At 42.5% G+C, this 142,036-nt stretch overlaps 8 protein-coding genes across 11 annotated transcripts; 5 read left to right on the top strand and 3 right to left on the bottom strand.

Annotated features, from left to right (window-relative positions):
- Positions 1-1,242: 1,242 nt before the first annotated feature.
- prkacbb (protein kinase, cAMP-dependent, catalytic, beta b) lies at positions 1,243-12,098 on the top strand. Its single transcript, XM_070973794.1, has 10 exons — positions 1,243-1,561; positions 5,323-5,384; positions 5,712-5,840; positions 6,078-6,176; positions 6,276-6,358; positions 6,437-6,563; positions 6,649-6,744; positions 7,203-7,325; positions 7,430-7,594; positions 10,602-12,098. The coding sequence occupies exons 1-10, from the start codon at positions 1,516-1,518 to the stop codon at positions 10,725-10,727; spliced, it is 1,056 nt and encodes a 351-aa protein (XP_070829895.1). The 5' UTR covers positions 1,243-1,515; the 3' UTR covers positions 10,728-12,098.
- Positions 12,099-12,930: 832 nt separating this feature from the next.
- exosc4 (exosome component 4) lies at positions 12,931-14,650 on the top strand. The gene is made up of 3 exons (XM_070974762.1): positions 12,931-13,121; positions 13,802-14,008; positions 14,126-14,650. Exons 1-3 carry the CDS (start codon positions 12,951-12,953, stop codon positions 14,483-14,485), a joined length of 738 nt encoding a protein of 245 aa, XP_070830863.1. The 5' UTR covers positions 12,931-12,950; the 3' UTR covers positions 14,486-14,650.
- Positions 14,651-15,288: 638 nt separating this feature from the next.
- On the top strand, positions 15,289-19,815 carry gpaa1 (glycosylphosphatidylinositol anchor attachment 1). Of its 4 annotated transcripts, none has more exons than XM_070973786.1 (13): positions 15,289-15,365; positions 15,787-15,871; positions 15,994-16,173; positions 16,484-16,595; positions 16,701-16,848; positions 16,937-17,038; positions 17,148-17,344; positions 17,454-17,650; positions 17,784-17,937; positions 18,137-18,208; positions 18,297-18,493; positions 18,693-18,863; positions 18,955-19,815. In XM_070973786.1, the coding sequence occupies exons 2-13, from the start codon at positions 15,798-15,800 to the stop codon at positions 19,196-19,198; spliced, it is 1,848 nt and encodes a 615-aa protein (XP_070829887.1). In that variant the 5' UTR covers positions 15,289-15,365; positions 15,787-15,797; the 3' UTR covers positions 19,199-19,815. The 4 variants fall into 4 exon arrangements, with proteins under 4 accessions (XP_070829887.1, XP_070829885.1, XP_070829886.1 ...); XM_070973784.1 differs by having other exon boundaries at positions 15,307-15,365; positions 15,714-15,871; XM_070973785.1 differs by having other exon boundaries at positions 15,333-15,365; positions 15,758-15,871.
- A 237-nt stretch (positions 19,816-20,052) lies between these two features.
- Positions 20,053-27,482, bottom strand: sharpin (SHANK-associated RH domain interacting protein). The gene is made up of 9 exons (XM_070973787.1): positions 27,004-27,482; positions 23,878-24,052; positions 22,960-23,052; positions 22,726-22,867; positions 22,547-22,637; positions 22,184-22,469; positions 21,887-21,990; positions 20,998-21,096; positions 20,053-20,894 (listed from the first exon to the last, which is right to left on the bottom strand). The coding sequence occupies exons 1-9, from the start codon at positions 27,265-27,267 to the stop codon at positions 20,835-20,837; spliced, it is 1,314 nt and encodes a 437-aa protein (XP_070829888.1). The 5' UTR covers positions 27,268-27,482; the 3' UTR covers positions 20,053-20,834.
- A 1,330-nt stretch (positions 27,483-28,812) lies between these two features.
- Positions 28,813-32,487, top strand: LOC139338611 (alanine aminotransferase 2-like). Its single transcript, XM_070973789.1, has 11 exons — positions 28,813-28,917; positions 28,997-29,086; positions 29,423-29,531; positions 30,168-30,295; positions 30,374-30,617; positions 30,709-30,788; positions 30,893-31,029; positions 31,248-31,422; positions 31,524-31,679; positions 32,115-32,227; positions 32,397-32,487. The coding sequence occupies exons 1-11, from the start codon at positions 28,813-28,815 to the stop codon at positions 32,485-32,487; spliced, it is 1,428 nt and encodes a 475-aa protein (XP_070829890.1).
- Positions 31,748-38,648, bottom strand: dhx30 (DEAH (Asp-Glu-Ala-His) box helicase 30). The gene is made up of 19 exons (XM_070973782.1): positions 38,459-38,648; positions 38,122-38,258; positions 37,903-38,013; positions 37,541-37,798; positions 37,304-37,453; positions 37,068-37,220; positions 36,342-36,812; positions 35,766-36,140; positions 35,592-35,670; positions 35,393-35,497; positions 35,135-35,310; positions 34,845-35,051; positions 34,656-34,737; positions 34,359-34,552; positions 34,094-34,253; positions 33,846-34,003; positions 33,540-33,640; positions 33,313-33,452; positions 31,748-33,140 (listed from the first exon to the last, which is right to left on the bottom strand). The coding sequence occupies exons 1-19, from the start codon at positions 38,628-38,630 to the stop codon at positions 32,881-32,883; spliced, it is 3,489 nt and encodes a 1,162-aa protein (XP_070829883.1). The 5' UTR covers positions 38,631-38,648; the 3' UTR covers positions 31,748-32,880.
- A 587-nt stretch (positions 38,649-39,235) lies between these two features.
- wrnip1 (WRN helicase interacting protein 1) lies at positions 39,236-46,559 on the bottom strand. Its single transcript, XM_070974343.1, has 7 exons — positions 45,897-46,559; positions 44,508-44,702; positions 43,613-43,851; positions 42,798-43,018; positions 41,354-41,509; positions 40,547-40,626; positions 39,236-40,423 (listed from the first exon to the last, which is right to left on the bottom strand). Exons 1-7 carry the CDS (start codon positions 46,542-46,544, stop codon positions 40,142-40,144), a joined length of 1,821 nt encoding a protein of 606 aa, XP_070830444.1. The 5' UTR covers positions 46,545-46,559; the 3' UTR covers positions 39,236-40,141.
- Positions 46,560-50,866: 4,307 nt separating this feature from the next.
- mylk4a (myosin light chain kinase family, member 4a) lies at positions 50,867-65,520 on the top strand. The gene is made up of 16 exons (XM_070974680.1): positions 50,867-50,888; positions 56,276-56,781; positions 59,194-59,331; positions 59,780-59,876; positions 60,097-60,523; positions 61,253-61,584; positions 62,377-62,482; positions 62,935-63,028; positions 63,347-63,456; positions 63,666-63,807; positions 63,895-63,965; positions 64,052-64,180; positions 64,257-64,409; positions 64,495-64,573; positions 64,777-64,831; positions 65,059-65,520. The coding sequence occupies exons 1-15, from the start codon at positions 50,867-50,869 to the stop codon at positions 64,828-64,830; spliced, it is 2,460 nt and encodes an 819-aa protein (XP_070830781.1). The 3' UTR covers position 64,831; positions 65,059-65,520.
- The last annotated feature ends 76,516 nt before the right edge of the window (positions 65,521-142,036 follow it).

Below are 142,036 nucleotides of genomic sequence, written 5' to 3' on the forward strand. Positions count from 1 at the left end.
GATTATTTTCTCTCAAATGTGAATGTGTTTTTACGTTGTGGTATAATTACTTTTACTTAAGTAGAGTATATGAGTACTTCTTTTTTGTGTGTGTTTTGAAGCAAATTTGTGTTTTTAATTTTGGCCTGTAATAGAATTAACTGATGCTATTCTCCACTGATTCTGGCCTAATATTTTTCTTTTGGATCATTTTAAAGTTTTTTTTTTTTTTTTTGTTATGAAGTCCTTCAGGCTTGTCACATATAACTACATAAACTTGAATACTGTGACAGTGAGTCAAATTGATCATATACGCAGTTAATGAAAAGTGATTGTCAGGAATTAAAAGTTTTGTTGGAAAGCTTACAAACAAAATCTTTCCTAAACTAAAAATTAAAATGTTAGGTCATAATGGCAACTCTTTGAGCCATAAAACTGCAGTAGTACCCATTAACAGCTGGCTTAGCAGTGGTGAAGCTGTTTACTCAAGTGCGGTACTTCAGTGCAATTTTGAGATATTTCTACTTTACTTGAATATTTTAAATTTATGCTCTTTTATACATATATTTACTACAGTTCAGAAGCTTAAGTAACACTCTTGAATGCAGGGCTTTTACTTATGGATTATTTAGTTTTAACACTCTATTATTAACTTGTGATTTGAAATTTTTAGGCTATTCAAATAAAATGTATTTGACTTCTTCCACCACTGTTCTTGGCCAAGTATTTCAATTTCTCTTGGGATTTATGTTTCATGAAGTTCTTGTTATATAAACCTCTCTGTCAAATCCTTCTTGCTTGACATTTTTAAGTGCATAAACTTTATGTAATGCACATAATCATGCAGCATATGTGCACCTAATAAAAGGTGTAACTGTCATGGGGTGAACGTTTATAGGACCACTTAAAAGCAACATGCCTCAGGCCTACTAAACACTGAAATGACTCAAAATCATAATAACGACAAAATATTAGTCTTTACGCCATAAAAACACACCTGAGGGTGCGTTTATACCAACCGCATTAGCAGCAAAGTGCAAATCAAACAAAGACGCCTGTCTAAGTTATATTTAGCCTCCGGTAAAGTCGGCAAACGTGTATTCAAATGTCATCCCATATCTGTGAATGCAATCGTGATGCCTCAAAAACGCGGAAGCCAAGTCAAGTTTGGTATCTTCACACACACATCTCTGGCCAATCCGGATCCGAACCATGCCGTGAACGCAGCACAGGGCTGAGGGTTGGGGGGAGCAGCCGAGTCCGAAACACAAGTGACCGCTAGCTTCATGTCTGCCACACAGGCATTAGTGAACTAGCGAGAGCGGAAATCTTTGACAGGAAAGAGGGAGAGACAGAGGGAGAGCGAGGGGTCCCGCTGGAAGGGATACTAGGCTTTATTTCCGTACGTTTGAACCGACTAAAAACATCGATTTGAGGTTCACCTATTTTAAGGAGCCCGGGAATATCAGCCGTAGGAAGGTTAGCTAGCCACCGCCATCTCTTCTCAGTCGGAGCGACCGCCGTGTCTTCCACACCATGGGCAACGCTGCCACCGCCAAGAAGGGCAACGAGCTAGAGAGCGGTGAGTCCGGACTGTTGTTTGCCCTCGGCGGTGTTTTATGTTCTATTTAGGCATTTGACACTTATCAAGCCTCCTCTATGTGGACAGCTAGTCTGTTATAACACTTAAACTGTCCTGAGTGGCAGCTACAGTAAAGCAGAGGAGGGCCGTCCGTCATCCCCCGCTCGGTTATCCCACCAGCGCTGCAAACACTCGCCCTTTAGTCATCGATAAATGACCGTGCAGGACATGTTAATGTGGTTTTTGCACGTATAATTAGTAGAAGGCCTAGCTAAGTTTGCTAGTAGCAAGAAGACCCCGTGGATGTTGTGGTTTTCTTGGCTGCAAGGGGGTGGGGAAGGGGAGCAGTGACAGTATTAACAGCCTGTTAAATCCTGTTCCTGAGACGTGAAAGCAATGCTTATCGATAGTTCCCCCCCTTATTGATCATTTCACACGTTACGAGCCTGTTTTCATGCCAACTGGAGCACAAGAAGGATCGAGCGTGATGACCAGCTAGCCTGCTAACTTTAGCTATGAGTGGGGGGATTAGCCTTCAGAAGGCCCCTGTCATTTCATTGCCTCTTGATGGTGGTAGCTGTTCAGGCCTGTACACTCACACAGTTATCTGTGGCGTGCAGTCACCTCCCATCCAAAGCCTTAGATAGTAGCTAAAAGTCTCCAGGCTAGCATCACCTCATCCCCTCCTCCGTGGTGCCATCCTGAAATTGGGTGAATAACAATCAGGATGAGGTTGTTCCTGCATGTCCAGCCGCAGCCTCAGCTAGCTGTATCAGACACAAACTTTGCACTGATGGTCTTAGAATTGCAGCAATAAATCACAAACCCTTGAGTAATTGTTATAAATAGGCAGTAAATTTGACTTGGAGGCACTGTGGGACTGTTTCAGCCTCAGGCTTCGCTGCCACATTTTATTCTAGGCAACATAAACAAAGCTTTCCCTCTGTACAGCACTGTGACCAAATATGGTGAAGAAATGACAAATGCCCTCTCTCCATTCATAAAACTGGGACCTACTACTGTCTTCCCAGCATATACACACACGCCCACACAAACACACTTGAATTGTGACCCTTGTGTTCATTTAGAGCCCCCCTCTCTAATCGCGCTGTGATACAGGTCCATCATGGCTCACTTCTCACATTCAGCTCGTCATTGACTGGAGCAGCTTGTCATCAGACCTTCGTCAGAGGATAAGGGGTATTACAAGCTTTGAAAGGTTTGACGTAACTAGGCCTAGGCCAGTGTTACTTTGCACTCGTATGCTTTGATGTGTGCAGCTTGTCATAGTTGAGCACACCATGTGATAAATCATAAATGTTCGCCTATGGCTGCTTGTAAACGCCTAAGCTGTAGGTGTTTATTATTTCCTGCAGAATTAATTGCATATAATGGCCTAAAATTTGACTCTTCTGCCCTGAAATTGTCGGCTACTTCCATGCATTTTTGCCATGTTAAGCATGCAGAGAGTCGCATGTGTTCAGTTATGCACTTAGTTTGTTTAAAGTAGCGTCACTTTATGATGCAGTGAATATGTTGCTCTGAGATTTATGGACCTGTTGAGAGAGACCAGGCAGACACTGTGAGCAGTGCCAGCCAGAGATACTCAGACAGACAGAGATGATCAGATCAGCAATAGTTCCCATACTGCCAAGCATTTCTTTTAGTGTTACAATGATCCCTAGATCCTGCGGCGTGGCTAACTGTTAAACCTGTTTAAGCTGACACTGTGCCCTGAGCTGCAGATTTACCTGCAGTGTAGCAGCTCTGACAAGATGACCGGGTTACCTACAGCACTGTATATAAACTAGAGTACCTGTGTTTACTGTATATAGCTGCTATTAACTGGAACAGATGGAACAGCCCCAACGCAGTCACACTTGCCCAGCGAGATTCAACAGCTGCCATCATGACACCTATTTTATTTCACTGTCCCCACGTATTGCATTTCACTCTGCAATATAACAGGACGACTGACATAACTGAACCGCGTCACGCTTGTCTGGATTTTGGTAATGCTGTCAAGAAGGGTTGGCTGGCTTTGGACCATTTGATTTGACGATTAGTCAGTTGTCAGAAAATTAATCAACAACTACTCTTTTCTCGACTAATTGTTTAAGTCGTGTTTCGTGTAAAAATACCAAACCTTTGACTTCTCAAATGTAAATCAACCTGAGAAATGAGGCCAATGTTGAAGTGCAAAAACTGCAGTTCCTTGAATGGCCACTTGAGGCTGACTCCATGTTTACAGCCATATTAACAGCCTGGTACAAAAAATGGCTTAGCTAATTTGCCTGTTCATGACTGTACAGGGATGAATTTTTATATTTAACTCACTCATCTGAATTTTATTAAGGCTTAAAGTTCTGCCTAATTAAGGGCGTGGCTGCTTTGAGTGACATCTAGCCGCTAGGCTTCACCTTCGAGTTTGGCGGATTCAGGCGCTGCCAAGATGGCGACGATCGGAGCCGCTGTCACAGAGTTTCACGATGGCTCTTCAGAAAGCTACGGGCGACGTCACGGACACTTTTATACAGTCTATAATGTAAACATTTGTTGCTTTTCCTTGATGAACTGAGAATCTGAAACTTAGGAGGTGACACTCGCTTGCAATCAATTGGTTATCAAAGTACTTACAGATTCTTTTTTTTGTCAACTGCTAATTGTTTAAGCTGTTTTTCTCAAAGCACTCTTTGTAAAATTAGAGCTGTTATGCAGAGAGAAACTGCCAGATGAAGATGCAGGAAATGGGCCCTCAGTATAAGTGTTACAAAAACCTAAATCTTTGCAGTAAACAGTACATTTTGTTCTCTAGTGTGGAGCGTTATCTTATCAATCTGACCTAATATGCACGACTGAATTTCTGCTGCGCGGCAGTTTCGTCCACCTGTTCTTCGAATACCACAGCAGACACTCAGTCTATGTTTAAATTCCTCAGGTGAATGTCAACTCTGTTTTCATTCCTGTTGCTTTTATTCACTACATATGCTTCATGTTTGTTGATGTGATATACTTGTTGTTATGTACATGAACTCTGTATTTCTCTCTGTCTTCTCTTCCGTATCATCACCATCCGTGTGGGTGATTGTTCCTGCAAAACCTTGGTGATCAATAGAGACTTTTGGTATGCTCATTCCTCCAAAAGATGACCAGAATGGCAGAACGGCATTGGTCTCATTGTGACGACTCGCTACATGTGCTTGCTCTTATTGTGTGCTTTGATAATAAGTCTGTCTTTTCGTTATCCGCATTCTCTCAATCTGGATTTCCCATGCATTGGTTTGTCTTTGCTTTCCATTTTTATGCTGTGTTTTGATACTAGCCTTCCCCCAGACTGTGTTAAGTGATGCACAAGATGCTCAGGGAAACCTCTCCCGTAATTCTAAGTGTTGTGTTTCCCCGTCCCCTTGGAATAATGCTGCTAAATAACAAACAAATACACTGAGCGTCTTGGCATGCATCACTTGTCTGCCTGTCTTGGATGTTGTTGTTTTGTGTTTGTGTGCTTTGTTCTTGAGAACAAAGTGTGTGATATTTTTAGCATCCCATTTAATTTATATCCAGATGAGAGTTGACTTTGCCCGTATTCTTCTCCCGTTGATTTACAGTTGAATTTCCACTTCCCACATTTTTTTCCTTTCCCCTTCCAGTACGATAGCGTTTGGTCTTTTTGTCAGTTTGACCTAAAACCCAAATGTGTTTACGTCACCAGACGAGAACTGCAGGCTAACTGGGTCTGTCTTTGCCCCTTTTTGTTTTAGTGAAAGAGTTTCTAGCCAAAGCCAAAGAAGATTTCTTACGGAAATGGGAATGCCCACCACAGGTAAGGATGATGAAACTTGATATTTTTGGCACAGAGCGCTAAAGGTGACCACTCTGTTTCAGTCCCAACATGTCTTATCTGTTTTATTATTATCAGCATTTTCATCAATCATGTAACGCACTTTGGAACTTTTGTTTTGAAAGGTACCATATACAAAAAGTTTATTATTCGATGTTTATTATAGATGTGTCATGCACCAACCTCACCAAAGCAAATTCCTCGTATGTGTAAAATCGTACTTGGCAATAAAGCTTTTTCTGATTTCTGGTTTCTGATTTTATTATTATTATTGTCACAGAGTAGGCTAACAGGTTGTTCTTTCCATAGAGCACAACGTGCCTAGACGACTTTGAGAGATTAAAGACCCTGGGTACCGGCTCGTTTGGAAGAGTCATGCTGGTGAAACACAAAGGAACAGAGCAATACTTTGCCATGAAAATACTGGACAAGCAGAAGGTCAGTGGAACATTTTCAAATAAATGAATGCTGTTGACACGTGCGGTGAATTTTCACTTCACACTAAAACCTTCTTATCTGCCTAAAAATGACATTAAGCCTGTTGTCGTTGTTACCAGGGGACACAAGTGAAATAAATAAATAACTCAAAGCTGCCTTTCCTGCGCCTGTTATCTCTGCTGCGAGAGTAAGTGAGATTTGCCCGACAAGGTCAGCTTATCTCTTTTTATCTGTCAGGTGGTGAAACTCAAGCAAATAGAACACACATTAAACGAGAAGAGGATATTACAGGCCGTGAGCTTCCCCTTTCTCGTCAGACTTGAGTATGCGTTCAAGGTACGCTGGGCTTTTTTTTTTTTTTTTAAGATTTTTAAATTTAGTGTCTGAAATTTTAGTTTTGAGCATGCTGTAAGCATCTTCTTTCGCTTTCCGTAGGACAACTCCAATTTGTACATGGTGATGGAGTACGTTCCAGGAGGGGAGATGTTCTCACACCTAAGACGAATTGGAAGGTTCAGGTGAGTATCACACTGTCTGCTCGTTTCTGCTGTGTGTTATAACACGCTGCTTTCAGCACCGTCTTTCCTCCTCTGCAGTGAACCACATGCACGGTTTTATGCCGCCCAGATAGTTCTGACATTTGAGTACCTCCATTCACTAGATCTCATATACAGAGATCTGAAACCCGAGAACCTTCTCATCGACCACCACGGCTACATTCAGGTGAGCTGCAGCCAAACAAATGCTAATGCTGCTCCGTCCTGTAAGTCCACACTTTGACCATTCTACATATGCTCCTGACCTCTAGGTGACAGACTTTGGGTTTGCCAAGCGGGTAAAAGGCAGGACCTGGACGTTGTGCGGGACACCGGAGTATCTGGCGCCAGAAATCATTCTCAGCAAAGTATGGAGCTCCTGTTTTTTGTTTTGTTTTTCTTGAGTAGATTGTTGTTCCTCTTGGTAGATGACTGAAACTGAAACTGATCCATATTTAATAATGTTTTCCAGTACAGCTACAAAGGAGTTTTAAAGCAGAAATTATGCCAAGCGTCTTTATTAAAAGTCAGGCTTTTTTCTAGTCCTGCTTCTATGCCTGCCGAAGCAGAATCCACTCTAAAAGAGGAAGAGATACCTCAGTAGACCATAAGTGCAATGCTATCACTTTTAACAACCGGAAAGACTCACTCTACACTATGACTAACAGTTCTCTCCACTGGCAAGTAAACCTACAGCTGGATGAATACGAATATCCAGGAAGTCACTCGCCAAAGTAGACGAGTCAGGTTGAAGAAAGAGCAAAGAGAAATGTACATCATAAATGTATTATTTCTCAGACTATGGCTGGGTCTTGGGTCTTTGTAGGGCTATAACAAAGCTGTGGACTGGTGGGCCCTCGGAGTCCTCATCTATGAAATGGCAGCTGGCTACCCTCCATTCTTTGCAGATCAACCCATTCAGATCTACGAGAAGATCGTGTCTGGGAAGGTAAGCAGATGTTTGTTTTTGGATTTTCCTACATGATGGAAATAATTAGGTGTATACGTGCATGTACAAACCCATAGTTCATCTTTTTTTCCCCCTCTTTCTAGGTGCGATTCCCCTCCCACTTCAGCTCTGACTTGAAGGATCTGTTGAGAAACCTGCTGCAGGTGGATCTGACAAAACGCTACGGCAACCTGAAGAACGGCGTCAACGACATCAAGGGCCACAAATGGTTCGCCACAACAGACTGGATCGCCATCTACGAGCGAAAGGCAAGACACCAGTGCACATTTTGTCATGACTCCAAACACTGTTACCCCTATAAAAACAAGTTAATTAGATATTGATTTGTTGATATTGATTCTTTTTTTCCCTAGTAGATAAGTTCCCGGTTAGGATGCCCCAGCCGTATTATTTTATATCATTTGTTTGTAGAAAGTTATCTGAGTCTGTACTGAGGTCAGTTATGCTTTATGGTCCCGTGCGATGGTCGTCATTTGCAGCTCTATGCTTTGCTTGAACGTTAACAGCGATTTCACAACTGGTGTGTCATAGATTTTTTTTATTTTTTTCCACTTGGAAATCACCCAGCTCCACCGCTGGATGTGAGCTGTGATAATGGAGTTCTTCGATTAATCGAAGCAGATATTTAGCCCAGGCTTGATCTTATTGATCTGTTTAACCTTATTATTATACAGTCATGCTGTGTTTTCTTTCTAAAGCAGTGGTGGTGGAAGCTTTTTCCCTATCAAGGGCCATTTCAATTTTTATGGCATCCTTTGTGAGCCATTCTAAATTATTGAGTGCGTATATCACACTTACCTCCAATGCGATGGCTGGAACTGCTTCTCTTTGGCGAGGCGTCTGATGTCAGATGGTAGTGATGATGAGGCTACTCACAGCTGTTTTTTCAGGTCACTCTTTTTCCAGGTCTTTGCAAGAGTCAGTTTTGAAAAGAGCTGCTCCCAGTAGTCGGGCTGTACCAGTATCTGTTGTCATATTGTATTGTATCCCCTCAAAAAAGGAGAATCTTTGTATTTTTGTATGACTCACGCGAGTTTGACGGCGGGATCATTTGTGTGTCTTCACCCCAAACAGCACTGCGCCATAAGCTAGCGAGCAACAGCGGGTACCAAGAGTGTGTGTGCCTGTGTGTGTTTTCAGTTTAGCCTCTTACTGAACTCAGCACTCACCACACTCCCGTTCGTTCAGGCTCTTTTCTTTTCCCCTTCTTCTCTCTGTAAGTCCATGAAGTAAAGTACATTTCCCCTCCAGTAAGCAGTAAATCAACAAAGAGAGACTAATTACAGCACAGGTCGGCACCTCCGCGGCTCGCTGTTGCAGACAGGTTGAAGTGAAGATTAATCCACTTTTTAATCCCAAAAGTTTAAAAAAGGAAACTGTGAAGCTTCAAAGCTGAGTCGCAGGTTGTCCCAAAGCGAGACGCGAACTTCAGTGAGTGTCTCTGCAGAATGGCAAAATCCTCATGACAAACATGGAGTTTTTAGAACTTGCGCAGAGGGATTTTGTTGCACTGAGCTTTGAGCTCGTCGATGCTTTGCAGTTCGTTGTAGGTTGTCATGCACATCTGCTGGTTCCACATTAAATGGCATAGCAAACATGCTCAGGTCCTTTTGTTTCCTTTTCATGTCCTGAAACCTCGCACCAATTGCCCGGAGGAGTTTCACACTCATATTCAGATGTCACAGCAGGCTTTTGTTCTTGCAGTGGGAGTGGGAGCATGCACAGTGTTTCCTGTTTCCAGCTGCACTTGCCGCAGCTTTAATTCAGCTTCAGATGATTTCACGTTTGAAAACAGAGAGCTGAGAAGCTGCTGGAGCTGGAGGTTCAGATCTGAGAGGTGCTTGGTAATGTCCACCACTTTAGACTGTCGTGTTGTAGAATGCGACACATTTTCACTCACATTTTCTTTTGTCTTTAACTTTTTTTTGTATTTATGATTGTCTTTATGATTATATGAGACTATATTTAGATTATACTGAGCCAACTACAAATTTGGCAGAAGATGGTAATGTCTATCCTCATGGCACGTTGTCTTGAACTTTGCAGAGGACCTCAGGTGTGCTCAGGTCGCTCGGCCTGCACACAAACACATCCCTGTATGTTTTTTAATCCTGGCTAAAGCCGCATCTTTCTGTATCTTTCCACCTTCATTTTCTTTTCTCTGACAGCCAGACACACGACATGTTTAGTAAATACACAGCCGAGGGAGGTGGACTGACAACTTTGAAGGAGTAGCACACCAAAGACCCGTGTTTGTGTCATGTCGAGATTTAGCCTCAAAAGATGCCAACATTACTCTGCACTGGGTGCTGTCTTGAAAACATGGAAACTGTGATGCACGCAGAAATGACACTGACATTTATTGACAATAGACTGATTTTAACCTGAGAACAAAGGCTCGGCAGCTTGAATACTCAGGAAATGGTGTGTAGTAGCAGTTCAGCGAGGCTCATAAGCTGTTTCATATCAATCACAGGTTTTTAATCAGTTAAATGTTGATCACGGGGAGAAGGAGTAAGTGAATGTAGAAGAGTTTTATTAGGAATTATCTGCAAAAGGTTCAACTTCACAGTGTGGTTAAACCGCTGGCAATAATCTATTAGTGTTGGTCCATCTCAAACAAACAAGTGTGAAGTGTGAAAAACCACAGCCAGCAAAGGTGCTTCTTCAAACCAAGGTTAACAAGCATTTGCAAAGCAAAATCCATGACATTAGGTACGTTTTAATGCTGGGCTGTGCTGAAAAGCTGTCAGACAGAGGGGGAACACGTGATAATTGTTAAAATGGGGATTGAAGCACACACTTTCGAGTAGTTTCTCCTCAAATTCATTGGGTTACACTTTAGCGCACACAAAAAGAGAGAGAAGTTCAGATCCTGCATACTGTGTTACCTGGCAAAGCGCCTCGTGAAGCAGACCTGATTGTCAGTCTTTACATATTTTGTTGGATCCAGCTCCCCAATTCCAACATCAGTGTGGAGGCAGACCCTCACACCACACACACCATCTGACAAGCACTCCCTTTAAAGCACATGGACCTCCTTAAGCTGTCAGAATTCAGTGTATTTTATCATCATTTGTTCTCGCCAGTATCTCGATGCCTTTTGACAGGGTAAGGTAAGTTGCTGAAAGTCCTTCCTCAGAGGAATAATACAGGAGAGATTTCTCTTTCCCTTCTCTGTCAGCGGTGTTCTTGTGATTGGCAGTGTAGACATAAGTATGAGCATTAAAACATGTGTTGCTCCCGTTCCTGCAGGTGGAAGCCCCGTTCATACCAAAGTGCAGAGGCCCGGGGGACACCAGCAACTTCGACGACTACGAGGAGGAAGAAATCCGCGTTTCTGTTACGGAAAAGTGCGCAAAGGAGTTCGCAGAGTTTTAGGATGCGCGAACATGGATAAATCAGGGAAATAAGGGGATCTTTGCACTCTTCTAAAGACTTGGGATGGAGCAGAGACCATCGTTTTTCAGATCTACTACATAGTCCCTTCATTCCGTCAGGCTGAATGAGGTCGCCATGATCCTTGGGTGCCGATAACCTCTCACTGTCACGTACACCTGCGTATTAAAGCAGACACACCACTTTTTCTTTTTTTTTTGTACCTACCCACCGTTTTTTTTTTGTTTGTTTGTTTGTTTTTTTACTTTGAAGCAGTTAGTCTTGGATGTTGTTTCAATTTATGAGGAAAAACTGAGACAATGGCCAGTAATAGTCCACACATTGTAACTGACTTGTTTGACACGCAGCTCTGTGGGTTGTAGACCGCTCCCTCTGGTCGTCAGCGGTGTATATTTAACGGTCTGTTACACGTCCACTTCACATTGGCTATTGTAAAATTCTGGCCAGCTTTCAGAGGTGGCATTCGTCCTATGTGCATATCTGTCAGGTTTGTAAGACATCTGAACACGCTGAGTGTTGAAAGCATGACCAAATAGAAGACAATGGGTGACACAAGAAGAGAGGTCCTCTCCTTTCTTTGCTTTTTGCCCAGAGAGCCGAGTCCTCGGACCCCCCAGGGTAACATCCGTTCACTGTCTTCTTGGTATTCTGACCCAGGCACAGCAAGCCATCGCAGAAAATGACAAACCTTGTTACGTTGTAAAAGGCAAATGGATTTGTTTGTTTGATCCTTTTGGATCGGTCAGTTACATGTAAAATTTGTCATTGGGTATCTTACTATTTTTTGTCGCTGTGTCTAACATTATAGTCATATTGTCCCTAGAGTTCAGGTCTGCTTATAAAGACCCTTTCTTCTGAGTCTGTGGAACAATGCGACTTCAGTCAATGGGGAAGAGTGAGGTGAAATCCTTGTGAGGACTTTTATTGAGTGTAACGTAAACTTGAGAAGGTTGGTGTGAATAGTGTTGCGGCTTTGTGCCTCAACATTGTTAGTGAGGCCTTTAAAAAAAATATTTGTAATGTATTAAATTGAAGATGTTTTAAAATCTTAAGAAACAGGAAAGCAAAACTGCATCGTTACCATAGTCGCCCTGTCGCCGCCCCAAACCGATGTCTTTGGTTCGTTCTCATCAAAGAATGTAGATTTGCAACTTATAGGTATGCATATTTGAAAGCTTTGATTTCAAGGTACAGTTTTCCTCACAGTACACTGGTTAAAATAAAGACTGCTCCTTTGTATCACATGTAACCCTCTTATTGTTAAACTCATGACATCATACGTATATTCATTGTTTCATATATGTTTTTATTTATACACATTAGAGATGCTAATAAATTTTATTTTTAAAAGTGTTGAAGTTGTGTGACTGTCCGTGCATCGTGAGTCTCGACTGTCGTGCAGTTCTGTTCACAGGTCTGAGTGTAAGCACAAAGAAGTCCAGAGTAGCTGAGAAATGTTGGATCATTGACAGGTGACCAGCAGCCCTCAGAAAAACACTTACGAGTCACTTTCAGCACTGTGAATATGGTCACATCACCGTTTGTAGTTCTGTACTTTGGTGCAATTACACAAAGAAGGAAAATCCACAGTTACTAAAATGTGCCATTTGGGATGTCCAGGTACTTGGGAACACTTCAGAGACACACACACGAAACAGTTATGAACTAACTTTTTAAATTATATATATATATAAAAAATAAACCCAGTGAAAGAAAATTAAGTCAGTACAGTATCTTTTCATAGTTGCCATTTTAATTTAGTGTAGAACTGAAGAAATGAACATTCATGCAGACACAGAGTATCAAATGTGAGAGACTATAATAAGTAAATAATAATAAAAAGAGGATCAATTAACAGTGAGAAAGGTAAAAGAACAGTTTAAGGACCAAATAAATTTAAATTATAGAGAGTCCTATGACTATGTTTTTTTTTTTTAAGGTTGAGTTAAGATTTTATTTCAACTAATGAGGAAGGCTTGTCCTTAAAGTTTGTTCCCCCATTTAATGTAGAGAAAAATGTCTTAAACACATATGTTACTTACACTGAATGATAACGCTATTTAAACGCACACTTATAAGTATAACGATGGCAAAACTGGCAGTTTTGGGTGTTCTTGCTTGCCGTAGTCTCTCCATTGAGTGGGTGTATGGGTAATGTAGTACAGCGGCGGACACGTGGGTCGTTGCGTTAAAGTTTGCGGAAACATGGCGGGCTTAGAGCTGCTGTCTGACCAGGGATACCGTTTAGATGGAAGAAAAGCCACCGAGCTGCGGAAGGTCCAGGCCCGGATGGGTGTGTTCGCTCAGGCCGACGGTTCCGCGTATTTAGAGCAGGGAAACACGAAGGCTTTGGCTGTGGTTTACGGCCCACATGAGGTAAGTGGCATGGAGGGAGCCAGGCGTGTTAGACAACAGTGAGACTGGTACTCACTCCAGAGGAAATGTCAGTCAGAGTCATGTCAGGATGTTTTGTTGCCTTTAACAGTCCAGTGCGTATTTTGAACGTTCACATAATGCGGAAGGAAGCACAGAAGGAAATTTCAGATTAAAGGTCAATCAGTCAGGATGAAAACATCATCCAGTCTAAGTGTTTTGTTTAGTGAGGAAAACTGGATTGACGTTTCTAGATCAATCACTACTTTATTAATCAGAAATACAGATAAAGTACAGATCAGTTAAGTATTTCTTTAATTTGTAAAATAAGAAATAATGCCCATCGCAAGACCCAGAGCCCAAATTATTTCTGTCCAGCTGCTGTCAGACTTTACAGTCAACACAGGTTCCAGTGGACCGTACACACAAAGTGACAGTATTTAGTATGAGCAATAATGTGAATTCCACAACTGTCTCTTTCACTTATTATATGCATTTATTATTATATTGTACTGATCCTTCTTACTCTGTCCTCTTTGCTGCTGTAGCACTGCACATTTTCCTGCTGTGTATTGGATTGCATTGGATTTCCCAGGTGTGCAGGAGTGTTCTGTAGGAAGAGCAAATGAGATCTTAATTGATTAGTAAAGGACTTACGCAGGGACATGTTCTGTCACCTGTAGATGCGAGGTTCTCGCAGCCGGACTCGTCACGATCGAGCTGTCATCAACTGTCAGTACAGCATGGCCACGTTCAGCACAGCAGAGAGGAAGAGGAGACCACACGGGGACCGCAAGTCTACGGAGATGAGCCTCCACCTGAAGCAGACGTTTGAAGCTGCTGTGATGACCCAGCTCTACCCACGCTCTCAAATAGACATCTATGTCAAGGTTAATGTGGAACAGTGGGAGGGGGAGTTGAAGTCTTGGGGTCATCCTTGGGGAAAAATGCTAAAATTAGGATTTTTTTTTTTATTGATATGCATGAAAACTTTTCTTTCCGAACAGATTCTGCAGTCGGATGGAGGAAACTACAGCGTGTGTGTAAATGCTGCCACTCTGGCGGTGATTGACGCTGGCATCCCCATGCGGGACTACGTGTGTGCCTGCACGGTCGGGTTTGTGGATGAGACACCTCTCGCTGACCTTTGCTATGCAGAGGAGAGTGGTGGAGTGAGCTCTCTGGCCTTAGCGCTGCTGCCCCGAGGTGGACAGATCGCTCTGCTGCAGATGGACGCCAGACTACATCAGGACCACTTAGAGGCTCTGATTGAAGCTGCCATGACAGCCTGTAAAGGTGTGAGCAAGGTGCTGGATGAGGTGGTGCGACAACATCTCAAAGAGGTTACTGTGCTCTCCGGAGAGTGATGCAGTGAGGACAGGTGAACATCTAGACTGTGCTTTAAGTGGCAGACTGGAAAGTGTTTTTGGACTTAATGGAGATGTTGTTTTTTTTTTTATATATATAGTCATGGCAATTACATTTTGTACAGTAAACTAATGGTCAAGCGAACAATAAATATGTTAACCCAGCATCATTTGTGCTTTGCATGTTCATTTGTGAGTGGTTGCATTAGTTATTCAAGTATTTAAAGGTACAATCGTGAATCTTAACGCAAGCATAATGGTAGCCATGAAAATAATATAAATAGTATATAATTTCATATATAATTTATTATGTAATAATATGATTGAAAATAACTACAAGAAAAGATATGGAGCAATTAATGTTTTAGATGCTTTTAAACTTTTGTACATCAGCACTGTTTGTAAACAGCAATAAAACAGGGATATTGTCAACTCCTGTATAAGGTTTGAAATACTTTTGGAAACAAAATGCAACCCAAAAAAAAAAAAATTTTCTGTAACTGAAAATCTGAAATTGTTTATTTAGGATGCATACTTACTTACATATATTATTTTTAAAAGCACCGATTTTGCCTTTAAAACAGACAAATGGTTCAAGGTGATTTTTAAAATCTGAGAAAGTGCAGTAGTATAACCTTAAAAATTAATAATAAATACAGTTATTTTTTCATTTATCCTTACACTGTAATTATTTATTTTCATGAGATTGAGTTTTTCTTCCCTATTTTTCTTTATTTTATTCCCGGTTTTTTTAACCGGAAGACGGTCCGTCACATTAATGTTTCCACAGGAACAAGGAAATCGAAAACATTTAGCAACTGCTGCTGTGAAAAAGCCCCTCCTCTGCAGGTGGATGTGACCAGCTGTACCCGGGAAAGAGGTATGTCTTTATACGTATTATGTGAAATATTGAAAAATTAACCACGTAACTGTGGATAATAATGACATTCATCTAGGACAACGGTTTAAAGCATTTTACCGTCTCGTGAAGCCAGCCAGCCAGCCAGCGAGCCAGCCAGCTAGCTAGCTAGCAGCAAGCTAACCGTAGCTGTCAATGGGTATTAAGACAATGGGTGACAGAAAACAATTTGTCAGTTCGACCTGTATTGAAAACTATGTAATGATCCGCATATGAATATTAGAGCTGTCAGATATAGATAAAAGTCATGCTTTTCAGTCTTGGGCTTTATGCCTTTGTAAAAGTTGGTCTTGAATTATGTATTTCAAGTGTATAGGTAATAGGTACAGTTACAGTGCGTGTGCTGCCTTCAGGATCCAGTGTATCTATTTAACTGTTGCAGAGGACGACAACATGGGACTGCTGTCTGACCCAAACAGAAGACGGGCTCTGATCAGCCTGCTAACCCGCCTCAATGCCCCAATCTGGTGAGTTTTTGGTCATATCACGATTTATATGCCAATGTGAAATCTGAGATGCACCCAAAGTGCCCCTGGGCTCATAACTTACACAATTTCTTTCATTTTATTCCAATCCTCCTAATCCTTAGTGTGGTCTGCTACTTGGCGGGTCTTGCCTGGTTCATGGGGTTAGCATTTGAGCCATTCACTCTTCGGACATACATGTCAGAGAATGCCATGGGGTCTACCATGGTGGAGGAGCGCTTTCCGGCAGGGGAGAGGGCGCTGGCCACGGCCAGAGAGTTTTCAGCTCATAAGAAGAAAGCAGGGTAAGCAACACAAAGCTGTTCAGAAACAAAGCATGACATGAGTGAAAAAGCTGATTTGATCATTATGACTAGTTTTCAATGGCATTGAGGGTCTTGTACTAACCTGTGCCAAATACGATGGGGTGTTATGAACAGCTGGCGCTGTTTTTTTTGTAGCTTCAGACCAGTCTATTTTACACACTATTAATCATAACGTTGAGGTTTGTGAGCAGATTAACAGTAGATGTCCGAGCACAGTGCACTTGACAGGGTTTTGAAATTTTCCCTTTTTTTATTTCACTGTCTAATGTGACCAGTTGTTTCTCTGCAGTGGGATGCCAGTGGATTGGCTGGTGAAGACCATGCAGGATCGGGGTCTGGAGGTGTTCACCCAGAGGTTCTCTCGCACGCTGCCCTTCCCTGATGAAAACAAAGAGAGATATGTATGTTTGTGATTTAAGGCTTACAAATTACTGATATATTTTGTGTGTATTTCTGCGGATATTCCATGACTCCTCTTCATCTTATTTCATCCTCTCTCCTGTCAGATGGTGAAAGGCACAAATGTATATGGGATCCTTCGAGCCCCCAGAGCGCCACGGACTGAGGCCCTGGTGCTGAGTGCCCCCTGCACCCCAGGCAACAACAACAACCAGGCAGTGGGGCTGCTACTCGGCTTGGCACACTACTTCAGGAGTGAGTAGAGAACCCACGGCCCTCTCCGCCATTTGAACAATATTGCAGTGACATCTCTTGTCCTAAATTCTGCTGTATTCCTGAATAGATCAGATATACTGGGCCAAGGACATCATCTTCCTTGTGAACGAGCACGATCTGATCGGAATGCAGGCCTGGCTGGAGGGTTACCACCACACCAACACTACAGGTAATCACTAGCAGGAACTCTCTTGAAGTGTTGGTTGTCAAAGCCAATTCATGCAGAACTCAGAAAAATCATTCCTCAGTTAATCTTTCTTCTGAAACGACATGTCCAGGTATGGACTGGTCTCCACTTCAAGGCCGTGGTGGTTCAATCCAGGCAGCTCTGTCCCTGGAGCTCAGCAGTGATGTCGTCACCAGTATGGACCTGATACTGGAAGGCCTCAATGGCCAGCTCCCAAACCTGGATTTAGCCAACCTCTTCTACGCTTTCTGTCAGAAGATCGGCGTCCTCTGCACCATCCAGGGCAAGGTGAAGGCTTGTGATGAGATGGAGTGGAAACGAAACATGTGTTTGGTGAGCAGAATGGTCCGAGGTTTTCTCCGTGTAATCTCGCCTTTCTCCGTGCATGTTTCTACAGCTGCAGAGGAATGACTGGGACACCGTGTCAGGCTACAGCCATTCAGTCCAGACCATGATGCTGATGGTGATGAAGCAGGCCAGCGGGCGGTCTTGGGGGGATCATGGTCTTTTCCTGCGATACCACATTGAGGCTGCCACCATCAAGGGCGTCAACAGTTTCCGCCAGTACAAGACTGATGCCACCACCATTGGCAGGTCAGAGCGAGTGCATGCTGACTTTTTGTGTTTGATTTGAATGTTTTTGTGTGTTTTTTTTTTTTTGTGCAGATTTGATGCATTATTGCTTATTTAGTTGTTTCTTTTATTTGCCTTCATGAATATCCTCTAGGCTCCTGGAAGGAATGTATCGTAAGCTGAATAACCTCCTCGAGCGCCTTCACCAGTCCTACTTCTTCTACCTCATGCCGTCCCTCTCTCACTTTGTCTCCATTGGGTACTACATGCCAGCCTTCGGCCTCCTCGCTGTCATCCTGCTGCTTCGTGTATCCTTTCAGTTATTTTACTTTCAGTTTGATTTAATACAAAAATACGACAGAGAAAAAGAAACAAATGCACACAGTGTGTGTGTGTAGACCTACCCTGATCGCAGCCCACGTTATTGATTGCATGTGAACAGATTTCATTTTAACACTGCTATTGGTACGCACTCGATTGCCAGATTTGCCCTTAACAACGTTGCAGGCCTTAGACCTGTGGGTCCAACTTGCGACTCCTCCACCAAGAACAGAAGATGGAGTTGCTGACGCTGAGCAGGTTAGATGCACACACATTATGGTGTAGAAATTTGACTATTTACTTAGGCCCTTAAATCACCACTTTAATCAAATGTGCCTCCTCTCAGATGTCCAGTCCAGGAGTGCTGTCGGTGTTGACTCCTCTGGTGATCAGCCATCTGACTGGAGTAGCTCTGTACACCCTGCCAATCCACTTTCAGGAGATGGCTGTGGAACACTTCCCGGTGTCTGAGACCGAGGCTGTGGTCCTGACAGCTATAGCTGTTTACACGGCCGGCCTGGCTTTGCCTCATAACACACACAGGTAGCTACACTCAAATTTTTGACACATGCATTTTTAATGTTGCATATATGAACATTGAGCTTGCACAAACTGCTTTTGTGAACATGCAATAACATATTAACAGCAAGAAAGTTGCCACATCGTGTGTGACAGTGAAGTACTCACACTCACACATGTTTAAGTAAGATTTTTGGCCCTGAGGTTTTGCTGTTTGTTGTAGGCTGCTGTCAGGCGAGGGGACGGAGCAGGGCTGGAGAGTGCTGAAGCTGGTGGCTGTGCTGTACCTGGCCGTGCTGCTGGGTTGCACCGCCCTCATCAACTTCTCCCTGGGCTTCATCCTGGCTCTCACCTTGGTGCCTGTGGCCGCCTTCGTCACACCCCACGTTCCAAAGTAATACACCTGCATAGACTCTGTGGTCGCTGTTGCTTTGCGCTGCTGTTTGTCAGTCAAAAACCTCACTGCCTTCCTTTTCTCCCCTCAGGGTTCTATCAGCCTTCATCCTGGTCATCCTCAGCCCAGCCTGCACACTCCTCTTTTCCGTCTTCTTCTACCAAGAGCTGCAGGAAATGCCCATCAGCTTCCAGGAAGGTTGGTTACTCTACCTGTCAGTCATCTCGCAGGGCATCCTGGACCACTTCCTGTTCGGCTCTCTGGTTTACCCACTCATAGCCCTGCTGGTCTATCCTTGCTGGCTGCTTTTCTGGAACATCCTCTTCTGGAAGTAAACGCCAGTCATCCAGGACTACTGAAGGCTTTCACAGGAAGAAAAACCCTCTGAGGTGTCTCAGGTTTGTCTTCACTGGGGGAAACGTGAATGACAGTTAAATGCACTGGAGAGTTTGGAAAAGAAGGCGGATATCTAAAGTTGATTTGGAAAGAATGCAGTGACTTTTTTTTTTGTTTTTTGACTTTTTTTTTGTGCAGTATCAGCTCCAAGTTTCATTCTTAAAACATTGGAGAAAAATCAGGTGTTCTGGATAAACTAAGCAGAGTGGACTGTTTTCTAATAAGTGGAAGAGGGTACGATCTATTCACAGGTAATCACAAGGGTCACGGTTGAGTTGCTTTGTGTGAAAGAATTTTGTTTTTTGATTTTTTTTTTGGTGATTTTTCTTTGTGGTACATAAAGAAAATGACTGCACAGCTTTTTAGCTCTTTGGTTCTGTCAGGCAGGACGGTGATGGATGAAACAGCTGTTGAAATGTTTGGGATGTCTGTACATCTGCATCTGTTAACCAAGCCTTGACCATGTCCAATATTTTTATACTTGTTTTGATAACTTTCTTTGGAACATGTTTATTTCATATTTATAAATGGCTAATTAAAACACTGAATACTGTTACTCGTGTTTCGACGTTGTTCATGACTTCTATGCAAAAGCTGCAAAAAGTGTCGGTAGCTATTAATGACAACTCGTTAGGAGAACTCTGTGATGGAAACACTGCAAAAAGAAACTAAAAGGGCACTAAAGTGAATTAGCATTGCACTTTTAGGAAAAGGTATTTGAGGTATTTCTTAGATTTTCAGGCATTTTGTATTATAAGTGCCAAGCTGACTGTCAGTCCCTCAGAGGAATAAAGCAGCAGGTTAACAGGATTTCTTTAGTTCCATTATGTTTATTCAGCTAATGCAGGTTTTTACAGTATTATGTCCTGAAAACAAATCATTCCATTGCTGTCACAGCTCAGAGGGAATTGAATAAACTTAGATCAACTGCTAAAATGTACATCAATTACCCAATGCATCTTGTTAAAAATAATACACATAATACAATGTTATAAAAAAATAAAAGCACTTGACACCCTGTGAACGCACCTTCTCTTCTCAGCTGTGGCACCAGCAGACGACACGCTAACGAGCAGAACGGGAGGGGGGCTTCACCTTTCGTCTTACTTCACAGTCGGCACAATCTGAAAGTCGCCTCATCTGCACAGAATGTGCATCGCGTCTCTCTTACCTAAAATAAATATTAGGCCGTCTGTGTTTGCATCATACATACACACACACGCTGTAAAATAAATAATGGGGTCAGGCCAAATTTAGATGTCTGTCATGGTCACGTCCGTATCAACGGTCAAAGCTGAATCTCTGTCTGCAGTTCGCCGTCGGAGCCTCGGCCAGTGCAGCTCTGTGTCATGCTACAGTGCTTCAAATGTCTCCAGCAGCCGGCCAGCTGTCAGAGGACTCTCAGTGCACTTGACAGTCTTTGTGTGAGTATTTTGTCAACATGTACGTAGCAGATTTAGCATCCTCACTCCGTGTGTGCGTGTGTGTGTGTGTGTGTGTGTGTGTGTGTGTGTGTGTGTGTGTGTGTGTGAGTGAGTGAGAGAGACATGGCGACTGCACAGCGATGGTGGGCAGTCAGCTGCTGCTGCTGCTGCTTAAACCAGACTCTCCTCGATCCTCTCTCCTTCCCCTCTCCTTCATCAGAGAACAGAAAACAGAAGAAGAGGTGACTGTCACAGAGGGAACATGTTACTAGGAGTTGTAGAAAAGTACTGATAGCCAAGTATTTCTGCAGTACCTGCTGGATGTGTGCGTCAGGTCTGGCTGTAGCACAGATTTCGCAGCCCGGACGGGTCGGCTTGTTGATGAAAGTGCATGAGGGACAAGCCCACTCCGTCTGCTCAGAGGATGACATTCACACAGATTTTAAAGAAGGAAATCATCTGGCAATTAGCAGGACTGAGATTTCATGTTCAGCTTTTTGTATTAGCTTCATTTTTAAAATTACAGCTGCATTTCCCTGCCTATGAGCTGAAGTCCTACTTGTTCCCACCATCTCTGACATCAAAGATTCCCTGTGGAGTTTTTGTTGAATGTTTACCATCACCGAAACACATTGTGTGCATCCTTGAAGCCTAATGAACTTCCCCTTCTCATCAAACATTTGCACAGGATCCATCTAAAATATTGGCATCCATATTTGCGAGCAGGTGTTTCTCTTCCTTGCTTTGACAATTTGCCTAATTTCTTGGCATGTTACTGCCACCAGCTGATGATCAGAACAACTTTAAAACGTTTAAAAGATGTCACTGATTCAGGAAGCCTCAGAACCTCAGACTCAGATCCTTGGGGAGCAGCAATTCAGCGAAGTCACTGGGAGCTAAACCATTGAGTTTATGAGAACAGTGTAACCCTGTTGGCAGGGCTGTGTGTCGCAGCATCTGTGTGCACCCTCTCATTCACTGGCATCCTTGAGTTTGTGCAAATAAAACATTGCCTCACTGTTAAAAACTTTGCTCCATCGTGCTATGAGTGCTCAAAAACTCCATGGGATACCGTTAAGCTGCTTCAGCACACCATTAAATGCATGCAGATATTACAAAAAACACCCATGACTTCATCCAAATACACAGGAGCTAAAGTTAAAATCCATCTAAAGCTCTGCCTCCTACATGCTGCGATCATACCTGTGTTTTACTGGCTTTAGTGGCGTGATCATTCAGCTGCAGATGCTCAATGTCGAGGACATCTTTGATGTCACCTGGTCTGTCGCTTCCTCCACCTGTGCTCCCTGAAGTTCACAAAAACAACCAAAAACAGGTTTATAGAGCTGTGGGCTTCCTCTTGTTTAAGTGTTAAGTGTTAACACCCCCGTCAGGTGAACGACGTAGGGGGGGAAGAACTGAATGAAAATAAGTTTCATACATCTTTAAACAGCACTACAGAAAGAAGACATGCAGAACGGGCACATTTGTCCAACTCACCCTGGTTGTTGTGGGGTAGCCTCGAGGGCAGGGTGCTGTAGCCCCGCCAGTCTTGGGAGGTGGGGCCGTTGCCTGGTGGGAGAGGTGGGGCGAGGAGGGCGCTCTCCAGGTCCTGCTGGAACAGCTGGCGGGTGATGCGGGCTTGTCGGGCAGAGATCAGGTACAGGTACGCCGTATCGCCGTCCTTCTGCACCCCGTAGGAGGCCAGCGACCTCGGCTCGGTGCACAAGCACTGACCGATCACCCAGCGCTGCACGCGAGGGTGGAAGCCGTACTCGAGAAACACCTGAAGAGCGCTGAGAGTTAATGAGTGAAAGCACAACCACATCCGTTTAATCACTGGCTAACTGACAGTTTACTGACCTGTTGCTTCAGTGCAGCCACAGTCATGTAAGGAAAGACTTTCACCGTGACGCAGCAGGATGACGAAACATCCTCCACTACCACTGATAAGCTGCAACACAAACATGGCGCTGTGAGCTGCGAAAACCTGGAAGACGCCTCAGTCACGGCGACCTTGAACAAACCTTCTCATCTCCCACCTGATCTCTCCGTCTGCGTAGTTCTTTTCCGACAGCTGAATCGTCAGCGCTGCCTTCTGTCGAGCCAGAGCGGACGCGTGCTGCGAGGCGGCCTGCGCGTCGCCGGCTTCAATGGCCCTGGCGAGCTCCAGGCACAGCTCCTCTGGAAACAAAAAGGAGGCAGCGATCAAAAGTGACATTTTTAGAGCATGTTCTGAGAGGGAAACGCAGGACGGTAAACAAAGAGAAACCCACCGGTGAGCGGCAGCGAGGCCGAGCTCCACTGCTCCATCGCTGCTGCTGTGTGGTTGAGTCTGCCATCTGATTCACATGTGTTAATATTTGCAACTGTCAGAGGAGAAAGAAGAAATGTGTTACAAAAGCACTCAAGGCACGTGATTACAAGCAGACGCCAGCACCAACTGATAGCAGTATTTATTCTAGCAGCACTTGGCTGATAAAGAAAACCTTTTTCATGTCTCAGTTGTAGACACTCTGATGCTTTTCCCTCTAATCTAACTCACGCACATTCCACTTCCTTACTACATCCAAGAAGCTACCTTGAAGGATTCTTGAAGCATCTGTCGCTTTGTGACCAAAGAGGCTCTACAGACACTCCTTCAGCACCTGTTGTTTTACTCTGAAAACCAGCCTCCACTGTGCGTTTCTACAACATTTAACAGACGGTAATGAAGAGCCTCGTGGTAGGATGCGTCTGGTCTGGTATTTTTTGCTCTTTTTTTTGGCATCTTCCCCCATCATAGGACGGGCCATCGTGTAGAGACACACGTGGACCCTGATGAGAGAGAGAGGGACACCAGACCGCCAGAACATGTTCAGGAAGAGGAGGGCCGCTGTGTAAAGCATAAATCAAACAGAAAGCAATCATTTACAAACAGATTAACAAAGTGTTCCTGAGTCCATGCAGTAGCATCCTTTATCCAATCATGTGTTCACAAAGCGGTGAACCTCGCTCCACCCTTTCATGTGAACGACTGAGCCTTTCCAGGATGCCCCTTTCATACCCAATCATGATACTATCACCTGTTACCGGTGAACCTGTTTACCTGTGGAATGATCCAAACAGGTGTTTTTGGAGCGTTCCACCACTTTCCCAGTCTTTAGTCGCTCCTGACCAACAAATTCAGAATGAGCTGATATAAAGAAACTGACCTCTATGTGCCTCTCTTAGTGAGGACATCACCACCGTGGCCCACTCCTCGGCTTCGCGGTCGCAGCGGAAGTTGAAGCGGATGCAGTCGTGGGGTGGCGCGGCAAGGCGCATCTCGTGGCTGCGAGGGGATTTGACCTCATACTGCACCGAGCGCAGGTCAAACTCTGCAATGAACTGACAGTAAAGATAACAACAACCAGTCAGTCTCCGTCTCATTCTTCAAGACTGTGTTGCTATCAGTCCTGTCCTGTTTAATGTCCAGACTAATTCTGCTCATTACTGATTAATTCGCAACTTAATTTCTCGATTTATTAATTATCGTTTAGATACTTAAAAAGTGGCGTTACAATGTCTTTGAGCTCGAAGGGACAAATTCAAATGGACTGTTTTGTCCAGCCAAAAGTCCAAAATCCAAAATATTCAATTTACTAGAAAATGTTCAACATCTGAAAAGCTGAAAAAAGTGAATGTTTGGCATTTACATCAAAAACGGCCATAAATATTTATCAGTTTTCAAAACAGTTGAAGAATAGTTTGATGTGGACTCATTTCAGCTCGACAGCATCGTTTCTTTTATTTGGAAAGAGGAAAAATAACACTGAAGGCCTCAAGTGAAGCATTTACAGTGACTCATACTGTCCTTTTGACCTTTTCTTGACCACCATTACATCTGACGTGAACATGGAGAAAAACAAAGCACAGAACGTGGGAGAAAACTGCAACACACTTTGCGTATTTGAATATTACAGTATGAGAAAAGGAAACATTCCCCTTAAATAAGTCAGAAAGCGAGTGAAGTTCTTATTCTGACAGAGAAATGAGTGTGTTTAGCAACACTGAGGTTTTTATTTTCACAAAATCTGCCCTCTAACATTCAGCGTGGGAATGGAGGGAATCATTACGGCACTGAAGTCTGTTGTGGGTAGAAAAAAGCAGAGACGAGGGATTTGCCTCCTGCCGCAGTGTGTGTGTGTGTGTGTGTGTGTGTGTGTGTGTGTGTGTGTGTGTGTGTGTGTGTGTGTGTGTGTGTGTGTGTGTGCATGTACACACACACTCTGTACGCAAAGTTCGCCGGCTCCGACAGACAAGCTGAAAGAAGCTGGGATCAAAGGAAAACCATGCAAATCAAGAAGCGCCTCGACTGTCAGGGGAAATGTGTCTGACTTGAGATTCCGCCAAGATGAAAAGCCGAGTCTGAGCCCGTCAGATTTTAGGAAGACGGCACAGTGAACTCGACAAACAGAGGAGGAAAAGTTGGGATGAAGTGAGACAGGAAGAGTGCAACGAAAGGTCAGCGTCAGGCGTGATCAAACAGCGCGTCTGCAGCTGGGAGTGATGGCGACGCTGACAGTGATCAACCACAACACTGAAATATCTCGTGTTTGTACTCAAATGAATCCCGCCGAGTCGGAGCGGTGCAGCATTTACCTCCCTGCACAGTAATAAGAATAAACTTTATTCATGCAGCACTTTTCTTAACAAGGTATTAAACCTGAAGGATCCAATTAGCTAAAAACTGTGTGAAAAACCGAACCCCAAAATATCAAGTTCACACTCAGATATGATGAGGAAGAGCAGGATCTTTCGCGTTAAAAAGGACTAAAGCAGATTGGTTGCTGGTTCATTTTCTGCCAGACAAATCACTGCAGACTGTGCAGACGTAGTTCAGCACAGTGCACAGTATCTGCCCAAAAAGAGGCTAATTGCACAGAACAGCTGGACAGCCTGAAACCAGCACAGCATGCAGCACAGACGCAGCTTCTTCCGAGCGAATGCTGATTTATCAAGAAAAAATGACTTGATTACAATTTTGCTGATCATCTGACTTCTCCAGATGAGGATCAGTTTACTTGGGCCTGAGACTTCAACATTTTAACACAAAGTCTGCTAATGAAAACCCCAATGATGCACTATTCAGCTGCATTATGGGAATTGTAGGACTACCTAGAGCTCACGAACTAAAAGTCAGCACACTTCTGCTTCTGCTGCTTCAATTTTCACCCTTTTTTTAATCAAAAATCGGTCTCTTGTGAGTCCCCGTCTGCACAGCGTGTCTCTTAAACAGGTGACAGGTCCTGCAAGGCTGGAGCGCTGGTTATCCCAAACTCACTTCTGAAAACAAAGCCAGCCATTGCTTCAAACAAACGTTTATTGTGGGCTGAGGTGGCTTTAAAGCGTCTAGGTAAAGGCACTCGTGATCTGTGGTGGCAGTAGGTGAGAGGGGTGCCAGAACTTCCTGTTCCTGCTCGCTACTGCTCCACGCTGCTATTTATGTCCGTGTTACTGTCTACATTCACAGTTACACCTGTCCAACAAATCTCCTATTTTCAGAGAAAGGCTCTCTTCACCACCACAAATGTAAATATAAAGAAGGCGCAGCTGAGAGGTAATGACAATCCACCACTTAAAAAATGTCTTACGTCAGTTTTTCAGGGTCCATCGTCTCACTGTGACCTGCTCAGGACAATTGCGAGAGTTTCAACAAGGCACAAGCGTGATGGTGTCGACACAAATGACAAATGCAAGGCTGAAAGCTGGCGGTTAGTATGTTGGAGGAGCTGACGATGGAGAGGGAAAACAGGAGGAGAGTGTGACTGCAGCTGTCTGTCACCATGTCCAGCTGAAGGTTTTCCCCTGATGATGTTATGACTCTAATACAACTAAACCTGCTGTGGTTCAAAGAGTGAAAATGAAAGTGAAACTAAAAAAGCCTCTTTAATACACTACTGTTTTGAGATCATAAAGGCTGCACTGTATTGACATTAAACTGCAGTTCTTGTCATATGAGTACTAGAAGTACTCGTGTGTAAGTAGAAGTAAATCAGGAAGGAAACTAAAACGAAAACTACACTATGTGTGGCGGATGTCTGTTAAAGTAGACCCTTGTAACACTTGAAGGAAAATCTCGGGTTTTGTTGTGTCTTTACTCTCACAAGCATTCAGTGAAATCTGGCGTGATTTTATCCACAAATCTCAGTCTGTGGGGCTGCGTGTGTTGGGGCTCCATAAAATGGCGTGTGAGGGCCTATTCTGGCACAAAATGTAAATATGGTTCATCACAACCATGTTTAAGCGCTAACGACAGCACAGCCTCTTAACACTCAGGTGTATGCGTGAACACTCACCACACTGCGGTTTCCGCTCGTGTCTCGCAGCGCCAGTCGGAACTCTCCGGCCCGACTCGGGTCCATGCTGAGCTGCAGGCGCAGAGCCTCGCTGCCCGCTCCGGGGAGGCACAGGGGCCGGATCCCGGAATGGCACACCGAAACCCGGACTGACATTAAAACAGTACTGCAGCAAGCCGTCGGCGCAGGCCCGCCGCATGCAGTCTGCTGGGACGAGGCAGGGACCGGGGCTGGAGGAGCCCAGCCGCCCGAGCTGAGAGCCATGTCGCGGGCGCCAGAGGCGGGTGAGGGTGTCGGAAGCCCCGCGGCAGGTGTTACTGCTGGCCGCTGCTTCTGTCTGGTTTATAAGGTCCACCAGTGTTTGAAGAGACCGCGTTTCTTCACGGGCAGGCTGTGGTCGTCTCCTCGCCTCGTAAGATATTCTTCCATATCGACCCGACCCGAGCAGACACGGAGCAGAAGAAAACAAAACAGGAAGTACAGCGGTACGTCTCTTATTTATGTCCGTAGAGAAACCTGGCCGAAAACATCCGACCTCACATATAGTAAATACAAGAAATACATAATTAGCATTTTATATTGTTCTCCAATATCGTAACAGCGGAAAAACGTGTAGATTACAGTTGTAGATTAAAAAGTTTTCTCTGCGTTTCTTCACACTAAGCACAAGAAGCAATTAAATAGCATAAAATAAGCAATTATGAGCAATACAACTATCAAATTAAACACAGCCATCGGCAGATAAGGGCAAAATAACACTATTTAAGTACTTTAGGATGGCTTTCACAACCCAGTAGCGTGATGACATTAACTTTGTTTTATTGAATGTTATTTATTGTATTTTATTCTGTTTGGTTTTATTGTTTTATTGTCTCTCATTGTTTTTACTCATTTTATTGTAAAGCACTTTGGTTCACCGAAAGGTTGTTGTGAAGGGCTGTATAAATAAAGCACATTTACATTTACATTTACATTTACTTGTCTTTAAATGCCCTACCATTAATCTCTTACTATGAAGGCCACCCAAAAACAGATATTATGCTTTTGATTTTGGACTGTCTTCTACAAACAGATTATTGGAAAGAGCATCAATCATCATCAGCATATGCACCTCAATTGAAAAAAGTTATGTTAACAAGAAAAACAGAAAAGTAATGAAAATCAGTAGCAGCTGGTAGTTTGACTCAATAACAGGTTTTCTGTTGTCCCACACAATGAAGATAAAAAGCAGTAAAACAGCACAAAACAAAACAGTCAAGTCAAAACAATAAAGAAAAACTACAGATTACTGCTTTACTAAAGTGCAGTTCTTTGTTGAGGTGTGTGGTACAGTAACACAAGTTTGAAGGATATTTTGGCAGCATATAAACTGTATAATAGGATCATAAAATATATCCTGAGATGGGCGCCAGAGTAGGGACTTTAGAGCAAGAGTGACATGAGCTATTTGTTTTGTGCAAGTTTTCAGCATTGTGTATGACCTGTAACTGATTGATAAACCGAATACCTGAGAGCAGTGCACTGCAGTGGCATAGTCTGACAGTCGGCTTCAGCAGGTGTCATGTTTGGCCAGGACAAAAAGTTAATATGTAACAAAAAAAGTAAAATCAGTTGGTGTTAAGTCAATTAAATGAAATAGCCATGCCAATAGTAAACTGCCCCTTAACTGATGTCGGTTAATAAGGCACTAATTACCACATATCCTCCATGTGTATCGTTAACTATAATTCCACTTGTAGCAAGCTGGCAGCGTGACACAGTTCAGCTCAGCTCAATGCCAGCCACTGCTCTCATAGAGAAATCACAGCGATGTCTGTCCTGAAGGAGATCAATCCAAATGTGAAGAACCTAAAGCAGCTGGCATCCGTCGTTCTGGCCAGAGAAGCAAGCCAGATCAATGAAGAGCTCAGAGAGGTAAAGAGGATCTAGAGCCCTTTGTTTCAGCCTGTGTTGTGATATCTGGAACTTGTGCTTTAAATCCACCTGTCCGCAGGGAGTGAGAAAGCCATACAAAGAAGTGATAGATGTCTCCTCCGGCGACCCGCACAGGGCCGGTGTGAAGCCTCTGTCGTTTGTCCGACAGGTAAGCTGAGACCTTCAAAGACGACTCATCTTGAAGCTGCATTAGTCAGACATGCTCTACTCACTGGCTCTTGCTTCATGTTTTGAGCTTTGGATAACTGCTTTTGATTTTACTGCACCTGACTCCTGGAACAAAATACAGCATCGCCTTAGAGTAATACACTTTTAGAGATTTGATCTTAAACCTCCAACCTCATGATTGACCCATAGTCATTGTAAATGAGAGTCACCCCTCTCGAGTGTAAGTAGAGTTAGAGTGACTTAATGTTTAAGTTTAAGCATCTTCTCAACACTAAAAACCTCTGTGTTACTCTGATGTGTGTCCTCATATTTTCAGGTTCTTGCTGCTTGTACTTACCCTCAGCTGATGGACAGCACCAGGCTGCCGGTGGACGTCCGACAGAGGGCTCAGAGGCTGCTTGGGGAGTGTGAAGGAGGGAGTGTAGGTAAGGGTTTAGCACATGTTGGATTTCATGATTTGCATTTTTCATTATTTGGTTTTATAGAACATATAAGAAAATAATCAACAGATTAATCTATTATATGTTGCAGTCCAAGGAGACATTATTAAATATACATTACACATTTACTTGTCTTTAAATGCCCTACCATTAATCTCTTACTATGAAGGCCACCCAAAAACAGATATTATGCTTTTGATTTTGGACTGTCTTCTACAAACAGACTATTGGAAAGAGCATCAATCATCATCAGCATATGCACCTCAATTGTTGGATTTCATGATTTGCATTTTTCATTATTTGGTTTTATAGAACATATAAGAAAGTAATCAACAGATTAATCTATTATATGTTGCAGTCCAAGGAGACATTATTAAATATACATTACAATACCTAAAACTATATAGTGATGTGTGTATTATACATAATATAAATGTGAATAATAGATACACTATACAAAAACATGGACATATACAATACAACAACAATAATACAATTCTATGAAATCTATAAAATAGAAAATATTGAAGTAATATAGGACACAATATAGAGTCTGCGGTCTTCTCTGCTGTGTCATCTCTGTGTGTTTTGTGAGAATTACTCAGACTCTTATTTCCTCAGGTTCTTACAGTGCGGATGGATCACAACTAGTCAGCAGGATCTCTGAATTCATAAAGAGACGAGATGGTGGGATTCCGTCTAAGCCTGAAAACATTTACGTCAGCCCAGGCTCAGAGTGGTCATTCACGGTAACAGTCACTATCACTCGCATGCTGTAAATGTTCCCTCCATCATCAAGTTAACGCGATCTGCTTCTGTGCCATTAGAGCATTCTCAAATTGCTGGTGAACAGCAAGGCTTCCCCCAGAACAGGGGTGCTGACTCCTGTGCCGTGCCAGAGCACTGCCATTATGTCCATAGCCTTGCTGGGAGCAGCTGTCGTCCCCTACCACCTCAATGAGGAGCAGGGCTGGGAGCTGCAGGTCGAGGAGCTGCATCGAGCTCTGGAATCCGCAAAGGGAGTGTGTAACCCTGTAGCTCTGTACGTCATTAACCCTGGAAACCCCTCAGGTAGTAAAATCGCACCAGACTGGAGCTCATCAAAGAATATTTTTGTATCAGAGAGTATCACACTGTTGTTTTTGTGCCATGTTGCCTGTAGGTCATGTTCAAAGCAGAAAATCGATGCAAGACGTGATCCGGTTTGTCTCGGAGAAGAGGCTCTTCCTTCTGGCAGATGAGGTGGATGTCTTAAAGTACTGTCGTCTATCAAGGCACCACAAGAAATCCATAATAATCAACCCACGGGGAAATAAACGCTGGATTTTCTGTGTTCTCCTCTACAGGTCTATCAGGACTGTGTTTATGGGGAAAAGAGCGAGTTTCTCTCTTACAAGAGGGTTCTGTCTGAGATGGGCCCCCCTCTTTCAGACACAGTGGAGCTGGCGTCCTTCCACTCAGCATCCCAAGGCTTCCTGGGAGAGTGAGTTTTCAGGCCTTATTAGTATCTAAAGTAGTTCAGCTTTGTGCTTGGCGATTCCTCACAACTATTGCAGAAATGCAACTTAAGACAAAGGCTAAAATAAAACTGAACATCTAAAATTTTCATGATAACCCGGCAAAATCCATCCACTGTGGAGGATCATGTGATTTTATTGAAAGCTGTACAAAAGCTGATTGGGCTCTGTTCTCTGCCACCAGGTGTGGTCTGCGTTGTGGATATGTGGAGCTGGTAAATCTGGACCCCCCTGTTATGACATACGGCTACAAAATGTTCTCAATGGAAAGCTCTGTGCCTGTGTTTGGGGAGATTGCTCTGGATCTGATGATGAACCCTCCACAACCAGGAGATCCTTCATACCCCCTTTATAAGGAGGTGAGACCAGAGATATGCAACCAGCTTTTCTTGAGAGATTTACAAATAGGCATCACTGTAGTCCCCAGTTCGATTTTTGTTTTTTATTCTCTCTTGTGTAGGAGATAGAAAACATCAGGAGCACGGTGGTTCAAAATGTGAAGAGAGCCGTTGAGGTTGTGAACAGTCTGCCGGGTTTCTGCTGCCAACCAGTGCAAGGAGGAGGATTTCTGTTCCCCAGACTGTATTTCCCACCCAAAGCCATTCAGAAAGCCAAGGTTACAACTCGTCGAGACAAGTGTACTGCAAAACCAGGGATATAGTCAGTAGGCGAACAAAATATTTTACGGGAGACATCATCGTTTATTAGGTGGCGACCTCTTGTGGCCGTAATAATTATGAGCAAATATGAAGCGAAGGAGGAAGTCAGGTGATGCAGTATAAAGAGCAAGAAAGTATATGGAGGAGGTGGAGTGCATGGACGGGTCAAAGGAGCACAGGATTTTCGAGAACGTGCTTAAGTTACATCACATAAGTAACATACTTGTTTTATCCTAAACATACTCTTTTCGTAAACCAGAGTCATTTTTGTGTGTAATTCTAAGCAAACTGCCTCAGTTTCATGATGAAAGCCGCTACACTTATCACAGGGACTCGATTTGGGAGTCATTCAGAAAATATCTTTAACCTGGTTATGCATTTGCTTATTTCAGGAAGCGGGAATGCAACCGGATACGTTCTACTGTGCCAGACTGCTGCAGCAGGCTGGTGTGTTAATCGGTCCTGGTTGTGAGAACGGACAAAAGGAGGGCAGCCACCACCTCAGGTACAACACATCTTTGAAATCAAGCATCACTGGTCTAGACACAGTTAAATACTTGGCTTTTCTACACAAAAAAATGGACCCTGGCTTGAAAGGGAAAAGAAGTCTATTTAATAATTAGTCCTGTAAATAAATGTATGTCAGAAAGTAAAATCTTCTTTTCTCTCCGCAGGTTTTCCATCATGACGTCTGAGAAAACTATGGAGGAATTACTGAGACGCCTGACCTGCTTTCACTCACAGTTCATGAAGGATTTCTCTTAAGCAAAAGACACACATTACAAAATATAAAAGGGATCATTTTCCTCATGTTGGCATTTATTGCAATAAATATGACATTATTTACTGCATGAGTCTTTCATAATGAACTTTGGCCATTTATAATGACCTTACTCTTTACTCGTTAGAGTAATATCCAACTTCTGCTACACAGAAATGAACATAAATACAAACTAAAGTCCAAAATCCAAACCAATGGATTTTCTTATACCACATCTAGTTCATCATTTACATCAAAAATAACAGCAGCCCATGGCATGTTTCTGCTCTTCAAGAGTCCTGATTGGTTCAGCACATTCAGTATTACCTCAAGTCATTCATTAAAAAAAAAACAAAAAAAAGCACTGTCATCCTCTTTGGTTCCTCTGCTCGCTGTCATCAGTCCACCTCACTGTCACTGCTGTGGTTCTGGATTAAAAGGTCCGAGTCTGTATTATTGAGCAGCTCCACCAGTAGCGAGATGAGTTTTCCATCTTGAGCGGAGTTGGTGATTGCCTTGTTGGGGTTGCTGAGGTTGCGGTACAGCATCGTCTGAATGGAAGTGCGCAGCTCCCACAGCAGCTCCCAGGTCTCAACGGACAGCTCACAGCGCACCAGAGAGTGTCCAGCAAGTGACACCTGCACTCTGTCTCCGTTCACTGGCACATGAGAAGTGATTTATGAAGAGACGGCACTTTACTGCAAGTCTGAAAATGACTATGAGCAATCCTAATCACATTGTTATTATAAAATACTGACGATAGCCCTTCAAGGCACAATAACATGTCCTGCCAAACACTGAATGATTTACATGAACCCAGTGTCACCTACCCGTCTCTGTGATATCACAGTCTGTGAGCAGCAGCAGGGCGAGCGGATGGACCACAGAGGAATCTCGGATGAAAACATTCCCATTGGATTTGACGCCGCTGAAGAAGGTCAACCAGCGACTGGGGAGCTCTTTTTTTCCTCTGCAACACAAAAGAAAGACAATTAATTGACGTACTCGCTATGAAAGTAAATAGCTGCCGTAGCTGAATTCTGGAGCACGCTCAGACCTGTTCACTGTGGAGCGGTGAAGCAGTACCGGCCCACTGGATGTGCGAAATGCCACGTTGTCCGGGCGAAAGCGTCCTTTGGTCACAACACCTTTCTTCACCTGATGGGGAAAAAAAGAAAGTGTGTGTTTTTTTCATTCATTTTTTCATTATAATGACTATAACAAAACTTTACATGACAAAATGATATTTGCGATTCAGAACCAACAACAGATCTCACACTTCTGGGTTCAACCTTTGATGGAGCACAGGAGGAAGTAGTCTGTATAAAAGCAGCATATAACAGCACTCTTTGTTGACATGTACCTGAATGAGGTTGGGATAGAGTCCAGCCAGCAGCACAGCTTTTAGCAGCTCGTCCTGGTCGCTGTACTCGTTGTAGAGAGAAGAGTGACGCTGGCACTCATTCGCACGAGGCACCAGGTTGGCTTCGTGCAGGTTCGTGCTGAACTGAGAGATGAGACCTGCAGCAAAATCAGTAAAAATAAGGTTAAGGAGTGATTTTAAATGTGCTGAAACAATGTCTAACTGAGTGTGTACGTACTTCAACTAACCATTAATGAATCGAAGGCTGAACTTGGACAGATTATGCGTATCCAGATATTCATCTCTCTCCTCTCTGCCTCCCTCGTGCTGAACTCTCCTCCAGCCCAACACAGCTCTAATGAGCACTAAATAGTCGCTGTAGCTGGAGCCGCTCAGTAACTCTTTCACCTGGACAAAGAGAACACAGACGTAATAGATTAGTATATGATTACACTTTGTGCCGTGTCATTTTAAAACTACATGGATCAACAAGTGGGTGTCAACACATCTAACCTTGTTTACTTCTGCTCTGTTCTGCAGGCTGTTGTAAAAAGGGTCTCTGGTCAGGCATGCAGCTACAGCCAGCATGGGCAGGACACATCTGAACATGGCGCTCAGGACCAGCACTTTGCCCAGACGAGGGTCACATGACATACAGGCCACACGCTCTCCTAAAGGCGTCAGGGTTTCTGTCCCGTCCAGAACTCCTACAGAAGTAAACATCGACGGCTTAATCCTGCCGCTCAACGTGTAACGTTAGACACACGTGAAGGCTAAACTCATGCACACAAATCGTTGTGACTCACTCACCGATGTTTTGTAGATTTTGGACGGCATCTCTCACGGCTTCCTGGTCTGGACTGTCTAACACCTGGGACAAGAAATCCACAGCCTTCGCGGATCCGAAACAGACAATGGCCGTCATTCAATACATGAGAAATATACAGAATAACAGGTTGAAAAAAAAAACAAACAGAAGCTATTGTTCTCATTCAGTACCTTGCTGTTAGGGCTGTGGATCTTGGCCTGCACTACTAAACTCTCCAGCGGGGTGCGCAGGATCTCAGGGATGGGGAAGGGGGTCATGGATTCCAGCTGTTTTCGTGAGAACAGGTGGTAGGATTGTCCTGGCTGACATCGCCCGGCTCTCCCCTTTCTTTGAGTGACATTTGAGCGAGATACCCAAACTGTGTCCAGACAGGAGACCTGGAAGATTTGTTCCCATTTCACATGATTCCTTCAGAGAAGACAACAAACTGCAGTTTACAGCGAAGCACTTCAACACCAACCTTAGTCAGTGGGTCATAATTCTGTTCTTTGTGAGTCCCTGTATCCACCACATGGACGATGTCGTCTATGGTTACTGAAGTCTCAGCAATGTTAGTGCTGAGGACAATCTTCCTCTGGCCCACTTGGGGGCGCTGGAACACTGCCTGCTGGTCTGCTACTGATAAACTAGAATGCACTGAAAGGAAAAAAGCGACGTTAAAAGCATTTAATGTGTGGAGAGAGCTCTCCTCTTTGTAACGATGTCTGTTCTCTCTTACATGGCAAGATCATCTGCGAGCCTGAAGAAAAGTGAGGTCTCGCCTCCAGTGCCTCTTGAACAGCCTTGATGTCCTGCCAACCAGGGAGGAAACACAACACTGCACCTGAAACATAAGGTGAAAGAATTGTTAAGAAATACGATTCAGGACTGTCATCTTAAAGCACTATTTAAAAAAGCAAAGATGAGCCCCTGGTTACCTGGTTCCCCATGTTTGTCAATGTGCTCGATTACATCAGCGACTAACATGAGATCTGGTCCAATGTCATGTCTTCCTCCCTTAAACAGGATAAAATACGAATTTGTGAGACACGGAACAAGAGAGAAGAAACATATGCAGAAAAACTGACCAATCTGGCAGGCTGGAGTCTCACCTGCTCGTCTGTTTTCACTCTGGAAACTGGGCGTCTGATCTCTGCCTGAACATCCTCCAGGTATCTGTCCCTCACTGGGTGCATGAAGCCAGGCACTTTCACGATTGGACAGCCTCCAAAGTACTGGGCCAGCCTCTGCTTGTCCCCTGTCGCGCTCATGAGCACCACACGTAGGTTGGGGTTCTCGTTTAAGGTGGAGCGCAGCAGAGCCAGCAGCAGGTCTGTGTTAATGTCTCTCTCGTGAACCTCGTCCACCACCACATGGCTGATTCCCTTCAGGGACGGGTTCGACTGCAGCTTCCTCAGCAGGACGCCCACCGTGAGGAACATCAGGGCTCCTCCACTGTTTGCTGGTGGTTGGCTTTCAAGTCTCACCTACGCACAGAAAAAAATTACTTATTTCTTTGCACAAAAATGCTCGTCTCCATGAAATCCTTTAGAGTTGCCCTCTTACACTTTTATTATTATTTATTAAGTAATATTTAAGAATATTTGTAAGTGCTTATCACATCATCACAATAACAATGACACAAAAGAAAAAAATACTCTCAGAATACTGAATATGTGTCTGTCTACCTGATATCCCACAGAGTGCTTTAGAGCTGGACCCATCTCAGAAGCGACGCGATGGGCCACAGACACAGCGCTGATCCGACGGGGCTGGGTCACCAGGATGTTGCACTCGGCGCCCTTGCCACTTCTCACGCACTCCTCCAGCAGGAAACGAGGGATCCGTGTTGTTTTCCCACATCCTGTTTCGCCGGCGATCACAACCACCCTGGAGGACTGCACTGCGGAGACCACGCGCTGGCGGTGGGCATCGGCCGGGAGCTCCAAACTCAGCACGGGGTTTGCTTTCTCCCATTCCTCCTGCAGGTAGGTGTTCAGCCGCTGGGCCTCCTGTTTCGACAGAGGCCTGTACGGCTTGCCAGTGATGGCGTCTGTCACGGTGTCCTCCTCTTCCTCCTCATGCTCCTGGTTTAATGCTTGCTGTTCTCTCACCTCTTCCTCCTCCCAAAGGTTCTGTACTTCTGTTGTCACTGGGTACTGTTAGGCAGACGGAGGCATTAGTTTTGACATTAATATACTGCTACATGTGATCGGAAACAGCAAAGTGATTTGCTGCGTTACCCAATCAGATGAGTGCAAACTCATTTGACCGGTAGATTACTTTGTAATGTAATGGCTGCTGTTTCAATTTTCCAGAGATGTAAAATCCAATCTCACCGCATCATAAGCCATTTTGTAGTGTCTCAGCATCTGAGATAAATTCCATCTCTCTCACATGAGGTGAAGACTTACCTGTGTGAGGTACTCTCTTATGTGTTCCTCCAGGTACTGTGGGATTTCCACGGGGAAAGGACGCCTCTCTCGCTCCCCTGCCTCCCTCACCTTCTCTTGATGGTACTTGGCGTGAGTCAGCGGGTTGTTATTTTTATCCAGCAGGCCCAGTTCCTGAACCAGGTGACATGACACACGTGTTCACACAGCTGGAACATGGAGAGAAAGGCATAGCAGTTTTCCAAACATGCCCTCACCTTCAGTTTCATGCAGGCAAGAGCTGCAGCCGTCTTCTCCGCCGTCACTCGGTTTCTGGCTGTGGCTGAGAACGTCATGTCCTCTGGCCAGTGCATGGTCAGCTGACACCTCTTTAGCTTCCCTCCTGTTGTCCTGTACTGCATTAGCTCCTATAACAATAGAGAGGGACAAGTTTAGAATGAGTGATCAATTAAGAGTGCTTAGCTTCCATTGTGCAAAGGACAAGAGCGACGAACCCTGATTCTGTTGGATGATGTGGCCACCTGGATGATCCTAATAAGGAGGGATTTAGGTTGTGGAAATAGGGAAAGAGCTTCAGTGGCGTTGGAGGTGTCCTCTGCGCAGGGCAGCCATTGTTTTTGTTGATCTGCTTTCCCTCTGGACACAATTTCTGAAGGCAACTCATCCTCGTGATCAAAAAAAGCTGAACTTGATGCCATTCTGCCAGCTCTCCTACTGGGGAGTTCATTATTTGGACCAATGACACCCATTTCCTGTATACAAAGAGAGGGGAAAGGGGAGAGAAATTACTATACGTTGGTAAGACAAAATGGAAATGTGTGCCAGCTTTTCACAGTCTGACGTCACTGCAGCTTACTCTGAGCTTGAGACAAGCAGCAGCCGCAGCAAGTCGTTCTGCATGGATCTTCTTGGAGGCAAGACCCTCCTCTTCAATCCTGCAGGGCCACATTAGCGTGACAGTAGCTCTCTGCAGAAACACAGCGACAACACAAAACTTAACTCAGCTCTGAGACATTAGCTCTCAATAGCCTGGCCTGTCCAGAAAGCATCACTTCATTTTGACTTTTGTTCTGACCTTGACACGAGCATGTTCCGTGCAGCTGTACCGGATGAGCTGGGATATGTCGCTGACTCCAAGTGAGCGGGAGATGGTGTCATTCAAGATCCTTTTAGGATCTGGAAAATCCTTCAGGAGGTTTAGGCTCGCGTTATCTAAGCAGTAAAAACAAAGGTCAGACACACAGAAAGGTCAACGGTATGTTATTTCCACTCTAACCTTTGGTAAACTGATGAGAAATACTGCGGAATACAAGCATGAATGGGATGTTTCTACGTGATGGGCGTCCTTGAGCTTCGCAGCTAAGAGAAGTGTCACCTGTTAGCTAACCCGGCTAACAGCTGCCGTCACTCACCTCGTTTAGTCTGGAAATGTGAAGTATCGTGCTCCTTAAAGCGTGGTCCTTTTGAACTATACCACCGCATTTCTCCGCTCCACCTGGACGCTGTTTGGCCTCCTGAATGAACCCATTTTGCAATATTACACAGCGCTCTGACACGCACGAGAGAAAGACCGGGCGCGGCCATCTTTAAACTACAATTTCTTCTTTTGCAGCAGTGCGCTGCGGCTGTTCACAGCGCCACCGTTTGGCGAGGAGTGTACATCATTATTATATACAGTTCACATATATTTAAATAAATCTACATTCTCTTGAGTGTACTTAGTAAGTACTACTGAAATTAATTCATTAATGTAACATTCAATTAACCAATCTTTAATCTAGCCTGAAAAAATAGGTGGTAAATTAATTTTCCTTGAATTCACAGTAATATGCAATATTTTTTTCAGTTCTGTAACTTTCAATAAATGGTGGTATTTAGCTATTTCATTCATTACATTCTCAAAATGCAAAAAACAGAAAGCCTTAAATATACACTAATTGCACGATACCATTTCAAGGGACGCATCACATTCTTTCCTTAACTAACCAAGAATACGCCAAACACCACAATGTCACTTGAAGTGTTTGGTAAAGGGTCCATCATTTACAGCCTCCTTAATCTGCAAATATATTTGAAATATTCTCTCTTAATTAGTGCCGTTATAAGGGATTATGAAGATCCTCCTGCCTAAAAACCTAGAAAGTCATTTTAAAACATAGAAGCATATACTGTAGCTATACATTTTTGGTCCCGTGAAAGAACAAGCAATACTGTTTATTAAAACACTTCAGTGGTGGATCGCAGCAGCTATAGTGTCAGTGACTGGTCAGTGACCCCAAAACTATGTGTGTCACAAACGATACCATTTTCTGTTTTCTCCGATGTTTGCGCTTATCTTTCAGGGTGGCTCTGGAGGCCCTCTGAACTGTATGCACAGAGATAAGTGGTTTGCACAAGGAGTGACTAGTTTTGTGGACGGAAGGGCCGATGATACCCATCGGAAGTCCAGTTTTTACTCGGGTGGCCACTTTCATTCACCTGGATCAGTGAGGTGAGGGAAGCCAAGTAAATAGCAACAAGCAACCAGAAGTCAAAATCACTTGACATGAAGACATAATAAATACTGGCTATTTGTGAAATGTGCAAATGTATTGTGTTATTTCTCTTTAGACCATGGCCCAAAACTGAGCAGGTTACAGAAAAATAAACTGAATAACGACTGTGATATATTTGCCATGTATTTCATCTAAATATATACAGATTGCAGCATAAAGAAACATGAATCAGTTTGAACAATCTTTGAAAATGTTAGAAGAACAGGACAAACATAAACCAACATATATGTATTTCTATGGATATCTAGTGCATTTACTGTCATTGATATTTATCTGAAAGGATTAAGGACATATCTAAAAGTAAATTATATGGTTTGTGTATCCTTGAAAGTATGCAAAAATAACAGGTGAAAAGTGAAATTGTAGATAAGTTTGAACATAACATGATGGTTAACTGACTCCTAACTGTAGGTTTGATCTGGATCAGCAGATACATTATATGTCAACAACTGATCATTTACCAAGATTATTTTCATTCAGCCGCCTTGGTTTTTAACCTATTAAAGCAAGCTGCTGTCAGTCAGTCATTACAACAGATCCTCATGAGTCTGAAGGGGTCCAGGTGAAGAAGTCGATTCCCCGCAGCTCCTCAGGTAAGTACTCCTGATCTACCGGGCCACTGAAAGCTGGGTTGTACTTGTAGTCCTTAGCGTAACCCAGTTGTTTCATCAGTCTGGTGGGGGCGTTGCGTAGGTGCAGGGGAACAGGAGGCAGGGGGCCTTTGTGGTTCCTCAAACTGGCCTTCACATTAGCATAGGCCTTGTAAATCTGCACGGATTTGGGTGCTCGTGCCAGATAGACTGCACACTGAGCCAGGATCACCTGTTGAGCAGTGGATGAAAGAAAAGGAGGGCAACAAGGTGAAACCACGGGGATAAAAACTGCTGCAAGACTGACTGAAAATTAGGTTGTCTCGACTTAGGACTCAAAAGCATCACTGCCTACCTCACACTCAGGCATCCCGATGAAGTGACAGGCTTGGAAAGCTGCCACGGCCTGAGGAAGAGCAGCAGGATCTGCCAAACCTGAGAAAGACAAGACAAGAGACGGAGGCCCTCCTGTCAAGCTGCATTAAAAGATACGCTTTCTTGCTCAAAACATTCTCGTTCTCATTTCTCTCTATACATTTCAGCTGAGTCAATATTTTCTTTCCTGTAACAAAAAAGTGCAAGCTGCACTTCTATATTGTATTCTCATGTAATGGTTTGGGACATCTTAATAAGAAACTGGCCAGTCAGAAAATAGCTAAAGTCTCAAGTTCACCAGGCTATTTAAAGAAAGTGATTCTTTTCTCACTCACAAAAGTACAGAACTGTTGGCCAGTTGGACAATAATCACTATTAAATAATTCACATTTTTTAAAAGTACTAAAACAACAACTTCAAGTAACTGTATTTATACTATATTTTACTGTTCAAAACCATGTTAAAAATTACCTTTACTGTATTATAAGTATGATAAATACCTGGAATAAAACTATGGTACACATAATAAAACTACATAAATCTGCCTGCATCTGAACTGAAATCAAAACGAATTGATAAAACAGTAAATTAGATAGATTTAATTTAAAAGAGCAAGAAATCAGTCACAAAAGAAAGAATATTGACCTTTTTTCTTTAAAAAATGATTGACTATCAAAATAGTTGCAGATTAATCAATAGTTGACAATCGATGAATCATTGCAGCTCTAACAATGAGTTCCTTTAGTTACGCGTTGCGATTTAGTCATTTATTAATCATTTCACTTACCCACATCCTCGCTGGCAAAGCGGACCATTCTGCGAGCCACATAGAGAGGATCCTCACCGCCCTCCAGCATGCGGCCCATCCAGTACAGAGACGCATTCTCATCCGAGCCTCTCATGGACTTATGAAACGCTGAGATACAGTTGTAATGCTCTTCGCCTTTAAACACACAGAAACACACACAATCACGTCATTCTTCAGGTGGCGAGTACACCTTCACGCTGAAGACGCATGCAAACACAAAGGAACAAAAAATGATCAGACCACATAAAGACATAAAGAAGGGAAGAATACTGTGTCCATTCTTGTCATTAGTCAAGCTGAGGGACAGTCTCATGACACTGAGAAGCCGGGAACAGTAAATCTCAATCGTCTGGGACAGCTGACGTGTTATGTAACGGGACAGTGTGGAGCACTGATGAAGTCTCAGCCAGGATGAAAGAGTGAGTTATCCATGGACGCTCTGGGAGAGGGGTAGGGTGAGAAAGTGTAAATGATTGGAGTGCTGAAACTACAGCATGCAGTTCCTGTCACTAGGAGAAGTAAATAAACATGGCTGTGTACATTTGTTAGCTTTTCACTTAAGACAACATCAAATAAACTTAATAGTTGTATGGATGAATGGCACATCAATCTTTAGCAGAGTCATAATTTGAGATATCATTTTGTAAGGACATTTGGGCTCTGCTGAAATGTGTGTACTGTGATACCCCCAAGGGTTAGACACACACGTGCACACAAACAAAACACACAACACGCAACACTCCAAAGCGACTGTGAGTGCAGCTTTAAACACCTCCAGGTTACGTGCATGGTCAAGTTTTTTCCACCTCTTATCATTCAATGCATTTCATATGAAAGCCCCGTGACAGGATCGTGATCACAGTTTCTGGGAAGTAAAATGATATGGCTGTGAAGTTCAAAACCTCGAGTTATTCAGATGTTATTTGAAGTGAAGATACTGACGGCAGGTGTTACACCGAGACTGCTGAGAAGATTTAATGATGTGGATTCATGAAATACGCAGCAAGGTGTTAATGTGGAGAACACTGTCGTGAACTGTCCGACACACCCCCTTTCATAATGCCAAAACACGCTTTGAATCCATGATTCCTTTTTGAATGGGCATTGTCCTCCATTCTCAAGCACTTGCACATTTTCCAAATAGCAGATTACCGCTCACTTAACACATTCAGGTGTATTCTGAACAAGCCTGTGCTACAATGTGTCATTAAAAGTACATATTTTTAAATGTATTTTGAGAACACAGGGGTCCCTGATGTGAGGTTTATCTTGTTGAGACTGCAGAAAGCAAACATTCAAAGTCTAAACCAACAGGATATCCTTCAGGAGGAGAAAGACAATTTCAGGGGCAGACTGTTAATAAAGTATGATGTGAGAGTATTAGCTGTACCGTTTTATGTACAATGAGGTAGTTTGTGCTCACCAGCTTTATCATAGAGAATATGGGACCTCTGAAGACCTTCCTTGATGTGCTCCTCCTTCACCAGTACATCCTGAGAACCATCTTGTCCCAATGGTTTGGACTGGGCCAAGTTCACCTGAGCCTGAACAGCCAGCTGCAGACTATTGAGTCCCACTCTTGCATCACCATCACAAAGGAAGGCGATGGTGTCCAGAGCTTTCTGTTCAATGAAAATCTTTGGCCTAGGAAAACAGTAAGACATATCAGTTAAACTGTATCAGGGTTATTATTTATACATATGTGTATACAAGGTGAGGTTTTTTTTTTTTTTTACACATTTCAATCCGTTCCTCTGAAATGAAACTGCTCCTACGTATGTTAGCTGTGTAGCACATGTTGCTGTGGTGATTTAGCCCAGATAAAAGTGAGCCAGATTCAATCTGGTTCAAACTCCGAGTTAACTGGCTAACCCTTTAATCTCACCATGTGTTTCAGTGTATCCCAATCAATACATCTGACACGAATATTTGATTTTATCTCTGGACTTCATCATCACATACCATCTACAGCCAGCAGTAAACAGCTGTCTCATTGTCTACAACTCATATGCAAATTCTTTTCTGTCAACATATTAGAAGAGAGCAGAGCTGAGGGGATTGCTGTGGCTCCAACAACCACAAGTGCACTCCTCCCATATATTATCTAACTGAACCCACTAAGCCAGGAACAGAAGAAGAGACCAGGCCCCCCACTCAAACCAAAGGATTCTGAGTTATACGGTGACACTCGTTCATGATGTGTGATGCTGAGGACTCGCTCCCCAGGGAAGCACTTACTCGTGCCCATTTGATTGCTCTTGATCTTTGGGATTCGCTGGATCTTGTTCCAGGACTCTGATCCCCAGTGTGGCCAGGGCCCTGTCCAAGATCGAGCCCATTGCCTCCACAGAGAGCTTCTCCAGAACCAGCACCCTGCACCTGCTCAGCAGGGCAGCATTGACCTGGAAGGACGGATTTTCTGTGGTTGCCCCGATCAGAGTTATCGTCCCGCACTCCATGTGAGGAAGGAAGGTGTCCTACAGAGAGACACACACACACACACACATCGAGAGGGAAAAATTGAGAGCAAAGTAAACTAGGGAGGATAAAACAGTGAAGATTCTGACCACCTCTGAAATGACAAGCTATCAAGAGTAAGTACTTGTTTAACCCCTATAATGCTTCATTGGTCTATTTGTCGGCGATGATCATAAGACCAAGAAACTGACAGCACCAGCATCACTTAGCTATGTTTTTCATGCTTTGATTCTTAACAGCTCATTAAGGCTAAGCCTCTTTGTTAGCCGACATGGGGATTTACAGTCATGCAGCACAAGTTACAAAGTCTAAAAATTGTTTTCTACAGCCAACAGCTTCCTACCTCAAGTAAAAATTTTGTGCATAAGTTACCACACTGAAGAACAATTAGCGCTACTTATGGTTAATGTAAAAAATGTATATGAAACAGTTACTTATCAGTACACCAGAATTCACTTTTAGAGGGAAACTTTCTGTCCCTCTGTCCTTTCTGCATATATTGTCTCTAATTATGAAAAACACCAGCTTGGTAAACATTATTAAATACCAGTTTTGTCATTCTGCCTCAACAGTAATTTCAAACACAGGCTGGATTTTGGAGTTACTTACAGTACAAAAACTGATTACAGCACATCTTTCCATCTCAATACTCCACCTGTTGGGATTTGTTGAAGCGGTGAATTTCATCAACGAACAGGATGGTCTTTCGCTTGCACAGTCGGAGCTCATTCTGCGCCTGCTTGATCACCTCTCGGACGTCATTGGTGGACGCGCTGGTGGCAGACAGAGGGACAAAACGAGCTGTTCCCTTCTTTTTACTGGTGCTGGCAATTATGTGAGCTAGAGTGGTCTGAAAGACGACAAAACACAAAGTTACTTTATTAAAACATGCAATGTCTTGTGGAACCTAAACAGGGCCAGGAGCAAACTCTAACATCAACATTACCCCAGCCCTACAAAAAACAATGTGAAATGTTAATAATTATTGTCAGCTAAAAGTCATCTTTGATCTCCGTTTTTTGAGCCACTCATTAATTTCCCAGGTCATATAACGCACCTTCCTTTGAGAGCCTCACAAATCATGTCTGCACTGCAAATCTTTATAACAAGCTCCAAAAATAACCCTTCAATTGTGAAACTTGAACACAGTAAGAACACTGACAGAGGGAGTTAAAGAGGTCAAGTGTTACTAAAGCAATAAAGCAAAGTCTAAGCATGGCAAGCTGCTGTATGACAATCCACCCAAGTAGCTTGGCATACTCAGGAAATCATTACCATGCTGCGTTCAGGTCTGACAACAGTTGCAAGCACCCACCTGGCAGCCAAGGAGGGAATAACAACCTTTTCAACATGCTATAAAAGCTTCAACTCTCTCTTTATCGAGTGCAATAGAGAGAAGAGCAATAAAAATTAAAGCTACTAGAGAAAATGCAGTATCTTACAATAAAACAAAGAGGAGGAAAAAATAAGATATGCAAATTATTGTGGGATGTTGGTTAAGAAAAGAGTGCCACTAAGTTTTTGTCATTTTCTGATGCTTGGAGGTACGTCTACAGGCACCAAAGTACTGCTGGTTATGAGAACTGTTTGTTCTAGCTACACAGTACTGATCACTAATTAATTGTTGAAGTAATTTAACAAGAAAAAACACCAAACCCTCACTTCTTCCTGCTTCTCTTTTCTGTTTTATATCACCATAAGTTAAATATCCTTTGCTTTTGAACTGTTACCAACTGTTAACCATCATTTAAGATGGCACCTGTGGGAACCTAAATCTAAATTTTACTGACTAAACGATTAAGCAGGTCATCAAAAAAAGACCACAGTTTCAGGAGCCAATCGCGGTCCAGCATCCAGCTTGTTGAGTGTAGAAGTTAAACGTTTAAAATGGAAAAAAATGCATATTCGTACCCTATTTGTACCCTTTTCTCTTAAAGCTTGGGGGGGGGGGGGGGGGGGGGGAATCCACCATCATGCATCACATATAAAACAGAAGGAAAATGAATTAAGATTATAGGGTGATTCATGCCAGCCATCAACCCACCTTTCCGCATCCCGGCGGCCCCCACAGGATTATAGACGGTATTTCCTGTGACTCCAGAAGTGACCGGAAGAGCGTTTCCTGGCCTACAACTTTATTTTGACCAAAGTATTCCTCCAGTGTGTTTGGTCTCATTATGTCCGCCAAAGGCTTGTTCATCGTTAGCAGTGTCCGTGGCGACAAATCCCGGGACGTCTTCAAAGTCTGTCCGTTTGATCCTGAGGCCTGGTTCCCTGTACCTGCCGGTCCCGGTTCTTCCTCGTTCGGCAAACTGCGTTTAACTCCCTTGTTGACAGCAGTGCCAGTAGTTTGTTTACTTGAAAATAACCCACTCCGTTCACTTTGAACTGAAACTTTACCCTTGTTGGTCTGAAATAGAGAAAATACAGCATGTGACGGCGAAGAGGCCATGGAGGAGGAGCTGGCCGCGGGTTTGTTGTCACTGGGGCTGGGTGGTGCAGCGCTCGCAGTAATGCGAGATTTCTTTAATGGAGGTTCGCTTTCGTCTGTTGTCGACGGGCTGTTGTTGTTGTTACCGATTTGCAGCAGACACACGTCGAGGTGTCCGTTAATTGTGGCAGCTTTAAAATCTTTAAAACAAACGGGGCACTGTACCGACTCCGGCGCTGTAGATGTCATGTCGTTCGCCATCTTGATTCCCGCGAAACGTTTGACCTTAAATCACGTGACCAAACACTGTTTTGGAGATTGATTGTTGAGAAGTTGTTTTGCCTTGAAGTTACGCCCAGATGCGACCGATGAATATTACATGTTTTCGAATATTATATTAATGAAAATCTATTTTGGAGTTTTTAAAAAAATAATTTTGGACTTCCGGTCGTTTCCAGTTCTGTGTGCATTCAATACCTAACGGGACGGTCCGACATCTGGCTTTTGTGGTCTTGAGCTTATGTTTACGGGTCGAATACAAGGCTACATAAAGATGGATCCTTTTGAAATTTGATTTGATTTGTTTTAGATTACACTGTTCGGATGGAAAGTCTGGGAAAAATCGCACATGAAATGCATCCGTAACACTTTTCTCGAAACTCTAAGCGGAGTCAAGGGAATCATGTTTTTTCCTACAGGCTCTAGCACATAAATGCAGCACGTCCCTAACAGTTGCTTTGGCTATGGAGTACGCAGGTTTTCCCCCTCCCCAATGATAAGACTATTTTGAAGTACTTTAATTGATGTTTACTGAGAGATAAAACGGAAATTAATGAAACACCTTGCAAATGAATAATTTAACCAAATAATAAATAAAATTTTAAAGCAATTCATTACACGTGATTGGCAAGGCTGCATTATCTACTGGACAAACAGGGTAACTGTCCCTGGGCCCCCAGACTTCAAAGACTAACTGTTTATTTAAAGGATTTGATTTATTTGAAAATGAAAAAAATCATTGAGTCCTTATTATGGATTTTCTTTCATTACCTAATCTTGTGGCCCTGTCTTGAGGTAGGACTTATGTCAACATCTAGTTTCAAGACATTGATAATGTCAATTTTGTGCTTATTTGTTGCCTATTCCTACAATTATTTGTTTAATACAATTCCTACACATCAAACCTGGGGTAAGCTTAAATGCAGCATAGAAAAACTGTGAACATTACACTGACAGTGTGAGGAAAGGCAGCAACATGCTAGTGGGTTAACTCTGTCCTTGGTGATTGTGCAATAAAACAGCACATATAATACTTGACAAATTTATAGTTTAATTTATTGAAAAATAGGTCACATTAAAAAGTATGAATAATTAAACAATCAAAAGATGGAATAAATAAATTACCAAATATGAATTTTAATTAGCATTTCCATTTGATTTTCCCTTAACTTTATTATTATGCTAAATTAATTGACTCTATTTTACAGTATTATCATTTGCATGTACCATTTCAGGCCTGTTCATCAGCCCCCACCAACACAGCTCCTTTCTTTATTTTAACACACACGTAGGACTTATCAGGGGCTGTGGTTAAATATCTGTTGGTGTCACTTAATGAATGGCTTAATAACCACTTAAGACCCTTAAGGTTCTTCATACCATAAATGCAACATACATACAAGATTAAACTTATAATAAGCTTTACTGCAGCCTTTCTCTGTCTTTCTCTGCGTCTCTGTTCAGATAAAAGACCCTGCCAAGAGAAACTCACCAGAGAGGTCAACCAGGCCAGGAAGACGGAGAGAGAGCTCCGAAGGAAAGGGCTGGATGCCAAGTGTCTCCCTCAGGGAGAATGGCCAAGTTGAATTCAGTCCATCAATGTGCCAACAGCCGAAACATGACCAAGCTGGCCTTATTCACCGACTTGGAGAAGGTGAAAACCATGCGCTGCTTCTGGGAGATGAAGTTTGAACCAGAGGTATCAATGCAGCTCATGAAATCCATATTTCGTCTTTTCAAATCAGCCTTTTGAGGCTGCAGGAGCACCAGCAGAGGGGGGTAAACATCATGTTTTTGAATAAGAGGAATGCTGTAACAGCCATTTTCAGCAGAAATGACACTGCTGCTCCTGCTATAGAGATATTTTTAGCAATGACTTAATAAGGTTTTACCTTGACAGTAGAAAACAAACAACATAATATTTCCCAGAATATAAAGTGGCAAAATATGGCACCATGATGTGAATTGACCATGTCAATTTAATCAATGGCATTCTGCCACATGTAGTGCAAAGCATGGAGTCTGGGATTCAATTAATCACATGTTGCAGTTGTAACTTAAGTAATCTACTATAAAGCAAACTGAGACATTGTAAGTAATCAAAGATCAGTTTTGCTTTTTTCCCCCTACAGAGCAGCCAAGACATTCATTTGAGCAGTGAGACCCCATCTCCCACCCAGAAGTGAGCTCATTATTGTATTTGGCAGAGCTGGTGGTGAAGCCAGAGGAGGCTGGGGAGGGTTCCAGACATGCCGTGCATAGCTGTGATTGGCTGCTGTCAGGCAGATGATGCATTCTTGGCTTTGTGGCCGTGTGACTTTCACACCCAAAGTGCCATTGTTGCACAATATGGATTAAGTGGTTGAGTTCAAAAGCCTTCAGAGGTACCACCCCTCATTTATTAAATAATTTGGATTGGCATTCAGTAACTTTGTTTTATTTCTTTTCACACAACATTCTATAATTTACGATTCAAACTATACAAGTTAATATGAAATGGCCTCAGTTCAGGCCGTTGAGTGTAAGCACCCATGTGATAGTCAGTGTGACATTTGGAGCAGTAATTCAATAGCACAGGCTATTTATTTACACCGCATCCAAGTGTGTGTGTTGACAGGAAGACCAGAGCCCCTATCACAATTCTCTCAGTTTTCAATGCCAGTACTGTGCTGAAGATGAATTATGCTTTTGGTGACTGTGTCTTGTAGTTTATTCAAATAGTTTCTGAGAGGAGAATGCTCTCTAGAGAAGATGGGAGGATTAGATAAGGTGACAGAGAGCTCGTCTATCAGACAACCTTTGCTGGCACCTGTCACTGTTTTGTCATGAGGACAAACTGCCCGTCCTTTGGCTCTAAGTGCTGATGGGAGTGGGACGTTGACTGAATTAACAGTGGCTGTGGAGGCTAGTGTAGTATTAACGTTTGGGGCGGATCATACCCCAGGAAGGAACTGTCATCTCCTCCAACTCATCACTTGAGACTCTTCTTCCTAAGCTCCAAGAGGTCCTTTGTAGTTAAAGATAGGAAAAGCGAGGCGATAGAAGACGGATGAAGAGTAAAGCTAAAGTCATGGAGAACTTTGCCACAGGCTGGGACATTTGGCTAGTCAACAGCGTGTGCCTGGTGGCCTCCTACCTCTGGCGCAGGCTGTGCAATTTACTCTGCAACAGGAGGAGGCACAGAGCATCTACTCCACCTGCCATTCAGGTACATACAGGGCTGTGTGACTTGTTGAATAATGCTCTAACATTAGCTGAGGGACACTGATGCATTGCTGTTCTCTAAAAGAACATAACTAGAATATTAACCTTGTTGCAGCGGTAGTTTTGATAATGATAGATTTTTGGACCAAGATCTCCCAAAACTGTCTCTCATATTGTCAGTGAATAAACCTCCAGACCTTTGAGGACAGTAAAATTGTAGTCTCACCTGTTTCATTGAAAATCTGCTTTAATTCCATTGTTATGAGTCCTACTGAGAGAATACTGGACAAAAGCTCAGTTGTTTCTGGGCTTTCCTTGATTTGGTAACACGTGCAGAAGATGCCTTTAAGATACCAGGTCTACCGTGGCCATGCTGCTTCAAAAGGTGAAGTTTCCAGAGGAAGACATCTTTGGATCGTGCTGATATTAACACACAGTCTCATCGTTCTACACCTGTGCATCAAACAAACAGGAATGTAGTGTATACTGCAGAAGATCACAATTTGTTGTCCCATGAATTAGCTTTTCTCTGAAACGATGGTTTCATGGTTGAATCCTGTCAACCTGTCTTCAGAGGAGATGGCAGCAGGTGGTTGGAATCCAACACTGAATAACCTCCTTTACTTGATGATCACACAGTCCTCACAGGAATTTCCAATTAGGCTGGAGAAACAGTCATTTCAAAAAGTGTTTACTGACACATTGTTTTGTTTCTTCTTCTCTTTTTTTTGTGCTGCACATCATTATGCTCAAAGAAACGTCTAGTGTTGCAAAAAATCAGAGAGTTACAGTCTGTAAAATTGGACACCAGAGACAGCAGTGGCCTTGCTTTCACTTTATTCATTCTGTTTATTCTTATTGATGTTATTCTTAGTTCCCCCTGTAAGAGGCCGTGATGCACAGTTGGCCTCAAATACATGATTTATAACTGATGCACGACAAGACTTTGAATTCTGTGGTCGATATCCAGCTCACAAGCTCTATTAAACACAAGATATGAGGAGCCAGCAGGGAGCAGAGGCACGGTGATGTTGTGTAGCATCAAGTTTCACGCAGGGTCGACTCTCAGCTACTTATGAGAGGGACTATTCTGGAGGCTGATGAGTTTCCTTATTAATAATAGTGTTATAATTACTTTAACCTCAGACAACAAACAACCAGCACAGGAGCTTCATGTCTTTTTATTGTTAACGGCTATTAACATCAGTACATTTCTGTACTTAATTTGGTCTCTGATAGTTACAATGTATTCATTTTGTATTATAATGGTGAGATATTTTGATATACAGTAATGGATATGCTACTTTGCATATAATTTATTCTGATTTGTTGTGTACTTATATGTCTGTTTTATCTAGGAGCCTGTAAGCACTTAAGATTTAGTACCTGCACATCAAGCCATCTCTGTTTTCTTTAAAGCACATTTTATTTGCGCATTATCTGGGCAATTAAGTACTTACGTTTGTGCTCACTTTTCCTGTTATCCTCCAGCGACATGCCACATCTAATTTAATTACTCTGCTCAGCATATGGTGGGTAATCCTTTCAGCAGTAATTGCTCAGTATCTGAGTGACAGGTGAGCGGAGTAATTATAATGCATGTGTGCTTTGCTGTGTTACAGTTAGCAGCAGGAAGGATAAAACATAAGATGAGGGGTTGTTGGCGTTTATTGGGACAGAGTTAAGAGAATCAGCGTGTGAAGATACAGTGAGCTCTGTTGGTAGAGCCTGAGAGGCACACTGCACTGTTTCAAGGCGGTTAAAGACAGCTTGGAAAACCTGCCTTTGCTGCCATCTATTGATTCAAATTTTCTACTTTATTTCTGTGATGCAGCATCGCTTTTTGTGCAGGACAACGGTGACAGAGGAGGATCAGCATAATAGAGCTTTTCTGCTGACTCATATTTAGCATTTCATTTAATATCCGATGTGATCTTATTTCAGTTCGCCTGATATTTACTGTAGAATTTCTGTTCCAGTTTTTTATTTATTTTTTTTAAACAAAACCATTTAACTCAAACTCAATGTGACACAGGTAAAGTGTCACATTGTAGAATGCTTATTTATTCTGAGGTACATATATAAATACACACACGCTGCAGTTACCCTTAATGCTGCGATAGTTGCCTCAGAGACGAGCTGAAGCGCTCTCACCCTCTCGTGTTTCAATTCCTCTCCTGGCATTTATGAGATCCACACTGACATTTACTGAAGTCGATCCACGAGTATGTGACTAAGCTTTCTTTGCGTTCTGTCACTAACCTTTAATACCCTTTGACATCCCCAATGTAAAGCGCTTCTTACATTTCCATACTGGTAATAATAGTGCATCTGGGAATACCTTCCTCAAGTAGAGGCACTGGCTGAAAATATTTGTCAAATCCAAGGAAGATTACTTGTGCTGAAGAGAATAATAGTCTGCAGTAGTTTGAAATGTCATCCTTGAGCTGAAATGATGAATTGATTAATTGATTAGCTGAAATACAATAGGTGACAAAAATGCACTGATTCCAGCTTCCCAAATGTGAATATTTACTGGTTTTCTTAATCCTCTATAGTCATAGTAGTATAGTAGTATACTACAAACATTAGTGTGCTGGCCTCCCGCTCTTCTTCTGGTCAGGAAGACTTCTCTGTATTAGAAAAATGTGAATTAGGCTGCAGGAGTGATTTGAGAAGTTTTTGTAAGGGTTGCTTTTTTCCTTCTTTGAAAATTTGTTGTCACTGTTTTCATAGCTAAGGCGCTGGATGTTTCAAGCTCAAAAGATTTTGTGTGGAGGATCAGTTTACATCTGACTTTTGAGCTCCCTGGTGTCATTGTTCATCCTTTACACGGATGCCACCTGCTGTTCAAAATATAAACTTAGTCAGGGAATAAAGACCAGCCGCATGCGGCTTCACATAATTTAGTTCTTTTGAGCGTGTCCAATTCCAAAAGGCATCAGAGCATATCCTGTGCAGTCTCGCAACAGTTGGATGCTTAACCTCAGATTTGATCACATTTACTACATTTCAGAAGGCAAACACAAAATGTGTATGTGTGCATGTATATGTGGAGGGTCAATGCATTGAATCGGCTTAATGTAGCTTGGTGTCGTATTTGATAACCTAGTATAAACAAAACCAAAAAGCATGTCAAAGCACGGCAGCGAAATGTGTTTACATGCCAAAAGAAAACACGAGATGACAGGGAAAGAACAGAAGAGACGTCTTAGACATTAGCAGCGGAGTTAAGTTTCACGGCTGACACACACATTTAAGCCCACATGTTTCCGAGAGAAAGTGTAGCCAGAGCTGGCAGGCCGCGGGATGTGTGTGTGGAGACTAGGAGAGGTGACTGGACAGTAGCCACAGCACACAGCCACAGTGCTTCCCAGGACATTGTGTTCTCTGTTAAGGGAAGCAGTGCTCCATTTTTAACCGTTCACCTTGTCCTGGTGCCAGACAAATAGCCTAATACCAGGGGACCGTGTGGGTCATGTAATTCAATTATATAACCTCTAAATTAACAAGTACTGATTGTTCAGGAAGATAAACAAAAAACATGTTTGCATTTCAGTGTGATTTTTGCTCTTATGCAGACTCACAGGAGGTTATATAGAGCAAAAACCATCTGGCTCAACTAGTGTGGTGTATAAAACTTATTATGCTTTAATTCAGTGCCCCTGAGGCCTTCTTTTGTTTTGCCACATCTTGATGCTTGCTATAATCGGGTGCTCTATTGACCTATAACAAACAACAACTTGATTAATCAGTTAGTTGATTGGCAGGAAGTTAATCTGCAACTATAACAATGATTGATTGTTTTGAGGTGCCTTTTAAAGTGAATGCAGAATAGTTATTTTCTGACATATTCATCTAGTAAACAATAAATATTTGTCAGATTAATAAGGTAATGGAAATAATCAGTATCGTCAGTCCAACAATTAAACATATCAATAGCAAGTTAGAGTATGTACTTAAAGACACTTAATAACATCAAAATGAGAAATAAAAGATGCTGATTTTGATAATTGTGAGAGTTACAAACGATGCGTACAGTGACTTTAAAAGTTTCACCACCATTTCAAGGAGCCAAAGCCCTCTGCTGAATATCAATTTACCTTTTTTCCACTCTTGATGTCTGTACGTCAGTAGGTCGACCAGGACGCACACACAAACACGGAATTATTTGTATATTATTTGCTTTCTGGACATTCATGCAGCTGAAAATGCCCCAGAACATCTTAATAATTTTGCTGTCACATTAACTAAACAACATTGTAATCATGCACCAGTGGACAGGGCAGTGATTTCCCAGCTGCCAGTGCACATACTTGTGCTTGGCAAAGAAGGTGAGAGAGGACTTTGACCACCAATCATGATGCTGTTACTTTCTTTAGAATTAGATTCACTGTAAAGCGTAAGCGATATACACTCGATATTTGCTTTGTGTCATAAGCGTCAGAGGCCAAGAGTCTGTTTAAATCCTCAGCAGGGTTTGATAACCTTAAAGTGACCTCCTACTTCTGAGCAATACAAGATACGATGTGATAGCGCCATTGCAGTCATGCATGCTAACCTTTAATCTGCAGCAAAGTAACAGCTTTGCAACACAGAATCTTGCAGAAAATCCTTTTAGTCCTTTTTAACATTTAGAAAGAATACTTAACATACTCCTTGTCGCTTTTGTGGAAAAAATCCGGTCAGTTTCATGCAGACCGCTGCATAAGAAAGTTGACTGTTCATTCGCCTCAAATTGACGCAGCATGCTGCAAATGACCTACGCTGTCTGTCATCTGTTGGAATCCAAGGACAGGTGTGAGCGTCTGTGTCTCCCTGAGTGATTGATGGTTGGTTTCATTCCCATCTGTTTCTACCCTGTCAGAGTCACTTGTTCTTTCCGCTGTAGCCATCTTGCGCAAGTGAAAGAGAGTAATATGCAAGCTGGTGCAGCGACTTGCATGGTCTGACAGGTGAGCTCCTTCCCTTCCATCACCTTACCCCCGCTCGACGCCACTTTATCTGCCAGGTTCACGTCCCTCCTTGGTTTCCCATGAGCCCAGATTTTGGCATCGGAGTGAGGCGAGTTTGGCTGGGGTGACCGTGGCTCAGTTTGCAGTCTGTGCCTCTGTTGTCAAAAGTATTTCATGGTGGCTTGAGCAAAGCTGGATTCCTCCTAAGCTCCATCATCCATGAACGTATGGGGACAAAATGAGTTTTCAAAGTTTGTGAAGACAAGGTTGTCAGGAAGTGGCTTGAATAACGAGCTGTAAGTGCACTGAAGCATCAAGTTATTTAAATACTTTTGACTACAGCATTTACACTGGTGTAGTTCACTGTTTGCTTTGGAATTTAATATCTGTTTATACCCTGTGAATCAACATAAACACATGTCTGTTGTTGGGATAAATCGTACTTATTTTGATTTGCAGGGAACATGGATTCCGGTCATATTACAAGAGCTAAGTTAAAAATGATCCCTTAGTCTCTGAAGGGAGGTTATCAGTGGATGTTTTGGTCAGTGGGTAGGCATCGTATAAATCATCCCTGTCAGCCATCTCTTCTTTCAGCAGAAGGGCTAAACGTCTTACTGTAGGTCCCCCTGGCCACGGACCACAGGCTTCCTCTTTCCCTGGACACTGGGTGCAAGTTACAGATGTTTAAGAGATAAAGAGCAACAGGGTTCTCATTCACAACTGTATACAGACAGGCCCACGTACAGCAGTGCCACACAACCAGCAGCCTAATCCTTTCAGACTTTTCTCAAGAATATCACTGGAATATTACAATTTCATTGTCAACACAACAATTTTTTTTTTAAATGCCAATAAAATCTTTTGTTTTACTTTGGGAAAAAAAAAAGAAAAAAAAAACCCACCTGTGAGCTCTTCTCCTTTTTTGGACACCTGTGCCGTCCCTCAAGAATGTGGACCAGGCGTGTCCATCTGCTGCGAGTTAATGTCATTGTCATTTGAATAGGAAAAACTGTACAAATGAATGAGCACTGACACACTTACACACTGAAGAGGTGCTGTGTACAGTGACCGTTTTGACACCTAGCAGGCGAGTGACGGTGGTGGGCTTAGCACTTAAAGGCTCTCAAATGTCTCATAGCTCCAAGTGTTGCCAAGCCCCCACCCCAAACACTTGACCCCTGCTGACGTTGGCTGTCCATTTACATTTAGGGACACCGGCTCACTCCATTCTAGTGTGGAGAGAAGCAGCGCGAGAGTAACAGAGAAGAGAAAGCTCACTTTACTTGACTTTTTGCTTTTAAATCTTCGCCTGCGCTGCTGGTGGTTGGTGATTTTTCGATCTTGCGTCAATTCTCTTCCATTGTTCCAGTTTTCTATGTCTCAATTAGTTTGCACACCAACGGGGAGCACTGAAGGGTAGAGCTGGCTACGATTTTTGAAAAAGTCTTTTCGTCTGGTTCACGGACGCTATTGGCCCGATTTTTGTCTCAAATTGGTGTCTTAACGTGATTTTCATATCACCGGAAGCCATGAGTTCCCTGGTAATGCCAGCAGTAGGAGACTGCAACGGCGCAAGCTTCGACCTCATCCAAAATCGGATTGAATCACTGAGCAGCAAGATGGACAAGCTCATCAACATTCAAGAGAAGGTCCTCAACAGGCTTGATGGGATGTCTCAGGACATTGACGGCATTGAAAAGGATATGGAGAATCTGAAGGTTGACAAGGAGGAAATCCACTTTCCACCCAGGATGGTGAACCAGACCCAGGTCATGGGGTTAGAAGTGAGGGAGATCTGTCAGGAGATGAGCACCATAATGTCGGTGGTGAACCTGCGGTCCGAGCAGCAGGCTCAGAAGCTCGAGGGCATGGAAAAATTGGTCCTCAGCATGCAGCAGGTGATCAGCTTCATCGGGGAGACGGTGAAGAGTTCGAGGGTTATGGAGCTGATGTTCAAAGGCCCCGTGGCTCGGAAGGGCTCCAAACCCAAAGACGGTAAAGGCAAGCAGGCCGTGAAGAGGAAATCATCTGCAGACACAAACAAAAGGCTTGACAAGGTGAGACTAAGATGCTGAAACTCAAAAATATGTTCGCTTCAAGTGTGTACCTTGAATTAGGTTTTGGAGAAGTATAATCCAAAATTCTGTTATTACTCATATGGATTAAGGGTTTAGTTTTTTGCCAGCCTATTGTGTTCATTTCCAGCAGTCCATCCATCACAATGGACATCTTGTTCATCTTGTCAGCGCTGTAGAAGATGCTCTTCATTTTCGATGCTGACTTTCTGACTTTCCCAAAGATCCCGTTGTTCTTGGCAGAACATGTGAAAATGATCATAGCAGCAAAGCTGACCACTCCAGCACTTCTCTTGCCTACAAATGTGACTTGGCTTGCTTTTTAAATTCCCCGTGTAATGGGCTGGGCTAATAGGTAGTGTCTGGGATTTGGCATGCTTACATTTGCCAACCGCTGACTGAAGATAATAAAGAATGCTGATTTTCTAGTGTTATTTAAGCTACTGAACAATAAATATGCCACTTATAGCTGAAATAAAACACCAGTTTAACTCGCATTTCCACTTGTTGGATCTCTACCCATGCTGACTGCAACATTGCTTCCTTGGCATGAGGCCCACTCTGGGACTCCCCCCTCTCCCCGCAGAAGGGCACGAGAGGGCCGGTGTGAGGCCAGGGGTGAAATGTGAGTGGCCCGGTTTAGAAATACTGTTTTTGGATTGGGGGCTGCAGTGTTTGTGGTCTAAAAGGGCTTTAAACCCCTCAGCTCACCAGGAGTCAAGTGTCGACAAATTGTGATGAGTCAGTCTTACTCCCCTCCTCTATTCAGCAGTTTTTTTTTCTCTCACTGCCTCATTTTACCAAGGCATATATCTGCCTTGTATCTGTTAGTTTAATTCAAGTCTGTGTGAGTTAGGACATAGTATCCTACACCACTAGTTGCCAGTGTTGTATGTGGGTGCTGCCTAAAATCTCTGCCATGTGATTCTTCACAAATTACTTAACTTCCTGGAGTGCAAAATAGCTCTTCATAAAATGTTATTGGCAGTCCTGCTGATGATGCTGTCACAGTGGCTTTGATTTAGAGGTTCCAGTAAATGTCTCTATATAACACGGCATGCAACGTTTCAGGAATTGCTGGTGCAGGCTCACAAAAGTCAAAATGTACGTACGTAAATATAATCTCAGTGAGGCTACTGTTGCTTCACTGCTTTGCACGTGTTTGCCAGTACGCAGAATTTATATCTTTAACTTAATGTCTTAACTTTCAACTTTGGCTCAGCTGATTTGAATACTTTTCAATTCTTGCGATGCTGAAACCTGAGTGTTTTTGTCTTTATCATACAATCATTAGACAGACTATGACCCTGTATAAAGGTCACTGAGTGCTGCTCGGCATCAAAGGCACGAGCTGCACTTTCAGACACCCTAAAGCAATTTATCACCACACTCCAATCACTTGCGTGGCTGCAGAGGTTAGAGTCATATCTCTTTTCCACTGTGACCTACAAGCAGAGAGCAAACTCACCTGAGCTGTCGTGACGTCATGTGACGCGGAAGCGATACTTATGTTGTAGCGCACAGTGTGTAACAGTGCAGTATTTTATTCAGATTTGTGTTAAATTAACTGATTGAATTCAAGCTGAATAAAAGTTTGGATCATAATTTTATGATTTATTATTTACCCTGATAAATTAGGACCACATACCAACCTGATGGCTTTCGTGTGACTCACGTCTCAGGGGACTTCTGTGGTCATCAGAGCACTTGTCAGGAAGTTGTTCCATCTTCCTTCACCTCCAGAGGTGTGAGATGTCTTACATGCAACCCCTGTTACTATGGCCTCTCTGTGCTTCCTCCAATCTCCCAATCAGAGTTTTTCAAACTCCAGAAAACACCTCTGTCACTGGGGAAACACTGCGCTTGAAATATCCCCAGCGCTGTTTACCTCACCCAGCATTCAGTGAACAAATGTGAGACACCCGCGGGTTGAAGACAGGTTTTTCCATGTTAACCTGATCACAGAGTGTTTAGTGAGTTTCCTCAGCAGAGAAATTTGAACAACAGCCTGCAGTGGCATGTAATATTTTCCGCTCAGGGTCGGTATTGCATTCCATCCCAGAGTGCGACAAGTGATAAGCTATAAATTCACTGCCCTGCTGCTGTCTATCCATCTGCCATGAATAATAAAAGGCATGCCTTTAGACAAGTCAGTCTGCGCATGGAGAAAGTGTTGCTCATATTTTACCTTTGTTCATTATTTTATCTGTCATTTCATTGAATTATTAATCTGATGTCATTCATTTGCTGTGCTGTGTGTTTTACATGTTCATCTAACTTCATATCAACCCACTGTCTCTCTTATTGACATTCATTCTTAACATGTGATATTTCTTCTATTCCATGTGCATTCATATAACCCTACTAAGCATTGCCATCTTGTCTTTCTACTAGAAACCTACCTCTAATAAAGCCTGTAAAGGGAATCAACAGATATTTCCTGCATGTGAGACCAGTTCTCAACAGCCTTCTCACAAGATAAAGCTCCACGGACCAAAGCATTTCCTCGCCTCTCGCAAATGTGGAAACTTTGTAGGTTTATTGTGCTTACAGTCAGTACATATTCAGGAACTTGTCTTTTTATTTATGCATACTATGTAAGTATGTGCTTTTGCATTTCTGGCTTCAGGTTTATGTCTTGTTTATCATGTTTTAGCTTAAAGGACTGTCTCAATACTGTGAATATTACTGTGCTGATTTTCTTGAATAGAAATGTGTAACATTGTGCCATTTGTGCATAGCCATACCAGAGCTATGCCAGTTTACCTTTGGGACAGTAAATAATGCCAGTATAGCCTAGCTGAAGTGTTTATTTTACACAGGAGTATATATTCTGGTGAAGAAAGAAAACGTACCAAAATTCAAAATGTCACAATATTCCCATAAAACAACATTTTTACTTTGAGATTGTAACAATTGAATGTTCCAGATTTCTGCTTTCATTGTTTTTTTGTTTTTTTTTTTTATTTCTATTTCACAGTTCAGGGACCACAAAGGTAAAGATGGCACAGATAAGCCCTGTTTGAGCCCCAAAGGTCTGAAAGCTCAAAAGAAGATGAGGCCGCCAGATGCAGCAGGTGCTGATATCAACGTGCTGTTAACTCTGCAAAAATCAGTCAGTGCTTGAACTCATGTTAAAAGCAGTCGAAGCTTCTATGAGAGAAACATTTTACATTTAAAGATCAGAAAGTGAAACCCTTTCACAGAAAAAGTGCATGATAATCTGCTGGAAAGCTGTGATGAATATCTAACAGGTTGTGAGAGACTAAATCCAGATTGTGTTTGGACGTTTTGTAGAAAATATTCCCCTGAAGAAGCAGGTATTGCTTCTTGAAGAGGTGCAGAAACTCAACAGGGAGAATGCAGAGAAATCAGGTCAGGAGCTCATCCCTGCTCATCTGGATCTGGAGGCTGGAGTGTCCCCGAAGGATCAGCAGCCTGATGCCTCTATCTGCTACTTGGTGGACTACCTGCGTGAAGATGCCCAAGTGGCTGTGGCTAAGAAAGATAAGGTTGTTGAGGCGGTTAGTGAGGAGGGGGCTGGGGAAAAGCTGCAGGAGGTGGAGGCAGAGAAGGAAGCTAAGCTTGATGTGAAGGATGTAGTGAAGGAGAAAGAAGAAAAGCTCCCGGTCCAAGAGGAAAAGGAGGAGGCTGTTTCTCCTGATGAAGAGGTTGCTGAGTTCCCTGCTGTACAAGAAGACAAAAAGGAAACAACTGCTACAAGGTAGTATATGTTTAATCTCAATAAGAGCTGCAACGATTAGTCAAAAGATAAATCCATTAATCCATCAATTGATTAACTGAAAATTAGTCTGGAACAATTTTGATGATCGTTTAAATTTGAATACAAACACATTCGATGTTAGAATGTTTTCTTTGTGTTGCGTTATATGAAATTGAACATTTTGGGATTTTATGTAGTTGTTCAAGGAATTCGTGAGGATCATTATCACAGTTTTCTGTTGTTTTATAGACCAAACGATGAATCGAGAAGAGAGAGAGAGAGAGAGAGAGAGAGAGAGAGAGAAAAAAAGGCAGATAGCAAATTAGAATACAGAAATGTTTAAGCTAATATATTATTAATTTTAATCTTTTTAATTTTGCCATTCAGCAGAGCAGAGCCTCATTAATCTAGTATGGACACAGTCATATTTTAGAGATCCTACAGCACACACACACACGCGCGCGCGCACACACACACACACGCGCACGCACACACGCACGCGTGCGCGCGCACACACACACACACAGACACACACACAGAGCTAATGCATGTAAGGTTTTCATCTGTTATTAACCTTTTTAATATATCTACAGTTATCTTGACATTTCATTGGTATTATGATTTAAATCTTAAATCAATTCTACCTTTAGCCACATCTACAAAAACTGCACAAGCTGTAATGAAACAAAACAAAAGAAAGAATAAACATCACAGCATTTTTTTCAGCAGTGATGACCACAAAGACACCTCCCTATCTCAAGAGGCCGAGAAGGACCAGACGTCAGAAATCAGCAGCATGAGTACCAAGTCCTTTCTGACCGAGGAACACTTTGTCGTGGAGGAGCACACGAAGAACCAGGTTGTAGAGGAAGAGCAGGAGAAGGAAAACAACGTGGAGGACGAGCAGGAACTTGAGTCTGAGGGCTGGGCTGTCTTCAGGGCGGATGGAGTTGAAATCCAGTTAAACCTAAAACAAAGGGTGGAGAGAGAGAGGCAGGAAATAGATGCAGAACACGATGGGGAGAAGGAGGATGAAGACGAAGCAGAGCGCTACTTTATTGGTGAGTCGGGACACCTTGGCACTAATGGTGGCAGGAAGTTGAAATTAGAGGGTTTTTTTTACTCAGAAAAGTCATCTGTAAGATAGTGCCAGAAAAGTTATCATTACAAACCATACATGTTAAAGACACTGTGTGTGTAGTTTAAAGTCTTTATAGTAGGTTGAATTAAAATGCTCAAATATAAGAGTCTATATTAATCACTTCATACAGGAGCGACTGATAAATCGGCTGATATTAGCTTATTGCAACTGGTGTGTATGTAGACTAATAAGTAAGAAGAAATTGCAGGACACAAGTGATAAACAATAATAACTTAAAACAGTGTTATAATTTCATAGTTTGTCCACCAGAGAGCACTGGCAAGTTGATTTTCCAGCTCTAAAATGTCTTGCAAAGTACATATGTTGGTCACAATTCTTAAAAAACCCCCACAAATCTAAGAGATCTGTATCAAAACTGCTTATGCTTCATGTTTATAAATATATATAAATTACAATCAGTCAGTATATCGTTGATCTGAGCATGCTACTGTGGTACAGTGCAGCAGTATGAGGTAGGATAAAGCCCCTGAGGCTCTCTGGCACTACAAGATGTGTCGTGCTAAAGCTTGGCTACTCCTCTGTGATACTTAGACAACAACTGCACCCATACTTGATGTTTATCATAGCATCTCAATGCACAATGTGCTAACTTGACTATCGCAGCCGTGCGCCCTCCCTGCAGCTTCAGCTCGTACGTTCTCACATTCCTCATTACTTATTAAAACAGATTCTATCTTTTCTCCTGCTTCAGACACCACGCCTCCACCAGCAGCTCCTTTTAACCACCGCGTCGTCTCAGCCAAGCCCAACCAGATCGTCAACTTCTACACCATCAACTGGCAGGAGATCCTGGGCGGGTGAGCAGCTTTTCAAACCTCTGTGAAAGAAAATGAAAGCTGTGGATGACCAGTTGATCTGTCTGAGAGGAAAGACAGTGAGAAAGAGGCTCTCAACTCCCATGGAGCCTAATTGCGTAACCACCCCCCCACCCTCCTCTCCCCTGGTTCATAACTTCAGAGTCACGGCAGTTATTTTTACTTCAGGACTGAGTGGTATGTGAAACTGTATCCCTGGTGCCAGCTGGTAGCTAATCACTAAGTGTTAATCCAAGTCTTCAAAGAGGAGACACAGCCCAGCTCAGATTTAATGAAATAACAGATTAAGCACACGCAGGCCAACAGTAAAACGTCCCCGTTTGAAGGAAGATCAGTTTTTGATTTGTCATGGAAACATAAAACACTGTCTCCGACAACTGTTTCTTTGAGGTACCTGTAGACATTTTTTTTTTCTCTCTCTCTCGCTCTTCAAGGGGTCGCTTTGGCCAGGTGCACAAATGTGTTGAAAACTCTTCTGGTCTCACTTTGGCAGCAAAGGTCATCAAAGCCAGGAGTGTGAAGGAAAAGGTAAGAGCACCTAATTCAGTTCAGTGTCACGCCGATGAATTATTTATTATTTCGATGCTCCAGAGATATAAAAAGCAGGAGCTCAGCTACAACTTTTAGTACATGCTAGTTCACCGCAAGGCCGCTTGGAACAGAAGCAGAGGGAATACTTCTCACCTAGGTGAGAAACATTTGACCTTGAGGAGAAGATGCATTGTCTCATTGCAGAGAACAGCTGACAGCTCTCATCGCACCCGTGTGTCCGCGCTTGTGTGTCCGCGTCTGTGTCTGTTTGTCCGCTTTTCTGCATCTGTCTGTCTGCGCCTGTGTTTTTGGTAGGAGTTGGTGAAGAATGAGATCCAGGTCATGAATAACCTGGACCATGCCAACCTGATCCAGCTGTACGCAGCTTACGAGTCAAGGAATGACATCATCCTCGTACTTGAATAGTACGGCTCCCTCTTTTCTATTTTCAGCTCATATGTTTATTTCTTTTAAAAAATCTTCATATACCAAGAGGTTTAGTAGTTCACTTCTTTAATGCCCAGAAGAATTTCGGTTAATTAATTTATGAAGTTTGTTAACAATGCATGAGATTTAAAATGCTTTAAATTTGGGGTGTTTAAGAGGTGTTGTATGCATTTGTGTCTAACCTCAGTGTTGGTGGAGGGGAGCTGTTTGACAGGATCATTGATGAAAACTACACCTTAATGGAGCTGGACGCTGTGGTGTTCATCCGGCAGATCTGTGAGGGCCTGCAGCACATGCACAAAATGTACATCCTACACCTGGACTTAAAGGTGAGCAACTCATATTTGTTGTCATGTTTAATTAAAACAGACTTCACAGAAGTTTAATCCTTTTCTTCCTTTTGTTCTAAATTTCAGCCAGAAAACATTCTGTGTGTGAGCAGAGTCACGAATAAGGTCAAAATCATCGACTTTGGTCTCGCAAGGATGTAAGTGTCGCTGTTTTCTTCTATTTTACTGCCTGCTGTGAATTGAAATCTCATTGATATGAATTTCAATTATGTTTTCCACTTAGATACAAGCCACGGGAGAAACTGCGAGTGAACTTTGGCACTCCAGAGTTTCTCGCTCCTGAAGTCATCAACTACGACTTTGTGTCGTTCAACACAGACATGTGGAGCCTCGGCGTCATCACCTACATGCTGTAAGTACACACACAGACACACACACACACGCACGTGCACGGAAAATGCTAATGAGCGTCTGTCTCTTCCTGACAGTCTGAGCGGTCTCTGTCCCTTCCTTGGTGACGACGACAACGAGACTCTGAATAACATCTTGGCCTGTAAGTGGAACTTTGAGGAACAAGAGTTCGTCGATACGTCTGAAGAGGCCAAAGACTTCATTTCCAAAATGCTCGTCGTCAATAAAAGGTATCGTCTTCTCACTCTGTTTTGAGGTGAACATGTGGCAGTTTTTAATATGTGTGTAATATTTATGTGTTGTGTTTGCCATCAGTTGGAGGATGGGGGCATCTGAGGCCTTAAGACATTCTTGGCTGTCTGACCCAGTCCTTCATCATCGCCTTTATACAAAGGTAGAATACTCAGGCCTGAATTTGTAGTAAACTGAGAAACCGCAAAGGGTTTCTGATCTTAAGCTTACTTAAAATTAACTAAAAATTAAAGAAAATATGACATAAAATCATACTTACATAGAAAGAAAACCTGTATTATACGTCATTGTCCTTTACATTTGTTCTAATATATCATTATTGCCTTTTTTTGCTCAATTTCACAGAAAACTATGTGCAGATCACGGCGATCATCGTGTGTGCCCACGACTGATAGCTGAGGTTGGTCTGCTTGTTTTTTTTCTTTTTACATTTTCTAAAGAGTGTCCCTTCAAATATTTAACCCTCACATGAATGCTTTCAAAACATCCACAAGGGGGAAGCATGTCTCAAATTTTGTACAGGGTAGCACAGCAGAAACAAGAGGCTCACTACCTGTTGCAGACAAACAGTAACTGAGGCACAGTGAGAGTAAATCATCCCTCTACACTGTCCTTTTTTTTTTTTAGGGCTACAGTGATGTGATGGCTCCCGCTGTGGCCACTTGGACCAACCCTCCCGCCCACGTAAATCACCTAATTTTTGAGTGCGTGCACCTGAGGCACGGGCTTAAATTCTGGCTACCCCATGAACCTTTTCCTGACATGTGCTCCACTGTGTTGTGTTAATGTAAGCAATATACAAATAATATACACAGACAAAAACAGTTTGCTTTAATTGGAATTTAATTGATAGTCTCTCCTTGCATTGGGCCGTACTTTGATGAAAGTGTCTTTTACTTGAATCATGTACATGTACATTCATCAGTCCAGTAAAATGCCATAAATGTTCAGTGACTGTTGACAGTGTGTCACTAAAGTGGCACCTCAGCTGTTTAGGTTGTTTGTGGCAGTGTTGTATTGGATTGCATCACTTTGTAAGGTGTTTCACCCTCTTGTATATGGCATTATAAATCGGTGCTAATGTCATAATCAGACATGTATTATCATCTAAGAGCTCGGCTGTGTGCGGCACCTTGGCCTTGAAAGTTGCATGTGCACATTGTACCACATACTTCACCCCCACACATCTCTAACCAAAAACACTGTGCTACTATCGTTTGCTGCTGTTTTCATTCTCTGTTCATAGATAAGACCTTTAGAAACATACCTCAGCTGCTTCTGTTCGCAGGCAACAGCATGATACATATTATGTGACTGTAATAATCTGCGCTGCATTTCTCCCCGACTCACAGATGTTATCTAGTACCTTTTTTTGGGCTGTATATAAATGCTGAGCTGTAGATCAAAATTCAGAGTTTCTTACATGTTAGGGGATACAATTGCTGGATGTGTGTTGTACGTATGGACAGAATGATATTTGTGTGGTTGCTGTCATGAGCTGTAGTATGTGCACTTTATAATGTTATTTATTTAAACATAGATCATATGTGAAGCTACCATAGTTCCACTGAAAGGGCTCTTCATCACACTGCTTTGTCCAGGTCTTTATAAAGGAGACACATTTTTATTCTATAACAAACCCCTCACCAACACAGTTCATGTCTTATCAGCTTAGTGTATTATTTTAATTCTTTGCTGCATGTCTCTATGTGTTTATGTGCTTTAGTACAATAGACAGTAAAGCTTAAACTTGATACACAGAGAAATGACTTTTTTAAACTTTTTTTTTTTAAAATTGTACTCTTTGCTTGAGCTGTCACACCACTGTAGCGCCACTCGAGCTGCATATTCATGCTACTGTAGATGCTTTTTCCACCAGTGTTCACTGAAATGCCTTCTGTGAAGGTCCACGGACTGAAAGTAACACACGACCTACCAAATGTTGCCTACGTTGATAAAATGTTGTCAGAACTTCACTTACGTGGTTTCAGTTTGACCTCCTGAATGTTACATTAACTGTTGTTCAACACAGAGTGTTAGTAAAAGAAGTTGTCCTCACCGAGTGTTAACAGTTTCAGATTCAGCATGTATTTGAGTGTGGACACATCCATTAAACTCAAAAAGTGTCTTAAATGAGTTTGTTTCCTTTTATTGCTGTTGTTTGAAGTTTTGTTTTTTATGTATATTATTTTTGGCCTTCAATAGATAAAACAGCTTGTCGAGAAAGGAAATCACGGGGAAGACACACAATAAAGGGCTGCTTGTTGGAATCGAGCCTGGGAGACTCTATCTGGGGTTTGTTTATTTGATAGCACACAGGACAGTCGAGCGCATCCAAAAAATGTAATTCATATTCTTGAATTTACAGTGGGTAAAGCGAAAATAAGAAAGTACAAACCAGTGTTCAATAAATAGCAATGACTTGGAAAACCATATAATAGCTTACAGCTTCAATAAAGGTTTCATTACATGTCATGTAGACAAAAAGACTTCTGTCCTCTTGATCCGAAGATCTAATATTTTTAACAGCAGGGATTCTGATCTACTTTTACGTTTGCCGAAGACTGAACTTGCAACTTGGTTTGACCTTTTGCCTTGTAATGCCCAGATATCATTGAAGAGCAGCATACCTGTTTGTCACATCTTTGTATACCCTTTATAGAACAAATAAGTCAAAAAATAGTCTCCTAACACTAAACTCCAAAAGTCTAAAATTAGCTAAATTTCTCTTGCGAGTCTTTTTTCCCTATCTGTGACACCGCAGTGAATTATTTTTGCTGAGAATTTTACAATCTCTACCCAGGTCTATTTAAACCTTAAACACACAAACACACTCTTACGCAAGACAAAAATAGGCTACAGCTGATTCCAGGAGCTTAATAAAGAGCATCTGAGGGAGCTGCTGTGTTCAATACAGTTTGTTCACCTGAGAAAATAAACTGAGTGTGTGGGATGATGATGATGATGATGATGATGAGGATGTCAGGGGCTTTGGCTCAGACATTTTGGCGAAAACAAGTTGGTATTGATGTTTTTTTGCGGAAGTCACAGGAAGGCCTGAGATACAGAAAAAACATTAAGAAGAATAACAGCGAGGAAACGACAATGTGAGTTTGTGAGGATTCTTTTCAAGATAGATTTCCACAAAGTGCACCTTAACTTTCAGCCTGCTCTACCCTGTAAAAGACAGTAACATCCTATTTTACAGAACCCGCAGGGTTAGTCAGGGATAAGTGCAGACCTTAAGGGGGAGTACCATGGGAAACATGCATTTAATTGTACAGAAATACCAGAAAAACAAACTGTACTACCAAAAAGCACAGAAACCCAGTAGTTGACCACTTTTACATCCAGTAGTTTGAGACTGTCATGGCCATAAAATTGTAAGGGCTGACAAAATAATTCATTTTTGGGTTATTTTCATTTTTATTCCATTTTGATTTATACAGCCTGCACTGAACAGTGACAAGAGAGATGGAAGAGAGAAACAAACTGTCTTCCATCTGTATGAAAACCTGAAATCAACTTGAGCTCGAGCTCCTTTTGTGGAGTTTCTTCATAGAGAGTGAAGAGGAAGAGAGATGTGCAGCTGAAAATGGAAAACCGCTTCAGGGATATTTAGCCTACTGAACATCAGATTTCAAAGCCAAATGAAAAGGAAAATAAAGAAGCACAATTTTGTATTGGATGACACAGAGGTGTAAGATACGGTAATAGACAGATTTTCCTGTTGACTATTGTAGCGCACACATGTGACATTATGTGGTTACAGGCTGGCAAATCTTCAGCGATCAAAGCCAGCTGAGAAAGAAAAAACAACAGAGGCATAGCATACGACTGCCTTCAATTCACTTTAAAGCAGGAAAAAGCAAAAAAACTCAAAGTGAAAAGTGAAATGACGAGTTTCTTTAGATTTTGGCTGTAGACATAAAACAAACAAACAAACAAACAAAAAAAAATATGCATGAATCAGGAAATATCTGATACCAGTACCACAAACGTGTTCACAGATAGGCTACGTCAGGCTAGATGTTGGCTACTGTACATGCATAACCATCAACACTTCAAGGACCTTTGCTAAAAAGGTTAGCTTCTCTCTCTTTCGATTTCTCATTGTGCACATGTATCAAAAACAAACAATTTTACAACATCGAAATATAACACCCTGAACATGAATTTCGAATACTTTCCACCTCAATTTCCTATTAAGGGCTGACAGCTTTGTTTAGTCTACTATTTGTTTATTTTCACACATCATTTCATAGGAGACAAAAGGTTTCATGTCAGGAACAGTTCAGAGAGAGTTCATACATTCCTCTACTACAAACACAGGCAGTCTGAGTCAGTTAATAGCCATTACCCCGAACATGCAAGCCGTTTGGCAAAACAGGTGATACTGATTTCTTCCAAGTATTTCCCCCCCTTTCTTACTTTTTAAGATAGCTTTTCAGGAGCCTGAGGGTTGGAAGCCGAACGCAAGCTCTCGCCCTATCCCTGGTCCAAGGCCCAGGTTGGAATGGTGAGAAATTCAATTTAAGGGGAGAAAAAAGCCTCCAAGAACTGCCCCTCCACCACCCCACCTCACCCCTAAGTCCCCTCCATCCACATCTCCAGGGGCGATCTCGAGGAGCCAAACCAAAACCAGATGGACTTATTGGGCCTAAAGATAACAAATAGTGCCTGAGTTCCTGTCAGTTAGAGACCACCGGAGCTTAGAAGCCGAGGGTAAAAAAAAGACCTTACTGACATGTCTACTTCTTTGTCCTGCTACATAAAATATCATTAATATTGACGGATTTCAAAATACAGTAAGAGAATTTGTAGCTGAAGTTGGTTTGTTTGGTCTGGAGTGAGGCTAGTGAGAGGTGAGGATGCACAGTTTCGGTGTTGGTGTTTGTGTTACGAAGGGGTTGCGTTCAAAGACCAGGTGCCATCTTGGCTTCGGGAAGGTAGGCTGTCAGCAGTGACCTGAATCTCTGGGTGGCATGCTCTCCAGTTTGTTAGTCGATACACCTACCGCCCACACACACTTAGTGAGAAAGGACAGAGAAAAAAGAGGAGGGTGACCCCAGAACTCCTCACAGCCTCCCTGCAGATTGACTAAGAAGGTGTCCTTTGTAACAGGAGTTTCCTGTACGTAATTAAAAAATATTGGGTCTTACTCGGGAGGGAGGAGACGGGGCCTGGGGTTGTCGGAGGCTATGTGAAGGGTAAGATTCCCTGCTCCACTCTCCGTTTCATGTAAGAGCCCCGGAGCTGGCCCTGACGTTTGTTCAAACAAGAGGCGCTCTCTCTTTCTCCATGGAGGTCCGGAGAGAGGACCAGCCAGTTCTCAGGGCCTGGGGGCAGGTGGTTCTGATTTGCAAGGGGGGGAACAGACCACGTTTATGTTCAGTTAATGGCAGTACACGTGTCGTCACGTCCAGTGGTGGGAACATGCTGGGTGAGTGATCTGTTTTTAACACGGCTGCATTTGGCCTACAATAAGAACACGACGTCCAATTATCCTTTTATGGTTTTCCCCCAAAGTACTCATCTTAAACTTGGATATTGCTGTTAATGTCCAGTTCTTACAGAGGATCTTTTTCCCTCCTCATGATATTAAATTAAAGACTTTTGAAGTAAAAAGTTACATTTGTAAGCAATAAAATGCACCCTTGCACAATTCAATACTTACTCAATATTTTCTCATGACCACCAATGCTATGTTTTAACATTTACCACTATAAAGAATTAGATAGCCTTGCCTTAGCAAAAGCTGCCGTAATTGATATTTTGGTAATTAGAATGTGACACTGTGCAAGCGGTCACTCGTGTTGGATCTACAGCTCCCCTTGTCTCTACGGATCTTCTGAGTTTCAATTCAGTTTAGCTTTACAACTCGTAAACTTTAGCGTTCTGGTTGACTCTCACTGCTCTCATAGCACCGTTTTTGGGTGCAGCAGGCAGCTGTTTTCAGCAAAAAGCACTAAAAACCCACTATGCTGCTCAGCACCAAATGACAGACAGACAAAGCAAGCGACTAGCTGGCAAACATAGTGGAGCATTTAACAGATTTAGAGTCAGATATTCCCTTCAGAAGGAGGTAGAGACCAAAAGCAGAGCTAACGTAGAGTGAATACTGGACATCAAGTGGGCACAAACACAACGTCAGTCAGCGCTAACGTTGGTCCAAATCTGCTGGATGTGCAAATAGGAAACTCCATGCTAACAAGCTCACCATCTATCATCTTAAAAGGTAAAATTATGCCAGTGATGTGTTTACGGCATGTTTTCCGTGTCCACAAGGGGCCAAAAAAATGAGATATTACAGGTTTGAACCTGGATATCACTCTTATGAGTGAAACACTCCTGTGTTGGATTTTATTCCTGAATTGTGCTGTATAAATAAAGTATATTATTACAAAGTTTATTATACAATGTCTAATTAGTCTTGGGAGCTTGAAGTAGATCAGCAATTATGTGATCAGTCAGTTTGTGTTCCCCACTTTTATTCCATTTCTTTTCAGGAACAGTACAACATGACTTTTGAAACGAAAACAGCCATCTCCCACCCACACGCAGATTGATTTCCAGATGAGGGGGAAACACAGCAGCTTGCTGTGTTCAGTGTTTTCAGTCGGTGGTTCCAACACTGATCAAATGGCCACGCTGAAGCCTTTAATGATCTTGGAGGTTCCCTGCTGTTCGGTCATCTGCTTGGCTCCATATCACCTCCAGGTTGGGCCCTACTGCTGGTCAGGCGGTCCCACAATGGGGCCCTTTCCATCAGCTTTGTATTTACTCGTCCCTCTGGCTCACCCCTCGGCCTGCACGGGGTCTCTGTTCAGTCTGCCAGCCCTGCTGAGAGGGCTCTGTGGCCGAGAGAGCCATAATCCATCAGGCCTCTGTGTGTGTACGTGCTTTGCTCTTTCATGCTTTAGCTCTTTAGCTCTTGCTGACTAGCCTTTGCTGAAGGAACTAAATGGAGCCAAGCGTCTTATTCAAACAGGCTGAGGGAGACTGTTCTCTGTGTCTGAGGTTAGTGTGTTAATACAAGCTTGTGTGCATGCGTGGGTGTATGAACTTGCTGCTTGTGTGCATGTTTTATCACTTCAGACCTTTCCAGCCAAACAAATGAAATCCTCCATGACCCTGTACCCATGCAAACATCCACTTATCCTGCCCACAACATGCCCCTGTCATGTTTTATTGGATCCCCTTTATTTACTCCCACAACGCTCACACTCACCCACACACACATATGCTCACATTACTTTCATATGTTACAGCATAGACATACATAAGCTTCACACATATGCATATTGTACATCTCTGGGTTATGTTCTCCCATCCCACCCACAGCATCTGTCCTCCCTCCCAGCGCGCAGTGATCGATGAGCTGAGCCTCGACAGTGCCGAGGGGAAAAGACCCTTAGCTCGCTCTGCGTCTGACTCCAAAAAACAACTCCCATGGCCAACAAAAACACTGCACAAAGCACCCAAATGGCAACTCGTACGGTTGCTGCTATTGTTGTGTGAAATGTTTCCCACGATTAGAGACAAGAGAAGAGGATTCGACGGATGACACAACCCTGAGACTGAGAGACGAGGGTCAGACTGAGGTGATGTGCGGAAGACTTAATGAATTAATTTCTGTCATGACAGTTGAAACGTAAGAAGCACGAAGTGGAACAAAAAGAGGACAGCTTTTGCATCGCTGCATATTTCGAGAAACATGATCCAACCACAGCAGCCAGATAACCTCATTTGTATTACTGTTCAGCAACATCAACATGCAGTGGGGTTTTGATCGTGGGGGGGTTTGGTAAACCTTGAGGGGAATCGCTGATATCTGACCATATTTAAGCTAAAAATGCATCGCTGGTTTGGTGGTTTTTTTTTAAAGCCTGCCTTCATTTCTGTCCAGTCTGCTTTTAGACAGGGGAAACAGGAAAAGAGTCACAGTGCTGCGGTTCTTTCTTCAGGCCATATTCACTTGACCACACAAAGAGCCCATTTTGAGGGAGACATTTTATGTGTTGTGTGGCAGGCAGCGCAGGCGAAAAAGATTTACTGTGTCTGTGTCTATTCAGGGGCGTTTTGGATGATGTTCATGCTCTTACTGGTAGAGGCCGGGGATTTATTGCAGTTGGGAAATACTATCAGGTGGATGTTTCTGACAACAGTGAGAGTGTTATATTTTAAGTTAAAAATTATTAATGTACAGTCAGCTCTACAATGCTGAGCAGTCGTCCAATTCCTTAATATGCTATCAACTAATAAAACTGCACTTCACATTGTTACACACAGTGCTAATGTCTGTTTGATATATATTCATGTATACACTTCTTTGGCAAGACATTATTACTGTCAGTATTATAGCAATATATTAACAGATTAAGGATAAGTGGCATATTGAAGAATTGTGTGAGCAAAAACATTAAGAAGATAGGGAAATTTTGCTTGCTGCAATAAGAATATGTGATATTAATACTGTAATATTATTTATTACAAATAAATAAAACATGCAGGATTTGTATTATTATTAATCGGTAATATGAAATAAAAAGGTTACGTTTCATGCTGTACATCTATTCACCTGATAATATTAAATTCAAAATTCGATCTTTTGACATGGGATCATTATGAAATGCCTTCATTCTGTTGACTTAAAACGTGTCCGATTTAATTCCTGTTCCTTTTGAGTCATGCAATAAATGTAAATGCAGCAAATACTGCAATGCCGCAAAACAGCTAATTGTATCAAATATCAAAGAAAAATGCTACAAACAAAAGTTAGAAATAACGTTTCAGTCCTTCAAATTCAAGACTTCCAAGAAAACCAAGAAAACATGCACAGTCCTGACTGATGTGTGCATGTTGTTTCGTGTGTGTGTGTGTGTGTGTGTGTGTGTGTGTGTGTGTGTGTGTGTGTGTGTGTGTGTGTGTGTGTGTGTGTGTGTGTGTGTGTGGGCATGGAGGTTGGTGGAAGAGGAGGAAGTTGTACCACTGAGGTAGCACTCAGAGTGACTAACAATGGCCCACACATATCCTGTGGCTGTCAAAGTCTTGAAGACCCTACACAAACACTTTGGGGGAAAAGGGGGAATTGTGGGCTCTGACTCCAGTGTTCCAGGTTTTGTTTCAGTTTGGGCGAGTTTTTGAAGACTTGAAAGCTGTTTTCATGTTTTTTTCTGCTAAAAGGCACATGGATTTTTTTTTTTTTTTTTTTTTTAGAAACTCGCTTTTTTGTTTTCTGCTTCCTTGTCTCGGTATGGAAAGCTTCTTTTTTGGACATAAGTGAGGATTGCTCACAGGGGAAAAGAGGAATTCTAGCAGAAAATAGCAGAGAAACCATTTTAATACTGACCCATTTAGAAAGATCTAAGCTGGGTTGCTTACTATAACTACACAAACACAAGCAAGACTTTTTTAATTTGCGCGATCACAGACCTTTCGAAGCCTCACCCCTTCCCTTTATGTGCTGTCTCAGCAGACCTCCTCCCTCCTGTCTGAAAGGGTGAGGCCATCGCAACCTGCAGAGCTCACATCAGCACACATCAGCATGGGGAAAATACTCTGCTGATTGCCTCAGAGCAGGAACCCACTTTCCAAAAACTCAGCAGAAAATTAGTGCAGAGTGGCTCCACATTGAGGCTAATGCACAAACACCTGTATCCCCCCCTTTCTCTTCCCCTCCCGGCCTCTCTTTCTCCCCGTCTGGATGTCTGCCCCTAGAAAGTAGCCCTTGAACACCTCATATACAAAGCTTCCAAAACAGAAACCAATATCCCCTTTACTCCCTCGTCATTCCACAATGGCAGCCTTCTCGCAGAGAATACAATGTCCTGCCAGTGAGCGTATTGAGAAAACCCTTCAATAGCTGCGTGCGCTGCTTGGCCAATGCTGTTTGCTTTGATGGGTCGCTGACAGACTGACCTAAGCAGAACTCCTTTACTACCCAAATTTGGACCAGCGCTGTCATTTGCATTCGCAAGAGCTCGCTGTCACCGAGTTCAAAAAGTAAAGGAGACCACCCATGAAAACATAGATGTCATGATGGAGCTCGCTGCGGTTGCTTTTGTGGTAGGTTGTAGTTCTGTGCAAACATGCCACATTATTGCTGAGTTGGAGAAGGAGAGCAGTGCAGGTTGTTAACCAGCAGAGGGCGACCAAAGCTCTGGAAAGAATCCCAGGACATTATTAGGCCAGCGTGACCTCCCTCCCGTGTTCTCAGAGTGTCAAAAATAACATCTCCCATTACATTCACGGCTGTAGAGGAAATTTAAGTAGGATGGTATGAAAACCTCCTGCCAACCAGAGCTGAGACAAAATGTGACGGTCAAAACCTGCAAGAAGAAACTTTTCTTATTCAAAGCCTGTGCAACTGAGAGGCACAGCATCTTAAGTGTTGTCACAGTAAAATATCAATTCTTTTTTTAATGTTTTCATGGCTTCGTGCAGGAGTCTTATAAGAGGTCACCTGGCCACACAATATAACATCATCCCTATATATTTTGAATGTCAAGGACTGGCCACATGTACTGTAATCATACCTTCACCCTCCTGCCTGGTCCACACCATAAAAAAATCCCCACCACTAAGCCACCGTCAGCACCACTCCCCCACCCACTCCGGCACCTCTCCCCGTTGTTCCCATGGTGAGGGCCGTCACCGGCCAATCCGAGGCGGCCGCCTGGACCTTGGTGGTCTGGAGTGTCTCCGAGGTGGCACAGCCGCAGGGCTGCAGAGAGTAAACAGGACACTGGGGGATGGAGAGATGGAGGAAGAGGGATAGAGGGATGAGAATGTGGAGTCAGCAGCCTCTCCGCCCTGCCTGGGGAAGAGGAAAGCCTGTAAAGCCTGCAGATTCAGAGCTCACACAAACAGCGGACTGCCCTGAGACTCTGCTCAGTGGATAAGGTCTGGCCAGACGGAGGGGGGTAGTCAAATAACTGCCCAATTAATTTTCTTCAGAGTACAAACTCGACTTTTTCACCAGAAGCCAGTTAATCAGATTTTATTATTTTATTAGACAAAACTAGTTTTGGTACGTTTAATTTGAGATATTTCAGAAATAGAAGTGGTTCATTATTTGATTGCTTCACCTACCAAACTCTGTGCTTGCTGCAGTGGAAGCATGCAGCGAAACATTTACTCAAGTACTGCACAAAGTACAAATTTGAGGTACTTTACTTCAGAGGAAAACATTGTTTTCACTCTGTTTATTTGACAGCTATGATTACTTGATACTACAAAACATGCTAATCTTACAAACTACAATACATTATCATACATGCTAAAAATCAATACTGACACACTTTGGGACAACATAGCACCAATGCAATAATGGGTTAACTATAGTCAGTACGCACGGGTAGTAAACCACCCAAGACAATGGGATATTCTGACCTGGTGTTTGTGTATTTTTTTTTTTTTAGTTTTTTATTACTCTTGGGTTATTTACACACACTAAAATGTGTTTGTTAAGTGTCATAATGTACGTCAGCTTTTTTTACATGCCACTATTTGTTACTGAATTTTAATGTGTATCTTTGACAGTTTTGAGTGGTGCATCGATGTGTGCAACAAAACATTTGGTCAAACTTGTTGTCTCTAAGACTGGGTCACAATAACCATATCTTACTTTGTGTAAATAACTCAACTCAATGAAATAACAGCAAAATTCTTATAACTTAATGCACCACTGATAATATTTGTTTAATGCCATAAAACTCTAGAGCAAATTTTCTGCACTGAGTGCTTTAACTTTTAATACTTAAAGTACTTCTACTGTTACTTAAGTAACATTTTTATGCAGCTTTCACCTGTAATGTATTTGTACAGGGTCTGAAAACGTCCTGCACCACTGACAATGCACAACTCACAGATGCTGTAAATTGCAATTTAAAGTTCATACATAAGAGGGTGAACTATCAAATAATTGGCAGCGGAAAAAAAGAGACATCAAAGTGTCTGCCAAATCCAAGTTTAAAGATAATTCATAAAGAAGTGTGGAATTCACTGGTGCCCAAGTCTTAAGGGACCGTGAAACGAGTAGCCAATATCCACATGTTATACACACCGCCTGTTTCCAATAATATTACCCTTGCGGGTGATGACAGGTTGAAAAGTGATTTACCTGAGCGGGCTTTTATTACAAATCTTTCTTGCACCATTCCCTCTGCTACTTAAGGAATCAGGCTCGCTTCATTGTTGAACTAAAACCCAGTACTAAATACCATAGATGGCTTCCAACTGTTTTTGACCCTCATGATAAAGATAGATGAGGTGAAATCGCACAGAGGATTTGCAGCCGGCACTGTCATGGAAAAAAAATGATTAACTTTGTTCGTGAAGATGAAAGTTAAAGTTTAATTCTTGCAAACTTTAATAAATGTTCTCCAAACACAGTATGAAACAAATCAAATCAACAGGAAAAGTAAAAAAGCAGAAGAAGAAGAAGAAGAAGAAAGAAATCTACAGTTGGTACTCTAGCTCGCTGTGACAGCAAACTGTGTCTTCTCAATTGAATTGTCCTTTGAGAAACAATTTTTTTCCACCAGTGGCTTTTTCATTATTTTCCTTTAGAATCCACATCCAAAGCAGTGTACTTAGTCCATGTTTTCATAGATTCAGAACCAGTCATCTGGGTTTTGTCTCTCTATTTAATGTGCCAAGGGGGAAGGCAGAGATTGAGGCTGTTCTAACAGGAAATATAGGTATCTAATAGATCTACTCCCCACTCGTATTTTGACAGCAATGGCAGGTCTGGTGAACTAATGGCATGCTTCTCCTTCTGCCAGGGGGGAGAAATACACCGCCACAGGGGAAGCCACAATCCTAATAGGCAGCTGGAAAAAGAGAGGCAGACATAAACTACTGCACTGGCTGCTCTCGGAAGAAGAAGAAGAAGACTCTCTCCACCTAACAAATAACGTCTGCTGAATTAGGACAGACTTTTATATGATTCATTTTATGTGAGAGGTTAAAGCGGGGCAAAATATCCACAGATAATCTGAATTCGATCGTATTTCAACAGGACATGTGCTTCCCCTTTCCTGGATTACTGAGGCATGTAATAAAACACACACTGTTTGACTTGCTTCCTCTGAACCCTAGAGCCCCTAGAAATGGTGTTTAAGGTGATGTGGATGCTTATGAATTTCATATTTAAGAAAGGGAGTGAAAAGCTGATGCGGGCAAGGTAAAAAGACTCAAAGACCAGAGGATTACAGGACTTTTTTTGTTTTGGTTTTACTGTAACTGCATCATTGATAAAGACATGAAAGCATCATTGCATTATTTACAGCTGTGGTTTCAATAATGAGGGGTACATCTTGTCATGATTAAAATGAAAAAAGAAGATTTTTTTAAAATAGGATTCTAGGAATAGCAATCTGGACGGCTGATGGAAATTTAAAGCGAGGAAGAAAAGGCTGAAAAAAAAAAATCATTCTGCAGTACTCAAAGACTGCAGTTTTTGTTTTTTTTGTTTTTTTTTTTTTGTTAAATGAAGTAGTGGGTCATAAGGGCTCCAGGGAATCTTATCTGCAAATTAAATCCTTTCACTTTTTACAATTACAAGAAACAATTCATAGAGGGGACTTTAATAAACCTAATGGGAGCAAGCATCATTAAAAACAGGATTCAGACAATTAATGTGATGAAACAAAGCCTGGGCATCGCGCCAGAAGGGTGAAAGCATTAGAGGGGTTACTGCTAGGTGACTCAAAAATAAAAAGTATGGATATACTGTATATACACTGGGATACTGAGATTTGAAATAAATCAATGACAGGCATAAACAGACAAAATTACAACCTTTCTTTATTGCTTTATTTTTTGAAAATCCAACAATATCACTTTTAAGATCATGTTCATAATACTTCTTTAACATCTAATTGCTCATATATGAACATGTGTAGTTCAGGTGTTTTGCATGCAAAGGGTAATTTTTGATAATTAATGGTCTCTGCAGTATTTACGGAGGCCTGGGAGAGACAAAAAAAAAGGAAGAAAAAACAGCTGTGTTTCATAAGAGAAAGACCAGAATTTAAAGCATGCTTGATTTGAGAGCCCACGAATTACTTTTCTCTGGTGTGTGTGTGTGTGTGTGTGTGTGTGTGTGTGTGTGTGGCCGTCATGCCGGCCTCTCGTGTGCTGGAGCGCAGAGCATGAAATGGTTCTAAATTGGCTGTGTTTGCCCTCAGAGGAGCGCTCTTTTGAGATCATATCCTAATCCCTCAGAGAGGCGGTCCACAGGGTCGCTGCTTATTCAATTAGTCCGAAGCCATGGCTCTAAACATGGTGGGGCGAGAAAGAGTGTGAGAAAGCGTGGAGATAGAGGATGGTGGTCTGTGCGTGTGTTTATATGTTGGAGGTGATGGTTTGGAGCTGCATCTGTTTATATTAAATATTTACACACCCGTTCTTTTACTATGCTGGACTGAAGAAGCTGAGATCATCTGAGACAAGTACATGAAAGCCCGAAAATGTTTTCAAATGAAGTGCAGATGAGGACTCCTGCCAGAGGGTGGCGCCTGTATGACATCTCATAAGTAGGTGTTAATAACTTAGGGAGTTTGATAAAAGGGGTACAAGAGGCTGGGGCCCATTCCAGAGGGGTCATCGCTCAGCCTGGAGCCCAAAGTGCACACCCTGATCAGCTGTTCAGTTACCTGCAGCCCTGGTCAGCAGCTCTGTGCTTCAGCTCCCTGCAAAGTCATCAAGTTCATCCTCCTCAGTAGAAAGCGTGTGCACAATGAAAGCTGCAGCATTTGTCAACTCATTTATTGTATTCATAGGGAAAATTTGCTACAGGTAGCAGGAACATATCCAGCTGAATATCTGTCTGTGGGGGAATTCGTGCTATTAACAGGTGGTTCAAATAAGTTAAGTTCGAAAATGTATTAAGACCAAAAGATATGGACAACATGGAGTGATGAGAAAAACTAAAGAAAGTTTAAAGTTAGAAAAATATTTTACCATAGTTGTTACCGTGTAATTATTATTCCGTCCTCATGATTCAAATACACATGTCTTTAAATCAGAGGGGACCTGAGCTGGTTTGAAACATACCAAAGCACTGCTGTTTCAGTGCCGCAGTCAGCTGGTGTCAGGAGGCGTCCGTGGTTCACTGCCGGTTGCAATGATGACCACTTCACTTTATATACAGTCTGAGTAATTCTGACCATCATTTACAAAAGTAATAACAACTTTTAAAGTCAAGCAATGTGTTACATTTCAGAATGAATTCATGGATCAGTCGTACTTTACGCGTGCTTGCAGTCTTTCGTACTGCTGTGGAACACGTTTGTGGGCATGTTGAACTATCACTGAACTGATCGCTCGCTCTTGCAGGACCGATGAGACAAGCGTGTCGAGCGTGTTCGCCGACCGAGGATGCTCTGGATCCTGAATGGTGACTTCGCTGATGAAATGAAGCCAGCTGAAACATAAGGCCGGAGCAGTTGGTTGAAACAGTTGAGAAAATGAACACCTGTGAGTCAGTTCATGATGTCACCAAACAACTGTAAAGACAAAATCCTCTTGACAACTCAGGATGAGCGTTGGCCGCGAGCATCAATCTCACTTTAACAAATGGGGCGAACTTAAATCTCGTTTGAGGAAATGTGAAAAAAAATCTCTAATGTTCCTACAAACTTCTCTCTTATTTCTGGAATCTGGATCTAATTTTCACAGCACTGCCTCCTTTGTCCTCGGGGAAAAAAGATGAATATTTCTGTGTTACGGTGATCTGATAGACAGTGACACTTAGACTAAACAAGGTGGAGGTGATGACAGGAGCTGTGGAATCCGAGCGTGGAGAGCTCACCCTGCCAACGCTGCTTGTCACTCTGGAGGTTTACTGGCTGTGACATTAGGTGCCACGTGTACAGCTCCATCCACCTCCACCCCTGTCCTGACCACTCGTAACTATCTGAGTTTGCACCACCCCATTTAATTAGAATTTTTCCACTTTAAAGTGACTATAGTCAATATTTTTATATTAACGATAGCAGATCATGTGATTGCTTTAATGCGAAATAGGCACTCGCAGTGACAAATCCACAGATGATCATCCCAGCTTGACTCCCTTCAGCTCTACAGAGTGTCTCAATGTCTTTCTGCTAATTTGTTTCGGTTCTGCATCCAGCTACTTTGATGTTATGGTTCACTCTCACTGCTTTCATTGTGTTGTAAAAACCCACTCTTTACCAAACAGCAGACAAAGTTAGCGAATAGCTGGTGAACATAGTGGAGTGTTTAGTAGCTAAATAGCCAGAATTTTCCTCATGGGTAATCGGAGAGCAGACCAGAGCTAAAGGAGAGTGAATATTGGACTTACACTCATTAGGTGGCTGAAAACAGAATGCTTATGTTGCTCTGTGTATGCTGGATGTGTAAAAGCAGCCTTGTGTTTTAGTGAAACGTAATGCAGACCGAATTACGTTTTCTATTAATGTTGTTAAATAACCTCACCGGCAGTAGTGACTAAAGCAGCATTTGGCTTTTTATTTCTTGTTTAGGCACTGGCAGCACTTGGTTACGGAGAGATTATGGTCTGTTTTAATACAGAAAAAGCCAGCGGGGGCATAACATTTTTTATTAACATTTAACCAAAAAAAGGTGACCACTTCCTTGCGACTCCAGTGCAGCACCTAAACAGCAGTATCTCATTCACTCAAAGCACCACATTGTAATTATGAATGCAGATCAGTTGCATATGGATGTAATGTAACCATCCATCCATTATCTATACCACCTATCCCTTTCGGGGTTGCGGGGGGCTGGAGCCTATCCCAGCTACAATGGGCGAGAGGCGGGGTACACCCTGAACCGGTCGCCAGCCGATTGCAGGGCCACATGCAAGGACAAACAAACATTCACACTCACTCACACCTACGGACAATTTAGAGTCATCAATTAACCTAATGAGCATGTTTTTGGTCTGTGGGAGGAAGCCGGAGTACCTGGAGAGAACCCACGCATGCACGGGAAGAACATGCAAACTTCACACAGAAAGGCCCCGCCTGGCCCGGGGATCGAACTGGCAACCTTCTTGCTGTGAGGCACGCGCCACCGTGCAGCCCTCGGATGTAATGTAACCGGCTACAAAAAATTCAAGGTATATGAATGTAACTGCTAAGAGTTCAGCCAGGACAAAGCAGTTCAGGGCCACGATTTGACAGTGGAAGAATGTGAGACGACCTTTCACACACTTGAAACTAATGTTGTAATTAGATCACATAGCGGGGTGGTTTGTTTCTGTGGCTGTTTTGATAGATTTCTTCTGATATTAAACATGTTACTATTGAAATCTAACATTTTACAGCCTCACACGCTGACCCTTTCATTCTCAAAAGATACATTTTGGTGGAATATCTCTTTAAAAAGCCAGCACTACTTCTCAATTTTTTCATTTTTCTGACATATATAGCAAGTGCCCGTTTCCAAAAGTGTTCTATTTTTAATCACTTCATGTGTCCTGAAAAGCAAACACAGGATAACTCAAATCTTTATGTTGCATTAACCCAACTTGAGCCTCGGGCTCAGTACTTTCTTTGGCAAATGACTGCAGTGCTAGGCAGAATTTTTTTACCCAGCTGAATAAAAGACGAAACCTCACTCAGATGAGGTACAAATGAGTGTGGTACAACAGAGCCAGCTACGAGTTCTCTGGGCTGCGGTGGGGGCCGACCTGCAGCCAACCAGTCTTTCAGCAAGCCAGCCTCTGTCAGACCAGGCAGTCCAGAGTGCATAGCTTACCGGAAACCAGGGCAGTTTGATTGAGTTCCTGTTATTGACTGCTTTTTTTGTGGAGTGCAGGTTTCTGCCAGGTTAATTTTTTCCTCTGCCAGCTGTCAGAACACAGACTGTACAGAACCGCACACCCAAGCATTCAAGGCCCCACCAACGCTTTCAACTCTAAATAGTCATTTGTCAAGCAAGCACGCAGTTTTTGATAAGCAATTAAAAGTCTGAACGCTCTCTTTTCTGCATAGAAAGTACTGTTGTGTTAAAGGATATTTGTCTGCATGTCCTTCTGTGGCCTTCTGTGTACTCTGGAGCAGGAAACCCACAGCATCCCTCAGACAGTAAATCAGCCTGGGGATTGGGATGCTCCTGTTCAGAGGAGGGCTAACAGTATGTGGGATGGAAGCCGTGGAGGTTAGGCGGTGAGAGGTAATGCATTGTTTGGCCCTTGTCCCAGTCCATAGTGAGGCCGCTGCTGGCTGGAAAGCCTGAAAGATGTGTTTGTTGTACAATAAGTTGTAGCACCACTGCCATCTGGGTAAAGACCTTCGGTCAGCGCCGCACAGACGTGTGTGTGGTTCTCCGTGCCAGAAATAATAATAATAAAACAAAGAGGCCCATTCATTCCTCCTCCCCCAAGATGAATTTACCACAGTAATGATATTAGAGGTTCAGAGAGGATTAGCAAAGTAGCAGAATTTTTTCTTTTAATGTCACTGCTGAGGGCATCCAACATCCTTAAATCCATGTGAAAAGTGACCCAGTGGATCAAAATTAAACATGCATCATATCTTTAGCAGCTGCTCAAGCAGAGCTGCCGGTGTAGAGAGTCAGTGTTCCTGTGGCGTGACATTTGTGTCACCCTTGAAAATGAAAGCAGCATCTCTCAGTAGTTACCTACAGACGTCCCTCTACGCCTATATTCTGAAATAAAGTGATCGTGTGTCTTCTGTAACTATAATCTTAAGGCGAGATACACCATCTTACACAGATAGCCGGTGTTCATATCATATGTCTAGACAAACACCCCCCCCTGCCGAGTGCACCTCTTCCACCCTCTCCCTCCACCCATATCCACATCCTCTTCCAGCTACCATCTACAGTGAATGACTGAAGCTTGATATATAAACTACTATAAACTGCTGAGATCGCAGGTGGGTAAGAGAAAGATCGTGAGGCCTTGTTTTCCCCTCCGGCGCTCCGTATTTGCTATCATTTACACCATTTTTATGAGTGCTCAAATCCTAAGTGCAAAATAACTGCACAAATCCCCAACAATGGAACAGAAAACAAAGAGTCTCTATGCAACACTTAATTTTGGTGACACGAAATGTTGATGATTAATAAGTGCATTAAAAACATAAAGAACTGCTGTCCTGCTTCCCCTCAGGGCTGGCTTCTTGTTCCCAGCCTCTACTGAGCATGTGTTCACAGGGTTTACTGCCCCGCAAAATGTATAGACTCTATGTAATTTACAGTACTTACGTTTACTGTACGTACATATTTTAACATAAATGACCGTCTTCTGCAGTTTAAACTTTCATAATGTGCTATTACTTAAGCAATCTGCTCTTTAACTGGTGATATTCAATCTCTGACGGTCTGGGGTATATGGGAAATGGTGTTGGTTAAAGACCTTGACAAAATATTATTTAAACAATAATACTGGATATATATATTTTAATTTACTATACTTATGTAGACCCATGGCTTGATCACTTGACATATTGTGCTGAGTAGAGTTAACATCCAAAACGAATGTTAATATGATTTTGAATTATGTTTCTTTCCTTAATAAATTCTTCACTGATATTTTATAGAGCAATCATTAGACATTAATAAGAACAAACTTTGGTTGGTCAAGTTGCAGCAGTTGTGAATCCTCCAGCATGACACTTTTTAAGCTATAAGAAAAGAAAGAGTAGAATCTGGAGCAAAATACGTGCATTTTACAATTTATCAACATTTAAAAATGCACCCTTGGAACTTTATAGACATTTAAAAATTTTGCATATACAGTAATTGCAGGTAACACAGTAACTTTTTCTGAGCCCTCATTAGAAAGTGAGAAACTCAGGACCATGACTTCATATTTAATAATGGCTTATTGATCTCTTATTAAACAAATCTTATAAAAGTAGAAAAGTAACTTATTTAGTTAGTGGAACATCAACTGTGTGCCTAATTACCATTAAATTAAATATAAAACAAACTTCCGATTCGTCATACAATTATCAATATCTGTGAAGGATTTTTTTTAAATGTGATATCATCATTGATGCACTACAACATGCCATAAAAGGGGCCTCTGCTAATTCCGTATTGATTTGGAGGAACCGCCAAGCCACCTGTCAGCAAACACAGCAATCCATTAAGAGCTACCCAGTGGTGCTGATTGCTTTGCCCCTGACCCCAGCTGCTTGTTTACTCAGGGCATGGTTGCCAGTGGGGGGGCTTGATGGGGGTGGAAAGGAATAATTTGAATTCCGTAGAGTGGAGTTGTGGTGAGGGGTGCAGGTCCCTTTCCACCACCCTCTATCCCCTCCACCCACACTCACACAAACACCCAGTCAGTCTCTGTGTGATGGGCTGAAGCCAGGCTCCCGACACGCCGCCGGCCCACTGCCTGCCTGCCCGGGTAGAGCGGGGATGTGTTGATACAGCTGGGGTAGGCAGAGGTGCCGAGAAGTCAAGTGACTTGACTGGGGTCAAAGCACCTCTCTCTCTCTCACACACATATGATCACATGTGCACAGACTCACAATGCACACAGCTACGATATGTCTTTATCATCTGTCAGTCTCTGCAGGGACTGCCTTAAAGTTCTCCTCAGATAAGTTTTTATTGTCTGCGCTGTTTCAGCTTTGCTCAGGAATGTGTTTATGAAACACCCTCAGACTGCCTGTTCTTCCTTCCTCTGTGGACTATACCAACTTTTCAACATGGGCACACTTTTAAGTCTACCTCAGGTCTCACCTTTCGTGTTTCTGTAGTTGACTTAATCTTTGTGAGAGCCAAGAACAGCTCAGGAAGGCAAATAGACCACAAAGGAAGCCAATATCCTTCTCACTGCTGGCTCTTTTTAATGTTTTGCTTCAATCGTCGACCAGTAGGAGGTGGATCGCGTAGTGAGTCACTGCCCTATCATCAATAAAGTCCATGTTTTTGACTGCTGGTGCCCAATTATTGCTTCCGTCTACCTCAAATCCTTTCCAGCAGATTTATCATGGGCTTGAATGAGGAGCTTCATATGCTAAGCTGTCTTACTCCCTCTTTTTCTTTCCAGTGGTGCTCTGGAAGAAGGGATAATATTTCAGACAGCTCCCAGAGCACCCCAGCGCCAGCCTGGCCCTCTACCCTGCCCAGGTCTCCATCTCTATCTGTCTGAGGTTGTGTTAGACCGAGCGCTCTTCGCTGTTCTGACAGGGCATGAGCGTGTTTCCACCTCATGAGTCAGCCCGCGGAGGCCCAGGTGTTTTTAATCCAAACTTCGAACAGTCCCTGAAGAAGATTGATGAGCCTTGTTATATATGTCCAGACAAATGGTAACTGCACTCAGCCATGCCAGACGACACACACACACACACACACACACACACACACACACACACACACACACACACACACACACACACACACACACACACACACACTCTCTCTCTCTCTCTCTCTCTCTCTCTCTCTCTCTCTCTCTTAATAGGTGTGCTTTTGAGTGAATTATTGAGTGATTGAGTGAGGGAGTGAGTGAAGGCTTGTATGTAAACATGTATCTGTGGGAGGGTGTGTGCCTCCTTGTATAGGTGTCTGTGAGGGGCAAAATATGTTTCACTCAACTGGAACGAGTCTTTTTGACTTCTTCAAAAATCCTAAAGAAGGAAGTGTGAGGCTGTAACCTACTTAAAGACACAGCAAAATGCTAATATGAGCATGCAAACACGGTCGAAAAGACACTGATGTCAAAGCAGCAACAACTGATGCTTTTATAATAACAGCATAACAATCTGCAGCCCCCTGGAGCTTTATCGTCATTGTTTAGCTGTCCAGAGCTTTAGTGTTCAGTCACTCTCATGCCGTTTTCTTTTGCTGCACCGGGTCAGTAAGTCAGTTTCATACTTTCAAGCTCTAAAAACCCACTGTGAACTACGTGCTTAGCACTAAACGGCACACAGACGCAGTTAGCAAGTGAACATGGGAAAGCATTTTTGGAGCAGTTGGTGAAGAATCAAAGGTTAAAAAGAGTCAATTTTGGACTCAACATTCATCGCGTGGCCAGAAACACAACTCCAAATGAATGATGATGCTGCTCTGTAACTGCTAGATGTGTAAATAAGCAAACGTTTGCTAACAAGTTGGCCATATCACTTTAAGAGGTAATGATATGAGTGCTGTGTTGACAGCTTGTTTCTGCTGTGCCCAAACAGTCAAAAAAAGGTTGAGCCAGTATGATATTTATCATGTTCACAATCATAGCTTAGCATGTAAGCATGCTAACATTTGCTAATTAGCATTAAAACACAAGTAGGCCTACAGATGAAGCTGATGTGGATGTGATTAGTTTTGCAGATATTTGGTTATAAATAAAAAAGTAAGATTGCAATTATAATAAGTAGTAAAGTATTGGATACATTTAAATGTGAAAAGTAAGGGGATGACAAAAGTAAGAAGGATTCATCCTCAGGGAACCATGAATGTTTATGCAAAACTGGTGAACACATTGACCAACAGACTACTAGCACTAGCATAGCTGAAAATAAACCTGCCATAGTGAGAAAGGAGCTACACACAGGGTTAACTACCATGTCATGGAGCCCTATTGTCTAATATTTCTACTCTTTTTTTTGAGCCCGGCTGCTGTTTTTGATCACCTATCCCATCTGTGACACAGCACGACTGACTTTGTATGAGAGGGAAGTGCTGGCACCAGGCGCTGGGCACTGCGGGGCCTCTGGTCTTATCAGCAACCAGGTCATAAGGCAGACTGGCGGGGCATATAGGCAGGGACACGGTGGGACAGGAGGAGGCAGACAGAGTGGGAGAGGGAAGGGGGAGGTGGAGGGGACTGTGAGACTGCTCCATACCCGCTGGTGTGGGTTTGTTCTCCCGGGGGACCCCTGCTGTGCTGGGCAGGCATGCAGAGGGCAGATAACCACGCTGGAGGATGAATAGATGTGAGAACAAAATGAAGGGAGAATAACAACACAGGGCAGTCACATGTGCCCAACATGGTGAAAAAGAACAGTTTGCTCATTGTTTTTTGGACTAGATGTGTTTTTGACGGCAACGCCTCGTTCAAAACATGTCTATCAACTCTTTGGTATTTGAAAGCCGATAGCAGGATTCTTTCAAAACCCAAATATGTAAAAAAAAAAAAAAAAAGGAAATCCATAAACATTTAGGACTTCAACTGCACAGGCTCATTTGTATTTTGCAGCAAAAATGCACTTGCGAGTTTGTGTGTAAACCGCTTACTCTTGGGTGTTTGCGGCGTGCATATTTTACTGGCACAACCTGGTTCTCTTCTGGTCTCACTCTTTATTTTCCAGCCTTTTCTCCGAGTGCCTGCAATTCCTCAGGTTGCTGCTGCAGCGGAGGACAGGCCCACAGGGAGCCACCACTGTAATGCTAAACTGAGCCGTTTACCACTGTGTCTCTGGTGCCAGCAGGCCTGCCTCCCTTAAAAACACACTCTCCGAGATATCCTTTCCAGAGTTCAGCTCACTGCGCTGCTTAAATGCACCAGCCACCTTATTCAATTAGCGCTTCGTTAGAGGCCGTTTGAGCGGCAATTAGCTTGATTGTCTGAATAGTGATTTATGGAGCTGAGAGCAGGATTTTCCCTCTGCTTGCTCTCCTGCATGTCTGGTGGATATCTGTAGTTATTTGGTGGATGATTTACATTCAGATCCATGACAAGCAGGTGTGGAAACTAAGTGACGTGGAGAGTGGAAAGGAAGGGAATGAGGGGAAGTTCATTGAAATTACGGGAAAAAGGAGATAGATCGAAGAAAAGGGACAATGGTGGGAGCAAAATTGCGCGCAAAAACAGCAGCAGTGATATGGACAGTGAGATATCTAGACAGAAAAAAAGGCAGACAGCATGTTCATACTGGTCTGAGGGTGAGCTCAGTAGAAAAATGGGTGAGAGAGAGGGGAAAAAGCGGAAGGGAAAGTGTTAATAAGCGTCGATCCTGGCTCACTTCGATGACCCGTTGGAGGAGCTCGTCTCTGAGGGATTGGAGCAGAGGGGCCACAGCACCGCAGCTTCCCCCTCAGGATGTCAGTAAGGAAGGGCCACGCCATGTTTGTCTGGGCTGCTGCCTACTTCTTATCACAATCGCTTTCTCTCTTCCTTTTTTCCCCCTCTCCCTCAATATCATGCTTTATCTGCATGTTTTCTATCCGTCCAGCATCTTGAAACTACTTGAAAAAAACAAAACAAACAAAAAAACCCTCTTTCAGTCATGAAACGTGACGTATTACCAATATGTATTAAGCCAATGACAGAGCCAAGATTTGGGATGTATGTAACTTTGAACACGGTGTGACTTTATTGGAAACAGTTGCAACTTGCTTGATCTTGCCACCGCTTTTTTTATTGTTTTACAAAGAGTAGTTGCCAAAAAACAAATATCTCTGGGAAACATTTTGATAAATTTTGATCACAAACTTCATCCATTGAAGAAAACCTTAAAATTCAATTAGAGGCTCCCCTGAAAAAGCTAATAAATACAGTTCGAATCAAGATTCAAGATTCTTTGCAAACTGCTCAAATCTTGATCACAATGCGACGAAGACAGCGATCATAGTTCTATCCTGCGAGATGTTTTGGAGTAGACTGCTGGTTGTGTTTAATATTTTGTAAATCAGTACTTCCAGCAGGTTACGATCTATGACTCAACGTTTTTCCAGGCGCATGATTCATGTACTACAGTGCAAAACACCCAGATTTCAATACATCTCTTTGGGATGAGTTGGAACGAGATTTGGCAGCACAGATGTGTCCAGTCTCTGCAGGAAGTGAGAGATGCTGGGGAGCTCGTCATTTTCAGCACCTTAATCTAGACATTAAAAAATAAGAGGGTAGAGCAAAATGCAAATCTTAACATACCATATGTTTTTACTTTTGTAGAATTTACACCAAACATCATATTAACATGAAAATAGTGATGCTGTTGTAAGAAATAACTTTAATTTGGTAAATGTTTATTTTAAAATAAAAAAAATTAAACAATTAATTAGTTACAGCATCTAAGTAATTTATGCCCCGTAGAGCTGGAGTATGCTTTATACTTTTAAAAGTTAAATAAACATATCGTAAGCCTCCAAGTAAACCTCCAAGTGATTAAAAACAATTACCAACCCTGACCACTGCACATCTAAAACAGTCAGGTGTACTGGTCTGTAATTCTTTGCCAGTCTGTGAGCAATATGTTGCTCATTCATGACCTTGTGACACCTGTGTTAAACTGAACTGTGCACCACTGCAGAGGTCTGTGGCCGGGAAACAATCTAGTCAAGTGCAGTCAAGTGGCACAGGTACCTAATCATGAATCACCCAGTATGGAGCCATGCAGTCAGCAGGATATTGGCTCTAAACAGTGTGTTATTCCAGGTCCAGTAAGGTCAGCAGAGAGCAGCGAGTATACTGTCCTCCATTCATTTAGAGGAACAAAAAACCCTGTAAGTTAAAGTGAGGTGGTATGACTACAGTCATAGCAAATTATACTCAGACCTCATATGTACCCAGACTGCATCCAGCACACCTCTTCCATGCCTCCTCCTGGTCTCTTTATCAGTCGGCAAACAAGTGAAAACGAGCGTCTGCCCCTCGTTCTATGGAATTCCAGCCATTCCCCCCGCGTCCCATTTTCCTGCCTGTTAATGTAATCGGAGGGAAACAGAGTCAGCTTCCCAACGCCACAACCCCCAGATAAGACCCATTTATCACATGTCGTTCCTCTGCGGCTCGCTCTGCTCAGGCCTGACCAGATTGAGGCCCAGACTCTGTCAAATCACGGAACCTGTCTCTAGAGAAATAGGGTGTGCTGGTGTCTGGCTGAGGTCTGGCTTTTGGCTTCTATGAAATGGAAGGAATGATAGTAAGACACATCTCAGTCAGGAGCTGAGCGTTTACTCGAAACGGTAAAGTAGCATTCAGCTGGCACGTTTGGTGTTTGAGGTTCAGTTTTTATTTACTTCATTTGCTCATGCACAGGAAATTAATGCAGAAAGAGTATTGAGGTGGCGAGGTTGGCATTTGGCTCGTGTCAACCTGAAGGAAAGAATTAAACATTTTAGAAACATAGTTTAAGAAAATGGCGATCTAGCGTTGACACTGACAGTCAAAATCTTTTTCTTTTTTTCCCCCCAGACTTAAAATGACTCATGTATATATGTTACTGTAGGGTTGTTCAGCATTCAGACATTAAGTAAGTGCTTCTCTGAAAGGACCACTGTTTCACCTTTAATCTCATCAGAGGTGCACGTTGATTACCACTGATGGGATTTTCCTGTGAATTTGTCACATTTGTCAGGGGAAAACATGATGAAATTAGTTTCAGGATCAAGCTGTCCTCTCTACTCGCTGATGGTGTGGCAGGGTGCCAGAAAGCTCAGCAGACAGCGCGTGCAAGCCCATATGCATGTACACAATCACACACTGCGTGGCAGGGTCAAAAACAGGAGGATTAGGTCAGTCGTCTGTGCCTGCTTTTTACCACATTTGATTGAATCAAACAAAGTTTAGTGTCGTTAAATGTTGCGGCGAGCCCTAATCCTCTCACCTCTTTGGTTCCAAGACAGCAGAGCTTTAGTCTGAGCGCTGCCTGTGAAGGCGGACTACATTAGTGCTGGTGTTGGCTGAAAAGACCGCTTGTATTTCAGGAGGTAGGCCTTTTTCCTCATTGCGTGGAAATTCTTAAAACACTGGCATGACTTCAGGAAAACATTACCTGTGGCAGTGTTTGTGGTGAAGAGGGCACTGTGTGCCAGCCTTCAGTGGCCACTGGGCCTGCAGGGAAGCCTGACAGAGTTACCTACTTAGGCTTTCCACGTGCACCCACACCAGACGCACTACTTGGCCAGCAGGAGATCCAAATTGCCTGTGGCGGTTCTGCTGGAAATAGAACCTATAGTACTGCAGTCTTCTGAAATGCTTGTCATGTCTACAAAGACCAGAACTCAACCCCTGGATGGAATAATAACCACACATGTGACACTAAACATGTCAATCATCAGGGTCTGTGACTTCAGCATGATTTTTGGCATTGTGTGTGCCAGACAGGATATAGCCTCAACTACAGCCACAAGGTTCAGTTAAAGTCTGTTCATGAGTAAGGCTGAATATGCTGCAAAAGCTACACTTTGTTACAATTTAGGCTTTATTTTTGTATCTTGAGATGTTGCTTTGATCAGTTATGATAACACTGTACTCACTAAAGTAATTGCCGATATCTATGAATGCAGAGAAATGGCTGAAAATGTATTAATTGGGCCAATAAACACAAGCAATCACATACGCAGTTAAGACAGATGATCTAAATCACTTTACTTGGAGGTAAAACTGAAATAAGCAGTTCTGAGTTGTCAGTAATAATCCTTAAATGTACAAGAAAGCCATGAATGTGTACCACTGCAGTCAGTTGAACCATGAAGTCGATCTGACCTGGATAATAATTTTATCTTCACCTTTTGATTTTCCTTCCAAATAAGTTTGATTAACCTAGTTAGCATTGTTTGCGACCTGTATGCAACTAATGGCACAGTGATGCTCCATGACAAGGTTAGCAGAAAAGACACTATCTACCTGTTGAAAGCAGGCTGTAATCCCTAAATTCCAGCTGGCACGGCTGCATCAATCAATCATTTTCAGCCCTGCTGGACAATGGTTGCGTTTCAGAAGCAGCTCTCCACTCAGTGTAGAATACATGGTAGAATATTTTTGATGGATGTTGCATCGAGCTGCACAGAGCAGATCGAGCCAGGCAGGACGTCAGACACAGGAACAGTTAATTTTCAAAATAAAACACCCTGTGCAGACTCCTGATGGTGTATGTATCAACAATACAACGCACACAATTAAGACATAACATTACTGAAGCTTTGTGCTCTTCAGTTTGGAGCACGATGATCGTCAGCTGCTTTGTTGCCACTTCTACATAGTTTATAGATTTATTATTTTTTTTCCAATGACGATATGATAATGCCTGCTAAGTGCAAGTCAATGAAAATTGATGTTTTGCTTTAGCCACCACAAGTGAAGTGAAAAGTGCAAAAAAAGGCTGTAGTGCAAAAACCCCTGAGTATATTGCATTTATTTAGATTTCTTCTTATCAAAGTCTGAATTGCAAAAAATAAAACACACATCTGATAAATATGCTGCAGCTATGATTCAGCCCAACATAACTGCTGTGATGTTAAAGAGCAAAGGCCCACCTAGTCCTGACATGTTTGGGTCATCTTCAAGACAGTAGGAGGGTGGAGGCGACAGAGGACTATCTCTCTGATGACTTAAACAGTGATTTGGCTCTGCAGTCAAGGGAGTGTCCACACTCCATCACTACTGACCACCTGACCCCCACCTTCCACGGTCTAACCGTCCGGCCCTGGCACCAGAACGCAGGATATTCTCAGCAGGAGATTTGCTGTTCTATTCACAGATTTGTGTTCCTCTGTGATTACATCCCCTCCACGCACACACACACACACACACACACACACACACACACACACACACACACACACGTACGTATTGTATGGTGTAAGACTGAAGATTCACTAAAAAGACTGAGCTTTTAAAATTCAGTCGTAGCACGTGGAAACACAAAAGAGGAAAAAAAAAGAGAGTGTCAAAGTGACATGCTGCAGTAGCCTGATGAGGCTTGGCCTGTGGTATCCGGGTGGAGTACGGTGGCAAGTTGTGGATGGAAAGGCCTGCGTTCAATCTCCCAGACAGAGAGAATAGGAGCGAGAGAGAGAGAGAGAGAGAGAGAGAGAGTAGTGGAGAAGAGGGAGGGAGTTAGACGTTAGAGTAGGAGAGGCCAGGGAGGTGAGGGAGCACAGCTGACAGGAGCTTCCTCTGGGTCCGGTGCCTGTTTTCCAAAGGAAGTGCAGGAGGCCTAATCTGTGGCCCCCAGAGGAGGGGGACCTGGTGGCCCCCGCTTATTGTCCATTTTATCATCTCTTGCTTTTGATGGGCCTTTCTTCATATGGACATGGACTTATCATGAAAAAGAGCCACAGGAGACAGCCAGGACTGCTTACAAGGAAGCTTACATGTGTCATCCAAATGGATTTCTGCCGACATCTGAGCTTATTATTTCTTAAGACATGCAAGAAAATATTCTGGCGCAACCTCAAGGCAGGCTTCACATATGCATCCGTGTGCACACATACTTAAGTACAAACTAATTGTATATTTACTGGAGCTAACACGACAGATTCGTGTCAAGATTAGTGATGTAATCCTCCCCAGAAACTACGACTGCACACTCTTTCCCCATCTTGTGTGGCGTCTGAGAGGAAAAGTCAATCAGGGAAAACACTGTGGCTTGTGGGGTCAGGAAGTTGATGCAACCACTAGAGCCACAGTTTGTCAGGCTGTCACTTCATAACGAACAGCTGAGGAAGTCACATACGACCACATGCATGCACACACACAGACACAGACACACACACACACATGCGCACACAATTATCCACCAGATTCACATTATCAAACACACGATAAACACAGAAATGTAAACAACGACGAATCCTTCCACTCATTTCGACAGCCTCACTTTCTGTTTTCCTTTACTCTCTTGGCTTCCTGTGTGCAAAACATTTGCTTTTATAAAACAGATATTAACTGGGCTGTTTCTTTAGGCGACTTTGACCACAACTAATACGTGCACTATGAGGCATTGCATCAGATTCCCTACATCCTTCCACTCCTCCTTCTCCTCATGCTATTTTGGAGCTGTTAGACGCCCTCCCCCCTTTGTTCCCACTGATTAGGGGGTCCGCTGCAGGGAGTGGGCCCTGCAACAGGGATGTCCGATGACCGGGACCTTTCCTCTGAGGGTTGCCAAGACACTCAGGTGTTTGCATGGACACACACACACATATACACATTTCCTCCTTCTTGTATCCCCCACCTGCAACTGTAGTCACCGTCTGCTGCTGGAGCTATTATTGTCATCATCATCGCCATCATGACTATTATGACTAATGTTAACCTAACCACCATCTGTTGGGTGCTGTCACCACTACAGCACTGACTTGGCTGGGACTCTGCTCCATTTGTTTTCAAGCTCTTCCCAAAGAAATGATGGGCGAGTTTGAAGGTATGAAAAGGCTGTTCCTTTTATTACTCAACTACGGCTGAAAACGCTGGAAGCAGAAACTGTATGGATGGATTCTGGGGTACTGTCATACAACAGTGTGCTCTATATTTGTTGTCACTGACTTGACATGACTTACACTCTGTCATTGCAAAGCACAGACCTTCTACAGTGCAGTGCTTTTACTTTTCTGCGGGCACTGTAGATGTTCCTGTAATCATCGCTATCAACTCAGCAGGGGTTTGGCCCACCCAGCTTCATCAGGTCTGTGAGTGGACTCAACCAGGACTTCATAGCAGCTGTAGCCAGAGCAGTAAACATCCCGCCATACATCACCCTGTTTGTTTGCTATCCCATACTTGGCTTGTTTCTACCTCCCACAGTGAGAACGAGGGCAGGACTTCTGCTGTCGCTACCCGATTGTTAACCCTTAACAAATGAGGACTTTCTGTTGTAGTTAAGGATGAATTATTGCTTAGCATTTTGCAACCCTAGCCTCCCTAACTGCCTGGCTATACTGTCATAATCAAAACAACAGAAACAAGGCAAACGTTTACAGTGAAGAACAGAAAAAAGTGCAAACGAAAAATCATTAGGCACAGGAGGATATTAATAAATCCAAAACTGAAGACCATAAGTTCATGAAGTTCATTTTTTTGGTTTTTATTAAAAAAACACAGGAGCAAAAGTTTAATGGATTAAACAGTGTGTTTATCCGCTTTAATTTAAGATGGAAACATTAGCGGCTAACTACACTATTTACTTACAGTGGTAACCTGTGTTATTTCCAAAAGCAGTATGTCATTACCTAACTATATTACATTGTGGGGTTGCAGGTTACATTATAAAAATACACATTTAGGAGTTGAACATCCACCCAAGATGCTGGCATATCAGAGTTTAGAGTGACGAAAGCAGCTTTGTCCTCGTCTTTATGTGTTTTGGGGAAGTTTCAAGCAACTCCATCTAGAATGCGTTACGTTAGCCAAGCTCATCAGTTGTTCCTTATCATCAAACCCTTTTCTCATGTAAATGTGAAGCACACTGTTTTGTTTTTTTTATTTATGGTACCCTGCTGTACAGTAAAAGTTCTACCTACTTGAGCAATGCTGCTTCTTTATCAGTTGGTGAGGATGCTGACTTTTTGACTGGAACATGAAGCTTAAGTCTCAGTCTTTTAGCAGGACTACAGTACATGTAGCCACCAAGTGCATGTTTAAATGTGCAATGTGTAAGAAATGGCCAGTTTAAAACATTCAAGAAATGAACTAACGTTATCAACAGAATGTGAACAGCGACATTATGTCAAACACATGCATTGTGTGCATTGCGTTGCAGAGATATCTACTGAAGTTAGCATGCTAACTAGCTAGCCCTAGAGCTGCCTCATAATATCACTTTGTGCCTCAAGAGGAGATAGTGTGATAATATAACTCGGGCTGTCATGATGGGTTATTTCTCAGACCCAAAAGCAGAACAAGAGTCAGTATAGCAGTGCACAACAGTTTATTGAACGGCTCAGAGAGTTTGAATGTGCATAATCCAGAGGAGCAGAGCCAAGCAAACAAAGGAGAGTTCACAAGCGGGAGAGGCGAGGCAGGGAGAGTGGCAGGCTTACAGCTGGAGATCCAGGTGGTGTACAGCACGAGGTTTCCAGGGTCAGAGGCACAGAGCACAGGTATGTCAGGAGAAAACAATTCTAAACAATGGTACAGGTAACGAGAGCAAAGGTAAGAGCCGAGACTGAACACCACATTGACGAACAGACAATCTGACAAAGATGGGAGTGAAGGACCAGGGTTTATGTACTGCAGGGGATGATTAGCTGATGAACCTCAGGTGTGCAGGTGGGCTGGTAGCAGGAGGGGTCAGGTAGCCAAGCCCAGCTCAACTCAGCCTACATTTACACGTAGGAGGGTATTTTGGAAAACAGATATTTTGGCTCCTCCCGGGGCCACTTATTCGTTGTGGCCCCAAATAACATTGTGCACACAACATTGTTTTCAAAAATGTTGACGTTTACATGAACCCGGATAAATACGCATAACTATGCCAAACCTATGGGCACGAGTGTAAACATGGGTCCCTCATATGACGTTAAGTATTTTCAGTCGCATCTTGTGACGTTTCAGAACTTAAAACGCCGTTTAATCCTGTTTACACGCCAACACATAACCAGTGTTTTAGGAAATCTCCACTTTGGCCGGAGTTTTTAAAAATGATTTTCCGTGAAAAAAACTCTCGTTTGCGTGTAAACGAGAGGCCAAACCGCATGAAAACATATGCGTTTTCCCTAAGTGTAAATGTAGCCTCAGACACAAACAAAGACAGAGAGAGAGAGAGAAGGAGTGTGTTACACCATGACGGGGAAACACATATGAAACACAGGACTAGACAGAGGAGTACTGCCAATTCCCGAAACAGGCCTCGCCCTGTAGCAGCGAGATGTGTACAAGCAGTGAGTTTGCTGTGTTTCACAAGCCCTCTCAGCATTATTTAGTTGAGGAAAAGAAGAAAACAAACTCACAAAATGTCAAGAAAGGAAATATTCTTACACCTATTGTGCTTATTAAACAGAAAAATACAACCATAACTCACTGTATAACACTCTTCAGGCTGCCGTCGATATCGAAGGCTGTGTTTGGTTGCGATGTAGTGTCGCGATGCTGCCCTGATAGCCAGTTTTTACAGACTGTACATTTAAGAGTCTGCTACAAATCTACCGAATATTAAAAACTAAACTGGACACTGCACTGCTAACTGTTAATTGCAAATTTGGACAAAATCAACAGTTTTCATCTGAAAATTTTTTAACTTACTTCTGTGTAAAATCCATCTACACTGTTGTGCACAGAAAAAAAGAGCTAGAAACTGCTTATGTGTGAGAACAAAGGCTTGACAGGTAGCAAGAGCGGTGTGGGTCTCAGCGATTGGTCTGTTCCACTTTGTTTACCAGCTCCGTTTTCAGTCCTAACCTAAGAGCACCCTTAAGGCCCCACACAGTCTCCTCCACAAGCTCTATAACTGTCTCCCTCTGTCTCGCTCCCTCGATCTGTCTCTCATGCACATGCATTCCTGCAATCAATGTCAGGCCTTTTCTCGCTCTCTGAAGCTATGCATCAAGCAGAATAGAGAGCTGACCTCAGCCCTTTTCAAAAGGAGCCTCTAATCCAGCCTTCTTAACTCAATTACAGAGTGTCAGAGGGATCAGAGAGACCCTCTCACCTGTCATCTATCACAATGACGAGACACAACTCCGAGCCATGGATTCCTGCCGACCACGAGAAGGAGACAGCAGATGAGAGAGAGACATTTAAGGCAGCGTTCAGCAGTGTTTCATACCTTTTGATGCGAGTGAGCCATTAGAATTTGAACAGTGTTCATGCAGCTTTTGCTAGAAGCATTCAAGATTTTGAGTAGTTACAAAGAAACAAGTAAATCAGGAATGAATAATACTGTTTCCTGAATAACTCAATATAATGACTAATTGCAGACTTTGAGAAACTGTATTAATTACTGCATTATGCAACCTGTTTTCCTAGTTAAACTTGTGAGGCATTTTAAATATAAGATTTTGATTTTCCCTGCTAATTTCTTACTTCAGGGATGAGTTGCTTCATCCTGAAACAAGCCCAGGGAGTTGTAAACCACTGTGCATCAGAGGAAAAAGTCATTAAAAATAGCTGAAATGCATTTATTTGTGTTAGAAATAGGTGGAACCACAGGCTATTGTTTTTCTTCTTTTTCAAGGAGATTAGATGGTAGTATATAGTTTATTAAATTAGTCGTTCAGATGACTTTTAACAGTGTATTGTGTCTCTGCAGGGTGGGACTCCTCCCGTCGAGACATCTCAGACGTCATCTCATGGTACCTTAATGGATGTTGTATTTCCTTGTGGCCCTTTAAAGGAGAACGAGTGACCACCACGGGAGGCACTGATGTCAATATTTCAACCTTGTTAACTCTCTCTCTCGCTCTGTCTTCCTTTCGCTCGCTCTCTCGCCTGGCATGTTGTGTGAAGGCAGGAAGGCGAGGGATTCACCGGTGGCTCATTAAAAGCCATTCGGGAGCAGCACACAGACAGGATGCGGGCAGTGAATAGAGGAAAGCAGGGCAGGGCTGAGGACACTGTTACTCTCTCAACCCCACCTCCCCCTCCACTGCCTCCTCACACACACACTCACACACTGTTATCTTCTCCACACAGCACTTCCTATGGCCCCACACATACTCCAACAAGCCGCTGCTCTTAGCTCTGCCAACTCATGTCTCACACCCCTCTGACCTGAGCCTATGACGAACAGGCCCCGGCGATAACACGTTCTTCACTCCGCTGCTTTCGCTATCTCTTTGTCTGACACCTTATCTCTCGTTCGCTGCCTTTGTTTGTACATCTCTTTGCCCTTTCTCACCTCGGGCTCTCCGTCTCTTTTGATAGTTACCATCCTTTTGGCACAATGTGTACAGTGATGGACCGGAAAAGCCTCTATAAAAGCAGAGCGAGCTCCAGTACGCAGCCTGGCGTACTGTCTGGGCCCTGTGGGTCACAGAGTTATTTAAAAAAGAAAGAGAGACAGAGGTCTGTCAGGTTGGGATCATGGCCCTGTGGCGTCAAACAGAAGCTCCACCTGAATGTGACCTGGGGCCTGGGAGGGTAGAGACAGACATTATCAGTCGCACTGGATGGGAATGAATAATCAGGAGGGTCGTCCTCTGGAGGAATCTGTAAATCCATGTGATGCTTCATGATTTTCAATGAAACTAGCCAGGAACTAGTTACAAATCAAACTGCTGTACAATCCCAACTTTTATCACTGAGGACCTGATTTTAATCTTATCATCTTTTCACCACATGAATCAACCGTAATCTCACTGTGAAAAACAATGTCAGGAATTTACAGTCAGAATTGATCAGGATAAGAAAGAGAATCAGATCTGATGATGATTGACGGGCTGTTTTTACATGTTGCTGATGAGATCAGGTGTGTTTTTGAGCATTAATGACGCTTTATGACTTTAAAGTCGCTCAAAAATGTGATTTGCTTGGACATTCACTGTCCAGAATGACGTCTGACTGTTTTCACATTCGTCAACTGAAAGGGGGAAAGTTTCTCTGTGTACATCGTAAATCTGAGTTTAACACATGCACATTCGAGAAGGATTTTGTGGCATTTCGGAAGCCAAAAGTTGTCCAATGTGCATCTTACACAACTTATACAAATACACTATCTGATGAGGAAACTTGAAACCTCCATTGTACAAAAAGGCACCACTTAGAACGGAGTTTTTGCGGTGAAAGAGGAGACGTATTGTGCCCAGCAGTCCAATCAGGAAACAAAAAAACATTAGCAAATTTATGGATTCTGTTGTTTTTAAATAGAAAAAAGGTGGAAATTATATTTTAACAATTTTTAAGTAGTGAAGAGTATTTTTAATGTCAAAAATCATGTTTAGAGGCATATTTACTGATAAATACTTAATGATGTCATCACAAATTCTTATATTTATCATATATCCTATATATATCTTGGCACAAGTGGTAACACTGTCACCTCACAGCTAGAAGGTCCCGGTTCGAATCCCGCTGTGGGCACTGTGGCGTGTCCTCCACCATGCCTTCGGTGCCTGCTGCTCGAGGAAAAAGGGCCTTTCTGTGTGGAGTTTGCGTGTTCTACTAAAAATATGCAAGAAGTTCACCACCTTACCAATGGTGACAAACAGGAACTGGGTCCCCGGGCGCCGGTCTGATGGCAGCCCACCGCTCCTGGTCTGCCACGGAGGAAGGACGACCAGGATGGGATAAGTGCGGAGGACAAGTTTCACCAATTGCATGGCGTGTGTGTGCATGAGCATGTAACATTGTGTGACAAATAAAGGGGATTGTCCCTCTGATTCTTCTTCTTAAAAAAGAAACCAAGACAAATACAGCCATATTGTAAAGTTTAGAGGGACAATCTTGTCAAACCCTTCCTCAAGTATTTACATCTTCTCATTGATTTCAAAATGAACCCCTCAAATCGTGCCTCAGACATTCATGTTTTGGTTTGCTGAAAATCAGAGGGCACACCTCTCCTTCATGCGTGAGCTCATGTTGCTCTTCCCTCATGCATCGATGCATCGGGCCGTGTTCTCTGCAACCACACACTTACTAACTACCTTCTGGCCTCTCTTTTCTTCAGCTGGGTCCTTACCCAGGAAAATGTCAGTATATCAGACAAGCCCAACAAATCAAACTGAAGTTAATGTCAGTCAGTTTCAAAACATAAACAGTGATCTCCGGCAGAAACATGATGTTCTGCAGGTGTTATAGTGCAATCAAGGAATGTGTCTTAAATGTGTTGCCCCAGGAGAACACATGGACTAATCACCATGTCACTTTCATAATGAAACACCCTCTATTGTCTTCACTTTACAAGTCGCTTTCTTTGTCAACCACATTATTGCATTGACTCACTGACATGCTGTAGAACGCAACCTCTACTTCCAGTAATTACAAACTCTCAGGACTCAAAGTCACTTGACACCATTGACCCTGTTAGTATTTGGAAACTCTCCTGTTACACTTCACTCCGACACTGAGTTAAGAGCCACACTGGCACTGTTTAGACAAAAAAAGCTGGCTGTGGTTAGTAGTGGAATGGCGGAGCTGTCCCTTGCCAAAGGCAAATATAAATATAGCAGTGTCATTATCTGCAGCAGTTAACCAGGATCACTTTTCTCTCCTGCTTGCACGTGCTGCTTCCAGGTGTTGCCATAGCGAGTAATCCTGTTTTCTCAACTGCGCTGCGCTCACCGACAGAAGTTCCACATTGGAGTCTGCAGGGTTTAGGAAAATCAAATTGAGGGCGATCACTGTGTTTTGAGGAGCCAAACTCTGCGAGCCTCTGCGGTAGTTTGGTGCTGATCGCTCGGACACAAGAGCTTATATTGCGTTCATGCATACTTTAGGGCAGGTGTGTGGGGTTTGTACACAATTTTGGCCAGTTGACTGTCTATGGTTGCAAAGTCAAAACAGAACTTTTTTGCACGTTGAGGGTAGATAGAAAGAAAAACACCACAGTGATTTGTACAAGGAAATTCTTGCTGCATCGCCTGCTTCCAACAAGGTCAGGCGTACAGGCTTGGCTACCCACCAGGGTCCCAGCTACTGGTATAAGGATTCAGAGCTCAAGGATACGTCAAGAGTTCAGATTCTTGTTGCCTCAGAAGACTGATGCTTGGTCTTTCAGTTGAAGGACTCCCTAACCACTCGGCTAACCTGCTATATTCAAAACAACAGCGTTAAAATGGAAAGACTCAGTCCCACACACACGAACAAATGGGGCAGAAAATCACAGTAAGAAAAAATAGACAGGACAACGCTATTAATTTCAGTTTGGTTATTACAAAACAAATTTTTCTGGTGACAATATGCTGAATAACATGATCCTGTTCTGTCAACATGTGGACAAGAGCTGCAGCAGTTTACCAGATGGAATGAAAATCTTGTGAAGGGGATGACCGCATCAGGACTTCAGCTTTAGGAGACAATAAAGACACCACGCACACAGCATTTCTCACCACAATCGTCTCAGTATGTGATAAGTTTGTCTCCTCTCAATGTCTCATTTCCTGTTCTTAAAATAAGAACCCATGTTTCCTTTTCTCCTCTACTTATATGGCAGCCACTTACAAACGACTGGACGTGGATATTCATTCCAAAGCTATTTGTCAAGTGACTAAATCAATGCAATATGTTGCCTTGTTGGTCTGTTTTCAATGTTTGGTGGTCTGGGAAATGTTGTCACATGCTCAGACAACATTCCTAGCTACTACTGTATCAGCCCTCACTGGCACAAAAGCTTGGAGTGCTGCAAACTGGCCGTTATTGATGGGCAGCGAAGCTGGTTTGACTTCATATTTTGCCTCCTCATCTTCCGTGCCGATGATGGCCTAGCTGAAAAAAATCCCCCTCCAGGGGAATACTTCAATCTGTTTGTGGTTTGCAGCTGGATGCAGGTGATGGAGCTCTGCCTGTAGCCTGGGAGACAGCTGTGTGAGTCAGGCTGGGGTACATATGAGGCCAACCGGCTGTCTTCAAAACCCTGCAAGGACAGAGTGGTAATGAAGACGAGGTAATCAGCTATTGTTTGAAATCTGCACAGCGTACAAGACGATATGACTATGAGATAAAATGGCAAATCACAATCGGTTCAACAGGTGATAAGTGCTAAAACTTTAGGAACATTCCCCTGAAACAGAATACCTGGATGGTCAATCAAATGTTCCAAAGCCTCTGCAATGTAAACACATTTTAAGCGAATAAAAGTCGAGAAAGTTGAGACAACAAATTGCCACGAGGTCCTCAATTAAGCAAAACACACTGCAGATTGTCCGTAACGTGTTTTCCTGAGATGCTTTGATTCGGTCTGTTAATTTGGAAGGAAATCCATTTGCTAATTGATTGGTGCATATTTTGAAACAAAGCTGCTGATTGGTTTACTCATAGCCTGATTGCTATTTATGTTACAGTTTCAACAGCTTCCTGTTGGGCTATAAAGTCATGCAAAACAGGGGTTCGCTCTCCAAACACTCGTTTACGGAGATTTGATCAGGATCAAGACAATTTTACTGCTGCCCTCTAGAGAGCCAATCAAATTATTTATCTCAAGGAATGTGAGTGACTCAACATTAGAGCTTTTATGCTGGTATTTTCCAGGAAGGATGAATATTTCACATCAAGTTCTTACAAGGCGAAACATGCTGTACTTTTAATGCATGAAAGCTTTGTGTCACTTTTATACAACAATGAGATTTCAAAAATGTTTGATAAAAGAGTCTCAAAAGAAATGAAGCTATTTCAACATGATCCCTGAGCATTACTCAGCACATTCTGCAGGTCCATCCTCAGACCAGCTCCTAAACATGCTCCTCCAAAGACAGACAGGTGGCAGCAGAGAGCCATGAGGCCACAGCAGCTGATGCCCCAGGGTCCACTGCAACACAATTAAAATGTATGTGTCTTTTATTCCAATGCCCGCTCCATCTTTGTGTCACTTCTTGGGACGTCCAGATTTCAGAGGGGAGCAAAAGCACTCCAACGACAGCTGCGGTGACACATGAAGAAATGCAGGAGGACAGCAGGATGAGGTGATGGGATGCAGGCCTGGGACAATACGGTAGAGCATGTTTTATATCGTTTGTGTTGTGCAAAAGTCTCCTGTGTGGAAAGGCAGCGTATGAATGTGATATTACACATGAAAAAGGGACAAAATGTGAGTAATGATACAGCAGAGGGGAAAAGAAAATGAGAAATAAAGACAGAATTTTGGTACATTTCTTTTTGGTTGAACAAAGCACATATAAATCATGATTCTTTCTCAGTGTCTCGCCCACACTGGGGACACAGTGAATGTTTTGTCAAGATTCTTGCGTGGTGTCAGCATTTTGGCACATGGGGAGTGATTTAAGGGGGCATGGCGTGCTTGTCATGCCCCCACGCCTGACTGTTCCAGTCTGCCCTCAGAGTGTGTGCAAACAAATAAAGCGCCGGGGCCTTTTTAATTAGCTCCAGGGCAGAGATTGACAGCTTGTAGTGCTAGAGATAGCACAGTAACCAGCTATTACTCTAAATATTTGGTACGTTGCACAGTTGAGACCATAAGCGTGGGATCTCTGGAGGCACATTAGTGGGTGGAAAATTGAAAACAAGTCACGATGTACTTGTTGTTAATGTGTTTTGTAGGTTAGTAGCAATTAGACAGATTCTATACAACAAATAGTTTGTGTCATTCCTTTCGTGATCTGATATTTTTTACGTTATTTTCTTACATGTGGTGAGGGTTTCTTTTAAGGACAAGACTATTATTTTATCATAAGGGAAGAAAAGATTTTATTTTTAGCCACAATTTTTATTTCCAATTTGAATTTTTTCAATTTTCCAATGCTTTATCGTGTCACAGAACATCAACGCTGATCACCAACACAGGCTTGAAACAACGTTGATGTTGACCTCGGGGGTATAAAGGTCAGCCTAAATCACTCAACTGGAGAGGAACAGAACGAGAATTAGGCTTGGAAAAATATATACATAAAAAAAAATATTTTCCCTCCTCTTCTAGTTTAATCACTGCTCTTCATACTGATATAAAGTGTTGATGATTTCAGCCTTCAGCCTTAATTTAAAGAATAGATTAAATAGTAAATAATGATCAAGCAGTATGAAAACAGTCAGTGAAAATAAATGATTTATACTCATGTTGAGACAGGAATCTGAGTCTGACACTCTGTCGAACAAATTTTGGCTTTTGATGTTAAATTCACTCCCAATAATTGTTGTTGTCATTGAATCGGTGTAATCCCTTGGTAATGCATATCTTCATAGGTTCTTAGAGGTTTATTACGCTGACGGCTTTGGCACGGCATCAGAGGCGAGCCGGGGCAGATGAAGAATAGAAATTCCATAACATGTTGGATATCAAGTTTCACCTCTATGGAAATCCTGCAAACCTCTCCGTGAACAACACATTACTCTCTCCATTTATTACCTTTTTTTTTAAACCAATATCGACATTTCTCATGCACGTTACACTATGGAAGCTCAGTATTTGTTATAAGAAAGCAGTTGCCATCATTCACAGTGTACCGATGTTGTGTTACAAGCAACAAATTGCTTCTTCCCGATCTTTCCTCGTGCTGAATAACTGGCATCTTTTATTGACGGTGTGGTTTTGCATTGGTTTCAGAAGGGCTGATGATATGCTAAAGTATTAGCATGTTGATTTTTTTGGACCATTGGGGAGTTCTTTAATGATGAACCCTCATTTGGAATATCAGCTTTCATAGCATGACTGTTCCTCTCATACTCTGAGCGTGACCCTGGATTTTTTTTTTTTTTTTTTTTTGTGTTCGGGACCATGAGAGTCATTATTTACAGTGCAACCGTGTGAGGGCATATCTGACGCTGATGGGCCTTGTGTTTATTTAATGCCGACTAAATGACGGGGTTCGGGCCTGCAGCTTCCTCTGCTCTTAAAATGTAATTATAGGGGGATTCCTTTCCTGCACAGGCGTTTGACATCTCTGTTGAACTTTTCATGATCCGCTGATTCATGATGCATTGTAAATACCTACCTACTTAAACACAATGTTAAACATTGTTTCTGGTTAAAGTGTCTTTCCTGCTGGTCCTTGAATTTAAAATGTTTTATGCAGATATTTCTCATCATATAGAACCTATTCAAATATATGTACTCAGTTAGGTATATAATCTCAGCATTTCTGTGCAATAAAGTGAAGCTTCATAAGTTATAAGTGATTTTAATTGTAAAATTAAAGCACTAATTCAAATTTAAAGCCAGCAAAAATTTGAGACCTCTCAGCATACACTGCATTTCCGACCCCCCAAAAACCTTTCTGAATTTTCGCTTAAAGAATTACAGGATGCACTGTATGTGTAATCGGTCTGTGATGGGAAATAACAAAACTTATTACGATAATGACGTAGTTCGGCGTGGGTTTACCGTAGAAGAACAATTAAAATGAATTTCCGCCTCTCTAGACAATAATATATAAAGCTGGAAAGTGGTTTAACGGTTTGTGTGTTGAACCAAAAACACTTCCCACTGTGAACAAATATTTTGAAAAGGTCATACGTTTTATGTCATGTGATTTTTTTCATCATTTATTTGAATCATTTAGATATTTTAATGTAACTCCCTCAAGGCCTAATCCAGCAAACATTTAGTTTCAAGAAAACGCTCATCTTTGTTTATTTATTTGTATGTTCAGATGTTTTTCCCCCCTTTTTTTGTTTAGTTTTTTCAGTGTTAACATTAATATTTTAAGGATTATGGACACATGTAGCGAGAATCCCTCTCCATAAAGGTCAGCCCTGAATGCTGAATGTGTGTGTGAGACCTGCAGCTGATGCAGTGGAGTTCATCCTGCCAGGATTTCATTTCATCTTTAATTTATCTATTGATTAAATAACGTATCTATCTAACTGATTTCTCTCCTCGCCGCTGTCACCTCTGTGCAAACCAAAGGACTGAGGTGAGCATGTTTAGCAGGGCCTCAGGAACAAGGGTCCATTAGAGAAACTCACAATTCATTGAACCCTCCTTCAGTCTGTGACTGCATGGCAAGAAAAACACAACACGCACCGTGCAGAAAATTCAGTGAGGTGAACTGTGCTTCAAGCTATTTAGATTATGAAGTAACATTTTAACACCACACTATAAGCAAAAAGAAAAAATATTTCATCAATCAAAATAAATTGATCACACGCACACATAAGGATTTGTTATGATGTTATTCAGAATTTGCTAATTTTAACATTTCACCGATTTGAAATTCTGCAGGATTTTTAATCAGTCACAAAATAAAGTGAAGCAGATGGATCAAACATTACTCTGTTTCCTCTTAAAATTCCCCTGAAGTTAGAAAATCTGCATCAAGTATTTTCTATGAGGGGATTGTAATTGCCATCGCATTAAATAGAAATATTCAAATTTTCATGAAATGGAGCCGGATATATTTATATGCATGAAGGTAAAATGTTGGTTTGAAGAGTTCTTTGTCCTGAATTTGTATAAGATGATAACTTTGTAATGGATGGACCAATTGGATTGAAAAGGCTAAGAAATAATTTGCTGTATTTTTTTTAAATACATATGAGCAATCTGTCTGCTACATAGAAAATAAAAACAAATATTTCATATCAGTAGAAATGGGTTGCTGAGCAAAATAAGACAGGACATTTTAAACCCAGAAACTTAGAAAAGTTTTGAAACAGCAGAAATAAAACATCCCTCAGCCAGTGCACGTACGTGATATTTCTGCTTTCAGTGAGTTTATTTGGTCTGCTGTTCATCGTCAGGGCTTCCTTACTTGTTCTGCAACGCAGAGCTGAGAAAGCAAAACACACCACAGGAAAAAATAATCTTCTTATCAACTAATCATCATTAATCATCAGTTAATTCTCTTGCACAGGTTTGCCTGAAATGGATATTTTACACAACAAATCACAGACATAACGATAATTTAGATGAATGTAAATGTGACAGTATTATTGATCATGGGCAGGAAATTGAAAGCTTTGAATTAAATTTGAGAATGAAATCTGTTGAAAATTAGTATATTTTTTGATAATTATATCTTGATATGCTGTAGTGTGCTTATATATATATATATATATATATATATATATATAGAGAGAGAGAGAGAGAGAGAGAGAGTTATATATATAGAGTTATATATATGTATGTTAAACCAATGTGATGTGCAAGTGTTTTACTTCCAAAAATGTCACCTTTTCAGTGGAAAATAAAGATAAAGATAAATCAAAGTGTTGGGATTGTCATGAGCTTGTGTGAAAATTTATGTGTGTGTGTGTGTGTGTGTGTGTGTGTGTGTGTGTGTGTGTGTGTGTGTGTGTGTGTGTGTGTGTGTGTGTGTGTGTTGGTTTCCATGCATGTCAGTAAGAATTGGGGAAACAGAGAGTGAGAGGTCGGACTGGGAGTGTCTGTGTGGTTGAATTTATGAGTGTGTAATGAAGCATCTCTGACGCAGACAGACTAAACAGACTGTGACAGCCTGACACACACACACACAAACACACGCACACACACACACACGCACACGCACACGCACACGCACACGCACACGCACACGCACGCACGCACGCACACACACACACACACACACACACACCTTTTCAGGTGTGTCCTGTTCGGGCCTGGATGGGATGTCATGTGAGCATCCAGAGGAAAAATAGTACAAAGTGACAAAAAAGTTAAATAAGACAAACAGACAAAGTCAAGTAAATTTTATTTATATAGCAACAACCTTTATCCTACGGACCCTCAGGCAAGAATAAGGCAAAACCTTCACCAAAAGTCCCTTAAACGGAAGGAAAACATGGACGAATCCTCAGGAAGAGAAACTGAGGATGGTTCCCTCTTCAAGCATGAGTATGCAATACATGCCATGTGTACAGAATAGATGGAAAAACAAGTTGAAACAGTAAAATTACTTCGTGGAAAACCTGAAAAAAATACAAAGCATGAACAATATCTAATCTGTTGCAGAATTCAAAGACAGAATTCAAAGACAGAGTATATAATAAGTGCTTCCTCAGACCTGTAGTCAATATATGCCTACAGCACAGATTTGTCATTTTTGGCAAGACGAGGCTGCGAGGCTGTGAGAATCCGCCCAACCCGAGCACCTGAGGGTCTCTACGCCTCATCATCACGAACAATAACTCAGCTTTCTTGTCTGATTTGAACAGCCATTTCTCCTCTTGCACCTCGGAAATGTTGCTCTGTTTCCTCCCTGCCTGACGGTGGTGAGAGTTTTCTACGTAGTCAGGTGACTTTGCAAACGCGTGCTGTACTCTGTGATATGGGAGACTGGGCTCGGACGACGTTCTTCACTCCCCCCTCCCCACCTCTCTTCAGTTCAGTTCTGTTTTGACTAGCATGCCAGCTCTGTGACTACCAGTGAAGCGCCGACACCCTGGAGTGGATTCTGAGCATACCAAGGAAGAGATGTCTTTGAAAGGACAGATGTTCCTGGGCTTAACCTGCCTCCTACCCAAACCGCTACCCTCCTTCCATTGTATATTTGTTCTTGCTCTATAAATAACTGGCTGGTAACTCACAGAAAAATGTAACTGATGTGCAGCTGACCTCCAGGCCTCTAATCTTTGAGTGAAAGAGACGTTGAAAAAGAGGCAGCTCTGGAGAGAAGTCAGTTGATTCAGTCATGGTAAATGGATTTGGGCTAGGGGACACAGTGAACACACCCATTTTTGTCCACATAAGGACTAGTCTAGATGTCTGGACTGGCTCTGCTGTCTTATGTAACAGCAGTGTGTAGTCCTGGCAGATGAGGTGTGATGGGCTCGAGCCAATTCAGCCACATTATCCAAAAATAAAGAGCCCATATTCACTTGTTTGACATTCTTCTTAAAATTTCACAATTTAAAATGAGACTCTGGTCTCCTGACAATCTGCTTGTCAGTGGTGGAGGACAAATTATCCATTATTTTCACTCTTTCGCACACCAACATCTTGCAAAATCTGATTTCAAATTCTTACATTTAGGAATCAAAAAATTCAGAATCACATCCTTAAAATTCAAGTTTCAACATTTGTGAGACTGCAGAGCGTTCGCCCTCTTGCAGCGGCTGCAGGGATGAATGGGTGATTGTTCGAGGGCCCTTGTGACGACTCCCTTGGGGCCCATCAATTCACAGAGGCTCCTGGAACATCAGGTCATGGCTGCCCAGGCTCTGAAGCTGCAGCCTGGCCTCACTGCGCTGACTCTGCCACAGTTAGAGCCCGGGACCTCCAGGGCGCACAGCTGGGTCCCTTAAAAAAAAAGGTCGGCTGAATGGTTTTAGAAACACTGCATCTCCTCTTACCCTGCACTCTTTCCCCGCTCACTCCCAGTCCAACACAGATATCAGATACTGTGTTTTTTGCATGATATGTTCATCTTTGCTTGCCAAAACCCCTGGAAACCATATTAAAGTCTGTGTTCCATATTTTTAACCAAAAAGCCTCTTCGGTTAAAGAATTTGTCCAAAAATTTCCATTATCCCCTCTCTCCTTCTCTTTCCTCTCTTTTTTTCTCCACAGCTCTAACTTTCCCCCTCTCTACCCCACATGCTCACACACATCTTAATTTTCTGTTTTTCCCCTCCAGCGCTGCTATCGTGTTGTATCAATTACAGCTGACCACCAGTCAGGTGGGTCTGCGGGACATTTTAGATCACGGAGGGGCAGCCAGCTCGCTCAGCGCCTCCAGCCTGCTCCCAGACTCCAGTCCCAGGCCCCGCTGAGGCCTTGTCCCAGGCAGGGCAGAGAGACACCTGGCCAAACCGCAGAAACACTTCCAGCTGCAGACTGCCTGATGCTCACCACGGAGAGAATCCAGGCCAAAGGTGGAGGAGCTCACCAAGAACTGCTGCACTACCATATACATTTCTCCGAATTTCATGTTTATCTTAATCGTGGCGAGCATATGTTCATCTGCGAAGGCATTCTGTGCAAACTTTTACAATGTCAAAATGTTTACACTGTGTCACAATAAAAGTCCCCTTCCTCCTCAAAACAGTGGACAAATCAGAGCAGCAGCACTGTTCAGCTCCTCAAAGCGAAAGTGGGAGAGCGCGAGGGGCCGAGAGAACAACAGCTCCCTTTTCTCTCCGACCAGTTGACATGAAAGACCACATTATGTCTGAGATTAGAGGCAATTACACTGGGAGTGCGCTTTAAGACCTTTGTTTGCCAACATGACAGGAGGGAGCAGGGCTGTAATTTGATGAGGGGGCAGCATGAGTGAGAAACTCTGCATGGCCGGCTCCCAGCGGAGACAGGCAAAGAGGAGCCTTTGTCCGTAGCGTGGACTTGGCAGTTGGCAGAAATGCAAACTTTGATGGAAGATTAATTCCACTGAGATTCATTAATTAGCAGAGTTGTCTTTATCCCCATCGTCAGATTTATTGTGTGGCTACCGTTTATGGCTGAAAAGTGAGTTTAAAGAGACTTTACAGCCCCAGAGGAAACACTTTCATCTCTGCCTTTTGCTCCAGATGACAGATCAAAAGCTGCTATCTATTGTTTCAGCATTTATATCAATCCGAATGGCACAATTGTGTTGGTTCATTCAAATGTCACAAATACTGTAAACATATGATTCAGCCCGAACCTGCGGTCAAACAAAAGCTCCAGGTCTTCAAGACGTGACATCTCCTCTCCTCTGGCCGGCCGCATTGTTCGAACATGCTGCGAGTTTTCAGGACAGGAAACGAGCAGCTTGTTCCAGCCCTGACCGGCAGAATGAGCACGTCTTTATTTGAGGGAAGTCATTCCGTTGATATATAAAACACCAAAGCAAAGTTTCCTTCCCCCTCGCTTTCCTGGTGCTATCCCCTTCAAAAAGGACACGGTCCTTTATACTGGGCTCACATGCACACACGGGACCAGAAGAAAAACAAACAGAGGCCATTTAAATATCAACCAACCTGCCTTCTGTTTGAATGGAGGAGCTACTGCTTAGCTCGTTCAGCGTGCTGGGGTGGTCAGCCCTCTGAACTGTGGATATGGGCCCAAACCGGGGAACAACAGCAGTACTAAGCATTGCAGGGGTTATTTCTGCAAGCACACAGTGACATTACACATACTGTGTGTGGTTGTTTAGAGAAAATGACATTCAAATGTTGCCTCGTAACAAATGCTATACTCTAGCAGAGTATCAGAAACAAATTGTTGTTTTGTGTTACTAAAAAATTAAACAGTGACACATTTGACAGGTTTTGGCTTATGCTGTTAGTCAGAAAAAAAAAAAACATCTTAATATTACTTCTTGTAAGGTATCAAGAAGTATTGTTCAAGGTACAATTTATTGCCATTCTCTCCATAAATATTAGTCAGTATGCAGGGGGACAGAACTGCCTCCTTCCAGTACTACACAAAGAGGACAGATACAATAAAACCAAGACAAGACAGTACAGTGAAATAAGTATTAAGTAGTCTCTTGCTGTCATTAAAGATAATTAAATGTCTAATGTATGAATATGTACATAAAAGATAATAATAATAGCTGCAGCAATAACAAGTGCATATATAACAGTGGCAGCAGGGAAGTGTTTAAGCATCAGTACTGAAACTGAGGTCTCGTGTTGGCACCAAACATTACTGGTATCCAAACATTTTGAACCTTTTGCTGTCTTGTTCCCCTTAACCAACTTTTCCCATAAGGATGTGTGAAAGGAGGAAGAGGACCACCTATTAAAGTGAAATCTTAGGAGTGATGGATGGGAGCTTGTTGAGGGGGAGCGAAGCAGCGTACACCCCAGGGGAGGGGGATGATGAACAGGAGGAGGGGGGCTGGAGTTCACTAAATCCCCACTCACACCTCTCCCTGTGTTTGTGTGGAGGGGATGCAGACCTCCCATGCGCTCTGACTTCAATATTTGATTGATTCAATCCTCTAAAGCACTTTAAACTTTTGCCTGTTTTCCCTCAGATCTTTTACTTTCATCTATTGTTTCAGCTGAAAAATGTGCACCTTCAAGAGGTAGTTGATACGTGAAAATGAGTAACTTACTGCCGACAGCTCCAGTGTACAGCGGCAGCTATTTCAGCTCTGTTTTTCTAAATACTTTGTAGATGAAAGCAAGCAGTGCTTCAAGAGATGCAGCGCTGAGCGGATTAGTCAACACTCACCTGACCCATCTGAAAGCAATTCCCAAACTTCTATCCCAATATGTAACCACCCCAGGTGCATTGCAATGTTTTTGCTAAATGTCAAGATACCACGTATTTCTCAAACACATCCCGATTTTGGCAGTGCAGTCATGAGGAGCTTTCAGTGGCCATGTTTACAGAACAGCTATTGGCTGTACTGTACTCTGATGATGTCTGGCTTATGTAGCCATTCTTGTAACACTGGCAGACTCATGATGATCCCACATGTTCTTCTTCTTTGTCAAAAGAATGTCAATGTGCCTCCATTACCCACAATGCAACTCCATTGTCAACAGTTTGGTTGGAGATATGGGGTGTGTTATACTAGTAGAGGCTAAAGTAGCCTCAAGCCTTTTAGCGTCAAACAGAGATGACGGGTGGGCTGCAGAGGTCTGGTAAACTCACTTCCTTATAGCTCCACACCCATAGATTTTTTTTCACCTTCAAACTTGTAGTTGACATCGCTTGAGGCCACGTATCAGATGTGTCAAAACTCCCTCTTCATGCCACTTTTTTCACATATGTAGTAGCACTCCGCAAAACCTATAAACAAACTTTAACGTGCACAATCGGTGCAATTCCCCTTTAATCCAACTATGTAATGTTGTTGTCCCATGAAAACAGCCCTGTTTTCAGCTTTGTACCAATGCATTTTTAGCTAATTCAACAGGGTTTTAAATGCTTTATTTAACTTAAGAAGTTAGAACATTTTCTCAGAGCATCAGGGAACTCTTAATTCTTCAGTTTTAATTCAAAAAATAAATAAAAATCACCACATTTGGAGATACATGGGTTTGCATGCATATTCATGTCTAAATATGGTATGTTTGGTGTGCCAGATAAACTAATAAAATAAATATTTTTGGCCCCTGTATGATACATTGTTAACAGGTCACAATGAAAACTCAAAAAGATTTCACTCACAAAAAAATAAGTCAACTTCAAAACAAATACAATCATACATGTAAGTAGTTGACTCTAAATTTAATGCATCAAGAGCCAAATCATCAAGCTCATAAAATGCAAGATGTTGAACTCGACTTGTTCGCTCTACGAGTAAATTTTAATCCTGCAGTCACATTTTAAGACAATAAATTCAAGAAGAGGCAAATGGAGAGGCTGCAGCACTTGTGGTTTAACGCCTGGTGTGTGGAGGAATTACTGCTGTAGTAGTTTGCCTTTAACTGTCAGGAAATGACCCATAATCTGCAAGCGTTTGACTGCTGCAGCATTCCTGTGAAATGACACAAGTTGAGGTAGATTAGGGGTTGGGTAATTAGCTCATTAGTCAACATAAACACATGGCATGGCTCCCCCATTTCTACACACCCTGCCCCCCTCTCACCGCCCACAGCTGGTGGCGAAAGGAGGTTCTCACAAATATATGCATGCGCGCGCACACACACACACACACACACACACACACACACACACACACACACACACACACACACACACACACACACACGCACGCATACCTGCAAGAACGCGCGCGCGCGCACACACACACACACACACACACACACACACACACACACACACACACACACACACACACACACACACACACACACACACACAGGCCACTTCATCATTAATCCAATTCTTTTCTTCTAGACTTCTTTTTTCTCGCAGTTTTCCATGCTTTTTTCTGGCCTCATCATCTCCTCTGTTCTGCTTTGCTCCAGACAAGCCACTCTTTCATATTGTAGCCCTGGGGGCTGAGGGCCAGCCACTTTTCACCAGCACCTCGCAGCTTATCAGAGCACTTTATCAGCCTGAGGGAGAGAGATGTGGGTTAAGGCTCAGAAAACCAGCAGGCTGTCAGCAAACAAGTATTTGTAAGCTGGGGCTTGGGAACGTGTGCCTTCTGACAAAGAGAAAAGCTTCAGGGGTCATGTGTTTCAGTGTGTGTTTCAGTGTGTGCGTGTGTGCATGGAAAACACAGGACATCCTTTGTGGAGCGTGGTAGGCTGGTCCCCACACAGCCTCTCTTGTTGCTCAGGGGACAGATGCTGAACACTGGAACTCGGACAGCCCTTCACACCTCCTAAATGCAGCAGGAGGCCTTCGCTTTCTCCTCCACTTAATTTTGGGACCCTCTGTTCACCCCCTGCCCCTGGTGAGCAGCATAATGCTCTCTTTCATCAACGCATCACAAACCATATGAAATATTTTGCAAACTTTATCAAGAAGGTGTTGAAAACTGAAACATTCCTGAGTTTCAATTCCAGCAGGCTGATAAAGAACGTGCAGAGAGAATCTCCCCTTTGAGTTTCAGCACACTTGAGCAGCGTTTTAGCACCTTGGGTTTTGGTCACAGGCAACTTTTCATTTCAGAACAGGACTGGGTGTGTTTGCCTCAATGCCGCTGGAAACAGAGGGTCTGTTTGATGGCGCTCAGTGATTGATATGAATGACCATTTGTGTGGGGTTTCACTGTACTGAGCTTGTTGCAAGCCAGACCACTTGGGGAGTTGTGCACCTTGGTCATGTGATGCTCGACGGGGGCTGAGGTGGAACGAGCTGTCGAGAGAGAGAGAAAATACTGAGATCAATCAGTTGCGGTTTGCTACTGAGTCAAACTGGTAAATTGGAGGTGGTGTTTAGATTCAGCCACTTAATCACAGCTGATGATAACACAGCTGATGGATCCATCCATCAACGCCTGGAGAGACAGTACTCACAGCGGTGGATCGCACATCATTTTCTGGGTAATTTAATGAGCAAAAACACACTGAGCACTCCCCTCAGTTTAGCTATGTGTCATTTTAGTTGCGGTGTGTAAGGGTTCGACGGATTCGTTTTTGGATGGGCTTGACTCTGTGGGCGTGTGTGTGTCATTCACAGGTTGTGCAACAAATAATTTTGCTTCAGGTGCAATGAAGCCACGTCAGGTTCCAAAAATCACAGCCAGGGGTGGAGGGTTAACATGCGGAGGCACAGTTAACTCCCTGTATTGGTTGTTGTGTGGCATTACCAAAGAGATGGAAGGAGTGGAAAGGCAAACAAATGCCTGACATGGTATTGATGTACATACGGTTATACACTCCCTTTACGGTTTTATCAGTTTGTTGATGAATGTTTGAGTTTTATGAAAAAGGCCGGGGTGTCTGTCTATTCACTGGTGAACATAACTTTATCCATATATTCGATAGAGACAAGCTGATCAAACCAGCTGAACGTACTCATTTGGGGCTTTCACACACATCACTTTTATGTCTGCAGACCATAAAACGTTTTTTTTTTTTTTTTTTAAATTTCTTAAAACTTAGAATTTTTAATAGTTTCAGTTATTTACAGGCATACATATGCTTTCAAAATAAAAGCATTTCTGAGATTATTTTTGCTGTATTTCAGTGTATGAATAGTTAAATAATAGTTTTTAATTTAAATCTTGAACTGTTTTATATATAATAATTTGATTGAATATCACTAAATATTTGTACACTTTTATAGTGCTTTATACTTTCTCAAATTTAGGACAAGTTGTACTTATAGCTGAGTTTTTGCTCGGAAAAAGTTAAAAGTTTTAAAGCTCCTAAACAGTCAGAATCAACATGCACTCCAGATAAAAGACTCTGGGAATCAGACTTAATTTATGCGACATTTAAGCGTGAAGAGAACTGCTGGAATCAATGCCTGCTGCTCCTTCTCATTTCAATTTCATCAATATTGACATTAATAGCAAGAGTAAGAACAACAAACTGGCTGCGAGGGACGCTACCACTGACAGTGATTGGTGAGGGAAAAGTGCCACACCTTGCTCCTTGGAAGCGGGCCACGGCCTTATCAGGCTTGATGAATTACATTGACACCCAAGCTATCTTAATGACTCCGTCTATCTACCCATCTCCCCTCTCCTTCCTCTCCCTTCTCCCAGCCCTTGGCCTTGCTCCTGCATCCTCCCACTGTTCAAATATCCAGAGCTGCTCTCTGTCAATGCGTGTGTGTGTGTGTGTGTGTGTGTGTGTGTGTGTGTGTTTTACACTACTAGATGGGAGCAGTTTTATTGCAAAGTTGCTTTACAATTTGCAGTGAAGTATGATTTAAGAGCATATGAAGTTATCTTTTATTGACAGCCGGTGTCAGCAGCTGTGGATGACTCACAAAGGCGATGTCATGTTGTCTGAGAAACAAATATGATACAAATAAAAACACACCTGTCAGAACTGGAAGCACACAATGATGGAAACAGACGCATGAAACACTGTCATCTATTTTAAGAGTATTAATTACCTTTTGCCCCTTTTTTCCTTGATGACTAAACATGGCAGTCCTGCGGTTTGTGACTGTCTGACCAACCCGTCTGACGTGTGTTGAAATTAGGTGTGTTGCCACTACAGAAGGTTAAATAGATGCCGCAGAGTGAGTAAGTATCTCGCTGTTTGACCTGATCCTTGGTGGTGAGCAGTTGGCATCCTGGAGTCTCATTTCCTGGTTTTTAAGAGCGCATCCTTCCTTCTTTGACTCCAACTTCCTCTGCTCTATGACACCCATTGTGCAAAGCATTGCTTCACAGGTTCTTCCAGTGTGTATTAGAAGGTGCTTCAAGAGGCTCTTGGACTTCAGCTCTCATTTGCTCAGGACAAATGGCCGCTAACTGCAGCCTTTCTCGCCACCTGTCCTGAGACACGGCACGGTGGGGGTGAAAACGTGGGGCTGAGACGTATCTTTGACCATGGCTTTAAAGGACAAACCTCGAATTCAGTCATCAGTCAGTGCAAACTTGTGACCTCGTTGGGACAGTTTGTTGATGTTTACTCCTCAAATGGACTAAAATGGATGACGACGCACTGATAGAAGATGGTTATTTAAGTGAACACAAATATTATTTCATTGATTTCCACAAGGGCAAACATTTCGTTCCAGGAACTGGAAAATCACATGATAACCTGAACAACGTTGTGTGTGGAAGTAATGTCACATAATTAGCATACATTGCACCAAATGTTGCAAAAAAGTGGAAAGCATACAGGCAATTTGTGGTACTTGATGGGCTGGAGAAAGTGTTTTGTTTTCCCTAATACTTAATTGAATAGAATGTTGACCCTTATTGTGAAATTTTAGCATGAAAACAACTTTTCTACAACATTTTTTGACATCCTAAAGTATGAATAAAGTCATATATTGTATATATATTTAGCCCTATTTAACTTAATTTAACTTAAAACAAGCCAACACACCAGTCAGTCAGTCAGTCAGTCAGTCAGTCAGTCAGTCAGTCAGTCAGTCAGTCAGTCAGTCAGTCAGTCAGCCAGTCAGTCAGTCAGTCACTGTGTTAAAATCTGTAATATCTGTATGTTAAAACATGTTTTTTTTTAAGACATTTTCTAGTGAGAAGTGCCTCAAAAAAATGAAAATGGCCTGAAAATGACTTATCAGCCTTGGTATTAGGACTTAGTACTAGCTTAAGCTTGCATGGATATTTTTACAGCCTACAGTCCAATTGCTTATCTAATAACAGCTTCCTCACTGTCATTAGCTGAAACCAAGACGAATGTTTGAGACGGTTGAGAGGGGGCAGGCTGGGAACTTTATCCCACTGTTGTAATACTTCTGCCCACAGTTGAACCTCAGGTCCCAGTCTACCATTGGCTGTCTCACATGAACACCAATTAGGCGTGATGCAGGACAGAAATAAAGGCCGATGCACTTTGCTACGAGGGGCATTTGTTTTTTCTTCTCTCTCAACGTCAGAGCGGGCAGCCGGTGTGCGGTCCAAGTATTCTGGTCGTAATAGTAGCTCAGTGTTCCGGGAACTCTGGGATGAAAAGTGAAAAAACAAGGCGGTGAGGTTTTCTGGATAATAACTCCATCTTTCTCTATTGCAGTGCAAGAGAGGGGGAGGAGGAGGAGCGTTTCTGTCTCCCTCTCTCTCCTTTTTTTCATATTTTTTTTTTTTTTTTGTTCTGGCAGGTTCCATAGCCTCCTGTCCATGGAAAGCATACTCTGCACATTCTGCAGACAAGGGTCTTCAGGGAGGAAATAGAGAGGAAATTGTGCAGAAAGTGTAAAAAATCAGTCTCTCCTTCTCTCTTTCTCTGCCTCTCTGTGGCTCACTTCACACAAAGAACGAGTCCTTGTTTTCAGTTCACTTCTAATTACTTATATTTATCCCTCAAGGGGCAAGTTAACGCAAGAAGGTTTGAAACCAGCATATACTATCATTCATGCACAAATCATATACATGAAATTGTTTCTAGTTTGGTTCTTCTAAACTTATCATTTATACTGTATATATTTGAATTATCCTGGCTGTCTTCAGTGTAAAACTGCGTCAGGAGATCGCTTCCCCTCGACTTCTCTAACGGGATAATATACAGTTAACGCTGTCTGATCTGGTGTTAATGCATGATCAGAATTTTAAAAGCAACACAATGCAAATTCAGCAAGACCAGATCTCTCCCTCTCCCTCTACTGACTGCTGGGAAATAATTTTGATTTTCTTTATATCCTGCGCACCCAGTTTGTCACTTTTACACTTCTTACATTGTGTTTGGACGGCTGGGGGAGCGCGTAGGCATTTGCATGGCAGTGCGTGTATTTCAGTCTGTGTTTTGTTGCAGCGGAGTGGAGATTTAAGAGCCAAGATTGGCGAGGAGGGGGGTGAGAGACAGAGTTTAGTTTAGGGGGTGAGGTTTCAGATGAGGGGTTTGTAAATCTTCTCAGGGGAGCTCATTTGTGCCAGGTGGTCACACTTTTGGAGTTGGTAACTAACCTCTACCACATGCTGTCACCTGTATGTGAAGTTACGATGCGGTTTCATTACGGCACCTCCCCCGGTGTCCAACGGGTGGTGCTGTCTTTAAGAAAAAGAGACAGTTGCCTAGGTGACATCCAGATCTGGGTAACAAAGTGATATGCTTTTTCCCCTAGGATTTATTTTTAATAAACACCTGAACCTTTTCCACATAAATCTTTTAGCTAATCTAGGCATATTTCCTTGTTCAAAACCAATGAATGCATTTACAGTCAGAGAAAACCAGCTTTTAGAATAGACATACAGCTCTAGAGACAACAGAGCTCCGGCCTTCACTCTGTCCATATTGAATCGTGACAAAACAGATGCATCTGCCAATCAGCTCAAGACGAATTTAGGTCACTTCCTTTTCATGCCGTGCCAAACTACAAATAGAACAATCCCCTTGTAATCAAATACTGCTGATGGGATGTCAGAAAAAGGCTGTTCATTTTTATTTTTTTTTTGTGCTACAGTGTCAGGACAAACATGTGAGGATGAAGAAGTTCTCATTGTCTTTGGAAGTCACCTGGCCGATGATTCAGTAGCATTGCGAGTTTGTGAGGCTACTATGAAGTTAAAGATGTTGTCACCATGGATCAAGGGTTAATAAAGCAAAGACGGACGGGAAAAGACTTCAAAGAAACTTCTAAGTAGATTTGGCAGTGGGGTGCCTTGCCACAAAAGGCCGTGTTTGGGATTGAATGAAAAGAAACATGTCACCGGAGGGAAATGTGGTCAGGCATGTTGAATGTATCAAAAGAATATAACTGATAAATAAAAGGAGGATGGAAAGGTTGTAAACTTCACAGCCTGAGCCGAGGGGGGAAGAGACCCCTGCAGTCTGTGATTATTTAACCACAAAGCTTACTCCAGTTTCTGTAGCAGGCTGCATCCTAATAACAAAATCACACAAACGCACACTCACACACACACACACACACACACACACACACACACACACACACACACACACACAGAGCGTTATGCTCAATAACTGAATCACATCTGACTCGAACAATGTGAGTGAAAAGGTGCCGTTTAAGATTAGGCTGCCTTTGATCACCATGATGCACGACTGACACAATGTTGATGCACTTTGAACAGGATTCTGTAAACGGCATTAATTTTAGATTACGGCCCGCAAATTGCAGCGTAATTACTTCGCATCCACGCAAAGACAAATATGTAAGTATATGGAAGAGGACAAGAGGCTGGGGGGGGGGGGTGGTGTGTTTAAGAAGGATTTTGAAACAAATTGCGCTGAGTATTTCTTAAATTACTGAGTATCTACTTAGTCAGCATCAACAATTCCACCTCAGTCAAGTGTCCAAACTTTTTTTTTAAGTTCCTTTGTTTCCTCTGGATGAGAACACACTGACAGCACTGGGCTTGCCTCACTGCACCGATTTCAGTGCTCTTACAGAAATCTGTGTATCCTGGAGGCTTGACAACCGTGTTGAATGCACTTCCTTCCTCATGAAACATTTGCAAAGCCAGCTTTTTGTAATACTGTCAAACCTGCTTTGTTTACTTCTACATTTACATGTTTTGCGGACATGTTACTGGCACCGTCAGTTAAATAGCGGCAAACCTTGCTCGTCCTCATGCTCGTGAGCTGCTCCATATAGCATCATCAGCGGTCAGAAACTCCAGCGGGGACCTTTAAATTCAGCTCTTAATTTTCTAAACGAAACTTAGTAGATTCTGCCTCATTTACTCTGAGATCAGAGGGGAAAACTTAATTGGACAATGCTTCAAGGGACTTTTTCCCCCCTCTCTCTTCAGATTTTTCGGGCCAGACAAAAATGTCTACGCCAAATGTCCTGTAACAGGCAGTCATGGATTAATCTGCGTGTTGTGCTTTGACTTCGTTGGGCCTGACAGCCGCGGTAATGGAGCGTATGAATGGTCCAGATTCCAGTACAGGTAGAAAACCCGAGGCCAGGAACCTTTTCAGAGACTCAGCTGATTACAAAATAGGAGAGCACTTCCACTGCTGGCTTGGTAACATAAACAAATACGGCACGGAGACCCATCAGTTGTAATAGAGCTGTGGGGTAGACTTGGAGGGCACATTATTTTCTCTCTTCAAAGTCAAAAAGAGACGGAGCTGTTTTCCATGTCAACAACAGGGCTATTCATCTCTCAGAAGGTGAGCAAATCTGGGCTCTGCGGTGGAATATTCAAGAAGAGGAGGAGTCGAGAGCTGTGTTAGAATTTGAGAAGTGTTAATCAGGGAGAGGATGTGGGCCTTCTGGCCTGTACCTGATTACCACCAAATGGGCCAGCAGCAGCAGCAGCAGCAGCAGCAGCAGCAGCAGCAGCAGCAGCAGCAGCAGCAGCAGCAGCAGCAGCTGGGCCCTACAGCAGTGCGGGGCTGGTGGGAGGTGGAGGGTAAGCGATGGAAGACACCACACAGAGGGTCAGGGGACAAAAAGAGGGATTAGGGACTTTCCACAATATTTCAGATACAACCTCATATTTTACTTGTTGACACTGACCAGAGGAATTTAGTCCGTTTCTCCGGTATCTCCATGACGTATAGTGTGTTCAAGACAAAAAGGACAATCGCTAATTGTGCTGATGGGAATAGCTGACGATTTAACCTCCTCTTTCCCTCTTTATCAGTGGTTGCCCTTCACAGGTGCCCCATCATGTGCCTCTAACAGAGCTTGTCAGGTCATTAATCCCAGCTGCAGTAGAAGAATGCTGTTTTTCTCCCCCCAGATGATTGGTCCTGACAGCCCGAGCGAGCCAGTGACCGTTCGGAGACAATCAAGGATTTGCTTTTTTTCCTCATCTGAGCTCAGCACATTGCTCACCTCTCCCTGCCAAGTTTAAGTACATGACTCAACACCGTGACATCTCTGACTCTTTTGTCTCTTGTGCTCGTCAGTTTTTACTCCTTCTGCTTTTCAGATATGTTTTTTACACAGTCCCGCTGCACAGCCATTTAAAGGCCAGTGATTTTAACAAGACAATAAAAAGGGAAAACAGGTTCTATTCGGTCTCTCATGAATATCTTAAGTGACCTGATTTTGCAGCTATAGCGCAGTGCTGGGCGAGACCGACGTCGACAGATAAATGATGGTTAAAGCAGCCTATGTTAATAATTTCCCGACAAACGATCTCGGGGCTGTGTTTGCATTTCATTTCCAATCAGCAGACAATGTTGGTCTTCTTTCAGTCACTTGAGGACACTGCTGTAAAAAGGACAAGCTGTAAACACCGACATATTATCACCTCATGAAGGTGATCTGAACAACATTACCATCTATTTGGAGTCATGATCGTGGCCACCTGATGAAAGCTCTGAGGGAAACATCTGGCTGCTTAGCTGCTTGATGTTCACCAGCCATTTGCTCACTTTTTGTCTTCTGTTTGGTGCTCGGTGGGTGGTTTGCAGTCGGTTTATCAGATTTGCTGTTGATATCAGCTGATATTAGCTCATATCAGTATTGAAGAATAGCATGTTTGCTGATAAGATGTAATAAAATCCAGAGTATATTTGAACTGTCTCTTACAAAAAAACAGTACCTTGCAATTATATAGAATTAATTGATGTTATTTCCTCATACTTTTTGCTATGAAATTGAGGGCATTTACCCCTGCAGCTAGGACTCCTCCTCCTAAAAAACTGAATATTGTCTGTACTATATATGTACTCGTATACATCACCAACTTATAAAAAGAGCCTTATGAGACGAGCCGTAAGTATTTATAAATACGGTGTTAACAGAATCTGCAGGGAGCCCAGAGGACTGTCTGTGACCTCATAAAGATCAATGTGAGGCTTTCACAGCGAGCGGAGGAAATGTAACAATGTAACAATATGATTGTTTTGCACTTCCTCTAACATGAAAGCCACACGGAAAGAGACGAGTCTATTCTGAGCCATAAAAGGCTCATTCCCGTCTTATTTTAACTTGTTTATTTCTGAGAGGAATATTCAGAATATTTTTAGGCTCAATGAAAAGTGTCACGGGCGTGAGGAGGGGGAATTCAGTCGAGTAGGTGCAGATGTTTTAAAACAGGCACACACACGGCATCGCATGTTACAACCGTCTGCGCGTCGCGCCAAAGGTGATATCACAACATCCGGCTTTGTACTTTGCAACCATAGAGCGACCACCAAAACACCTCCACCTGTGAAGTGATCCAACGTGTGATAATACCTCTGAGCGCCCTTCATGTGCTGTGGAGCAGAGTGCAGTGGCTCATTCTGTCATGGCTGCCTGAGGCCAGGTGAACGTTTCCTCCCCTCACTCTTTCCTGTTCCTCTTAAAAGCCAGGCAGGTGAGGCAGGCAAAGCCCACTTAAGATAAGTGGATTACATAGCGTGTATCTTAAGTCTTGCAGTGACCGTGTCAGTCTGCCATACAGACACACTGGGCATGTTTTTGTACAAAAGTTGTAAGGCAATGGGGATGATTGTGAGGTTCAACAGAGCGCTTTTACAAATGATGAGCAGATAGCAGGCAGTGCAATGGGTGATTTCATTCAGTTACGAAATCACTGTTAATACTGCAGTAAGTAGAGAGGACTAGAAGAGTGAATTTTTACAGTTTTTGTTGTTATCTCAGGGAGAATTTAAGAATATGGTTCTTTCTCTCATGTTTTTCTCTGTGAGGTTTGGTGTCCACTTTAAACCCAATTTTTTGTCACCTGATAAACGTAAAGCCCATTATTCCTTCTTCCTTTTGCTCTGTTTTGGTCTGGCTCCATGACAGCTGAATGCTCCATTACATTCACCAGCTAGTCGCTAACTGTGTCTGCACACCGTTTCAGCTTTTGCACTGAAAACAGCCGCTTGCTGTTCCAGCACCGATGAGAGAGGTGAGAGCAAACCAAAACAAGATGCTGAAAGACAGTGAAACACTTTAAGGGAAGCTGCTTTAGTCAGTCAGTCAGTACATAGTCATTTGTTGCATTGCCTAAATAAAAATCTTAATTATAGCAACTTTAACGAACATACTAACACATGGTTGCATAAAGACAGCACAACTGGAGTGAGTTTTCAGAGCCAGAGAGAGAGCGAGGGAGACAGGAGAATTGGGAAACGAGTGAGGTTTGTTTTGGGAAAGTGTAAGTGACCTCTTCAAACTCTCAGTCCAGAATAATCATTTTCACTGCCACAAGACTAGCCCCATTTTTGGGTGGAATGCAAAAATCAGTGCAACTCCTTCTCTAAGTACTGTTGGATTTATCCTGTCAGTAAGCCGTGATCCCCCGATGCCTCTCTGTAAGTGATAAAGTAAGGAAGGGAAGGGGTTTGCTGAGTGAAACATGCACAGAGAGTACAGAGGGAATAAAGGCTTCCACATCAAGTCTGACAGAGCAAACTGAGCTCAGTTTACACAGATATTATATTCAAGTGATTTTCACATTCCAGCCACCGACTTCCAGTTTTCTCAACCGAACGTCAAAAGACTCCAAGGCCAAACTGTGCTAGTTTGTCTCTGTAATCAACAATCCATCGGTGAATGTTGTCCAGCAATGTTCACAGAACACACAGCGCTGCAGTGACTTCATAAATTAGTGTGTTAGCAGTTAGCTATGTGTGTTGTTTTTGCTATATAAGGCTCTCAGAGGGTAATCACTAAAAAAGCATGTTCCTTTAGTCACAACCTGGGAATTTGGAGATTTTGACAAGACTCTGCACAAAGTCACAGGGCAGGCAGCCGTTGGAGCGACTCGTGGGTGGAGAGCAATCAGAGACAAAATCAAGGCTGTCCTTATTACTGCTTTTCTCAGTCCTTACAAATCTCTATAATATGGTGAGCTAATCGGAGGTTTTCTCTATTATATTAGGCAACATCAGACCCTTTTCATGCTATAAAAACATGTTTTTCATGTTCTCTTTAGTAAATTATTGTTTTGACCAAAAAGTTTTTGCTATAACAACATAACGCTTCTAATATCATAGAACTTTCTCATCCTTATGCAAAATGTATCTGTTTTTAACCCAAGAAACAGCTCTCCTTATTTTGACATACTAACTTCTGTTAGTGCATTTGCATTCAATGAACCTTTCATGATGAAATATCAAATGTTTTTATCTCCTAACTTGGCTTAATGAATCATTTTAGATTACAAATTATCCTTATGTGTAATATTGTCTATTTCTAAAATGTATATATTTTTTTAAAGTCATCGTGATTATGTGAGCTATAAAGTCACTCACTTCTGAAGCTGTTTCATTTCAGTACTTTTCTCCTGCCTCAGGAAATTGATGACTTCCACTTGAGCATTTAATATTATAAAATAGGAGTACGTTCATTTGAGTATTTGTATTGTACAATTGTATGACTACTTTACCCACCTGTGTAGATACCACAAAGCTTAAACTGCGTCCGAGTTTTCTATATTTACACCCCAAATCTCTCAGATCCTCTTGAACTGATCAAAAAATCAACAATAAACAAATGCCTTCTTGAGTATAAAATGGATCAAATAACCACGCTTCCTGTACAAATGTGTCATTGAGGCACTGAAAAACATGTCCCAGACTTCCCTTTTCTAATAAGGGAAAGTACGACAGGCATGTATGTACGCTGCCTCCCACACTCTATTTGTTGTCCTTCATTCCCGCGACGCGTATAAAAGGGGAAAAATGAATGCGATATCTTTTTACATCTCAGTCCTTAAAGCTCTCCGGTGGCTGAGGAACCCCCATATTTCCTCAACCCACCCCACCCCCAGAAAAGTTTAAAGCCTCTCGCTCAGCTGGGTTCTGCCTTTGTACGTGGAATGTTCAAAGTATTACACTGTCACTAATCATCCATGTTACAACATCTTGAGCAGCGAGGGCTCTCACTCTGACTCCACCAAACCATTATGGTGCCACAGGGTTGAAGGAATAGTCCACTTTGATCTCCTCAGAGGAGAGCTATGGAGACATCTTTCAGCCTCCCTGCTCCTCTCCTCGCTCCCCTCCTCTCACCCCTTCGGCTCTCCTCCCCCTCACTCCCTCTGGTGAGAGACTTTAAACAGTAGGCTGGAGACTGTTATTTTGGGAGGGCTGAGGGGCGAGGGGGCGAGCGAAGGATAATATCTTGTACTCCAGGGCCCGGACGCTCCCCCAGCCCATCAAACGAGTAACAAATGCGGTTACAGACCCATAAAGAATAAAGGGAGGGAAGAGAAGAAGAACGAGGGGGCAACATTTTTCTGACACAGTTTTACGGCTCAGCTTATTACAAGGAGCAGCTTAAGCTCTCCCTCCTCTGCTCGCTCAGCTCGCCGCCTCCTTTATCAGTCATATCTGCGCATTCCTGCAGGGATGGTGCAGGATGGAGGGATGAAGTGGGTGAAAGAGTCGGCTGAACAGTGAGGTGACAACATAAAGCTCTGAGCTTTAAGGATTGATGCATAGATGTTTGTGGTATTTCATAATACTCTATACCCATCAATCAGATTCTTCAACTTAAATTGATTATAATAACACAGTGAAGGAACTAATTATATATTTAGAAATGACATCATAGTTTGTTATGTTCCACAAATAGTTGTAGTATGCTCATATCCACAAAAAATATCATCATAAAATGATATATTTACACAAAATACTGACTAAATATACATGTTATTTCAATAAAGCACTGACATGCACTTAATTAGTCATTAAAATATATTTAGCATATTAAAAATGCCACTTTTATATTAAAATTGCATGAGTATGTAAGACTTTTATCCATAATTACTGCTTCTAATGGTGATTAATTTCATAATTATTATTGTGCTTTTATCTGATCTCAGCACGATGGTCATCATTTTGTTGTTTTTGAATGTGCTATAAATAAACAACTCCATGTTGGAGTACAGATGTTCTCTAAATATTCAATAACATCTGAATCTGAGTAGTAGAACAAAGGTTTTAAGCACACATGGTAATTGCCTGCGACTAATAACACTTCAAGGTGACGTTGTCCTCGGTCTTCAACAGCCTTTCTGAGCAGATGTAAGAAGTGTAGGACGGGAGCTGTGAGCTTCATCGGGTGGCGTGATTATCGGTGGCTCTTATACACTTCATACGTTCACTGATTTTTATATTTAGTTGAAAAGCTGAAATCACTCCCTATTTATTACTTCACTTACTCCAGTGTCCAAATTCTGCACGAACAGGAGCATATAGCCAGTGAGAAAACACACATTTGCACAGGACCCCTGATTTGGAACTTTTCACCAGTAATAGCAACAGAGCCATTATTTACTAATTATAGCGCTTAAGTTACAATATGTGCTTTCCAGTAATTATCAGTTTTCTCTATTTGAGGACGTTGCTCAGTAACTATAATATTTGCTTTACCTCCTTGCTGAATTGAGCATGGCCAACATGCCTGGAGCAGTAACCTTCACAGACCAGCTGATGGCTCATGAGGAACTGCTTCTGTTGTGGTCACGTTTCAGAGCAGTTGCATTAGAGGAGTCATTTTCACAGATTTTTTTGTACTATTCAAATTCTTTGGGGAAGTATTTCAGTAGCAACTATACAGGGGTACTGTATAGTACTGTACTTCTACCCTTACTCGAGTACATTTTTGAGTGAGTAATCCACTTTTTATTTCACAACATTTTCTATTTATACCTTCATTGCAACTAGTCTGCTTTGTATTCAGGGATCCAGGAGCTGCTGCACTGCAGATGTCAAGTTGCCAACTGCCTGGAAGAAAAAGAAGCAGCACCTGTCTTTTGACCACGATACGACGATGATGGAGCCAAACCCAGAACAAGAGGCAGCTTCCAGCAGCAATCACCATCCACATCTGGCCACACTTTTTACACCAAAATCTAACAAAGACCACAGTCACATGATGAAGTGAGTGCTGTGCCTCATGAAAAACAGAGATCTCCACTTTTAGAAACTCCTCTTCTAACCTCTGCAGGCACATCATTTGAAGTTTCCCTCTTGATCAGGTAAGAAACATCCTCACTATAATATTATAGTGTTTTGCTAAGAAGCTCATAAATAGCAGGCATGTAGTGCAGAGTGAGATGTTTAAGTTAACTTAATATACTCTGAACTGTATTTTCTAGTGTTATTAACCAAATTGGTTGTAACTCTGTGTAATAAGAACCTTTATTACACCATATAATATGGGACAGTGAACAGGATCAGGGTTAGGATCACCTCTATTTTATCAGACTATGTCTCAAGCATTGCAGATGGAAACCCAGTACATTTTGTACCAATTTGTTTAACTGTCCACGTTGTCAAAAAAAGAATATAATTGTAGAGGAAAAAGAAACCCAGTAATGGTTATTGTTGTACACTCTGTATGTTTGAGTGAAAGCTGCTTGCTGATCATTTTGCCTTCCTGCTCCACTCTCCCTCTCTGTGTCTACTCTCTCATTTCTCCCATCAGTCTAATGAACCACAGTTCAGTGACCAGTGAGATGCGGCTGATTAATTCAGAGCGAGACAAGCGGCTCTGCCCCCTCTCCATTTCTCTGAGGGCCGCAGGGAGGATGGCTGGACATCTCATCCTCACTCAATTAAACTGAACCCCCGGCCCACATATTCCTCCCACAGGACTATTTCACTGCGCTCCTCAGGACAGCACTACATCACCCACATTACCGGAAAATAAAACGTGCATTGTTCTTTTCTACTGAGTTACAGGTCTACTCACGAAACACTTGCACATATAAATATGTCCTATACATATGTTGTGTATTAATGAACACAGCAGCTAATTGGCCTGTGAGTACGTACGTTATTAATATTCATGCCCTAGTGGCAAACAAAGTCTTAACTGTTCTCATACCTTTGAATAAAACATGCTGAAAGCCCTGTTTAAAATATCTAGAGGCAGAGTGCTTGAGTAGGCACTTTATTTCTGAAAGGAATGGTTCAGCATTTTGGGAGCTTAGCTTAGCATAAAGACTGGAAACAGGGGAAAAAGCTAGCCTGAGTCTATCTAAAGGTAATAAAATCCACCCACCAGCACAAAAAAATCACTGTAATAGATAATATCCTGTCAGGTTAATCCAGTGTTTCTCAATTCTGGTCCTCGGGCCCCACTGCCCTGCATGCTTTAGATGTTTCCTGCTCCAACACACCTGATTCAAATGAGTGGCTCGTTATCAGGCCACTGCAGAGCCTGATGACGAGCCATCTCCAGGAAGCAACCAGTGGAACAAGGCTAGCTGTTTCCCCCTGCTTCCAGCCTTTATGCTAAGCTAACTGGCTGTTGGCACTAGCTTTATATTTGTTCTGCAGACAATAAGAGTGGTATCGACCATCTCGTCTAACTCTTGGAGGTGTATATATAAGAGGTGTTGGTGTGGCAGCACTGGAAGGGGCAAACTGTGGAAATTCTGGACCTGGTCTGTGAAAGTAGAAAAGGGTAAAGTTCTCATGAATGGAGATGAGCCAGCACTATCAAATATTAAACCTTTAACTCCGTGGCCAACTGACGCTTTAAGGAGATAAAACCAAAGGAGACGATTAGGTTTCATATTCTTTGTTGGCTAAATGCACCACTAACGGCGATGCATGACGACGGCGATACGAGACGTGCCAGACGACAGCCTACGGAAGATAAAATTTCCACTCTTCAGGCAATAAAGATCGTATGCCACCTTCCCTCACTTCAACCTCATGCTTGACAACCTCACTAATTAAAGGTGACCTTGGGTGACATTGATGGTCACAGTTTAAGCATTTTTTTATGGAATTTCTGGGCGTGTGTATCACTGGACAGGCGTTAAGATTGAGTCTGTAGGCATGATAAGAATCTGCTGATGACCCAGGCAGCCATGAGAATAACAGCCTCCCTGCTCCTGTGGTATCTCCTCTCAACCATGAGTGGAGGGGGCGTCCACCGAGGGCCTGGGACCTCTCACTCATCCCCCACTCATGCTCTCTGCTAGTGGGTGTTGTCATCATGTGGACATATCCTTACCTGTGAAATAGTATCGCCTGGCTTGTCTCCACATCAGTGCTCTTTCAACAAGGACTAACAGTTCTCCTGTTTCACTCATGGATGTCATGGCTTGCCTGTTATTTACACTCTATGTCTGTCTGTCTGTCTGCCTGTCTGCCTGTCTCTCTTTACATATATGCATCTGTTTCACAGGGGCCGTTTTCCACGTCCCCCTCTCCACCCATCGCACAGCTATTGCTTCGGGAAGGGTCCAGCTCCCTCATTTACTGTCAGTACTCTGATAGGCTTTTGTAAGGCAGCTGGCAGGCAGCGAGCAGATGAGGAAACCCTAAACCGTTTATTAGAAGCACTTTGCACCCTTCAAGCAGAGTAGAGCCACTGTAAATAATGGCAAAAGCAGACCAGCCTGGATCAGCCCAGCCTGATAACTCAGCTCGTCGCGGGCTTTTGAGAGGAGTCACGTCTGTGCATGCACTGCAGAGTAGACCATTGCTAACCTCAGTGTTTCTCAAAGTAATGAAACTCTCAGGTGATTAAACTCAGATAATTCAATTTTGGTTGCTGTAAAAGCAAAAGCAGTCGGGACTACAATGTAAATAAAAACAGAATGCAATCATTTGCAAACAAAGTGAGTTTACTGGCAAGTGTTCCCAAGCCCATGTAGTTTTATCCTTCATACAATCATGTATTCACACAGTGGTGAACCTTGCTCCACCCTTGCATGTGAAGGACTGAGCCTTTCCAGGATGCCCCTTTCATACCCAATCATGATACTATCACCTGTTACCAATGAACCTGTTTACCTGTGGGATGTTCCAAACAGGTGTTCTTGGAGCATTTCTCAGCTTTGCCGGTCTTTAGTTGCTCCTGTCCCAACATGTTTGAAATGTGCTGCAGCATCAAATTCAGATTAAGCAGATATTTACACAAATCAATGAAGATGATGAGGTCAAACATGAAATATGTCTTTGTGCTGTTTTCAATAGGGTATATGTCACCAAAGTGCAAAGTTTAGCTAGATTCTATTAACGACTGTATTTGGAGGTTAAAGGAACAGTGATGATAGTTCCTCACTTCCAAATTATGGCAAGTTCTGGAAATTGAAGCAGCAGTCTATTAACTGTGATCAATATTCAAGGAATAATTTTACAGTCTGTATTCTCTTACAAATAAATTTGGTATGATTGTCTCTAACTTGGTGAATATAATGTTATTATTAATGTTATTGAGATAAAGAAAAACCCTGAATTTTCCATGAAATGATTTTCAGTTTCGAGAGTAGTGATCGTAGGTGTTTTCTTTTGAGGTCACATTTGATCTTATGTATGTCTCACTGTGTCAGAGGTCATTAATGTGCACAATGGTGTTTCTGATAAATGAAAATGCAGATTTTTGACAACCTTTTCCTAAAAACAGAGGAAATACAGCAGAGCTTTACCCTTCAGTTAAAGCTGAGCACGTCGCTGTCCTTCTGCTCATGTCGGTCTGTCCTTCCAGCACACCTCATATCAAGTACTGATGCTTAATTTATATCTGCCATTAAACTACAAGAAGAACATATTGTTATGGTATTTAAGTGTGGTCAGCAAGCTTTTCTCTGAAAATGCAGGTGTGGGTGGAAACATTTTTAAATGTACAAGTTGATTTCAAATCTATTCCTACAACAAACCTTAAACTTTAAGGACCATTTACTATGAGCTGCAATTAGCACTCACATACAGAGTTTGTCACAGCAAGATTAAGAGCCTCAATGCAGAACAACTTCAACTTTAAGCACATAATTGTCCCAATCTGAGAAATACAAGTCTAGAGGGGGAGTGTTTATGAAAAGTCAGGATATTATTACAGCCCAGCTGGGGCCACTAGTGATGCTAAGAGTCACCTGCCTGTGGCCTCAGTGGTACTTTACAGCACTTAGCCTGCAGGGCTGAGGTAACAGCTATGACATCATTGTCTCCAGAAATGCTGGGGAGGTACAGTGCCACACAGTTGCCAGACTTCATAGCCCAGATCAGGAAATTACTTCATCTTCTCAGTTTTCGCACGAGGCCTGTTTACCAGTTTTACCCATGGGAGGTGGTCAGCGAGGGGCTGGCACACTCAATCACAGCTCGAGACGTTTACCATTAAGTAAAGGACACCTCTAAGGACTTTTGTGAGCTCTCCCTGGTCTCTACACCTGTATTTTTGTTACAACTCCTGGCTGCTATGGGAACTGTGAAAGTGCTGTACATCAGGGAAATGCTTTGGATAAACAGGAGGCACATGTACCAAACTGTTATTCTTTATTTTTTTTAGAAAACCGTATGTTTAATTATCAATGCGAATCATTATTATATCTATTTGCAGGCTTGTCTATAGTGTCATGAATATGGTCACCAGATGAGGCCTACAAAAGGAGCGAATTAGCACCGCCAGCCGTCAGAGAAAACAACAAAAGTTTGGAGAGATTTTAAAAACACTGGTGGCAAGGTTTAATGTTAACTGTATAACACACATGCTGTCTGCTGCTTATTCAAACACAAAAAGGTTCATTTTATTTGCTTAAGAATTGCTGCTGCAAAATGCCATTTTTATCATGATTATACATATTTACATTGGAATTGTGGGAGTTTAAAATATGTTTGACTGAGACCGAAATCAAAGAACTTCAAAGGCACTTTGACTACCTGAAGTTCAGTAGTGTTGGCTTTGGCAGAGAAGAAAAGGCAAATGATCCGTGTCTTCTTTCTAATGTCTTGTGATTTCTACAGTTCAAATCACTGACCGGAACATTTTCAGCATTTCTCACTATTCCAGAAGGACTCATATATATATGGTAAAGTATGGTTATGTGCACTCACACACAAGTACACACACTGAAACTGATACAGGGTGAAGACAAACAAGAAAATAGACATACAAGTGCATACACACACAGGCACATGTTGTGTGTGTAACAGCAAGCCTCTCAGCTGAAGCATTGTTATTTTTTGGTCCCATTTCAAGAAGCACATACTGCACATGACTGTCTCTAATCCAGCAGAGAGATATAAAATACCCTCTGGTGTGTGTGTGTGGATGCATGCAGCTCAAGATGAAGCAGTGAGAGACGACAGCTCTGAGACATTTAGAACACCTGTTTGTGCTGCATTAGCCTCCATCTTCGCATAAAGAATATTTAACCAGACAGACACCCCATCTGGATGACTACTGACAGGTCATGTGTGCCCACTCTATATGCTGTTCATAATTTGAAAATAAGCATAATTTATTTAATATTTTTCCTCTTTCAGATTTTGACCTTCTTAGAATATAAATGAAAAATCTTTGTTTGGAAGTTTCAACAAGTCTCATGGTTCTAAACCGAATGCACTGAAATATGGTATATAATATCTCAAATGTGTCTTTGGGGATCTTGTGATGCACATTTTGAAATTTAGATTAACATTAACAAATATCTATGTACCAACAGTGAAAAATCTTTTTTTTTTTTTTTCAAATAATCATTATGTAAATGCACTGTAAATAACTGTGTCTGAATGATCACAACTGATATAATGTTTAGCAGAATATAATCAAAAGTTGTTCATCTATAACCGCAGTAACCAATAAATACTTGCAGCGTTACAGCTTTTAGATATTTATAAATATAATATTAGCCCCCTTTCTTCTGAATCCACAAACTAAATTCCATTTGAAGTTAAACCAATTGAAATTTTAACAAGCGCTAACAATGAGTGACAACGGACTTACCTGTCCCATTATTCTTTTCCCTTCTACAAAATATGCTAAAATGAAAGCAAGTAAAATTAAACAGTGGATCTGGTGCCGTTCATGCTGTGCATATCAGGCACAGTCACCTCCTCACTGGACAGTTTGTCTTCCTACGCATTTGAGCTTCTGTTAGTTTTAGCAGCCTGAGTGGTGCAGATCAGGCTGCTTGTTTTTCTGGTTCGGGGCTGCCCATGGACTTTGCTTTTTTGATTTTTGTTCTAGTAAGAAGTAGGAGAGCTCAGTGGTCGAGTGGCTTAGGTTGTTTTCTGGCCTGTGGGTAGGCTTTAGGAGCTTGAAAGCCAGGGTGGTCTTACAGGCCTGCAGCAATATAGCCTCTGATTTACTCGCCACCCAGCACCCGCCTCACAAAGCCATTTGTGTAACTTTGTACATTTTCCGTTGATAAACTGAAATTCCATCACATTTTCTTTGGCCATGAGCCCGACGGCTGATACTGACCTTACACAAATGTGTTGTGTGGCTGGATGAGAATCAGTGAAGTGAGAATGGCTGGCTCTGACTTCTCATGACGAGGCCTCTGGACTTTCTCTCACGATTGGTCTCGGGAATAGTTGACATGTGGCCGCGACGGCTTATTTAATCTTGTTGTCTATGATTTCATTCCTTCTGAAATATTTTAATTTTCATGTGCTGCAAAAGAGCTTGTTTGGGTTCATTTAATCAAGAAAATAATCACAGTATAACAGATAAATCTTTTGGAAGACTATCTGAAATCGGCAGGATCTGAAGCGCTCTGAGTCATTATGGTCACAAGTAATGGACAAATAAAGTCTTACACAGAACAGCTCATAAACACACACACTGATACACACACACGCACACACACTCATCCTTCACAAGTGCACACACGGTACACGCCCACTTTTAACCACCCAGTGGGAATGTGTTTTTCTAGTTCATTTGAAGCCGAAATATTTGAGCTGCATGAGTCCTCTTATGAAGTTCTGCCAAGAGGGAGTACAGAACTGCTGAGACCCTCAGACAACAGCTCAGAAATTCCCAGAATTCAGCAGGGCCAAAAACACCCACTTTTGTTCCAGATAGTAATGCTGCACAGGAAACAAAAAGTGGTCAGACAAGAAGACGGTTTACGTCACAGAGTGAGGCAGGGAATAAAGCCATTATCTTTAAGAGGTCAGAGGTTGTTGTTTTCATTGTTCTTTGAGCTCTGTTGAATTATGATCACTGCTAATGTACAACACTGTATTTTCAGATGGGTTGTATTTGTTTTTCCTTCCTCTTTTTGCTCTTAACTTATTCTAACTTATAGTCCAAAAGGATAAATCTGGTGATATTCTACATATTGTTTTTTTGTGAACAGATCCCATGAAAAAACAGTGAATTTTTCCTACTGACAGGTCACCAAAGTCTGATATATCTACAGTATTTCTCTGTGCTATAGACCTCCATTGTTGCCACAGTCACACCAGGTGACGTGTTCCTGTATTATGATGAACATGGGCACTGTAGTTTCTTTTGAGTTGATAAGTTTAGTTGTGTTTTCATTCCCTTAAAATGAGCTCTTTATATCCACATAGAGAGCGGGTCCTCTTCCTTGGAGTCTGCCATGTTGCACTGCCATGTTTCTACAGTAGCCCAGCACGGACAAACCAAACACTGGAGAGTGCCACTGAACACGAGGGGTGTTCAGCTGGTTGCAGCCTCACTGCTACATGCCACTAAATCCTGCACAGCGGTCCTTTAAAGAGCCCTGATAGTATGAACTGCTCTTGACTAAACTCTGTGCATGTTTGTGTGGCCACAATCAGCCATAAACCATGAGAGTTCAGCAGGTCAGTAAGCTATCTGAAAGAGTATAAAGCCTATTAGAGGTTCACATTATGGTCTTTAAGAAGAAGATCTGACATTTTTCAGGGCTAATAGTGGGAACTTGAAATCTTCACATCCAAGCAAAACCCCCAACTTGTTTTTGTTAGGTTTAGTGTCTCTGTCTCACAGGTTTCATGGTAAATAAAAACCTGTGTCTATTTTTATGGTGGATGGTCATAGTGGTCAGCATTATGGCTGCTGGTTTGGATCTTCATCTGGCCAAGCATCATTTCATTTCATCTTTCCTCGGTCTCTCATAGCAGACTTCATCCCAATGAGCTCCCCAGATATAACAAATAGCTGGAGCATTACCTACGAAGCAGACCTGTTTCTTAGTGACCGAGTATAAAAAATAAAAACAGCCTGATTATTGACAATGCAGATTTTTATCTTCATCTGTAATGGAAATTCCACACCAATATTTGATATTTACAATCAATAAATGCTCAGTATGCTGCCGTGTCACATATACAAGAGATGAATGTACCTTTGTTCGGGATGACAGCTTGGGAATTCCTAAACTGTGACTCCCTCAGTCGTTTAGAGTATCGTTTTGCTGCTTGTTCCCTTCTGTGCAATTACAGCGCTCAAAGTGATTGAAAAACACTGGTGTAATGTCTCCTGTTTCAGGGCTGCCTTTATGCTGAACAGTAAATCTGTCTCAGCCATTGGTCCATTTAACCAGATAAGGAGTTATTCCAGGCCTCACACAAGTCTGATGTCAGAGCCACTAATGACTTTGCTGGCTTTCAGTGTTTTTACATAGACATATCACAGGAAATAAACTGTCAAATGAGCCTGCAAAGCGCTGATATTTATAGGTTGGTATAGGATGAATATATTTCATTGTATAGCTTGGACACATGTGAGCCACAGTTTTGCGCAAGGTGCAAAACCGCTCAATTCATATATCTTTGAATATGAGAATGACTTTTTCCTGGAATTGATCCCCTCTCAGTGTTTAGACTTCACTTAGGATGACCCCTAGAAAGTGTATTTTACAGTGTATGTTGTAGCCACAGTGGTATCGTACATTTTTTAAGCAGTAAAAATGACAAATAGTGAGTTATTTTTATCAGATTGTCCAAGTTGTGCATCTCTTGTGGCTTTTTGGCTGTTAAAAGCAGCAGGCTTATCACAGTTTATTGTAGTTTTCAGGTCAAAGATCACTCAAAGTGTCAATTCTTGGTTATTTTTTTGTCTTTACACTAAATTCATGTCGACTGCCTGAGCCAAGATGCCTCTTTTCCCATTTATCCTCCAGTCAGGAGAAGGGAGAAGCTGAGCAGTGAAAAAGTCCCGCGTGAAACCTGAGCTACGTTTAAGCTGTCGCGCAATAAACCCCGGGCTGTAAAGTGAAAGCCTCCCATGTTGATGGGCAGTTAAAACACGTGGGGTCCCAAATCTTTACTGTCAAACTGGCTTTGGTTCTAACAAAGCACCTGGATTACAGGAGAGGAAGACAGATGAAATCCTTGAGTCGTTGCTGAAGTTGCCATTGTTTTCATGATTGCTTCTGTTCACTCTTATTATTAAATTAGATGCAACCATTTTGCAGCATTATTGTTCAGAAAGTTTCAATCTCTGAAGAAAAGCAACAAGTGATAGCACTGGGTTGTCATCTGGAAGCAAGCCATGGGAGTGTTTCAAGCTGAAATAGGCCTTGTCATTGTTTTTTCCAAGGAGGCCTCCCTCCTTGGAAAAAAGTGCTTTTCTCAGCACCGGCCTGTCTGGCTGCACTTCCTGTCCCTCAGCTCTCCCATTCACGTTGTTATTAGGCCCACCAAATGGCCCTGGTTCAGCGGTGGTCTCCCCTAATAACTGCCACTGATGGACGGGTCTCGCTGCTTGTGGCCTTGGGCTTCACTAGACGTCCAGCAAACAGGCCAAGCACACTTCACTGTAACATACACAAGAAAATGCTTAACCGCTGTAACATGAGCATGGAATGAAATAGATTGTAATGACTTAAAACACATCTAATTAAGAGAAAATATTGTACGGCCACCAGTTGCTTTGGGAAACTGGGGTTGGTTTCCTTAACTGCGCTGTTGAGGGACGTCGGGGAAGAAAGGGTAATCTGATCTGCAGAGTTAATCTGGATAAGTAAAGACATGTTTACACCACAAATGAGGTCTGAATATTCTCCAGTGCACTTTGCTGAATTAAAGTTTCAGTGCTATAATGAGGTGTGTATGCCTTTTAAATGTGATTTACACGATTCCTCAAGCATGTAAAAATGACCTAAATAGAAATATGATCTCAGTAATTTTAAGGGAACAAACCAACGATTTGTGTAGCCTGTTACCAAATGAACACCAGACACCACGAGCATGCTAATGACAATGGTGATGACAGTGCAGATAACTGTAATGATGGTGGGGATGATGATGTTGATGCTGATGAAGATAGTGGTGATGACAATGATAATAAAGTCAATGATCCGTGCAAATAAGATTTTACATTTCTTTGCCCTCAAGGAAAAAATGATTATCCACAACTGACTGTTCATACAGTTTACAGTAACAGTGGCAGATTTGCTACTCACAGTCACTTTTTAAACAATGAGTCTGAGAGGACTAATCGGTGTATCTGGCAAGCGTACTGCTGTCTGGTAATGCTGACAGGGGTTGTTGGGAAGTAAATGGATAGTTTAAAGGCCTGGTTTCCACACATTTGGGAAAGATGACATGGTGAACACGCCGTGTCATCTCTTTAGCTTAACCTGTAGCGCCACAAAATAATGCTGTATGAAATTTTAAGCTTCGGAACAATCACCGGGCTAAGTGCTACGAGGCTAGGGAGCAAACTAGTTAGCTAGAAATGCTAATCTTTATGGTTTAAAATAGAGCAGACATTGTTTAAGCCATTAAACTGTACCTAAAAACTAAACTATATCACTGTTTGGGGGGAGGGGTTTAACAATTAGTCAATTTCATGATTAATGGACTAATGAATATGGGTTTGTGAGTCCAGGCAGTCTCACAATATTTCCTCCAACACTGCTAGGGTGTCATGATACATTTTATTGAGTGTCTTTAAAATGGATCCCTGAAACTCCCCCGCAGGATCTTTTAAGTCTCGGTTTCCTGCTGGCACTCAGAGTCACTCCTGCCTTTAATGCCACAAACCCCCACAATCTAAACAAGGATATTTGAGCAAAAGATTAAACTTAAAAAACCCTCCCTCTCCTTTTTGGCATCTTATATTTATAAAAGCACATTCCTTGCAATATTAGCGATTATATGTCTATGAAAAGAGGTCTTGCTTAAAAATATGTTCTAAGGGGGTGGCAGGCCGAATTCCCCATTTCCCATGGGTGTACTGAAAGTGGCCGTCTCTGGCCGATGTGAGGGAAGGGGATAGGGAGGGAGATATGAGTCTGTGGTACTCAAAAGCCCCAGCCTCGACCTCACAAACAGCCCAGGCTCATTCCACTCTTGGCAAGAACTTAGACTCTGTTGCTCTGTTTCCCCTCTGGCAGCCGTGAAGTGCTGGCGGGAAAATTCGGGACAACATGAACCCTGCTGGCTTCTAGACCAAATTTATAATGCGGCAATTCAGGTTGTGTCCACTGGGTTGTAGTTTCTTCTTTCATTTGTGACCTCCTCAGATTCTGACACTGAAGGAATCGCTTTATTGTGGCACTGCTGCAGCGACTAAAAGATGTTGGCAGCAACATGTCTGGTCTCTCATGTGAGGGTATTTCCCGTTTCCAGTGAATCCTTAGTTCACTCTCCAACAAGACTCTGGCCTGCTGATTTAAACCCTTAAGAGGCTTTGACACATTACAGCTTGGCAGTTTTTCTTTTAAAAGTTGTTACTTGCATCCTTAAGTGTTAGCTTTCACACAAAAATACAAGTACATCATCTGCTGTCAGGTATCAGAGCCATTGAATTTGAGCACAATAATAAGCTTTACTGTTTTATTTAGTTAGTGACTTTGCACAATTTTTGACTTGTGTCACAGGTCAAATAAACTGCAGTATGTACTGTACACCAGCAGGCGAATGCATCATCATTCATCCGATGTTTGCTGCTTGGGATTGCCCATTGTTCTGTTGTCAGGGTTAAAGCTTTAGGGGTTAGGTCTTCACAAAAGATGCTCCTCGCACACTGCTGGAGCATTTTTGGTTTCACCTTGATGTGTGCAAATAATTGGCTGTTGCACCAATGGCATAGCACCTGCTGCTGATTCCGATTGTCTCCAGTTCAGTAGCACTTTTCCTCTGCTGCTGGTTTAAGCTGTCACATTTAGTTTAGTGCAAAAAATAGGCTCATAAAAGCACTGTCTATGAGGCAAATATTAATTAGCTTTTTGTATCTTTTGAGAAGCTGTTCATGAGGAAGTAACGTACTGTGTGTCCCTGCTGAGCTGACAACGATGGTCTTCACTGAACCAGTGCTGAGGACTCCACTGCTAAAAGCTAACTGATAACCTGATGATTCAGCACAGTTTTTTCATTTTGACCAATCTTGGTTCAGTGTTAAAGGTTCATGCATACTTATTCATCATACTGTATCAGTTGAAGACCTTTCTCCTCACCCAGACTTCATATTGACCAATCTTAAATGGGATTCCAGCATAACAACTGAACACATATAACAATATTATTGGCACATCAGTATGGATTAAAGAGTCTTGGCCTGTGAGTTTTAAACCTTTCATTTGAAGAGATACATGAGCATTGATATGATTATAAATTGTATGGGTGTATATGTACAATAAGGAAAAAGTGATTTGTTTGCTCTGGTGAATTTTTCTTACATACTTTTTAAAGTGAGATCTTGAACCTCTCCGCTGTGTATTGGTGTACAAGTTGACTGTCATAAAGTCCTTATCAGAGGGAAGCATGTTGAGGGCACACGCCGACCGAGGCTCGTAAAAACTCAGCCTCACTTGGCGTCTTTTCCACAACATGTGGGGATCACTGAGTCAGCAATATAAGCTCATGCACACAAACATAGACAAACGTACACAGCTATCGCATTCCACAGCACTGTGGCTACTTGATGCATGTGTTAGATAATAAAAAGAACATCCTTTTTACAATCTCCCCCTGTCGTCCACCGAAGAGGCCTGGGGGAGGTGAGAAGGGGGAAGGGATGTGCTTTCCTGTGTTTTGCTGAGTTCAGATGACTGTCATGATTAAGTCAAATGAGCAGAGGAGGATTTACAGCCCCCCTGTGTGGGGAGATAAGGCGAGAGGAGTCACTCTGACTGACAGCACATGCCTGGGAGGGAACATAACCCACCTGATGGAAAGAGGTTTTCAACTTTCATAATCTCTCCCTCTTCCTCCATCACATTCATCATCCCTTGCTTTCCCCCTTTCTCCACTAGTTGACTGCTTACCAACAGTAAAAAGAGCCTCCAGTGATATGCAAAGCCTGCTTCTAAAACAAAACATCACAAAGTCATCACCTCCCCTTGTCTTCACCTCTGCCCTATCAGTGTGTTTCTCACCTTTCTCAATCCCTCTCAACCTTAGTGTCTCACTTCACGGTGTAACAGTGCTGTTTCTGTGTCCACCCCCCAGCCAATCCCCTTAAACACACCCCCTCTGCTCTCCCCTTTCCTGAATCTGAAATAAATCAATGCTGGTTGGAGCTCACTTGTAATAAATCAGGCCCTGTCCTGGACTGGAGCCTGCCCAGTCAGCCTGTCACTGCCTGGCCTTCACTCAGGATTAATTAAAGGCCTGATATAAAGCCCAGATGTGCTGCAGCAAGGGCGCCCTGAACCCCTTTGAGCAGCTTTAGGCTCTCTCTCTCTGCACACACACACATGCATGCATGCACTGTGTATCAACATCTGCACACACAAGGTAACCAAAATGAGCATGCATACACCTTTCAAGGCCATTCACAGACACACGGCAGCAAAGGTTTCCACATGTGTCTATGTCTTTCTTTTAATTGTCATATGGTCATACTGCTCTCATCCTGTCCTCTGTCCTCTTCATGTCTTCTGTCAGAAAGTCTCTCTCCCTCTGTGATATCCCGACATAAAATGAGTAGAGGCTGGGATAGAGGTAGGGCCACAGCAGATGTATTTG

Source organism: Chaetodon trifascialis, chromosome 11 (assembly GCF_039877785.1).
Source record: "Chaetodon trifascialis isolate fChaTrf1 chromosome 11, fChaTrf1.hap1, whole genome shotgun sequence".
NCBI classification, from domain to species: domain Eukaryota; kingdom Metazoa; phylum Chordata; class Actinopteri; order Chaetodontiformes; family Chaetodontidae; genus Chaetodon; species Chaetodon trifascialis.

Excerpts from the sequence above, each read along its gene's own strand:
- prkacbb (XM_070973794.1), top strand. The coding sequence starts at position 1,516 with ATGGGCAACGCTGCCACCGCCAAGAAGGGCAACGAGCTAGAGAGCG. Across the intron at positions 5,385-5,711 it reads AATGGGAATGCCCACCACAG|AGCACAACGTGCCTAGACGA; the intron begins GTAAGGATGATG and ends TTCTTTCCATAG. Across the intron at positions 6,745-7,202 it reads CAGAAATCATTCTCAGCAAA|GGCTATAACAAAGCTGTGGA; the intron begins GTATGGAGCTCC and ends GGGTCTTTGTAG.
- exosc4 (XM_070974762.1), top strand. The coding sequence starts at position 12,951 with ATGGCGGGCTTAGAGCTGCTGTCTGACCAGGGATACCGTTTAGATGGA. Across the intron at positions 13,122-13,801 it reads TGGTTTACGGCCCACATGAG|ATGCGAGGTTCTCGCAGCCG; the intron begins GTAAGTGGCATG and ends TGTCACCTGTAG. Across the intron at positions 14,009-14,125 it reads AAATAGACATCTATGTCAAG|ATTCTGCAGTCGGATGGAGG; the intron begins GTTAATGTGGAA and ends CTTTCCGAACAG.
- gpaa1 (XM_070973783.1), top strand. The coding sequence starts at position 15,702 with ATGTATTTCAAGTGTATAGGTAATAGGTACAGTTACAGTGCGTGTGCT. Across the intron at positions 15,872-15,993 it reads CGCCTCAATGCCCCAATCTG|TGTGGTCTGCTACTTGGCGG; the intron begins GTGAGTTTTTGG and ends CCTAATCCTTAG. Across the intron at positions 16,174-16,483 it reads GCTCATAAGAAGAAAGCAGG|TGGGATGCCAGTGGATTGGC; the intron begins GTAAGCAACACA and ends GTTTCTCTGCAG.
- sharpin (XM_070973787.1), bottom strand. The coding sequence starts at position 27,267 with ATGGCTCTCAGCTCGGGCGGCTGGGCTCCTCCAGCCCCGGTCCCTGCC. Across the intron at positions 23,053-23,877 it reads ACTAAGAGAGGCACATAGAG|TTGCAAATATTAACACATGT; the intron begins GTCAGTTTCTTT and ends CTCCTCTGACAG. Across the intron at positions 22,470-22,546 it reads TGGCTGCACTGAAGCAACAG|GTGTTTCTCGAGTACGGCTT; the intron begins GTCAGTAAACTG and ends AGCGCTCTTCAG.
- LOC139338611 (XM_070973789.1), top strand. The coding sequence starts at position 28,813 with ATGTCTGTCCTGAAGGAGATCAATCCAAATGTGAAGAACCTAAAGCAG. Across the intron at positions 29,532-30,167 it reads GTGTGAAGGAGGGAGTGTAG|GTTCTTACAGTGCGGATGGA; the intron begins GTAAGGGTTTAG and ends TTATTTCCTCAG. Across the intron at positions 30,789-30,892 it reads TCTTCCTTCTGGCAGATGAG|GTCTATCAGGACTGTGTTTA; the intron begins GTGGATGTCTTA and ends TCTCCTCTACAG.
- dhx30 (XM_070973782.1), bottom strand. The coding sequence starts at position 38,630 with ATGGCCGCGCCCGGTCTTTCTCTCGTGCGTGTCAGAGCGCTGTGTAAT. Across the intron at positions 38,259-38,458 it reads ACATTTCCAGACTAAACGAG|ATAACGCGAGCCTAAACCTC; the intron begins GTGAGTGACGGC and ends TTTACTGCTTAG. Across the intron at positions 36,141-36,341 it reads AGCACTCTGTGGGATATCAG|GTGAGACTTGAAAGCCAACC; the intron begins GTAGACAGACAC and ends TTCTGTGCGTAG.
- wrnip1 (XM_070974343.1), bottom strand. The coding sequence starts at position 46,544 with ATGGCGAACGACATGACATCTACAGCGCCGGAGTCGGTACAGTGCCCC. Across the intron at positions 43,852-44,507 it reads GCTTCAACAAATCCCAACAG|GACACCTTCCTTCCTCACAT; the intron begins GTGGAGTATTGA and ends GTCTCTCTGTAG. Across the intron at positions 40,627-41,353 it reads CTTTGCCAGCGAGGATGTGG|GTTTGGCAGATCCTGCTGCT; the intron begins GTAAGTGAAATG and ends TGTCTTTCTCAG.
- mylk4a (XM_070974680.1), top strand. The coding sequence starts at position 50,867 with ATGAGTTTCCTTATTAATAATA. Across the intron at positions 61,585-62,376 it reads AGCAGAGCGCTACTTTATTG|ACACCACGCCTCCACCAGCA; the intron begins GTGAGTCGGGAC and ends CTCCTGCTTCAG. Across the intron at positions 63,457-63,665 it reads ATCATCCTCGTACTTGAATA|TGTTGGTGGAGGGGAGCTGT; the intron begins GTACGGCTCCCT and ends GTCTAACCTCAG.